Source organism: Equus przewalskii, chromosome 10 (genome assembly GCF_037783145.1).
Source record: "Equus przewalskii isolate Varuska chromosome 10, EquPr2, whole genome shotgun sequence".
NCBI lineage: Eukaryota > Metazoa > Chordata > Mammalia > Perissodactyla > Equidae > Equus > Equus przewalskii.
Genome location: NC_091840.1, coordinates 9054701 through 9198879, shown reverse-complemented (window position 1 = coordinate 9198879; position 144179 = coordinate 9054701). Strand labels below are relative to the sequence as shown.

Sequence of the window (144179 nt, the reverse complement as noted above, 5' to 3'; positions counted from 1 at the left end):
ACCAGCCCGGGCCGAGTCAAACAAGGACAGGGCATCGGAAAGTTTTATTGACAAACTGGGTGTGTTAATGGACCTGAGAGTGGGACGGATGGAAGCTCCAGGCCCACAGAGGGAGTGTGGGAGAGAAAAGAACTTCCAAAATCTCTCCCTCAGCCTCGGCTCCCCTGGAAGAACCCCAGGTGTTTCACCTCCCTCCCTCCCCGCCTCCCCGCCCTTGCTCAGAGTCCGGCCTTCCTGCAGGCTGGCTGTTTAACGAGGCAGGTTGAGAATTTTCAGCCTCTAACTCATGTGTTCTAATCCTATTAAATATGCACCAGCTTCCAAACTCAGCTTTTTCAAAACTTGCTTTCCCCCTCCCCCACCTCCTCGCCTTACTGAGTCCAACTTGCTCCATTCCAGCTTGAAAAGCCATTGCTCAGTTGTTGGCAGGGGTCCCACCAGCGTTTTTGCAAGGATTTGGGCTGTGATTCAGCTACCTGCAGCTGTTCCCCAGTTACCACCCACGTAAAGGAATTTCTGATATTAAAACGGGTGACAAACTTCCTCCCCCTTCCCCCAACACATTAGTTTGATTGACATCCACAGTCCAAGCGGCCAAGTTCAGCCTCCCTTGGTTCTCCATGTCCACTTGATGATACATTTAATTCTGCACACACACCCCCCCCCCATGCCTTATATACCTCCTGGTCACCCTCAAGGACACCCTCTGATAAAGACCGTTGAAATGCCATTGGGGGATATTTTAAAACAATTTACTAAATCTCTCCAGAACTAAATTTTGTTCTCTCTTTATTTATCATCGAATGAAATCCTCTTCCCACCATTGCAATACATCTTCTTAATTTCTCCCCCAATGTGGAATGTCATCAAGTGGGAATGGGGAGAGGGAAGGCTAAGAGAGACAGTTGAAGTTGAAGGTTCAAGTTCAGATGGTTCCACGGAGCCTTTCAGAGCTAATGCTGGAGGCACCTGCTTCTCTCCAACTGTACAGAGATGCCAGGGCGTTCCTTTTGACCAGATGGCACGGTCTCCAGCAGAGCACACTGAGTAAGTATCCACAAGGCTCGGCACAGGCCTGAGCTTCCTGGCTCTAGCCGCTTTCCTTTGTGTGGGTGTTGGGGTCGGAGGGGACCGGGACGTGCAAACAGTGCAGATGGCCCTGCAGTCAACTGCTCATCCTCCTTCTGGCAGAAATCCCATCTCACCAGCTCATCAGCTATATGCTTTCTTTCAAAGGAGGACGAGATGGAGGCCAGCTTAGCACCCAAAAATACATCAACATTCAGCATTCTAGGTACCTACCTTGAGGCTAGACACTCAAAAGGAGGCTTTTGAGCACTGAGCACACTGGAGCCCCTGGATGCTGAGTCCCTGGGCTTTCTCTGAGTTTCTCCATTCTGCTTGGCAGACACTCTGTGGGGGAATAACAGAATGGCCCCACCAGTCACATCACCCCCACGGCCGTGTCCCCTTGCTTCTGGGCAGTAGCCAGTAATGTGATCCTTCAAGGCAGGGCCAAACTCCCCTGTTGGGAATTCAGCCAATCTTGGGGCTCTTCAGGGAAGAAAAATTCCTTTCCCTGACCTCTGCAGGTGATCGGATTGAGGTCCCTGCAGCTTGAAATTTGATTTGATCTTTGATCTCTGCTTGCACAGCTGCAGTGGTTATTATGCACCATAAAGGGTCCCAGCGCCCTTTCTCACTCACCTGCCCTCCGTAGCGAGTGCTCAGGGCCAGGTATTCCTGAGCTGGGGCAGAAGATTACTTCTCTGTTTTTCTCATACGGCACTCCCCCTAATTCAGTCCTGCTTTCTCATTCCCCTCATTCCCAGGACTTAACCCCAAATTCCAAGACTGGGGACATTTTCAAGTCCTTCTAAATGAGAGCATGTGGTTTCAGGGAAAAAAAAAAAAATACTGTGTGTAGAGCCAAATATTTAAGCAAGGTCATTGTCCCAGCAGAACGCTGTGTGTGTCTAAACAAGTTCCTCCAGGACGGTGCTCCTCAAAATGAGTTTTCCTGGATTTAGTCTCCTTCTCTGGCATGGTGAGACCATTCCGTGCAGGAAGATATGCTGGAGGTTGCAAGTTTAGTACAGTTCATCGGATCTATTTCCCTTTTTTATAGTAGTAAGTGACATAATAACATGATATTTATTGAAAGCTCATGTATTTTGGACATTATGCTAATGGCTTTACCTGCATGGACAACTGTGAGCCTCACAAACTCGACGAAGAATGTACTATTATTCTCTCATTTTAGAGATGAGGAGATTGAAACTGAGAGGGGTTAAGTAGCTGGTTTAAGGTTGCCCAGCAGGGAGCAAATGGAGCCAGGATTCCCTCCCGCGCCTGTCTGACCCTGAGCTCAAGTTCTGAACCAAATTCAGACTGTCCCTCATTGGAGCTCTTCAATGCTGCCCAGCTACATGATCGAGAGGACCTTGATGTCTTGTCTACAGTGTCCATGGCCCAAGAAAACTGATTCCAGATTTATTTTGTGGCTACCTTGATCTTAATCTGAAAACAAGATCAGAGCAACATATTTTCACCCCTTATCTTTTAAAATTAAAATCGAAATTTTATTCAACAGCTTAAACGAACGACATAAAGATTAAGTATTCCTTTTTAAAGAAACATCCAAGTGGATATAATTGGGAAACTTTCATACTAATATTTAATTCCTGGGTCCCCGTGCCGATCTTACCTTTGGGCCTAGACTTAATTAGACTACTTCTCTACAATTCTGTGTCTAGCAAAGCCAAGCTCTTCTCTTGGGACTCTGGGACTCTGGGATTCAAGTCAGCTATGTTAAATGTTTTAGCTAGCATTTTTTGTTGCTGTTGTGTTTTTGGTTTTTTTGTTTTTTCAGTTCCCACTAAGTGCCAGGCATTGAAGTATTGCAGTTCCTTTAAAGCCATGCCTCTCTTAGTTACTTAAAAGAAGGGAATCATTCTTGCGCTGGCTCACCCATCTCCACCTCGTTCCCTCCATGATGGTTTTATTTCCCCATATTCAGCTCCTTTATCTTTCAGATCTCCTCCCTTATCTTCCACGTGGAAGAAGCGCGAAGAGAAATTTGTTGTGTTGTGTCTTTGCCTACTGCATGAGCCCTGGAAGATCATCTTCCCATTTAGAAGCTATCTCCCAGCATCGGGCTCTGATCCATCATCCCTCCTTTTATTTTCTTCACTGGGTGGAGGTTGGTCTTCAGTCCCCTCCACTTCTGATGGGTAACTTCAATAGGTCTTTGCTTACCAAAATATGACTGTACACATTCTCTTGCCATCTAGCAACCTTTCCAACTGAATTGTGACAAAGAAGTGCGTTACAACATCTCAAGTTATACAAGAAACTATATCCTTAAAAAGGAAAGTGACAGTGGCTTTTCCGCTCAAAAGCGTTTTCTCAACTTTTTGGTATAAACTTAAGGAAAGTTGAAAGACTAGTACAGGGAACATCATACAGTTAGTCCCTAGACTCAGTAATTGTTAATGTTTTTGCCATAGCTGCTTTGTCTCTCTACGTGATTTTTTATTTTTGTTTTTTGCTAAATAATTGAGGATAAATTGCAGACTTCAGGACATTTTACCTCTCAAAAGCCTAGAATGGTGGCATTCTCCTACATAACTACATACCACTGATGGATCTACGAAAAACTCACAATGGTTGCCCATCATTACCTGCTACCCAGCCTATATTAAAGTTCCCCAATAGTCTTACAAATGTCTTTTACGGCTGTTTGTCTTAGTTTTTGTTTCTGTTTTTTATTCTGAATTAGAAGCAAGATGACAACTGTCCTGGTTTGCCCGGATGTGTCCCAGTTTGAGCACTGAAGGTCTGGGGAACATCGCCCCTAACTCCATCCTAGGCACACAGGGATGCTCAGTCACCCTAACTGAGAGCCAAGTTTCATGCCTTGTACTTGATTATTACAGCTATTATGTATTCAGTCTCTTTTGATAGCATGTGTCACCAGATTGTACTCAGAAAATTCAAGTTTTTAAATTAAATATCTGAAGAAGTCTCCTGACACACAGGGCGAGTCTTGTTTTGGGTGATGGTGGCATTGTCTACAGAGAACCCACACAGACATCCATAGCTTGCTTACAGATAGATCTGGTCTTACAAATGAAAACCTTCACCAATGAAAACAGTTCATTGTCACCACAAAACACCGTTTCTCTTTTCTTTTGCTTTGTTTTCTATGGTCTGATTTGTTATTATGCTTCAGATGAGTGAGGTGAATTGATGAACAGAGTCATCAGCACAGGCAACACCAAGAGGTCAATGATCCATGCAGATGCTGGATCTCATCGTCAGCCACTAAAGTGGAGCCATCTGAGCCTCCAGCGCCTCTTCCTCACGAGACTGTGTTGAGGTCCAATCTAAAGGTGGCTATCAGGGAGACTGCCCCTTTCCTGTAACACACACTTTGACAGCACGTTCACGATGCTGCTGTCTGCGAAGCCCTACACGAAAGGATGTCTTGGGAACCAAAGTGAGACCCAGGTTGGAGGCCCAGCTCTGCACAGAATTGTACAGTGTCACCTTAGTCAAAGCATATCTCTTCTCCAGCCCTCTGTTCCCTCATCTGCAAGTCCATGAGCTGCTCTAGCCTAAAAGGCAAGGCCACTTTCTTCTTGGCTGGCCTCATTTCAGGCCTTCCCAGGACGAACACCTGGGGCTTCAAGCACTCCCCCAGATTATAATTAGAATTTCCTCACTTGGTCTCCAGGAAGTCGCCTCTTGGACACAAACCTGAGATATGGATAGAAGGTCAGGATACCAGCAGTGAGCAGGCTTCAAGTGTTGGCTATGTTCTCTTCCTGCCCCAGAAAAGTATAAATGATACACCTGGCCCTTAGCCCTAAGAACAGCCCACCTCATCCACTCTTTTAGCCCCTTCTGTCCCTCGCATGGACTGTGGAGACCTTTGCTTCATCCAGTATCTTTATGAAAAGATGGGAAATGTGTTGGAGTAAGAGTTAAGATACTGGCTCTAAACTGTGTGCTCTGAGCCCTAGACGTATATATTAGCTGCCTTCTCAGGATCTCCAATTGGATGTCTGAGAGGCACCTCAACCTTCGTTATGTCTTATACACAACTCTTAATGCCCTTCAGTCCATCCCTCTCTGAGCCTTCCCCAAAGCAAAGACCATACCACCGTTCACCCAGTTGCTCAAGACAAAAACCTAAGAGTCATTCTCGATTACTCTATTTCAGCCACACCCAGAATCCAATCCATTCACTAGCCAGGTGACCCTGACCTTCAAAATATGGCTGAGCTTGCTCCCTTTGCACCAGCTTCACTGTTGCTCTTCCCATGAAAACCGCCACTACTTCTTGCCTCCTTGCACTCCTGCACCCTTCTCTGTATTTCCAGCTTCCACTTTGCCCTCCTACCGTCTAGTACCCTCTCAGCAACCACTGGATAATCTCAGACCAGCTCACTCCCCTACTCCAGATCTCCCAAGAGTTTCCCACTGCATCCATGATCACTTCTCAACACCTCACCTCGGGCCTCCTCTTCCTCTGCTCACCTCGACCATCTCACATCATCCCACTTCCTGCTTTACTGACCGAGTGCCAGCCACAAGAGGCATTTTGCTGTCCTTCAAACGTATCAGGTCCAACAGATCGTTTACTCCTGCTCTTCTTGTCACCGGGGCTGCACGCCATTTAAATGCCCCCTTTGCCACCTACCTGCCACTGCACACCCAATATCACTGCCTCACATTACTTCTTTCTGCCCTCCTGCCCCACATCATACTGCAAGTCTTGTGCACTTGCTTAGAGTCTGCACTACGCGCCCCGTGAGGGCCGCTGCGTGGCTTCTTCCGTTCACCAGTGAACCCCCAGTGCCCTGAACACGACCTGATCCACGGAGGCACTCAATAAATCTTTACTGAGTTCATTAATTCATAGAACATCAACATTCCAATTAGGGCAAACAAGGATGCAGGTGATAAGCAAAACACCTTTTGAACTTTGCCACTTCTGGAACTGCTTTCAATTCTCTTAAAAATAAGACTGAACTGTTATAAAGTCTTACCAAACTGGTCTGTAGCATACTTCTGTCATAATAAAGCATCACCCTGCTCATTGCCTTCCTAGCCTTTATTACAATCTGTAATTATCTTGTTCTTCTTTTGGTTTCTACCCCTTTACGTGTGTCTCATTCATTTTAGGACACAAGTGCCCTTTTAGGACATAAATGCCTCACGAGGGCAGGAACCTTCTCGTATTTGCTCAGGGCTGTGTGGCCAGTGCTTAGCTGACGGCCCGGCACAGAGTCAGCGTGCAATACACGTGTGCTGAATGAATAATCAAATGAGAAACTAACCAGGATCAGAAATCTCATCAAAAGAGCCGGTGAGCTGTTCAAGGGCAAGCACTAGATTTTTCCTCTTTGCAACCCACTAAAAGCCTGACACAGTGCTTTGCACTTAGTAGGACTTCAGTAAACATATTTATTGAGTCGAATTTCACTGAACGAGCAAGTTTCAGAGCCTCTATGTCCTAATTAGAAAAACCCTTCTGGAGAGGATAAAGACTTGGAGGAGGAGTTTGTCAGGAGACCCAGGTTCCCAGCTTGGCAGGATAGAGACAAAGGGTTCAATGGGCTCATTTGCATTCTGTTTTGCATAAATATGCAAGCTGAGTGGCTGTGCTGGTGTCTCTAAGGATGTCAAATGTCAACCGACTGTGTTTTCAAATAGGATATTCAGGATCTTACAAACAGAAGATTCCCACCCAAAAGAAGGTTCTCCATCTGTCCTGGTTCTGCTGAGACACCCTGACCCTGGCTGAGCCAATGTCCCTTGACAGGGCCCTCCCTGTGCCCTGGCCACTGCCAGCCACTTCCCCACGCTCACCCCCCCCCCCACAGAGACCTTGGCAAGCCTGTCTAAGGTGTGGTAACTTCCAACAAGGCCCCGTTGACAGAGCTTAAAACAAACCACCCTGTTCACACACGGGCCCAGGAGATGGAAAGAGCCAAGTTGGGAGACCGACTCCACACTGGCTGAGGCTACCAGTGCAGAAGAGAAGTTTCCAACAGAAAACAGCACTTTAAAAAAAAAAAAATCATCTTTGCTGAAGCCAACACAGAGTGCTGGGAAGGCTCAGAAAAACCATGGGATTTTTTCCTCCAGTTAATCCAGTTGCCCTGATTTGCATGAGATTTGCATAAACAGTACGTTGTATTCAAGCAATCCTCATTTCAAGGGCCAAGATTAAGGTTGAGGATTTGTCCCACCCACAGTAGTTTTGTTCAGCTTTCACTGTTTAGAAGCTCGGGACACCTAAAATAGCTCTTTATATACTGGCCAAGGTGAAAAGGATACAAATGATGATGGAGAATCTGAGGGCGGCGGGGATGCAGTACTCTGTCCTGGCTCCCAGGCAAGGAGGTTGGACGATAAGAATTTTAAAGTCCCTTCCAGTTCTGGAATGCTATAAATCTCTGCAGGGTGCCAGGCTGCCTTGCCAACCCCTGGGCCGATACCGGAGCAAGATGTACTGCAGCCAGATCCAGGTTGAGCTAATATTTGTTGAAGGCTTTTCTGTGACAGCCAATGTCATGCGGGGAAAGGGCGGAGATGTGACTAGATTGGACGAGGGGAGGGATGGGCAAGAAGGAATGTAGAATTCTTCCATCGGCCCCACCACCATGGACCTGCTGCCATGATGCAGTGATAGGCCCTTTAATAAGGCTTACACCTACAAACCTCTCTCAAATGCCAGCCATCAGGTCATTCCTTGTCCTCAAATAAGAAATGAGAGCACATCCAAGCTTGTTGGCACTGGACAAGAGTCACTCTCCCAACTCCCAATGTCAGGCTCCACCCAGGGCATTTCCAAATGGGCCTTTCCACCCACAGCTGGCTCTCCCAATGCTGGTCTTTGATATTTCCTGTTTTTTGGCTGGGAGGAAGCTGCCTTGTTCCAAGCTCTCTTGAGTCCACACCCAGATATCCCAACCTTAGCTTTTGCACTGTGCCAAGAAAGATCATGGAGTAAGATCATGGAGCTGACTGGACTACCCCAAATAAAATGAACAACAGGTGATAACCTTCCAAGAGCAGATCAGGCAAACCTGGAGGACACTCATGAAGAGGCTTGGGGGAGCAGAGGGTGAGGTCTCTGTTTCTTTCTCCCCAACTTCCTCAACATGTTCATTCAGAGAGTACTACACGTATAACTGAGCACCTGACATGCCCAGCTTCCAGGACAGCCCTGTCCTGAACGGAGGCGGGGGGAAGGCAGAGAAAGGGAAAGGATAAGGGCTCTAAGACCTTCCTGGCTTGACCTCATCTAAGCACCACCCACTTTACCTTTATAAAAGCATGCAGGTCATCTCCCTACTCCTGAGCATCATGGTGAAAGGAAAGCAAACTGAGCTGGAGTGAAACAAACAAGCAACAAGAAAACTCTGGTGTCTGGGCCCAACCCTGATGCTTGAAAGCTATGAACCTGCTCAAGCCATTTTAACTCTCTAGAGTTTTGTTTTCTTAATCTTCTTTATAAAATTGGGATTTTAAAGTGTGCCCTGTTTATCCTCGCAAGGTAGGTGAGAACCACAAAGGAGATCACACAGATGCTGATTAGGATAGACAGAAATCAAGTATTGTTATTTGCCCAGAAAAGCAAACTTTCCTAAAATTGTTTCCAACTTGTCCACAAATACAGTTATTCTGATCCTCCTAAATCTCATTTCCCCTAAACTTTTTATGATCAATTTCATTTTCTTCTTTTATTTCCTGTTTTTTTGTCTTTCCTGGAGGATGCGGGAGGAAAGGAACAGGGGATTCCTTGAGTCTTTCTATCCACATGCAGTTCCTTCACAGCTGGGAGGATACACACGCCTGGCCCATGTGTGAGCAGACGTATCAGTAATTGCCTCTATCTCATTCTTACCTTAAAGCTCAAGAAAACTCTTTGTGATTCGATGGCTCTAAAATAAAGAGCGTTTCTCAAAGGGGGTAGGATTTGGGCTTTCTATGGTCTTAAGGTGCCCAGGAGCCAAACTTACATTTTAAAGATGTGGAACAGAAAGTCTCGTTCTGATTTTTGAAGCCAACCTCCTACAAACTTAGGTGCCTGTGGATTACTTAGCCTAGCTTAAAACAGTTTTTAATAAGTTTAATTATCCTGTTTCACTTCTCTATTTTTTTTTTCAAAATTAGCCTGGAGGCTCAAAAGATTAAGCTTGAGGAACATTTCCCAATGCCCGTAGGCTGGTTTCCAGTTTAATACCCAGTTTTCCTCTGAAATCCTTGGCTCTCCACTGCAGGATGAGCAACATACCTTAGACCCCCTTCCACTTATACCTGAGACCCAATGTGGCCCTGTTGTTTGCGTACAGATGGTTGGAATGCTCTTCTCTCCGCCATGAAATGTTGCCAAGGTCCAGGATCTAGGGATATGGGGAGGAAAAAAAAACCCAGATTGTTGCAATTCCCTCCTCCTTGATCATTAATTGTATCCTGCTGGGAGCCCTCCCGTGCACTCTGGGTGAGCATGTGTCAAACACATTTCCCTCTTCCCAGCACTTGCCAAGGGTGTGTTAGCCTCTTAGTTTTGAAACCCCCTCTCTGAGACACAGAGAAAGTCAGACCAGAGGAAGGAGGGGGAGGAGAAGCTTACAGCGGTGCTGTGGGCTGGGGTCAGGCTCTGCACTTGAGCCTACAAGTCTGAATTTCCTCCCCGGACAAAGGGAGGGGCAGTGGAGGGGGTCAGCTCTTCTGCAGGGACCAGCTGATGGCTGGGCAGGCAGAAGGGACCCACTGCGGTGACCGGAAGTTAAGAGGCTACAGACTCAGTTGGGGTTCTCCTTAAATGATGGAGCAGCTGATCTCTTCTCTAACTCTTCACTCATTCTGAGGCCCCCAGACAACCCCAGCAGCCAAACGTGGCTGCTTCCCCTTCCAGCTGTTTTGAATTCTTCTGAGAGAGCAGAGTTAGTAGAAAAGTCCTTCCTGGGTATTTATTTCCCCCAGAGGTCAACAAGGTACATGACCAAGGGTCCAGGAACAATCTATTGTTCTCTATCAGAGGAAGGAGCATCATAGTCTGGGGGCTCTGGAAACTCCACTGGGGTTTCCTCAGTTGCTTCAGCCCACGTGGAAGGTTCTCGCCTCTCAGAGTTGTTCACGACACTGAAGCGTGACACGCAAGTCAGCCTCAGCAATTCTCCTCAAGGAACTGGAGGCATGAATTGTTCTCCTCTGTCACCTGGCTTAACCCTCTCTTCCCTTCAGCCCCAGCAGTGTAGACAGAAATCAAATAATTCTTGGGGATCAAGATGGCTCTCAGAGATGCTGCCTCTCCAAGATGCTAAAGAATCCTCTACCTTTTCCCAGGATCGGGAGAGGAAGCTATCAAGCTTTCATTTGGTTTCACCACAACCTCTCCCTTTTGTAGTATCCTACACAGTATCTTCAACGCTCCATTGGTCTCATTCCTGCACGCTCCTTGGAGAAGTTGTAAAACTTGCCGGGAAGTGGTTATCACTACCTGGTACAGCATAACAGGGCTACAAGGAAGCCGTGCTTAGAGGCAGACAGAAAATTTGGTTCAAATTTTCTCCCTTCCTCTTATTAGCAGCATGACCCCTCTTACCTGAACATCTGAAGCTTTAGGGTAGTCGTCTCTGAGTCTATTTTTAAAAGAGTGACTGAGATTATGTATGTAAAGCGCTTAACACTTTGAGGGCACATGGTGCTCAAGAAATCTTACTTATTTTATCGTTGCAAACAAAGTTAAAAATGGTCAGAGTGAAATCTGGAGGCTCATGTTGGATCTGCCACCTTTACCACTGCTACCTCTTGGCCCTATTGCTCTCATCCGTCAGTTCAAGGTCATCTCCTCTTTGGGTTGAGAACACACACATGCCCATTCGCCACAAACCCTTCACCATCCCACTGGTTGAAAACTCAACCCAAATGGAAACAGGCACACACACACACACAAAAGCCAAGGTCCGGCTCTCCTCGGACCCTTGCTTAACTTCCATTCGGCACACCGCCCACTTCTGCACTAATGCGCACAGCTGTTCTGCCCGCCATGCTCAGCCCCAGCATCTTGTACATCCCTACGGGCCAGCATCTTGAACCCAAGTCACAGCTGGCTCGCCCGAGGCCTGACACCACCTGTAAAGAAAAGTTTGCTCTCTGTTGAGAACGCACAGGGCCCCATTGCCCCCATCCCTGCCACTCCCCTGACATTGTCCTACTACTGTTTCCGTGTAGCGCATCTGGCCAAAGCAAACAGCTCTCTGGAGCCAGCTCTCCAGCAAGCAGCTGCAGTACGAAGTTGGCAGGCTGCTTCAGGAAGCCTGGCCTTCCCCCGCCTGCTCATTGGAAGATCTCTCCTGGAAGACACGAGAAATGAGGCCTAACCTTTCAATTAGCCCTCGCTCAGAGCCTGACCTCACTCTCTGGAGGAACTGGACCTCCCCCTCCACTCCCCTGCCGCTGCCTTCATCCATCTGCCACGTGTTGGGTGCCTGAGGACTGGGATTAACTTCTATCCTCTTTGAGAAAAGGGAAAGCATATTGCGAACATAGGATGTTAGGAGCTAAAGGAATAGTTATGAGACAAAAATGAAGGAGAGTTTATTATTATCCCCTATTAATGGTTCCCTTCTGAGTTTGAGGTTTGGGGATAGTGTGGGTCTCAAATCTAGGAGTACTGAGAAGAGAAAAAATTGGAAGAACAAAGAGAGGAGGAGAAAGAGGATGGAAGGGGAAAAGGAAGGATTTTTAGCATCTTTATAGGTTAGATAAAGTGATAAATGTTTTACATGTGTTTTCCCCTTTAACTTCTATATGGCCATAGATAGTGGTTATCTCCATTTTATATATAAGACATTGAGGCTCCAAAGAGAAGTGACTTGCTCAATGTCACTCAGTTGGTAAAGGGCAGAGCCAAGACAAGAACCTGAATCTCCTGGCTCCAAGGCCAGGAACTCTCCATCAAATTGCTGCTGTCGCCAGTAGCTTTGGGATCACCTCTATAATTTACTTTTTTGGTCCCATCATCTGGAATCATGCATCTAAAGGCTCAATGGCCCTCATCTGGTTCAACAATCTGCATGCATCCTTTTGACTAAGGTCCCTAACTTTGGTGTTCCTAGAAGCTACTTGGTAGTGGCAATGGCGGTAGTGGGGGCAGGGACGTTGAAATGGCAGAGGCAGCAGCGGCGATGGGAGTTGTGGTGGAGATGGTGATGGTGGCTAGTAGAAATGCTAATGGTGGTGGGGGTAGATGGTTGTGATGATGGTGATGTGGTGATGTTGATGGTGGTAGTGGTGGTGATTATGATGGTAGTGATGATGGTGGTGGTGGTAATGGTGGTGATGGTGATGGTGGCAGTGATGATGATGATGATGGCGGTGGTGGTGATGATGGTGATGGTGGTAGTGGCAGTGCTCTTGGTGGTGGTAACAATCATGACGGTGGGAGTGCTGACATGTTATTACTGGTGGCAGTGGTGGGGCTAATACAAGACATAGATAAACCAGCTAATTGGCTTTCTCTGTCTCTAAAATCCTTGCATCCCACTCCCCACCTTCTGATCCTTTGCTTTTGTAAAAAGTATCCAGTGTTCTGAACCTCGGTTTGTTGGTAGCAGCATCTGTAAGATGATATGCTAGCCTTATATTTATTTATTTTTGAAAGAATGTAAGGGAAACAGCTTCCCTTATTTAAACAAAGCACAGAGTCCCCGAGGCTTTCAAACTGGAAGCCATCAGTCCAGGTGGGGAGGAGGGCTGACCAAGCAGTGCGGATATCTGTCCTGAGTTTCTCTCCCTCTGACTCTCACATCCACAACCGTGTCAGCCCAGCAGTGAATTATTGCTCATCCTTCAGAGCGCCGGCCCAAGTGTGGCCAGCCATCTGCTCCCTTGCTTTCCCTCAGCCTAACTCAGAGACTGGAATTTAAATGAGAGAGAGAGGGAGACTGAGAAAAGAAAACCAAAAGGAAAACCAACAAAACCCAGGAAGTTTAGAGAGCATCCAGATTACAAAGCTCACTTTTCTGAACCTGCACAGCTAACTCATTCCCAGGCCTGCTGACCGTGTCTCAGTCCACATCTCGTCTGATAAGCTCAAAGTGCTGGCACAGTTTAGGAGACACCTTCCAGGGCCCCTCCTCCGCGGGGTTCCTGACTTGTCTCCATGTTGAGAGGTTCATAACGCTTCCTATTACATGTTCCGCTAGTCGTTTCGAGCTCTCAGAACCCAAGCAAAGATCACCCATCGCAGCTGCCCCCCCACCCCACCCACCCGGGTGCTCCTACGTGGCCCCATTTGCCCAGATGTCCGGCAACCACTGAAACAAATGAGCACCCCTTTTAGGTGACTGGCCTGGCTCTGACAACTGGCTTGACTGTATAAGAACCTCATAAGCACATAACCACTTTCTAACGAAATTAATTTCACCGTACAGTAACAGAGCAGCCACCACCCTGGACGGCTCATGGCACTAGCAAGGTCGAAAAGCTTGATGCACAAGACCAGCTTCCACCATCTCCCTTGATCCCTGGTGCGGGCAACATTGAAAAAATTAAAAAGAACAGAAAACTTAAAGCTCAAGGGGGAATAATTCAAAGTACCCTGGGGCTGCAAACTGAGTTACTTTAATGACAGCTGAATTTCCTTTTGAAGCATAAAACATAAGATAAACAGAAGTGCTGTGCAGTGCCCTTTTCTGCTTCTTTTGGTTAGAGTGTGTTCCTGAGCCATTTGGGGGAAATCTTGGCACTGAATGCAAACATCCTGTCCTTGCACTGAGGTCCTCAGCCAACGCCCCCCCCCCCCGCCCCCCGCCCCCCGCCGCCGGTGAGGGCCCTTCCAGGGTGGGACACCAGCCTGAGGGGAGGGCAGGACCCCCAGCCTCCTCAGCCCAGCTCCCCTCAGTCCACACATTATTTTCCAGGACTGCCCCTCGTGCAGCCTCTGACAATTGCACCCTTTGGGACTCTTCTAGAAACACTTTGATAAGGGGTACCAGGATGAGAAGAGGCAAAACAAGAAGGGGAAAACCGGCGCATTTTTTTCCTTTGCCGCTCAAGTAACAATTTACACCTCGTCAGTACAGACAGCAGATTCCATTTATTTTGCGAGCCTCCTACCCCTGTTCCCATCCCAGGGGTGGGATGGGCTGATATCTTCTCTCGAGGCTGTACTAACAATGCCAGCCTCCCTCGTGATTCTAACCCCCAGGATCACCACCGCGGCAGCCAGTAGCCCTTTGTCACCCACAAGACTTCTCCCGAGGCCAGCCTCTCCCCCATGCTGTTCGGGGTGGCCTTGAAGCATTTAGAGACACATGAGGTTCTCCTTCTGGCCTGTCTCTCAAATGTATCGCATGAGGATTGCAACTGTTTCTTTTTAGCAGAACATTGCTGACAAAACTCCTGATTCTCCCACAGGGCTATCGCTCCCTGCCACATAATGAGTCCTAATCTTTCTGCGGAGGTACAACTGTTGCCATGCCCCATCCCTCAGCTGGCGGGCTCCCTGACTCTCTCCTGGCAGTGAGGGTGGAGTTTGGAGGGAAAGAGGATGAAGCCTGGGAAAGCGACGGTCTGGTGCTCAGAGGGTTAAGTTAGCCGGGCTCTGGAAGAACAACAGAATACTAAATGACTCCCTTCATCAAGTCAGCTTGTTTGGTTATCTTGGAGTGTGTACTGGGGCTAACTCATCCTGGCCGGGCCTTCCGGATGTAGCCTTGCTCAAAATCGGGCCTTATACAGGAGTCTTATTCCCCAAGGCTGCCTCCTCCCAGGCTGATAAAGAGTTTCATCATGGATGATTCAAGAGGTTGAGATGCAAGCTCTGCTGATAGCTAATGAGGCCGCCAGCCCCCAGCTGACCTCACTTTCTAGCTGCTGACAGGTTCAGTCAGGCTGGCCAAACAGCATCCCAACCAAGCCAAGACAAATGATCTCCAGCTCTTGCACCCCCGTGCCCCCAAGTCTTTCTTCTGGATCGCAATCCACCTCCAAGACTCCCCGTGGATCGTCTCCAGGCTGCCCCTCTTCCATGGACAAACGAGCAGACGGAGACAGACAAGACTGATCTGTTCTCCACCCCCGCATCGTGGGCTATCCTCAGCTCGGCATGGACCCTCTCAGACCCTCCTTATTTCTTCCCAGACTCTCTCCTTCCCACTCTAACTATTCAGGACCTGAGTAGGTGGTTATGAGTCTTGAGGCACTTTAAAAAGCATGCGGTAGTCCCAATCCTCTTGTGTACAGAGGAGACTTTAAGAAAGGGACACACACAAACACACATACAGAGCAGCTCAGCTCGCTCTCCAGCCAGGGCTATGATGGGAAATGGAGGCCTCTTTGTCGTCTACACAGCCAACAGCACGGAATGCCCCCAGGTCCTGGGGACCGGTCAACTCCTCAGATCCGGAGCAGGGGACTGGAAGAGGTCAGGGAGACAGCAAGGTGGCTCTGAAGTCCCCATGTGGGTACCAGACAGATTGGCCCCGGACACAGTGTTTTCTCCAAGACTCCTAGAGTTAAGTCTTGCTTTGGAAACGCTGGAAGGGAAGGGAAGTGCTGGGGGTGTGGGGAGGCCTCACACCCCCCTTCACCCGCATGGCCGATTGCCCGGCCCAGGGCGCAAGCTGGTGTGCAGCTGGGTTGTGTCCACACTGGGCTCGAGGCTGAGGCTGAAAAGGCTCCAATCCTCATGCGGCAATCTAGTCCACGTAGTCAGACCGCATGGTTTTGGTAATAAGAAATCACACTCCCTGACCGCTGTGGGATGCTGTGCGATTCTCTAAATGCTTTTCCTATACATTGTCTGATCCTCATGCCACGTCTGTGAATTAGATATTATGACCTTTTTCTCCTTCACAGAGGAAGAAACTTGGCTTAGTAGAGTGCAGAATGAGGACGTAAACCTTAGACCTCTGACCTCAGATCCTTTGTTCCTCCCTTGCAGGGGGAGTTCAATTGTTTTGGAAATGGATAATACTTTACTGCAACATGAGGAGATGAAAACTTATAGGCACAATGATAAGATTAACAAAGGCAAGGCAACGAAAGGGTGGAGGACATTTTTCTTTTAAGAATTTTTTAAGAAATTGCTTTACCTCAGCACATTGTAACTTTAACTATTATTACTTTATGGAGTTAATCCATGGTCGTTGTAGAAAATTTTTTAAATACTGATAAGAAAAATGAAAGAAATAAACCATTAACTATAATTCCAGTCACTGTGTGTATGCACATACATAGTATGTACATGTACATCCTTTGAGAGTTGTCCTATTCCTTCTTGCATATATATTATATATAAAGACCACATATTAATATATATCAATTATATTAATTATATAATTAACTTCACTCCATAACTTTTTTACTTAGATACATAGAGAAATGCTGGAATATCTTTCCATGTCAGTAAATTAGTCTATATTATTTTTTTAATGATTGCCTACTATGCCATTGTACTGATATTATTGGACGCTGATACTGTTTTCATTTTTTTATAATTGCAAATTATGCGGTAATGACACTTCTTATGCACGTGTCTTTGTGCAGCTGTCTGATTATTTCCTTAGGATAAATTCCTGGAAGTAGAATAACTTGATCAAGCCACACCTTCGAGGTTTTCAATGTATTTTGCCAAACAGCGTGCCTTTTTACAGTCCCAACAGCAGTGTTCAGGAGTCAGAAGGCTTAGTCAAGGAACATACTAGGAGGAGAATATGCCTGGAAAGCCGGCATGCAAGCCATGTCCAAGGGGAGCTCATGTGAAATTAAGTAACGATCGGTCTTTGATTTCTAGGGGTTAGAGAGGTACTAAGGTTTTGAGCAGAGACTGACTGGGCCAGAACTGGCAAAAGCAGCAGGAAGGACAAATTGTAAGGGAAAGAAAGTAGAACAGCATAAGTGAAATGGGATACTGAAATGGGCTGCGTCAATGGGAGAGGGAGAGACAGCCAGAGGTGGGAGGTGGGGGGGGGGGGTGGGGTGGGGAGGTGGGGGGCACGCAGAGAAGAAGGAGGAGGAGAAAGTGGCAGAGGAGGAAAATAAGACTGATGAGAGTTGTGGCATATGTAGGCATAATCAAAGATGATACAAAGCTTTTAAGTCTGAGCAACTGGGAGAACGCAGATGCTAACAATACCAGAGAAAATGGAGGGCAAGTTGAAGAGAAAGTCAAATTCGTTTTGAATAGTTTGTACATTTCCATGCAGAGTTGCTCAGAAGCGCGACCTGGTTTAGAGGCAGGTTTGAGAGTCAGCCTCAGAGTTCATGGTTAAGGCTATAGGTGTGGATGACATTGCAAGGAGTGAGGAGGAGTATGAAAAGCAGGCCAAGAACAGAGCCTTGGACAATACCAACTTTGAAATTGTGGAAGGAAACAAAAGACCCAAGAAGGATGATCAAGAAGCACCAAGAGAGAGGAAGAAAGAACACAGAGCATTCTGTGTGACGGGAGCCCAAGAAGAGAAGTTGCAGAGGAGGAGTGATAACATGTTGTAAATGATGCAGAGAGGCCAAATAGTAAACAGATGGAGAAGGGGCCATTGAATTTGATCACACTGGTGAGTTCCTCATGGAATGAGAGAGAGGACATCATCCAAGTCATCACGAGTCTGGGAGGAACTGGGTCTGAGCCTCTGCTAAGGGCAAAGATCGGAGTGGAACAAAACAAAGAGTTCCTCGGGCCCAGATCAGTGGGAAGAAGGGCATTCATAGGCTGGGTCCAACCAGCAATGCTTCCACCCAACTGGCAGGGCTTGAGCTCTTTAATCCTGATCGGGGGAGGCACAGGGGACAGGCTTTTGTGAATCATCTAAATGAATGCACAGCACACAGAGAAGGCACAAAATGAAACAAGATGCACAACTCGTGGTCTGTTTAAGGCAGTGACACGGTGGGAGTCCAATCACTTTTTTTTTAAGTAAAAATTCCAACCCAGAATAAGAAAGACGACATCTTATTCTATATTATGGGGAGGTTGCAAAATTTCCTTCCTCTTACTTTAACAAAATAATAAAGGTCTTTGGATGGACACGAATGCCATCCTCCCTCCTAAAACATAAAATCTGAGTCACAGAAAAATTATTCTCCCAGAGAAGGTTGGCATTTGGTTATAATCTCTATACCCGGGCTCTCTCCCTCTCTGAAGACAGTCCCCTCGGCTACATCCCCCCACCCCCGGTTTCAGAGGGCGGGAGCAGTCCTTCAGCCGAATCTCTCTGTTCTGCTTTGCCTCCTCCAGGACTCAATTGAGAGCACACACCAAGCAGAACAAAACAGTGGCAATTGATGACAAATGGACTGAGCTGCCCCCACGTCCCCCTCCCCACTCCCTGTTACCATGGAGACACAAGCCAGCCGAAGCCAAGAGATCAGGAAATATCCATAAAGGACAGTCTGGTGGACACAGGTGTTCAGGGAATCAATCGGAGCCAACAAGATCCTTCAATCTGTCAAGGGTTGGAGGGGGAACGTGGTGAGACGGGGAATTGAGGATTAAGTAAAACAGGTGGGTTTTGTCCTTGGGACTAGAAGTTTCTTTTCTCTCCGTGGGGAGTTATGTCATTTTGATACATGTTGACACCACACACCAAAGCTCTATTTTCTTTTCAATTTTCTTTTCATCTTCTCTCTTCTACTTCACCTACAAATGTGGATCACCTCTAAGACGGGCAGCCGGATATATGCTCAAGAAGCCATGAAATGAGGCAGAATCTTTGGAAGACTTGGTCACTGGAACTTCCTTCAACCACTTTGGAAAGTAGACAAGAGAGTTCAAATATCATCAAAGGATTCTCCCCACTTTCTCCAGTTGGGATGAACAGAGAACACATCCTCTAAACAGAAAGGCATCTCTTTAAAGGGGTGGAGACACCAAAAGGGAGGGAGAAAAGGAGAAGAGACTTAACTTACATTGTGGTTTATTCTTCACTATTAGTTTTCTGTGTAACAGGAAGCCAATAGTCAAATATTAACTGGAGTTGTACCACAGCTCACTGGGTCTAGTGGACATGATTTCCTCCAAACAACTGTCATCAAACATAGACATGGGAGGGGGGAGGAAAGAAACTTCTCAGTTACTCCTACCTTTTTTAATGCAAATAAGAGGTTCCTGCTTAGGTGCTTTGAAACTTCTTCATTTGAATTGTTCAAATTCTAGGTACCTACTATAATTCTTCTAACGAGCTCCCTCCACATTCACCTCTGAAGGACAGAATCAGCCCGTTGCTCTAAGCTTTCAATCATTGCTTTGTCATCACAGTAGTCGTAAAGGTCAAGACCAGGAATTTTATAGTCGATTGCCAAAATCTAGTAGGGTTCATTGCTTGTAGAAGGCACTCAAAACATGCTGATTGATTGAATACTGAAAATGTTTAAAGTCTTACTGTAGTAGAAATTACAGCTGAATCCCCAATAATTCTTCTTTCCTCCACTGTGCAGTAGCCATGGGATTTAAATGGAGATTGACCCCACCAGCTGCAAGGTTGGACCAATCAGAGATTAGATTCCAGTCCTCCTGCCACAATGATTGGTTCAGGTAAATGAAGTCTATGCCAATCAACAAATGGCCTTTTCCCATCTGAGTCTTGAGGGAAAGTTTGCTAGGATTTCTGAGAGAGTAAGTTCTCAACTTTGTCCGAAAGAGCCACCAAAGCCAACCTCACTCCTGGACAGTGTGGCTTGAAGATAACTACCCTAGAGCCTCGGACACTTTGCCATCCTAAAGGAAACTGGCCTGAATGGAAATAGGGAAAAAAGTTAAAATAAAACCAGGACCTTGATGACTTAATGGATCTGTTGGTTCAAACCAACCTTGAATTCTGTTCTTCCTTGTTCTTTCAATAGAGTAAGCCAATAAATCCCCTCTGTTGTTGAAGCCAGTTTGAGTTGGGCTGTCTATTTATTGACTTATTTGTTTAGTTTTCAAAATAGTTTTAATAAGTTATTTAAAATTTTTCTTAAAGAATAAATAGTCCTAAGCAATATACTTACCAAAACTGTCACCTGTTTGACAATTTTGCTCTTAGTGACCAACAAAAGTAAGTTTTGGACATCTGGAGACTGAGATAGCAAATGACATCTTCTCTTTGGAGAGGTGCAAGCTGGGAAATCCACCAAGCCGTCTCACCAGGCTGATACTGTCCAAAGTATGAAAGCTCAATCAACTCGAGAATTCTTATTAAAGGGCAGGGACAGGTCAGAGAAGATGGTGAACACGTCGCAGTGCACTGGAGGTACTCTGAAAGCAGATCCGTCTTTATTTGTAGGCAAAGCTAATATTAAAGGTAATTTGCATTCTCTGAGCATAAAATGTGGACACTGTGAAGAACAGATGTTGAGAGGGCTCGAGCATTCCAGAAACTGATAAGAAATTTAAATTTGCAATGAATAATATAAAATGTAGATAATCCCAATGTCAGTTCTGAGAAGGACTTTTAGGCATTCTATTGGAATTAAACTGTTTGTCATTTAGCTGAAAAGAACGTGTTAACCAATCATTGGTCTGCAAGAAGACCCCTCAGCACCTCTGACCAGTTACACAAGGGAAGGGACTGAGGAGTTAATGCCAAATATTCTATGTGGAGATTTAGTGATTTACTGGCTGTATTCTGCTAATCCAGGGATGAAGCTGATCTTTGTTCTTTGACTCTTTAGAAGTGCAGAGTTAAAAAATAGGAGATGCTCAAGAAGTAACGGATAGTGGGATGGATGGATGGCTGAATGGATGGACAGATGACAGGTGGAGCTTCTACTGGAAAGAACACTAATCCACACCATCCCCTCTAGCCTGAAACATCCTTTCCAAAGGCAAGAACTGGTCTCTAATTCTGTGACTGCTAGTCCAAAACATATTCTCCAATAGCATTTATCACTTCCCAGGGCCCTGTAATCTTTATGATTTCAGAAACCTGAGCAAAGCCATGAAGGAAGACTATCTCTTGTATCTTAGCCTTACATGTCCCAGCATCTAACGAACACAATACCTCTTCCTCCTTTTTTCTCCTCAAATGAGGACTTGTATGTGCCTTAGATTCACTGAATTCCAAGCAAACTGTCATCTTGCTGATTCCTCTAACTCTGTTAATAGAACCATCATTTTTCTTTGCCAGCACTCCAAATCAGGAAATTGTGATTGTTCCTCACTTTTCGTTTGGCTCCCACATCCACCTAGCAAGCCCTTAAGAGTCCATCTCCTCATTGTTTTTCATCCTGCTTCCTCTTTTCCATTGCTACTGCCACCGCCGACTTCATGTCGCTAACTTCTCACTTGACCAGTGTCAATTGCTTGTAAGTTGGTCTCCTGATTTCCATTTCTCCCCATGCTTTGACATCTCTCCCCTCCTGAGAAAATATAATACTCTTTCAACAAAACTCACCCCACCTTTTTTTTTTTCAAATTGAAGTCTTACATAAGATGGAAAAAAGTAAGGCTTCTCTTGATAAAGCTGGAATAGAGGTAGAGGAGCAGGCAATGCATGGTCCCCACGACAGTGCTGTGGCTGCTCTGCAGCACCCCACAGCTGAAACCGCCCTCTTGCCGCTGCCGCTGGCGCCCACCAGGAGAAGGCTGCTGAGTGTACGCAGAGAGCTCAGGACTCTGAGTTGCCAAAGACTATGGTGTCCCTTTATCCTCACCGAGCTATAATCACTTCTAGAGTCTTGTAGCAATGAGAAGCATTCCCCTTTCCTCAACTCTGGATCTCATAGTGTCACCTAGATATACTCCATTTCTGACTTTGAGCTTTGCTCACAGCTGCTTTTTCTTTAGGGAATCAGGCTTGTGTGGAACCAGGCTAGGGAACGGTCACCATTCTATTGGCTACCTATCCTTATCTCCTCTTCTCTCTCCCAGGGACCCAAACAATCCTATCACACCTTGAGAGATAGATAGATAGATAGATAGATATAGAGACATAAAGAAATAAAGAAGATATATAATTTAGACACAGATATGAATATGCCTGGGAGTTTCACTGACCCACCAATTTATCAGACACAACTGGTCCAGGACAACTGCTATAATCCATGTCTATAAACTTGTTTTCCAAATGGAAACTTAGGGGTCATCTTCGACATTTCACCTCTTTCTTCTAATATCTAGTTAACTGATTCTGTTGATTCCACCACCTAAATATCTCTCACTTCTATCACCTTCTGGCCAACCCATCATTCATCACGCTACTTTAGGCCCTCATCATCTAATGCTTAGACTGTTGCAATAGCCTTCTGATAGCTCTCTCTACCTCCAAGATCACCTCCCTCCTATCCATTTGCTCTTAAGGTTATAGTTGAAAAATATAAATATGGCCATTTCGTTCCTCAGCTTAAAATTTTTCAATGCTTTCTCTTAGCCTAGAGACAAAATCCCAACTCCCTTAATTATCTGATCCCTGCTTCTGTAGTGGTTTCCTGCACTCTTGTCTCCCCAGTTGCTCTTTGGGTGATTGGCCAAATTCCCCGTCCTCACTGGTGGAGGTTCAGACGAGACGCCATGTTAGAACATGAGCCTACCCCATGGCCAGAATTGCTCAGTCCTGAATGGGCATTTGGCCATGGTGGGGTCAATGAGTTTTCTCACGAGTACTTCTGTGCAATGTCAAACTCAGGAATGGTTCCAACTGATCTTGCCCACTATGATTTGCACAAACCTGCTGTGAGACAAAATGATGGTGCCAGCAAACATAGAGAAGTGGGAAGTCAAGCTAAGAAGAGGGGCTTCGTCATACTTGAATCTCCGTCCTAGTTGGTCCTGAGGCAGAGCTACACCCCTCCCCTTTCAGGTGCACCCCTGTCAGAGTCTTCCTGGGATTCCATGAGCTTCCCCAGTATTCTTCCTTTCAAATTCTCTTTTCATGTATGCTAGAGTTGGGTTTCTATATTTGCAACCAAGAGTCTGTATTTGCAACCTAACTATGCATCCCCTCCTTACAGCTTAGCTCCTTGAGGCCAGGTCTGTGTCTTAGTCACCTCTCTTATCCTCAGTGCCTCATCACTGCTGGCACTCAAAGCTTATTGAATGGACAATTGGTTTGGTACTAAGTGTAAGTTTCTAGCAATCTCCCTTGGCTGACTTTCTAGCTCATAACCAAAGAGAAAATTAGTAGTAATTTAATTTAAGAGACACTCACAGCATTCACCTCTTCTATGCTTCCTGGAGCAGCAGCATCTTCTGTTGGGAGAAAGTTTCTGGTATCACAGCAATAGCGGCAGACATTTAGTAACCCCTCCCACAGACATTCACATGCACTGTCCCATTTTATCCTCTCCAAGCCCCAGTGGGGTCGTGATATTGTTATAACCATCTCCATCTTTACAGATGAACGTACTTAGCCCAGAGAGATGACACAACTTGCCTGAAGTCAACAGTGACATGCAACTGTAGCACAACCTGCCTGGCTCCAGACCAGCTGCTCTTAGGATTTTGCTTGGTGGCCTTCTCGGCAGATTTCCTGAACTGCTTGGCTCTGTTTTTAGAGCAGAAGCAGCCCCAGAATGGGAGTACGTATTGAAGATCCCTGTTCCTCCGCCTCCAGTCACTTCTGCCAAGGTGGAAAAAAATCAGCCCAGGCACCTGTGGAGAGGTGAATGGCCATATTCTGTGCCAGCCTCAAACCAGACAGCCTTTACTGCCAGCAAAGTGTGACTGCATGGGGCGAGGACGCTCTTGATTTTCCAAGAGTCTCCCAGGTGTAGGACCCAACGCACCCCTCCCCCACTCACCCCATCTGCGGGAAGGAGATTTTAAGAGCTGTCATTTTGAGGAAGGAGCAGGCAAGTGAAGGGACCTCAGGGGCGGGCAACAAAGAGTTAAGGCCACAGCTGCCAGCGCATGCAGTGTAGAGTTATGCCCAAACTGTTACCACTGGAGACCAAGTCAGCTGTCATCGGAGAACAAAGAACCCCCCAGAGCCGCTCAAGTTGTGTCACACCCGGGAAGCCCTGAGAGCTCCCTGATTAGGATTTCTAAATCAGCCCCATCGAGGCCTGAAGAATAAAGCTGAGGAACAATGAGCGGCCACATTCACACAGCCCGCAGTCCAGCCTGGCGGCCGCCTCCCCACCACCACCCCCTCCCGCGGGGCCTCAGAGGCCACTTCACCTCCAACGGGAAAATCAAACCACATCGAAAGCCCCCGACCTGCTCGGCCGGTGTCCAGAGAGTGTGGGAGTCATGGGGGAAATTTGCTGCACGGGGGCTCCACTTGCTCTCAGATTAAGAGGCCAGGGGCCGTCACTCAGGTGTGTGTTTGGGGGGAATACAGAGGGGTCCAGCGCAAGGATGGGGGGCCCTGCAGGCACAATCTCTATTCAATCTGGGATTTGGGAGCTCAGATTTTGCTATTTCTGTTTCATTCCATCCAAGTCTAGGTGATAAGAGTTTTGTGCTGGAATTCTGGAACATAATACCGAATCACTCAGCCCCAGGCCTTAGAGCTCCTCTCAGATAATAGTTGAGGCTCCTAAAAGGCCAGGTGTCCTGTGGCATCAGCAAGACCATGGAGCCAGGAAGATTCCTTATTTTCAGCAGAGCCGAAGGCAAGATGGGCACTATGTATCCAAAGCGGCTTAGATTCAGAGTTTTGACTCAACCCCCATGTGAGGATATACGTACAATCATTGCAAACGTGAGTGTTGTTGAAATGGTTCCTTTGTCCAATGTAAACATTTAAAAAACACCAAATTGTGACAACCTTCAATTTGCATATATTTTAAAATTCTGGGACACTCAAGAAAAGGATGGGATAAACCCCTCAAATTCTGAGGGTTTTTAGTTTTCATTCAAATGTGAACATTTTTTGTTTTTTTCTACCAAGAGCCAAAGTCATCGCCTGGGACTGTCTTTCAGCTCCAGGTGTCGTGGGGTCCCTAACGGGGCAGCTTTGGGGAGGTGAGCTCTCAGGGGCCCCTCCAGCTGTAGCAGGGGAGTTCTGACTCTTGCCATCTCTGCCCTTGTCTGGGTCAGCCCTGGAATCTGTGGGTTAGTTCAATGAGAGGCATCAGCGTTGGTGAAGCCCACCTGCAGCCAGGCCTCTGTGGCACAGTGTGGGGAACCTTTGCCTGCCCTATGCTCTCCCATCATGCTTTTCATCAAGTGGAGTCACAAGAAGACACATTTGCATCTTTCAGGTCCCTGCTACACTTTTCTGAAAGGGGTAGTGGAGGAAGGCATGGCCTGGACTCCCAGACCATCTCTTACAGCTCCAGCTCTGAGATCTGAAAGCCAGAGGGGAAAGGGTCATGGTCCATTGCAGCAGAATAATTCAAATGCTCACTGGTTTTCAACTGCAGGGGCTCTTTAAGGAAGCAGCGCGTACTCAGCAGGTGAGCATACCAATGCATGGAGCGCCCAGATTTTTCCAAAAGTATCTGCCTAAGATAGGACAATCCATCCCACAGTCCAAACTCTTCAAAGACCCTCCTATTAATAACACCTGCCAATATGGGACTCCTCTTGTGTGTTAAGCCTTGCTTGCAATTTATGCCATAACATTTAATGCTCACGACCCTCTTTTAGAGAGGAGAAATATGGTGCTCAAAACCCTCCTAAGGTCGCAGAAGTAGCACACAGAGCAAACTATTGGCAGAGCCAAGATTTGAGCCCAGGTCTGTTTCCTGCACCGCACCACCCCCCCCAACCCGAGAGCTCTTGATCACCAAGTTTCCTGGACCCCGCCCCCTCAAGTGAATTCCCAATCCAAATTAAAAAGTCTTCAGTGTGCCACACTTACCCTTTCTGTTTCTGTTCTCTCGGTGCTCAGGAAGGATGGAACAAGATGGAACTATCAGCACCAGAAGATAACTCTCACTGAGGTGGAACGAAGGGCATGGGCGCAGGAGCCAGCCCCATCGGGTCCAAAGCGACCTCTGCTGACTGCAAGCTGAACACCTCGGGCCAATCACCTACCCCTTTTCAGCCTCAGTTTCTTCACATGTGAAAGGCTAGAGATAGCACCAATCTCACTGACGTGGAGATTCGAGGGGAAACCTGAATAGAAGTGCCTGACCCATTGAATGTATTCGGTAAAGGCTGGTTTCTTACCTCTTCCCTCCACAGGCATAAAGGTAGCTAGGCACTCCTTCCTCGGTCACTCTGCTGCAGGTGAAATAACCTCTCAGGAATGGCTCCCTTTTTCAAATTTTCATTTTCCTTGTTCTTTTTTGGACCATCCTTTATTCTCCCTTAACCTTCTTGAATTCTGGCAAGACTAACTGACAAGAAATGTTTCCTAAAGATGAGCCTTCACAAAAAAAAAAAAGGAAGAAAGAAAGAAAAGAAAAGAATTATGATGTGGTCACATAATGGATTCACTTTGACTTGAAAATAAATAAGTGAAGTGAAAAATAAAGGGAATGAGCCTTCTATATCCTGGGCGTTAGGGTTAAATTGTCATATTGCTCTCCCAATCTGGACTGTAAGTCTCATCTTGATTTTAGAAGCAATGCCTCCAAGCTCGTCGCCGCTGTTGACAGATCTGAGAAAGGACAGAGGTACTAAATGAGAGGGGGGAGCACGTTCAACGGAGAAGCTTAATCTAGCACTAATGGCCAATGTGATTACAGGACACAGTTGAGAGCCATGGCCTTCACGCCTTTCTCCAAAGTCCTTTTAAGTTGTTTCTGGGTAAGCCATCATAAACAGGGTTGTCAGGCTAGAAAGTGGGGGCCTCAGACCCTGAAGAAAAGCCACTAGGTTCTGAAGATATTGGTCTCTTCAACTCCTGTTCAGGTATCCTGGTTCAGTGGATGCTTATTAAGCCTAATGAGTAGAATGAATGAGTGAACAGTGAGTGAAAGAATGACACGGACACCCCAAATCAAGACTTTCTCTACCCCCAACTAACTCTTGCCCATGACATCAACATATTATCAAATCCTTGTTCCTACATTTAACTTTAAAATGTCAGCTCAGCTCTTGAAACTAATGAAACTTTCAAACTGATGTCGGTAGATGCCAAGAAAAGATATACAAAATTATTGACAAAAAAAGTTACTCATGCACCTTAATGACAGGCAGGAGAGCAGAGGTGTGACATGATTGTCCAGAGGCTGGAAATGCAACAGGACCGGGAAGTGAGGATGTGCCAAGGCTGGAAAGAAGAATAAATAATAGACCTGAGTAAGACTGGCTTGCTGCAGACCCCCCAGCGATCATTCTGGGCGCTCATGGAGGGCGTAGACTTTAAGAACTCATGGGGCAGGACAATGTGTGGTGTAGTTGAAAGAGCAGCGACTTTCAAGTCAGACAACCGAGTTTCAATTCCAACGTGGCCACATACGGCCTAGGAAACCTCAATTTCCTGACCTATAAAATGTGCAAGCAAGTACTGCTCTTTCATAATGCTGCTGTGTGAATGAGATGAACTAACACTTGTCGCCTGGCACGAGGAGATGCTCAATAAATGATAACGCCACAAAGTAGACAGAAGTGAGGGCTGAGGAGTAGGCTGAAGGGAGCAATGGGTCAGTGGATCAATGCCAGGATGTAGGGAAAATAAGATGTGTGGCAACAACCACAGCAGTGATCGCTTAATAGGTAAGAGCACCAGGCTGAAACATCTATCTTAAGTGACTAATTATGACAGTAAAGCCAACAAGGGCAAGAGAGGAACTATCTATTAGCTCAGAGGAAACGGGAGATGGGCAAGACCCCAGGAAAGGGAGAGTGTGGTCTGGCTCACCTCCAGGCTGGTGGCTTAGCCTGGGGAGAAGCCTCTCTGATGGCCACCATGGCCCCAGGAGACAGGACAGTCCAGGGACCAATTGTGCAATATGCTACCTTTGTCCTTGGTGTTCCTGTCTTCCCGGTCTGTACTTGTTCTTGTTCTCACTCTCAGTTTTACCCTCGTTGCCAGAACCAGTGATTTCACACCGTCTCCCTCTCCCTGACACAGAACCCACTCTCCAAACACTCGTTCCTTCATTTATGCCAAAGCAGAGGTGACAGATGACAATTGAAAATCTAAACTCACCCTGCAGTTATTTGCATTTCAAAGCTAATTAAACAAGAAAGTTGATTTAGCAAACCTTTTCAGAACTCTGGTTCATTCCGAGCAGCGAGACAGGCACGGAGGATGCGGAATGGAGAGAAATGCCTTGTCCTGCCTTGAAACAGGGCATGCTCGCTGTGGGGACCAGGCCCACTAGCTGGTCGGCCCTCCAGAGCCCTGACATTCAATCACTTCACAGTCGTCTGCTCCTCCCAAGAGTAAGAAAAGCCCTGTCCACGGCCCATTCTGTGGACTCCTCCTGCACACACCATCTTGAGGGAGCACGCAGCTGTTCTTTTGGCCTGACCATTAATTCAGCCCCCTTGTTGCACTGCAGGGAGAAGCCATGGTGGAGAAGAGGCCCAAACAGTAGAGAGTCAACGCCTGGGAAGCCAGAGACCCCAGGTCTAGTCCTGGTTTCTCTTACTTGCTTGTTCTGTGATCTTGGGCAAATCATCTTTTCTCTCTATGCCTCAATTTCTCCTTATAAAAACAAAGAGCTCTCTTCCAGTTCCAACTTTCTAGGAACTAAATGGAACAGCAAATCATATTGGCTCAGAGGACCACTTCGCTTTTAAAAAACATTTTATATTAATTTAATAAATTATACATTAATATAATAAATTATATATTAATATAATTCTTTACTATATAATAAAATTATATATACGTATATATACAAGACACATATTTATACACATAAATGTATATATGTATGTATATGTGTACAGCAGTCCCCCCTTATCTGTGGGGGATACAGTCCAAGACCCCCAGTGGATGCCTGAAACCATGGATAGTACCAAACCCTGTATATACGATGTTTTCTCCTATACATACATATTTGAGGTGCAACAGTAAAACTAGCATGAATTTCTGTTTCCTTCTTCCCAATTTCATGGAGAGAAGATTCGTTCTTATCTTAGGTCTTAGCAACTTCAGCATATAATTTTTTTTCTTTCCTTATTAGGTGGAGAACTTTCACCTTTCACTTAAAATAGGCAGTTCACGGCTTCTCTTTGGTGTATCTGAATTGACAGCATCACTACTCTTGCGCTTTGGGGCCATTATTAAGGAAAATAAGGGTGACTTGAACACAAGCACTGCAGTACTGCGACAGTCAATCTGATAACCGAGACGCCTACTAAGTGACTAACGGGCAGGCAGCAGATATAGCGCGAATCCACTGGACAAAGGGGTGATTCACATCCTGGGCGGGACAGAACTGGTCAGTGCAAGATTTCATTGCACTACTCAGAACGGCATGCAATCTAAAACTCAAGAATTGTTTATTTCTGGAATTTTCCATGTAATATTTTCGGACCGTGGTTGACCTTGGGTAACTGAAACCTCAGAAAGTAAAACCTCCAATAAGAGGGGACTACTATATATGTATGCATGCGCGTGTGTGTATTTGCCACCCTACTTAATTATATACATACATATATATGTTTGTACACATGCATATATGTTCATACGCAGGCATGTGTATAACTTTTTAAAAGGCAAAGTGGTCATCAGAGCCAATATGAGCAGAAGGGGACACAGATTTGGGAAAGCAATGCTTTAAAATACAGACATGTCCTGTTAAGAACCAGTGTTCTAAATCCCAGAATATCTTCTCCATCAAAAAAGGACCCACACAGTTCAGTTAGAGTCAGAAACGTGCTTGCTGTTCTGTGGACAGTATCGTTATTTCAGAGCTGGCTCTCCAAGGAGGATGGGCTCCTGAAATCATTCCCCTGGCCCCAGTCTACACAGGGCTCAGTGAAGCCTCTTCCACGCTTACTACTCCCGTGTGCACCTATAACCCCTGTGCTTTGATAGGGTTTTTGTTTCTGGGTGGCTTGAAGGCAAATGTGCCTTTAGATAAAAATGTAAAATGAGTAAGTGAATTGTTGAAATTTAATATCAAAATCAACGACAATGATAATGATGAATGATAATGAAGCTGTCTCCAGACAGAGAGTCAAGTGTCCCAAAAGAACTTTCTGCTCCCCATGCCAGAGACAGAAGTGGATGGGGCCAGCGTCACTCTTGGTCTCACAGAATGTCCAGGCTGGATGGGACTTTATAGCTTACCCAACCGGGCCGACAGGCGGCCATGCAGCTTTTGCTTGCATGCTGTTAAAGTTGTTCCGACATTGCAAACCCAAAGGAGTTAAGGTGTGGAGACAAGTTCCAAGGTGTCAGATTTTGTGTGTGTGTGTATAGTCGTGGTTTACGTACCGCTGCCTGCTGCTTGACATTCCTGAGCACCCTGCAAAGGGAATCTTTTCTTCAGGGAAAAATCCAACAGAAATACCACAAAGCAGACTACAGCTTACTTCCCAAGTGTTTCTGAGAAATTCAAAAACATGGTGCCAGCCACATGAGATATCCAGATTGTCGGCTGACCTACTCTCCCTTCTGGAGGAATCTTCATCCACAGCCCTGTGCAGGCAGGTCACCTGGACCCACCACCCAAATCATAGTTGGTTGCATCCCCTGACCCACAGGCAACCAATACAGTTCACCAACTGAACACCAGATGAGCTGGGCCAGGCAGATTCTGCCCTTGGGCATTTGGGGACTCGAAAACGGAGAAAAAGACTTGGTTCCAATTTGCTGGTGGAGTTGAGTAGAGGTGAGAACATGGGGTGTAGGCTGGTTCGGCCTGGAGACAACCACAGCCAAGTGCACAGATGTTATGGAGAAACAGAAACTACAAGTACAGACAGCAAAGCAATTTTGAATAGCTATTGCGAAGCAGATGTCTCAGCAAAGCAGAAATGAGAGTCTGGCTGGCTCCTGAAAGATAGGAGAGAGAGGGAGAGCCCGGCCTGTCGACTGGCCAGGCTCGGTCCTCAGTTCTCATGGGGCTCAGCAGCATTGGGTCCCCTGTGTAAACCGGATCGAGGGCAAATACAATGCTCTTGAGGCACTGGTAGTACAAGTTACAGTACTCATTCTAAATAAAAATTTAGAAACGCAAATTGGGAGCATTTCAATAAGTTACCCCCGTGTCATCATCCTGTGCTCACTTACTACTTCTCTAGCATCTATGTATTTTCTCATGCTAACACTCTTGCCTGTTCTAGATTATAATCTCTCGAGGTAAGGGACAACTTCTGTTTTCTATCAGTACAACATCTGGCAAAATGATGTATTTACAATTTAAGAGTTTTTTGTTTTGTTTTAAGCATCAGACTTTAAAAATTATATAGGATTTTATCGCTTAAAAAAAAAATGTACTCATCTTGCGAGCTTTGTCAATCTGCTTGACTCTTTACACTCTATGCATGTTCTAGTCATAACAGCCCAAATTGGAAACTATCCAAATGTCCATCCACAGCAGAATGGAAAAATAAATTGTGGTATTTTCACACAATGGAATATTTTACCGCAAAGAGAATAAACAATCTACGACTTTCTGCAACAATGAGACTGGATGTCGAGTAAAGAAGCCTGACACAAAACCGCACGCACTGTGTGATTTCATTTATATAAGGTTCAAAAATAAGCAAAACAAATCGATGGTGCTAAAAGTCAAGATAGGGGCTTTCCTTAATGGGGAGGGAGGAGGAAGCCTGGAAGGAAGCACAAAGGGCTTCTAACGTTCGGTTTCTTGACCCAGGAGCTGACCGCAAAGGTGTGTTGAGTTCGTGAAATTCATCAAGCTGCTCCCCATGACTGTGCACTTTTTGATACGCATATTATTATACTTCAATAAAAAGCAAAGAACTACATGCATAACTATGGTAAACATAAGACCAAAATAATATAGAGGAAAACATACAGATTTTACAAAGCAGCTTTGAGGTTTATGGCATTTGGACTCCGCACTGTTGTTCTGAAATATTGAGACAAAGAATGTCATAGGAAGCTACTTTGTTAGAACACCAGCTTTAGAACACGGTGGGGTTTTTTACTTCAGGTTGTAAACTCTGTCCCAGGAGGTTGTTCTTGACCCATCGATCTCGGTGAGAAGTGATTCATTATGATATCACTAACTCAGCCCTAATTCACTGGACCTTTAGAAAAGGGGTACAGATTTCCTTAAAACTAGGAATGGGGCTAAAGATATTTCTTCCTGTTTCAAAAACACGTAATTTTAAGTATAAAATGACTAACTGATTAACTTTAGAAAACAATACCAATCTCAATGCTCCCTTTTGGTAAACCAAAACCTGTTACAGATTCTTTTTCCTAACACATTCCCTGGACTATCTTCTCTAACCTTTTCTTTCGAAAAATTCTGAGCCTGATTCAACTCTCAGTTATAAATGGAGTCACAAACATCCGGGATAATACCTGATTCAAGCAAAATTCCATCTCAGACAAAGTTATGTCTTAAAAGTCTGAGCTCTTAGAAGGCTGAGAATGAATAAACGTATGATTTATGCAGATGCAGATAAACGCATAGAAGCGTGTGTAAGCATATTTAGGGGGACGCACTCAACTTTTTAATGGCAAATGACTTTATTTTTCATAAGAAAAGCCTCTCAGAATTTCCATTATCCTCTCATTTTTGCAAATCTACCATTTGACCTCCTATGCCTTGGAAGATGAATCTTCATATTTGAACATTAACTTTTTTCTATTAAAACCAATCCTCTTAAAAGAAAAATAAGTAGGCTCTTAGACTTAATTAATTGACTTGAAAGTGTCTTGTTGATTTTTCCATTGTAAGCGTTTCTCTCTCCTGGGGCTGCTTACCTCAGAAAGCACAGCGGCTTCCTCTCAGCTCAGCGCCTTCTCAGGAGCGAGGTGCATCCCACAGTGGGCTCAGAGGGAGCCACAGAGGGCTGGATTTAGCTCTTCTATGCAACCTCATTGTTTTCAGCGTGCATAAGGATCACCTGGGTACTTGTTAATTGCAGATTCCCAGGGCCCTCCCCCAGAGAATCTGAAGAGGCTGGTCTGGGCTGGGAACCCAGACTTGCCTTTTAACGCCCCCAGGTGACTGCTGGAGGTCCCCCTTGGTGGACACACAGGGAAGTATGCTATATATAACCCTTCACATTCTGCATTAATCCAACGAGGAGGATCAGATGTCCTCGGAGACCCAGCCACTTTCTCCATACCCTGATTCACTTCAGTTCCCATGTCCAGTCTATGCCCTGATCGCAATTTGGGAATGGATTCTATTCCAAATAGTATTTTGTGAAACTTAATTGGAACTAAGAACTCACGTGGCTTTTTTGTTCTTTCCTTTTGAAGGATGCTTTTGGTTCTTAGGCCCCCTTATTTAACTATAAGGGAGCAATGTTGCAACAATAGCTATTGTATGCAGGATCCTGGGAGCAGACGGGTAGAAAAGTGAAAAGTCATTGTCACATTTTCCAGACAGGAATGCTCTTAGGCAAAATTTGGGGGGAGTTTGCTTGACAAACACAACCCTTTCTTTCTGCATTTTTCTCCCTCCTGGGGTCCTTTCTTTGAGGGTGTTAGGGCTTCCTTAGCCTTTATTCAACCCTTCCCAAGTCTACTGCTAGTAATCAAGTTCCCGCTACCTAGGACAGCTAATATCAATTAAAGAGCATGGCTCTTTAATTGAATCAGTTCACGCTAATGTGTGAATGACTGATACAACTGAGCAATAATTAAGTGGCACTTACAGGTGAAAGTGCCTCTGGGCCAGTCACACTCCAATTCTCAGGTTTCTCCTGGAAGGAGCCTTCCAGTGCCTCAAGTGCACACCTGAAAGATGTCCTACTTATCATCTTAAAGTTGGCCAACCCACTCAGAAGCCACACCCCCCCTTGCCACAATCTCACCAACATACTCCACACTCACAACCAGAACCAGCCACAGTCTAACTTCAATCCTTGCTGGCACTGCTAAAATGGTATGAGCCAACACACCTTGGTCTACTGTTCCTTCTTCACTTAAAACCTGTAAAGATTTGATCTGGCTGGTCTATCAAAACGCCACAATTTCTCTCTTGTTTCTCTATTTTTCCTCTTTGCCCCTATTCCTAAGTACACTGGAGGCTGTCCCACTTGAAAACTTAATATCAATTATATTAGAAAATAACAAAAAGACATTCTCAGCTGCCCATGCAAAAGTAATTATTGGCCTGACTGCCATGCAGCTGGTCCCACAGACAGGCTGACCTGTGAGTGTCTCAGTGGAGCATCCTGTCTCCCCCAAATCTGGGATAGGTCTCTCCATCCCCTTTGTTTTGGGGCCTTGCTCAGCATCTAATCTTTTGAATTTCATGGCCTTGCTGCAACCACACACAGGGCAGATGAGTGGAAAGCTGTGTGGGAGCAAACTTAGTGTCATTTTACAAATGGGGAAGAAGAGAGTTGCATACTTCCTGGACTACTCCCAGCCTCCAGGGCAGGTCTGAAAGAAAGATCGGAGACCTGTAGGTCCAGGCGCCTTGTTCGTTTCATTCCATCAACAGCTATTGAGCGCTGCCTCTCAGGAACACACCTTATGAATCAGCACTAGTTGGGGGCAGGTGGGATGACAAGGGTGAAGCAGAGAGGAACCCTGTCCTCTGAGGCCTTATAGGTTTGGAAGGGAGGGAAAACGTACCCTGGAATCATGATTACCTAAGATAGAAAGAGATCCACGCAATGAAAGAGGTACAAACTAACGTGAGAGGTCAGAGAAAGAAAAGAGTTCCTCCAATGAGGAGCGTCAGACAGACAAAACCTCAGCTGGTTCGTTAAGGCCTGGGATTTATTTGTCCAAGAAGCACCACGGGGGACGGTGATTCCGGTTGAAGCGACAGAGGGGCAGAGGGCAGAGAGCGAAGGTGCTCTTCTTCCAGGGCTGGGGAGCGGAGGGTGCTTGGAGAAGCGCGCGCATCTCAGGTGAGACGTGTGGGCCAGGTAAAGGGCTGGAAGCCGGGCGGTGGGAGGGCTGAGACTCCAGATGGGCGGCCAAAAAGCCAAAGAACGAGGTGAGCAAGCGAAAAGGCGAGTCCGAAGGAATGTGCCCCATTTTCCCGGCTCCTTGGGGACTCCAGGCATTCTAACAAGAGACATGTCGCCTGCCAGCCAGCAGATGTGGCCCATGAATAAACATCCCCGCGGGGCCGGGGGTGGGGGGAATAATAAATATGAAGAAAGTGGTGGCCAGCCCCTCCGTGTCCCCCTCCCCTGCTCCCAGGGCAGCAGACACGCTCGCCCGAAGGGGCGGACTCAGACGTCCTCGCCCCGCGGCCGGGTCGGCCGCACATTAATCCGGGTGGATTTGGCCATCTTGTGACATAGCCAATCAGGTCGAGGGAGGGGACGGCAGGAACGCCTCTCCTTTCACGCCACAAAAGGATTTTCGTCCCTTGAGAGCACAATGAAAAAAAAAAAAAGCCAATCAAGGCGGGATCAGCTGTGGGCTGGTCGCTGCAGATCTGTCTCTCCCAGAGGGGGGTGGGGGGGACATATTGGTCCGTGTGGGAAACCCACAGCCTCAGCTTCTCACACATTGTTCTCCTCCTCTTCAACTGCACCCCCTCCCCACCAGCCCGTACCCTCCCTTCTCCCCTCCCCAAAGCCGTTAATGCCACAAAAGATACTTTCCCCCATTGTGTCCCGGACAGCTGAGAGGTCCGAGTTAGCCCTACACAGCTCTGCGGTCCTCTCCAGGGAGAAGGGGCTGGACCATCCAAATGGAGAGCAGGATGCTTATCATACAAAGGAATTAAACCCACTTGGGCTAATCTAGGCCTGTGGGGGGTTAAATACGGTTACATTTTCATTAGGTGCTAATAGCAAAGGGCAGCTCAGGGCTGTGGGGACCAGACATTGTTATGCAGAAAGTTCGACCCAAAGGAAGGTCAGGGCAGGTGGGGTGGGGGATAGAGGGACAGTCAGCCAGCATTAAAGCTTGGTCCGGGGAAGGGGGGGCTGCAACGGGTGTATTGTTGGCCGGGGAGTTCCCTCAATGGGAAAAGTCATGTTTTCTCCAAAGGAAACAAGTTGAAATTGTTGGGGAGGGGAAGGGCTGGTGGGTGGCTGGGGACAGAGCTAGGCCACTTGTGACTAAGGTCACCTTCTAGGGGGCCCTCCCCACCACCAGTTCTACTCAGAGGCTCTGCTGGGGTAAATGGCAGATTCTGGTGCGTGTCTGGGAGGCGGTGTGGAGGAGGGGAAAGTTTTGGAATCAGGGAGAACTGATGTGAGCCTTAATTCTCCTGCTCTCACTGGTCGGGTGGCCTGGAGCATCTGTGTGTCTCTCCGAGCCTCAGTTTCTTTTTAATGAAAAATGGAAATAAAATCTTTCTCCACGGATTCTGAGGAGTCTTCGTAAAGTGCCTGGTACAAATGAGGTGCTCAAAAAGGGCCTTTCTCCTCTCACTCACTACCCTGACTCCCAACTACCAGGATAACGAAATTTTAAAAGGTAAAATGAGAGAATGCAGGCTTTGATACTGTGGGCCAACGTCACTTCCTTCCCGTACAGGGTTCCAGCTTCCTAACCTGGAAGCCACCTGCCCTTCTCTTCTCTTTAGTTTCCTTGAGAGCTCAGTCTGGAACTTGGCTCTGCCCCAGCTTCTTGCTTTGACTCCAGTTGATCAGACGTTACAATCTGCCAACCTTGACCACTTGTGCATGAGTCAATCAACAGGTAAGCTCACGGTTTATTTACCGGTTTGCTTTGCTCTCTTTGCATTTATTAGCACAGTGTTGTGAGGATGTTACTGTGGGCAGACGCTGTGCAGGAGGGACTTCGTGGGGATGCAGAGAGGTGGGCACGAGAAGACAAGAAAATGAACCCACCGCGGGCTTGCCTTTAGCCTTTGCAGTTATAGCCATATGGCTCTTTCATTCCTCAAGTCACGAGTTCTCCATCATTTCTCATTGCACTTGGGATTCCCAGAAACTCAGAACTCAGGTAAAAGCTAAATAAACGAAGTGGTGGATAAAGAACTGTCAAATAAGATATTAATCAGCCTTTCTACAGCGTATATGACAAGTAAATGTAAGTATCAGCAGCACAAATTCAGCAGAGGCCGATGTATTTACATGGACTTTTTGCACCAGTGAGTTCAAGTGGGAACGGCGGCGCCCTTCCACGCATAGTGATGTCATGATGTCACTGCCGGCAGCTCCCACTGTCTCCCCAGTACGGACCTCTGCATACACTGGTCCTGGATCCGCATGGAGACACCGAATGCCTCTGATGAGCTTTCAGGCTGCACCAGACTGCTTTTCAACCAGAAAGAAGTGCCAGGTCAGGCTAATGGTCTCCAAGAGTTCCACAAGAAAATACTTCTAGAAAGCGAAATGGCTTGACCAATGGTGGTGTCTGCAAAAGGTCTGCAAGAATGACCTGTTTTCTGGAGCCCACGCCCGGTTTCAGAGTCTCTCCATTCACTACTGACTCATGAAAACATTTCATCTGGGATGTAGGTGTGGATGGGGAGGGAGGCAATTACTCCTTAAACTGGCTGAGAATGTCTTGCTACCTTTTGTCTTACCATGACAGAGGTTCTCTAGTCCTTTCTGCTTCATAGAAAGTAGTCTTCGAATTGGAGGGCACCATGGAAATAGTGTACTCATCTAGAACAACTCCGGAATGAGAGAATGGGTTACACTCCAATCCAGGTAGCATTCAGAAAACTTTTTCACTGCAAGTTCATAACCGGAGTCTGATATCTGTGATCTTTAATAAGCTCCCTCTTATCTTTGTCAAATATCATATGTGATTTTTGATCTCATTCAGAATGTTAAGCTCCAAACCAAAGAATACGGAGGAAACTAAGCTTTGGGGCAAAATGACAAGGTTTCTAACTTGAACCTCGACTTTTTTTTCCTTTGAGAGAAGAGAAAATGCCTCACCCAAGTGGTTAATAAAATTAGAATTCGGAATCTTTCCAGGTGCAATGATAGATCCCTTTAGAGGAAACTGCTTCCCTGAAGCCATCGGTGCTCAGAAATTACAACCGGTCTCAGCAATTAAGAGAAGTAAAACATTAAAAAGCATGAGGCAAAGTGCATTTGCATGCTAATAGCCCCTCTGTAGTGCTGGGAAGCTGTGTTTTACAACAAAGCAGATAACTTTCCCACTATAGCAATATTAACCCTTGGGTTCTCATTCCAACTCCTTGCCCCCAGTTCTAATCTGTGGAATTCTTTCTGCCCCGGTTGTGGAAGATATGGGTTAACTCTGCATATCCATCTATCTACTGTGGCCTAATTCTCTCTAGCTTGGGTAGGAGAATAAAAAGAAAGAGACTGAAAACTTTTGAATGTCTTTAGGGGTAGTGAGAGGAGGGTGGAAAGTTGCACAAGGCCCGGGGGCGGGGGGCGGGGAGGGTGGGCAGTGGGGGCGGTGAAAAAGAAGGTTTTTCTAGAAAACACACTGGAATGGGCTGGCACAGGCATTTTGGTATCGACTGAGACTTGAATTTGAGTCTGGCTGTACCGCTTCCTGGTAATGTGACATTGGACAAGTTAGTAAATTCTTGCAGCCCCAGTTTGCTTATTGAATAGGGTGGAATGAGCATTAAATGAAGCAAGGAAGGGAACACTTCTATGCACCTGGTAACTGTCATGGTCACCGTAACGCGTTGTAGCAGGTGGCATTTACAGTGTTTCCGGAAGGACTCTATGAAGAACTTTGGGGCACAATGCCATGAAAAAGCCGTACGGCTTTGCTGGAGATGCCAAGCGATCCTTTTTGCCTCGTGCAGAAAGTTAATCTTCAAATAAGGGCAGCTAATCTATAAAGACTCCTTTTCTTTCTCCCCAAGGTAGAGGCCACCAATGTTTTGGATTCCATCAAAGATGACAACCCTCAAGAATATACCATAGGCATGAGGTAGCCCACAGAAATCGGGAGAAAATTCTCAGCTCCTATTGAAAGAAGACGGTATAGCACAGAGCTTGGGTTTTGGAGCTAGAGAGACCTGGTTCTGAGATCCACTTGCTCTGAAACTACCTGGCTGTGTTGCTTTGAACAAATTTCTTAACCTCCCTGTGCCTCAGTTTCCCACTGTAAAATGGGGACGATAAAATGTCATACATTTGGGGCAAGGGTCCCATGAGTAAGCACTCAACACATGTCAATTACTAGGGGATATTTCTTTGTCTCTCTTTTAAAAATAGGTTTCCCTTGTCCTTCCCCATGACACAATGAGGAAGCAATGCCCAGAGTAAGTCAGTCATGTCTTAGATTTCACGCCAACTCACTGAAATCGAGTAAAGATGAGGAAAGAGAAGTTTCTGTTTGTACACCAATGTCCTCATCACTCACCACAGTTGTGCTGATGGGAAAGAGAGGCTGCCGGAAGGAAACAAAAGTTCATCAAGGGCTGGCAAATATTAATCTGGGAGCTCACGGATGGGCAGTGATGCGCGCTCTCTGGCGGTAGGTGTTCCCTTCATGTTCTTGCTACTTCTGGGCTGAGAGGAGTCCACACCTCACCCCTGCACTGAGGGCAGTCGCCGTGACGCTCCATCGTCTTCTGTTCTCCATCTACTTCCAGGCGCTTTCCAAGAGAAGGCTAGGGAGGTGGGAGAGAGACAGACAGTGGACTGAAGATCTTGGTGAAGAAGAGAAGACAGAGCTCTCACTCCACAATCGCCCTTTTCTCTAACAATATGCATTTTCTTTTCCTAGATTCATGTTTTTTAACCATGACCGTGCGTAAGAATCACAAGAGGAAGCTTCAGAAAAATTATGCTGGGGCTTTATCTCCATTTATTAGGATTCAAATTTCCGGGTGAGCCTTGAACATGGGGATTTTAAAATAGCTCTTAAGTGATTTCTGTAGGTAGCCAGGCTCGAGAATCATTGTCCTACTTGCAAAATCCACCGAGAGTGTCCACATCCCGCTCCCCTTACTTTACAGGATGTGTTGATCCCCAGCAACGCTGCTCCTCCTTCACTGCATGTTAGGATGCCCTGGAGGACTTTTTTAAAAATGAGGCTGTCCAGGGCCTGCCCCCAGAATTTCGGATTAGTTGGCTTGAAGTGGGGTGCAGGCGTGAAAGATATACCTCCACAAGCTAATAATTCCATATATATATGATTATTCATCACAGCATAATTGATAATAGAAAAGATTGGAACCCAAATGTTTATCTATCAGAGATATTAAATAAACTCTGGTCCAACCTCAACCTGGCATACTATGCATCTGTTAAAACAGAATGAGAAGATCCCTCTGCGCTGATATGAAAAGATCTCTAGGGTATACAGAAAGGAAAAAAAATCCATAGACAGAACAGCATCTCTAGGGTACTACTGTTTGTATAAGAAGAAGGGGAGAAAAATCGAGAATATACTTTCATGGTGCTTGTATTTGCATAAAGAAACACTGGAAGAAAATAATCAAAGTGGTGACTGTGGGAGCAGGAGGTGACAGAATGTTTGGGGACATGGGTGGGATAGAGACCTTTTTCTAGAGTGTGGATTTCTGCAACTTGCAGATTATCTATGTTCAAAGACAAAGTGCTTAGCAAGTTCCTCAGGTGATTTTCGTGAGCAGTTGTCTTTGAAAACATTTATCTCGGGCAAACTGCAACCTGTGGCCCCAATCCAGCCTGCTCGCTATATTTTTTTGAATAAACTTTTCATTTTAGAACAATTTCAGATTTTGAGAATTATCGAGAATATACTTCAAGAAGTTCCTGCATGCTGCAGTTTCCCTGTTATTAACATCTTGCATGCATGTGGTACATTTGTCACATTAATGAACAAATACTGATAAATCGTTATTAACTGAGGGACATACTTTAAATTTCCTCGGGTTTCCCCTAATGTCCTCTCTCTGTTCCAAGATCCAAGCAGGGATCACGTCTCCTTAGCCTTCTCTTGGCTGTGATAATTTCTCAGACTCACCTTCTCTGTTTTTGAGGACCCTGACAGTTTTGAGGGACACTGGTCAGGCATTTTGTTGAATGTCCCTCGGCTGGGATTTGCCTGATATTTTTTTCATGATTAGACTAGGATAACATGTTTTGGGAAGGAAGAACACAGATGTAAAGTGCCATTCTCATCACATCATATCAAGGGTACGTACCATCAACAAGATTTATCACTATGGATGCTAATCTGGGTCGTCTGACTGAGGGAGGGTTTGCCAGGCTTCTCCACTGTAAAGTCACTCTTTTCTTGCTCCCTTTCCATACTGTCCTCTTTGGGAAAAAGTCACCATGCACAGCCCATGCTTAAGAGTGGAGAAGCTACATAAATTATTTGGAATTCTGCACAGGAGATTTGCCTGTTCTGCTCCATTTATTTATTCAATCACTTATTTATATCATTGTGAACTCATAGGTATGTATTTTATACTATGAGTTGTATATAATATTACTTTATTTATTTTCTTGCTCAGCCAGCTTTGACCATTGGGGGCTCTTTCAGTTGGTTCCTGTATCCCTTTAACGTATCCCCATCCTTGTACGGGGTTTTGTTTTGCCTTTTTTTTTTTTTTTTTTTGTAGTTCTGTTATCTGAGATTTACTTACTTACTGACACTACAAGCTACTCCAGGCTCATTTTATATAGTTCCTGCCCCAGTAGAATCAACCATTTCTTCAAGGAACCTGCTTCTTTTTACTGGAGAATATCTTGGTATTAGGAACCAAGGTCTGGGCACTAGGTGTGCTCATGGCTTCTGGGATATCTTGGCTTCTAGATTCTCTGTTGACAGAGCAAGGAGATGTGTAAATAGTAACTGTGTATATACATGTATCTATAAAGATTTCTGTATGTAATCATCTGTATCTATGTTAAGCTAAACCTGATTCATACTGATGCTCCAACTCTAAGCCATTCCCACATGGATTATTCCATCCCCCTGTCCTTGCTTGTCTGTAATCTCTCACTCCGACAGTGAAAGACCTGGCTCCCACCATCCTCCATCCATTTACTTAACTGTCCAGCTCCAGCATACACATCTAATGGTTTCAGAATTGTTTATTCATATGCCTGTATTCTTGCAAACTCCACTCGTTTCCAGAGTTACTTAGGTCAGTATTTTGTTCCCCAACTCCATTCATTGATGTTTTTACATTTGTAATTGAGATTCTTTTGACACATTCTGCGTTCCGACCTGGGATCCCCCAAACCCTTAAATGATTTTTAAAAAAATTTGTATACATTAAAGTTTGCTCGTTGTCCTGTAAATTTCTACGGGTTCTGATAAATGCTTAATGTTCTGTATTCATCATTATGGTATAATACAGAATAATTTCACCACCCTAAAAAATTCTCTGTGTTTCAACTATTCAACTCTCCTTCCCCTCCAAATTCCTGGCAAGCACTAAGCTGTTTACCATCTCTATAGTTTTGCCTTTTCCAGTATGTCATAGAATTAGAAGCTTACACTGTACAGCTCTTTCAGACCGGCTTCTTTCACTTAACAATGTGCAATTAAGATCTATCCATGTCTTTTGATGGCTTATTGGCTCATTTCTTTTTATTGCTGAATGATATTCCATTATGTGGATGTACCATAGTTTATTTATCCATTTACCTATTGGAGAATGTCTTGGTTGTTTCCAGTTTGGGGCAATTATAAATACAACTGCTATTTGCAAGCAGAGTTTCGTGTGGACATAAGTTTTCAAACCAGTTGGGCCAACATCTATGAGTGTGATTGCTGAATCATAGGATGAGACTATGTTTAGTTTTACAAGAAACTGACAAATTGTCTTCCAAAGTAGCTGTATTTTGCATTTCCACCAGCAATGAATGAGAGACCCTATTACTTTGCATCCTTGCCAAAAGCTGGTATTGTCAGTTTTTGGATTTTAGTCATTTCTAATAGACATATAGTGGAATTTCGTTGTTTTAATTTGCAATTCCCTAAAGATAAATAATACTGAGTATCTTTCATGTGGTTAATTGCCATCTATATACCTTCTTTGGTGACGTTCTGTTCATATCTTTTACGCATTTTTTAATTGGGTTTTTGTTTTCGTATTGTTGAGTTTTGAGAGTTCTTTGTATATTTTTTGATACGTTATTTATTAGTATGTGTTTTGTAGATATTTTCTTCCAATCAATAGCTTGTCTTTTCATTCTCTCAACAGTGTCTTTGTACAACAGGAGTTTTCAATTTTAATAAAGTCTGACATCAATTTTCTTCTTTCATGGGTTGTGATATTGGTGTTATACCTAAGAATTTATCACCAAACTCAAGGTCATGAAGATTTTCTCCTATGTTTTCTTCAAGAGTCAATTTTTGTGTCAGCTGTAAGATCTGTTTCTAGGTTCTTCTTCTTCTTCTGTTTTGCATATGGACATCCAGTCGTTCCAGCACCATTTGTTGAAAAGGGTATCCTTTCTCCATTGAATTGCCTTTGCTCCGTTGTCAGAGATCAGTTAACTATATTTGGCTCCCCTTTTTCTGGAGTCTTTTTCTGGGCTCCCCTTTCCATTCCATTGATCTATTCTCCCACCAATACCACACTGTCTTGGTGATGGTAGCCTTGTAGTAAGCCTTGAAATCTGGTAATACGAGTCCTCCAACTGTGTCTTTCTTCCACAGTATTGCGTTGCCTAATTGAAGTCCTTTGCCTTTTCATATAAACTTTTGAATCAGTTTATCAATATCTACAAAACAGCTTCCTGAGATTTTTACTGAAATGTGGTGAATCTACAGGTCAAGGTAGGAAGAATTGAGATCTTAGCAATACTGAGTCTTCCAATCCATGAACATGAAATATCTCTCCATTTATATACGTTTGATTTTTATCAGCATTTTGTAGTTTTCCTGCCTGTTTTTATAAATAAAATTTTATTGGCTCATAGCCATGCTTATTCATTTATGTATTGTCTGTGGTTGCTTTCATGCTATAATGTCAGAGTTGAGTAGTTGCCGTAAAAACCATGTGATTCACAAAACCTAAAATATTTGCTATCTAGCCCTTTGCAGAAGAAGTTTGCTGACCCCTGATTTAGAGTTTAAGTTGCAGAGCATCTGCTCTTCAATCCTGTTTTCTATGATCTCTTTCTCTTTGCTGGCTTTGGGAGAGCAGACATCATCTAAAAAGGAATGAAAGCACCTTAGCCTCAGCAAAGAGTTAGAAAATCTTCTTTTCACACAGTGGAGAGGGGATCAGTATCAACTGTCTTTATCGTCAAGATCTGATGGGTTGAGTTTGAAGTAGGTTCTTATTAAGTTTGTTTATGTTCTGAGCTCAGTGCTATTGGCTTAGAGGTGTCTCAATGCCCATCATAGCACCGGGAACACAGGAGGTAGTCAATAAATGTTTGATGGCTGAAATGAGGAATGAATGGTGTAAGACAGAAGAATCCTCAAGTGGTTACTCTGGGTTTCCAGTGAAGTGCAGAAGTAACATCCTCTGGAGCCGTGAAACTGGGGACAAATGGAACAGATGCATGAGCCACGTAGCCAGCAGCAGATCTATGGGAAGTGTGGCCCTTTGTTGGCCCAGAAAGCAAATGGAACATGAGCACTGGTTTCTGCACTTAACAAATGTAGTCTTGACTCGAGTCTGCATCAGTACCAAAACAATATGAAGAATGTTTAGTAAGCGTCTTTACGTTTCGGGCACTGTGCTGAAACTCAGCAGGGTCTTTATAAATGTTATTTCCAATCCACGCAAGAGCTGCATGGTAGCCCTTCATATTCCAGTTTTATAGATCAGCGAACTAAGAATCAGAGAGCAAAGTGAATCCTTCACGATCTCTCCGTTTTGAACTAGCAGAGTGGAAACTAACTGTGGTAGGGTAACGGAACCTTGAGCCGCATCGTACCTTTCAGCCACACTCAGTGTAAGCACCAGCAAGTAACACACTATGCTGTGTAGCTCCCTGCTTTCCTTCGGTCGGCATTTATAGATGCCAGCTCCAAGGATCCCACAGGCGTATCATAGATGTTAAGAAACCAGCAAACATATTTCCATGTCTGTGAAAGCCCATCCCTACTCCTAGTCTGTTCATCCATTGGTTAGTCAGCTGGGGGGAGTGACTGCCAGCTGAGAAGACAGCCCTCCACGGCAGTCAGCGAAGGGACATCGCAAAGGGAGAGATCCATTTCCTGCCCACAGGAACCTCATGCTCTCCTGGGGAGTCTAGCAAGCATGTACCCCTGTCCCCATAAGGAGAGTCAGTGACTCAATTGAAAAGCACAGTTAGATAAGTGACAATTACTACATTAATTTATATATACAAGCATTGGCTGAGTGTGATTTCAAAGCTATGGAGTCTTCAGGTCTTCAGTTGTTTGTGTACTCAGTGATACAATAAATCCTTATCAGAGTCGGATTTCTGCTGAGTAGCTTATATATATATATATATATATATATAAACTAACATTTTTATAGCACTTTGCAGCTTATATAGACTTCACAAATACGTTACCTACCTTGCAAGACACCTAGAGCAGGAACTATTCCTGTACCCATTTCAAATATTTATGTACTGATGCTCAGATAGATAAGGTGATTTGTCCACAGTCACACAGCTGGTAGGCCAAGGCCTGTCCACTAGCCTACGGTCCCCTTCACTACTCCCATGTCCCCACAGCTTTCATGCGCTAGTCTTTTCTCTCTATTCCTGTGAAATCTGCATTTCCCCAGGGCCCTGAGAGTGTAACGATAAGAGTCTCCTTTTCTTCTCTTGGAGCTTCCAAACTAGATGGGCTTTCCGAGAGGTGCTTGGTAATTTCCTTCTCCTGTGTCCAGAAAAGTGAGGTGGCTCTTCTTCCAAGGAGCAGAGCCGATACAGTCCACCTCTCTGATGTGGAGCATCTGCAAAGTCTGTTGCTGCCCCAGCCTGGCGGGCTTGTTTCGTTCGGCAGGGAAAGCATGCAGGCTCTGCAGACGCCTTCCCAGTGCAGAGGCCAGGACATCTCCACGCTTCCATGAATCTCTGAGCACAAAGCAAGTGAATCTGCTCAAACTCCAGAGCTCTGTGCTCCAACCCACTACCCACCTCCACCCCCAAGGCACACACAAACCAGCGACCCAGTTCTCACCCTCTACCACTGTCTTCCCCCACCCCTGTGACCCTCTAGAGTCTCCCAACCAAAGAGAGACCAACCACTCCCGGGAGGTATGCAAGGGAGAGGAAGATGGAAATGGGGCTCGACTCCCTAAAAGGATAAATGGGAAATCCTGCTCTACTTTTCTTCAACATTAAGCAGCAGCTAAGTACCCACCCACCAAGGTCTCGGATCCTTTCTGAAGGGCAGTCTGAAGTGCAGAAAGGTTAAATGGATTAACCATTCTGTGCATGGGCAGGGATTATGACCCAAGCTCCCAGGATACGAAGGCTGACATCCAACCACCCAGCCAATGTGCACATCTTGTAATTCAAAGGACTGACATGCTTGGCAAGTAGTGGACCAGGAACCGGAACTGGGCCAGCATACATTCTGAAATGTTTGCCTACATCCGCTAGGCTCTTGCGGGGAGGGGGTTGTTGTATCTTGTTCACTGTGGCATCCCTGACACCAAGCACAGTGCCTGGCACATAGCAGGTGACCAATACACCTTTATGGAATGACTGAAGCTATCTACACCATCTCTATCTTTGAGCTAAGTCCAAGACACTGAGACCAAGCAAGATTGGTCCATTTCAATGGGCACTGAACCTATGACCCTGGCTGCTTTCTCATGCTGCACTAACCACTTGGGCCGACACGGTCATGACACAGACTCGGAATGCAGGAGGGGCATGGTGAGGACTGAAGGAGGGAAGGTGGGCTGTCCCTGAGCTCAGAGCTTCTCACCATCTAGACTGGAGAGGACCAGCCTGCTATGCATTAAAGATGGTCAAATTCAGAAGATTCACTGCAAGAAGGAAGGGGCTTGAACCATTTCAAAACAGGCGATTCATTCTGTGATTCAAGATTCAAGACTGGTAGCTCTAAACATCAACTTGCAAAAAACTCAGAAGTAACAGAGTAGATTCCTGCTGCAGGAGCTCTAGGGGGAAGAAGGATCATCATTATTATTATTTCTGTTGCTGCCCTTGTTGTTGTTGTTGTTGATACTACTACTGCTCTTACTATTTCCTTCTCTGACTCACTTTTCCCTTTGGCTTAAACTTCTTACTGGAACTATTCAGATCATAGAGAAAAGAGCCACCCGCACTCTCTCTCCCACCTCCCAAATTTGTCTCAAGAAATATGTACGAATCTACAGAGACAGACCCTGGTCCCAAGATTGGGCAGAGCTACTGCAGCTGCAAAGTTATAAGCCCATAAATAAAGTTTATGGTTAAACTGGCCTGACCTGGCTTTGCCCCTAGGTACAGAAGCAGTATCTTGTCATTAGTATGCAGAACACATCAGCCGAATGTCTGCTCATTTGTTCTCAAGCCACTCTGCTCGATAAATCTTTTGGCAAGGGCAGAGTGGGGAGGGGGGAGCCCAAGGGACGGGGAGAGAGAAAAAGGGTCAGGAGACAGAGGGGATAACGCTACTCCGAAAGTTACACCGCTGAAACCCAACAGGCAGCCACTGGCTCATGTCGCCGGGTGGAGGGGAAAGTCACAAGTCACAGAAAATAAAGTATTTTGTTTCTCCAGTGATAGGTGAAGAAGTAGGAGGCTGTGGGAAACGTAATCAAACTCATAACATGAGAACTTTTTCAAATTCTTCTAGTTCAAAATCAAGTTCAATGTTATCTGTCGTAGGATTTTACTTCAGAAGCCGTCTCCTGCTTTTTTTGTTGCTTATTTTTATCTTTGTATTTGTTTGTTTTTGTTGTTGTTTGCGGAGATTTTTTGCATTTTAAACAGAGGACCGGATCTTGTTCCCCCACACCCCACGGGGGCTCTAAGAGAAACTGCTGGGGCATTTTCTCTATCTCCATCCTTGGCAGCCTAGCAGGCTGCTGAGTAGAAGGGCTCAGCTTTGTCATCTCTGCTAAGGAGTGGAAAAGAAAAAAACAGGGATGGACAGGCCGGCAGGAGAGCCGACCTTGAAAACCCCTGTGAACTAGAAGTTATTGACGGTTGATTTAGTTTGCTGAAGGGGAGAGGCTCTCCTTTGCTAGAGTAACTTTTCAGTTCATTTCTCCTGTTGCAAGCATCTGGGAATAAATCCTGACTCTCCTGGTCTCCTGCCTGGGGACTCTGGTGTGAGGGGAGGGAGGGAGAGGTGGATTCCAGGGGTAGGCCAGGCCCTGAGACCTGCTGCCTCTTGAGGGCTTTCAAATTTCCCATCAGGCAGCGAGCAAGGGGACCTGTCTCCTTCAGCCTCCGATCTGGGCAGAGAGGCATGTTGGAAAGGTGTGCAGGAGTCATTGTAGAGCCTGGAACAGCTCGTGTCAGGGAGGGATGGAAGCCCGGAAGGGCAGAAAGCTAGAGAAGAGAGCCTGGCCCCACATTGTGTAGACCGCCCATCCCCCAACATTGTTCTATGCATGAAAGATGGTTAAAATTAACCTTCGGGGCAGCCTTGAAGGGGAAATCAGAGGCAGGGTCTTGCAGGCGTGGGGCTCTGAGTGAAGGAGGGGCGGGACTGCAGGCCCCAGGCTGCCTGTCCAGTCCTTGATGACACTTCCTGGAGGGCTAAGGGGACTTATAGGCTGAGGGTTTGTGTTTGAGCCTCGAGCCCTTTATTTTAAAACTAGTTTCTTCCCCTAAGCTAGGGGTTCTCAACTGCAGTACTGTTGACATTTGCGGCTGGGTAATTCTTGCGTGTGTATGTGTCTATGTCTGTGTGTGTGCTTTGCAGGGTGTTCAGCAGCATCCCTGGCTTTTACCCACTGGATGCCAACAACACCCCTCACCCAGTTGTGACAGCAAGAAATTATCTCCAGACACTGTCAAATGTCCTCTGGGGGCAACATCATCCCCAGCTGAGAACCACTGCTCCACACGTCTTCTCCCTTTTGCCTCCTCAAGTCCTTGCCATCCTCCTTGACCTTGTGGCCTTCCAAGGACCTTCGTAGTCAGGCAGGACGCGCAGGCACTGAGGGATGTGGTGAGGGAGGAAATACAAAGAAGGATGCCCAGCATCTGACCTCAGGGGATGTATTCTCCCAGAGTGCTGTCTAACTCATCCTTAGAATAAGGACCAAAGAGATACCAGCAAAACGGCTCTTCATGTGGGGCTGTCTGACTTAGCAACAAGGAAAATAAGAAATACATTTTTAGGATAAGTATGTCCCATGTAGTATATGGGACATACTTATACTAAGAAATTCCTGGTGGTTTATCTGGAATTCAAAGTTAACTGGGTTTGCTGTATCTTGTCAGGCGATACTGTCTTCAGGTAGAGGGAATCTCATAGAGGAAAAAACCCAGAGAGGGAACAGATGCTCTCATGGTGCAGACATATCCCATTTTCTTAGCGCTATATTTGACCTGTAATCAAAAACAAAAAAGGCAGCCCTCTCCTTAAGCCCACTGAAGTGTTCTCAGAGCTCAGGCTGCACTGGAAGACCAGAGAATGTCTGAGTGATTGTCTAGATTACCCTTCATCTGAAAAAGTAGCCTCTGCTCCCCACTGGTGGTCCTGCTTGCACACCCACGTCGGAGAGTCTTTCTCTGGGCTTCGCTGCAGAGAGGAAGCATGGCCGTGGGCGGGCGAGTCTCTGCCGGGCTTTATCTGGAAGGGGGAGATGTGACCACTTCATAAATCCACAAGGAACAGGCAGGTTTTCTGCTGGAGCCGGAGGAGCAGGGAGAAATCTTCCCTGGGCTTTTTCTCTGTCATCAATCTTGTTTCCTCTTTGAAGGAGAGGGGCCATTACTCATGGCCTGACAAAGTGAAAAGAGGGGCGGAGGGGCCCGGGGAGAAGAAGAGAGACCTAACATGGCAGGTGAAGCATCTGGGAATCCAGGGGGGCCGAGTGGAGAGGGGTGGCCGGGAAAGGAAGAGGAGATCAACAAGGCCAGAGGGAGCAGGGAGCTGACCAAGAGCCAAAGGAGAAAATCAGGTTTATCCAAGTTTAAGGGGAACCTGCACACGGGGAAAGGGGTGAGAGGCAGGAAGAGATTCAGCCTCAGCACAGAGGCACACGGGTGCTTATACAGATCCTTCAGGGCCCTGGGAGCCTTTCTGTCAGCCCTCGCCTTCAGAAAGACAGTGCTAAAGGCCGTGGCTGGGAGTCAGGGCCGTGTTCCAGTCTTGGCCCTGCCTGACACTGGGCACTCACTTCCCCATCCGCGCCTCTGCTTTTTCATTCGTCCAATGAAGGGCCTGCCTCCAATGATTCTTACAGTCCCTCTGGGTGTCGGATTCTGCCTTGACCTGGTTTTCTTTCCATTTTCCTCTTATGGTACATTGGCAATGCCCAGGCTTGGGGCATTCTGCCACTTCCTTCCTTTCGTGAAAATCTGAAGCTCTGAGAAACCCTAGGGAACCCCTGAGCTCTAAGATTTTCTTTGCAAGTGATGCAAAGAGATACTATGTCCAACAGGAGAACCCAGTCTCTCCGAGGACTGGCAATCAGGAATCCAAGGGGGTGAGGACGGCACTGCTCATTTACAGGGTGACCCGAGGGTACAGGTAACTTCCGAGACTCCTTATACCCACCTGTAAAATGGGAGAAATAACCCCCACACAGTTTACCTACTGGGACAACCAAGGAGATGGTTGTTAGGGAAGCGTTTTTAAAAATAGAAAAGTGCTACACAAATATGTGTAATATTACACACATGTGTGGCACACGCACATACACACAGGACAATGTGACTCCAGCAGTCTCTAGACTTTAAGAGTGGAAACAGACCAAGAGCGTGTCTGGGAAGGGAGGGGGCCAGGTCTTTGGGAAGAAGCTGCCAGTCTGTCTTTCCCTCAGGACAACAGCTAAATTCCAGAGCCTCATCAGACGGACGCTCCGTGTCTCAGTAAAACTAAACTGACAAGCATGACCTCCCCTCGGCGGTTCACCTTATTGAAGCTGTCTAGTAGGTGAGACATTTATTAACATGGATGGGCTGCCTACCGAGAGATCCCCACTGTGGAAGGCTCCGCAGAACGAATTCCTTCCCCAGCTGCAGTAAGTCTCTGCTTCAGTATGGAATTTGATAATGTCCTCCTTGCTGAAGGGCCTTGACCAAAGGAAAACCGTGCTTTGACCTGGGGATAGTCAGTCCATGAGGCTGAGGAGCTCTAAATGCAAACCCTAGTACTGAGAGGCACGTGGTTCCATGATTCTGGTCAGGCCACTGTAAACTTAGTTTCCTCATTTGGGAGCTGGGTTAGAACTGTCCACAGTGGGGATGGGGACAGGGAGGGAGAGCAGTGAAAATATCACTGAGTCGTCCCATTCAAACATTGAATGGGTCACAAACCATTCTCTATACTGGAGACCCAGTACTCATACCTATATTTAAGATGAAACATTCGGGAAAAATCACAGGACCAGCTTAAGCAGCACTGCAAATGTATTAGCTATCAATTGCTGTGTAACAAATGACCCTGAAACTTAGCAGCTTAAAACAACAAACATTTATCATCTCACAGTTTCTGTGGGTCGGAACCTGGGCTCAGCTGAGCTGGGTTCCTGTGCCTCAGCATCTCTCCTTGCGGGCATTCATCTCCAGGCTCCACGGGGACGGGCTGGGAGCCGGGGGGACCTGCTTCCAAGCTCACTCACATGGCAACTGGACTGAGGGCCTCAGTCCTTACCGGCCATTAGCCTGAAGCCTTCTGCAGTTGCTTGTCATGTGGACCTTTCCATAGCACAACTCACGACCTAACAATTGCTTTCCCTTAGAACCAGGGAGGGTGAATGCAGTGGTTAATTTTATGTGTCAACCTGGCTATACCACACTGCCCAAATATTTGGTCAATCGTTAATCTAGATGTTTCTGTGAAGGTGTTTTTTTGGATGAGATTATCATTTAAGTGGGTATTTTGAGTAAATCAGATTACGCTCTATAATATGAGTAGGCTTCATCTGATCATTTGAAGGCCTTAGAGCAAAAACTGTCCTCCCCTGAGAAAGAAGAAATTCTGCCAGCAGGCGCCTTTAGATTTGAGCTGTGACTTCCCCTGCTGGCCTCCCATCAGAGTTTGGACTTGCTAAGTCGCCGCAATCTCAAGAACAAATTCCTTAAAATCTATCTATCTATCTATCTATCTATCTATCTATCTATCTATCTATCTATCTATCTCTCTATCTATCTCTCTATTTTCTAGCTAGCTAGCTATACGTTCTGTTGGTTCTGTTTCTCTGGAGAACCCTGATTAATACAGAGAGAGTGAGAGAGAGAAAGCCAGATGGAAGTCACAGTCCTTCTGTAGCCTAATCCTGAAAGTGACACCCTGTCACTTTTTTTCCCAATTTTTTTTATTGTGGTAAAATACACATAGTATAAAATTTTCCACTTTAAGCATTTTTCAATCTACAGCTCAGTAGAATTAAATGCGTTTATAATGTTGTGTAACCATCACCACCATCCATCTCCAGAACTTTCACACCGTTCCAACTGAAACTCCCGACCCATTAGACAATAATCCCCACTCCTCCAGGCTCCTGGCAACCACTCCTCTACTTTCTGTTTCTGTGAATTTGACTACTTTAGCTACTTTGTACGAGTGGAGTCACACAGTTTTTGTCCTTTTGTGACTGGTTGATTTCACTTTGTGTGTCCTTAAGTTTTATCCATGTTGTAGCATGTGTCAGAATTTCCTTCCTGGTTAAGGCTGAATAATACTCTAGTGCCTGGATAGACCCATTTTGCTTACCAATGCATCCTTGATGCCCCGTGACTTGTGCTTCATTCTACTGGTTAGAGGTGAGCCACTGGGTCCAGCCTACCATGAAGGGGAGGTGATTACAAAAGGTGTGTATGCCAGGTGACAGGGACCACTGGAACCCCTTTTCAAAGCTGCTTAGCACAGCAGCTGTCAATGGAAAAACTAACATTCTCGTGAAATTTATCAGCTGCATGATCTTGAGGCAAGTAATTTAACCTCCTTACACCTCCTTTTCTCATCTCTCAAATGAGAATCTTACAGTCATGCACCACATGAAGACATTTTAATCAACAACACACCACATATACTATGGTGGTCCCATAAGATTAATACCATAGAGCCTAGGTGTGTAGTGGGCTATCCCATCTAGGTTTGTGTGAGTGCACTCTATGATGTTCGCACAACGACGACATCACCTAACGACGCATTTCTCAGAATGTATCCTCGTCATTAAGCGCCGCGTGACTGTAGTACCTTCTTCAGAGGTGTGTTGTGAGGCAAGGAAACTGCGTGGAAGGCATACAGAAAGTACTCAATAACGCTGATGACGACAGTAGTGATTTAAACATTGAGGGTCTTTCACAGTTTTTGAGAGCTGGCCGTGTCCTTAAAGATGAGTTAGTTCAGCCCGCTCATGTCAGTGAGGAAACTCAAGGAGGCACAGAGACTTGCCTAAGGCTGATTTTCCCATTTATCTCTAAACTGCCATCTCTGCAAATTTCCCCAGTCCTCAGAGTTCGGGAACAACTGTAATCTCCTTCTAGCCCAAGACCTTGACAACAATGCTTGGGGAGGCAAAGTCCACTTTTTAAAAATTATTTCCATTTAACAAATTATTTTTTGAGCACCCGTTGTTTGCTGGGTCCTCTGCTGGGCACTGGTGTCGTCTATTTAAAAGGTAAGTCTGAACTGAAACCTGAAGGGTGAGAAGCACAGGCTGACTGGGCAGCTAGGAGAAGAACGTTCCATGAAGAGGAAATCCTGGTCTGTGGGGAGCGTGCTTCTTCCATGATTCCACAGAAATGGCCTTGAAAAAGCTGCAAGTGACTTCAACCCAAGGGCACCTTTCGTCCTTCTCCTTTGCCTTCTCTGTTGTATCTGTTTCTTTCAAAGCTTCTTCAGACTTGAGTTCCCTGCTTCTTCGGCCTACATGATGCTACTCTCTCCTGGCTCCCTCCTACCACTCTGAACTCTCCTCTTGGCCTCACTCGCAGGCTCCTCTGCCTCCCTGATGTCCTCTGAATGCTCCGCAGGGTCTCTCCTGCTCACTTGGCAAACCCTCCTGACGAGCATCTCATGGTGAAGTCCACATCTCTGGGCCTAAGCCCCATCTGGCCTCAGACCTGTATTTCCACCTAACTGGATCCATCATGTCTTCCTCGGTACTGCCTAAGCCCCTCAAACTCAGCACAAACAAAATGGACCCCATTTTTCTCAGTCCCAATGCCCACAGTTGGACCTTTCTCTTAAGTATCCAGAACCAGTCAATGACATTCGAGCCTCCAAGTCAGAAACCTGAAAGTCAGATACTTCTCCTCCCTCTTCCTTATTAATAAGCCCTATTGATTTCACTCCCTGAATGTGCCTTGAATTGTCCTTTTCTCTCCATGCCTGGTGCCATATTTCAGGCCTTCATCACTTCATGCCGAAACTTTGCAATAGACAGGTAACGGTCCATGCTTCTCCCTGTCCCCCATTCCTCTTTCAAAGTCACCCTCTATGCTGCAGCCAGAATACTATATTTAAAGGCATCTTTCATCACTTCAATCCTCAGTGCAAAACCCACCCAATAAACCCTAAGATTGTTAACAGGATACGCAGGGACCCTTCGCAACCCAACCCTGCCTATTTTTCGTATGCTTTATATCTTGCTACTTGCTGCTTCTCCTTTGACATTCCAAGATGAATTGCTTGCTGTTCCCCCAACACACTGCACTGTTTCTTGTTTTATCCAAGTTGTTTCCTTGCTGAAATATTATTGCCCTCTACCCTCATCCAGTTCCCCACTCTTCCTTCTTTTTATTTTTTAATTTCAGATTACTTCTATTCACCCTGTAAGAGCCAACACAGACATCACCACCTCCACTAAGCCCTCCAGGATTGTCTTTATTATTGTATTCACCATATTTTATTAAAATCTTCTCCCCACTAGACTATAAGCTCCTCAGTCACCAGGTGTATGTCTCAGAGCCTACCACATGGCTGGGACATCATAATGTTCCATAAATCCTTGTTCAACTGAATTCTTCTCAAATTTTTCCTTAAATGTCACTTTAGTTCTACATCAAAACAACAAAAATTCAGATTTTTGAGTGGTGTTTTGGCCTTGAAAACAATTTAACGTGTGCGGCACCCAGCAAGAGCTCAAGTCTGTACCAGAAGGGGCACCAGGTGCTGGCCTGACTGGGACTTGAGGCAACCCCCTCTTGAGGTCATGAGCTTTCCCAGAAAGTCATCCCAGCTGATTTCTTGTGGAACAGAGAGGAGCCGTCCCTGCCAAGCTCTGCATAATTTGCAGATTCCTGAACAAAATAAATACTTGTTGCTGTTTTAAGCTGCTGAGTGTTGGGACAGTTTGTAACACAGCGACAGATGACTGCAACAGGGGCCTTTGTGGTAGAAGACTGCAGGGGCAAAGACCTTAACCCAGGAGAGCGTTTGAAACGTTCCAGGTCCAGCAAGGAGGCCAGCGGGATGGAGCAGAGGAAACAAGCAACACGGCAGCAGAAGACAAGGGCAAAGAGGTAGCAAGGGGCAAGATCTTGAAGGACTCCGCAGACATGACAAGGATGTGGATTTTGTCGTGAGTGATATGGAGAACACCGGAGGGTGCTGTATGAAGGACTAACACGGTCTGACTCATATTTTAAAGTTCTAAGGACATGGCGGGTGAAAGGTTACTTATTAAATGAGTATCTAAAGTAGTGATGCTCAATCCTAGCTGCACACTGGAACCAGAGGGGGTTAAAAAAAGAAAAGAAAAGCTTCTACTCCATCTCAGAAGAATTGAATCCAAGTCTTTCTTCGGGAGTAGGATTCAGGCATTAATTAAACAAAAAACAGCTCTCCCAGTGATTCTAACGTGCCGTGAGGGTCAAGATGTCTTACCCAGAGCATGGGCCAAATGGACCACCACCTGATTTTTTTTTTAAATAAAGTTTTATTGAAACATAGCTACGTTCATTCACTGATAGTCATGGCAGCTTTCTTGCTACAATGGCATTGTTGAGTAGTTGCAACAGAGACCACATGGTCTACAAAGCTTAAAATATGTATTATCTGGCTCGTCACAGAAAAAGCATGCCAGCCCCTGGCCTACAGCAATGGGTCTTCAATTTTGCTTGGTGTCAGAATCCCTGGGGATCTTGGTAAAAATGCAGAGGCCCAGGCCTTCTCTCACTTCCGTGAGCCTGGGCCCCTGAGCTCTCCAGGAGAGCCTGCTACACACCACAGTTGGAGAACCACCGGCCCAACCAATGAGGAGAATCGGAAGACACGCCATGCAAGGCTGAATATCAGTGGAAACTGGGCTGAGCTTCTGACTTGGTGACCTCTTGTCTCTCTCTACATCAGTCTTTTCCTGCCATGGCTACAGATTCAAACAGGCTTCTTTCCCCAAATTGAGACATCACAAGAGCCATTTCAGTTGCTCATGAAACCGTGGCATGATGCCCTCCCACACAGGTCCCTGAATCACAGCCTTTGCATGCGCAGAGGCAGCATCACTGGCTGCAATCAGGTACTGGGGGGAAATGTGGTCCATGTGCAGGAGCTGGTTACGTTCTTGGGCAGGATCTGTGAGGCCGACACCTTTCTCCCTACCACTGCCTTCTCTGTAGTGTTTTGTTCATGGGAACAACCTCAACATGTGCCTAATGCAAAGGGTGTTAGTCTCGTTCACTGGCTATCAGCCATGAGCATGCATCATTTGAACCCCTGTGGAGCTTAAAAGAATGAAACCATAATCTCATGCTTGGGCTCCACTCTTGGGGAATTCCCATTTAGTCGGTTTAGGGTGGCAGCCAGGCAGATGATTGTCATGCAGTCACCCATGCCTCGGAATTGTTGTTCTAGACTCTAGAGTCTAGAGCACTGATTTGCAAATGTTACCATGCATCAGAATCCCCTGGAGGGCTTGTTAAAACACAGATTGCTGGGCCCCACCCTAGAGTTTCTGGGAGTTTTGGGGTGGGACCCACGAATTTGCCTTTCTAGCAAGTTCCCAGGTGTTGTTGAGGTTGCTGGTCTGGGGACAAGGACTGTGAGAGCCACTATTTTAGCGCATCGTGAAGTCCTACCATGAAAAGTCCTTGAAGAGCCCGAGGAGCATGGGCTTGATTCAGAATATTCGGGTTCTGTTGTTAAAACATTGGCAAGTTAGACAGTCTCTCCAGATCTCCGTTTTGTCTTGTGTAGATACCGCTCACTGCGGGAGCCCATCTAGGTAACATCAGCTGGCGTTCAGATAACTCCCCCTAGAAAACACCAGAAAAAGATCAAGGGTGATGAGTAAAGGCTGAATAAAACAAAGCCCAGGAAAACAAAGCATTTGGAAATTGAAATTACTCAAAGCTCCTTTAAAACCCACCACCAGTGAGAACCTGAAAGTGTAATTATATAACCCATGAATATAATTAGGTGCTTCCCTTAGGACCCCACCCATTTCTCCCAGACTTTGGGTATGGGAGGGAGGGAGGGGGTCCTGAGAGTTTCCAGACTCATGACATGACATCCTACATTCCCCTGCTCTTATAAACTTCCCCAAAAAATAGTACTTGGATCCGGCTGGAGCCAAACCCCGGAGCTTCTTGTCCATCAATTAATATTTATTGGGGCTTCACAATGAGCTAAGCAGGCATATAAAAGACAACAGTTCCTGCAGACTGTTATTAAGCCAGAGAAGAACCAGCACCTCGCCTTCGTTTTCACAAGGTGTTGGCAGCTGGGTGGTTGTGTCTGGGTCAAAATGAACGTTCAACCACTCACCCCACAAAAATTTATTGAGCACTCACTATGTCGCAGGCACTCTCCTAGGCACTGGAGGTGTGACAGTGAGCAAAACAGAAACCCTTGCCCCAAATAGAGAGTAGAGATTAGAGGCTCTAAGAAGCTTAGGGTCACAAGCTGGTGGCAGATATCCACACACGCAGAACCCCAATCCTATGACTGGACAACCAGCCTGCTGGAAGGCTGTTTGCTCATTTCATACGCCCCTTTCCCAAAACTGCTGTTGGGACTTAGACATCTGCAGTTTCAAAGGCCAGTGGGTGAAGGCGTGTGAAATGCATTTTCTCTGTGGATGAATCAGATGCTTATTGGATTTCCAGATCTCTTGCCTAAATAAAATATTCACTCTAAAGCCACTTGGAGCCAAAGCATCGAAAACCCTCTGGGCCAGCCTCTCCTCAGCACCCCTGTGCCTCAGAATCTACAGGCCAGTCTAGAGGCTGCCTTGACATTTATTGGGAGCTGTGGATGCTCCAGGTCAATGGTGGCTTCTTAAGCCCCCCAAAAGGGACATGTAGTTTTCCAGTATAGTGCCCTTCTTGGAAGGTAGCCGGGTGCCCAGACCCCGAAATCTGAACCTGACTGGTGGCCACGACTGCAGCGCTCCAGGTCAGGATCCTGTGAGTACAAGGTTCATGGAGGCAGGTACCACTTGCCTTGTCCTGTGTGGCAACCCCAGCACCTAGCACTTGGCCTGGAGCCCAGTGGGTGAGTGACAGTGTGATTGAGTGAATAACTGAATCAGAAACACTTCATGGAACTTTGGAGTCCCATCAGACTCATGCCAGGGACTCTCCCCACCCTTATGCTCATCATGTTGACCTCACCGAGGACACCCGCAGTGCGCATGGAACATGCAGGTGAGACATAAGGCTGAGGCTGTAATTGGAGACCCACAGAATAGGAGAAACAGCCACTGGAAGACCCAGACAATCACCCTGTGGGAGAGGAATGGAGAGAAATGGCTTGTGGGCTGGAGAAAAAGCAATGCGCCTCACTTCTCTCCTGCAACCCTACTCCCAGACATCAGTTCAAAAGGGGGAACAGGGGTAAATTTTGAAAGAGAAGGATTTGAATTCGTTACTTTCAGAGGCAATGGCCCTGGGATGAATGAGATTGTAGGGGCTGCGTGAAGATTAAGCCCCATATTTGGAAGTGAGGAGGAGGAAACAGAACATTAAGAAAGGTCAGTATTGCTGCAGTGTGATACAAGAATGCTTTAAGGATGCATAGCATGTTAGTATAAACATGCTCACATATGCAGAATATGTGTACACAGCGAATCTCGTGGCATTTCTCCAGGGAAGCAAGAATCAGGAATCCAGATAAGTTCATGGGAAAAGTCCCATCTGGGACAAGCAATTACCATTTACTTGTTGTCACCGTATGGAACAGGCTTTTCTCCCCTTGCCTTTGAGATCTTTGTACTCAATTCTGTTTCCCTGGAATGCCGAAATTTTTCTTCCAGGAAAACTCCTATTCAACCTTCAAAACTTAATTTTCATTTTATCTCTCACCCCCCAAAATGATTGCTTTCCCCCATGGTTTACCATCACACCCTCAACCTCCACCATCACTGCATGCACCATTTAACACTGTGGTTGAACTTGTGACCCATCTGTCTTCCCTGCTTGATCATGAGTTCTTGAAGGCCAGGATCTTGTCCTAGTCATCTTTGTTTCTCCAGGATCTGGCATGAAGAAGTCCTCAATCCATGTGTTTTGGATCAAAAAAAAATGAAAAAAGACTGTTACATGCCACGTCAAATTTGAACATTCAATGGGGGCATGTCTATATGGGGAAAAAAGAGTTGTTGTAGAGAGCTGGAAAATGCTCCCTAAGTCAGACCTTCCAGGTTGTGGGCAATGGGGGGGACCATATGTCAACAGCGGGTCAGAGCCACCCCATCACTCCAGAGGCCCTTTCAGGAAGCTGGGAGGCTCAGAGGCGATTGGAGACTTGTTTATATCAAATAAGTACTTGCTGGAGTGTTCAAAAATCAACAGGTCCCAACTTGAACTTTCCAGAGAAGTCATGGCTACATACCCTACATTTGGTGCAAGAGTGTGGGCAACAAAACTAGGATTCAGTCTGTCCCTTAATGAGAGACCCATCAGCAGTGCTGGAGCTCCGGTCTCAGCAAGCCCTCCGAAAATTTGTGAGGATGAACTACCCCCTCCATCCCGCTGCCAGTGTCTCAGTGTTGCTCTCTGAGAGAGTGGTAAGCAAAATGAAATAACTGTGGTATTTACCGCTGTTAATTAACAGCAAGGTGTTCATGAGTAATGTTGTGGTATTAAGGGTGTGGTACAGCTTTTCATTACTGACTCCCTCCTTTGCAGGGTTATAAACTCCAGGAGAGATGTTCCCTCCTGGCTGAAACTTGGCAGCTGGCCTGAGGTTCTTCCCTGTGGCTGGTGCCGGACCTGCCCGCTCATCAGCCTGTTGGGATCTGCCTCCATTTCCACAGCAGTCACTACTGGGGCCGTGAGCTTCTGGAAAACTTGCTGTAGGAAACCACTCACGTTGTGGTGCCGGCATTTAAAGCTCTTAAAGCAAAGAATGAAAGAGTGAGACTGACATGCTTTAGAAACAGCCAAGTCCCTGTAAAGTCACCAAAAACCAAGGCTATCTCTGTATGGCAGGTAGGGGTAGAAGTGTTAAACCAAGAACAAATCTGTTATTCTCGTGACTCAATACTCGAAATTTCCAGCAAAAGTGCTCAGAGGGTTGTCTCAGATGGGAGGGTGTATTCGGGAGTGAGTCGGAGGTGGTGCATCTTTTCTTTAGATTAAGTTTATAAGTTATAACATGTTTTCCCTTCTTATTCCTTGAGCAATTATCACATCCCACTATGCTTTGCACTTTGTGCTTTCTATTGTCCTTCCACAAACAATATTTCATTTTAATTTTCCTCCCTCCAACAACCCTCTGAAGTAGGCAATAGGAGGTATTATTACTCCGATTTTACAGATAAAGAAATCGAGTTTCAGAAAATTCAGATGACTTCCCCAGATTTATATGACAGTGTCCAGATTCAAACTCCAATCTTCTGATGCCAAGCCCTGTGCTCGGACTTTCCACCCTAGCATATTCGAAAAAAATAAGAGTCAGCATTTTTCTCCCACCTGGTCCCACTTCCTGCGAAGCTGACTGGCAAGTGGGTTGATGGTCATGAATTATGAATTTCCCTTAGGGAAGGGAACTGTGGCCCAATGAGCTGAAATTCTCTCTTCTGCTTGGTTCAGCTTGGCCTGTATTTCCAATGGTTAGGGGCCCAGGATGAAAGGACCTTCTGACCTCTCTTATCCAGAGTTGTAGATCAGAGAAAGAGAACCAAGGGGAGATGACTTTGGAGACCATTGACAGACCCCTATGCCCCAATCAGATGGGAGCCAGAATAACGTAACCTCCTCATCCCCCAGGTCCTCAGAAGGCAGTAACATGATAAAAGGAACCAACAAATTAGTAACCCATTACCTCCTGAGTTTAATTAGTGATGAGAACGAGATCCAACCTGAACTCCTCCCTCGAAATTCTTCCTGTTCCAACCACCTGGCAGGGACATCACGCCTATCTGGGAATGCTGTCAAGAAGCTGGCAACAACCAGCTCGACCCATCCCGTCCTCTCAGATGAAGGAAAGAAGCCTGTGGATAAGCCACTGAAGCCCAGCTCATGACTTGGGCAGAGCTCAGAGACCCACGGAAAAGGCAAGGGCGTTGGTCCCAGTCGCTTCCGATTTCTTAGCAAATCTTGGCTGAACCATGTAGAAACAAAAGACCGAGAAACACACCTCCTTTTCATACTGGGGGAATTAAAAGCTACTCTTGACTATCCACCTGAACAGAATTTCACTAACACAATCTATAAAGAGGTACTTATATTTAATTTTGAGATGAACTAAATGTACTTTATTTTGCAACTGCTTCCCTCCCTATTTAGAGTTGCTTCGGTTCACATTTATGTTCTTGTGAAGCCCTCGATCACATATTAGCCATGCAAATGGAAAAAAGAGGTGATGAGAGGGGAACGTGGACTGAATAAGAAGGATACAGCATGGAAACTGCAACCGTGAATAGCCCGCGTGGTATATGGTCCTTGGTTCCCTCTCACAGGGGTTTTCCTTGATGACCAGTGAGGGGTCATCATTCTCCTTATCCTCCCGTGATCCACTCCAGTATGCACCCCATTCTTTTTCCTCAAGAAATCCACCCTTCCCCTCATTCCCCACTTATGTCCTGCAAGTTTGGCATTCTACTAGATGCTAATGGAGAATCTCATCTACGTGTGTTTGGAAACTCCGTAAGAAATGAGTCCCAAGAGTTGGAAGAAGGTGGGAGCTCAAGTTTGCATTACACCTTCTTCAGTAGAAAGCTGCAGCTGATATACTGACAAGTGACCTAAGAAAGCCCTCCGCATCAAAGCCAGCATCATTGTTAGTTTCTTAGCGATATCCCACTTGGTCTTATATGAGGAAAATACATTCCGCCTAATAGCATTGCTTAGATTTTGTTTCTTTTGAAAACAATAGTCCTAGAATTATCGTACTAGAATGTATTTGATTCCAGAGACTTTCTTATATAATAAGAATATATTATGAGTGGATGAAACTTACCCGTGAGGGTTGGATGGTGACAGTTACAACTAGAGATTGCTGGTGACACGATCTTTCCTCAGTTTCTCTCCCTGCAAACTGATAATTGAGAGGTGGTTTTACAGGGTCTTCTCTCTATGAACAAAGCCTGCCTTGAACTCCTCCTCATGATGACATGAAATACAAGCAAAGTTAATAGCTAAAAGAGCCCTGGAAGCTTTGCCTTTTGTGTTATATGTATTATGTTGCTGGAAAATGACAGCAAGCAAGAGGTGATGCTCACTTAGCCAGCCAGATCATTCAAATAAACCCTGTAATCAGTGAGTGACAGATCATTCTCACATCTATACACAGATCTGAATAGATTACACAAAATAGACAAAAATAAATCAAAATTGGTTGGCCTTTTTCAATCAACCACAAAGAATATAGCCAACGGGGAAAGCCCATGGGAATTTGATACTTCCCTTTGAAGAATTCCACCAACAAAAGCGACGCTTGCAAGACAAGTGACTATCCCACACATTCGTATGATGTGTGTATCATTTCAAAGCCCTTTCACGTCTCTAACATTTTTGACTTCGCAGTCTATGAGACCCATTGAGGATGTTGTTGTCTATAGGTTTCAAGTGATAAAGTGGACAGCAAGGGTAAGGGTCTTGTTCATGGTCACATATCTCATATTGAGGGTATGTCCAAGATGGCAATCCATGTCACTGAAGCTTGAGTTCTTCCTCTCCTTCCAGAACATAAGGTTCTGCTTAACTTGTGCCATCTTGACCATTCCTTTTCCAAGGAGAATAAGTGATCATCCCAAGATATACTAAAGGGAACAATAATAATCTGGAACTGCCTTGGCATCTTGACCTTAAAGGTACCCTTGTAGGTGTTGGCAAGCACTTGTCAGAATGAATGAGAAAGAGAGGGTGCCCATCTCCCCCTCTTCCCTTTTCACATCCTGTGGTTATTGCCCTGTGGTGCAGGTATTTCAGCCCTGCTATACCAGGGGACAGGATTAGACAGGTTAGTTGGGCATCAGATTTCAGACTCTTAACTTATTCACTTTTCTTCTCAGCACGTAGGCTTGGGAACTGACACCAAGACAGGAAGAGGGAAAACGGTAGATGCAAATGGAAGGTTAAAAGTTGATAGACAACTCAGAGAGCTAGAGGGGAGAGTCAGAAAGTATGAAGGGAGAGATCCCAAGGGAGCTGATGCAGCTAAGCAAATAGTATGACGTGGCAGCCATGTCAGTGTTTGACCTGCGGACGTCTGCAGCCTTGAAAAGGAGGGAGGGGATGAAGAATTCAGATAGAAACCACACACGAGAAAAGTAAGAGAAAAGTAAGTCTTATCAAAGGTGGGGGAATCAATACCGGCTGTTGAAGTTTACGCCCCCCAGTCCTTGATGAAAAGTAGATAGCATCCACTGAGCTAATGACCTGTGTAATTAAGCTCTGATTGAGGAAAAAGAAATAAAAATTTTAAAAAATCGTTTTGAGCTGTAGCAGGGGAGAGTAGAGGAAATGTTCCGGGAAGAATACCTCATCGATTGTGAGGCTGATTAAAAACGAGACCAAATGATCCAGGAGTGCATTAGAAGAGGAACTCCCCCTCCACTTATTATCTAGATAAAAGGCTGAGATGGCCTCCTATGGCCCTCCTGAATTCTAGACTCCACAATTGCCATGTGTAGGAGACAGGATCCAAACAGGTCCTGAATCCTCCAGTAAGATGATGTCAGAAGCTGAGAGGACCTGCTGATCGTCAAGTTCAATTTCCTCAGTACGATGATGAAGAAGATGCAAAATTTGGAGTCAGAGACTTGTGTTTAGTTCCTGAATCTGTCTTTCACTCACTGAGCGACCTTGGGCAAGTCACTCTAACTCTCTGAGCCCCATTTCTCTATTGTGCATGACATAAATGATAACGCTTAACACACAGTTTTGTTGTAAGCATCATACTTATAGAATATGAGTAAAAGTTCCCAGTGCCAGAAGATGTTTTGTAAATATTATGTCAATATTATTATATTAAATATTACTAAAAATAATATGTTGATATTACTTAGCTCAGAACATCAAGACCCAAGAGGTGAAATAATGCTCAAATGGCTAGTTAATAAAATAGCCAAGCTGGCTACGTGGCCTAGTGGTTAAGTTCGAGGCACTGCACTTCAGCAGCCCAGGTTTGTGGGTTCTGATCCCAGGTGCAGACCTACCCACTTGTCAGCCATGCTGTGACAGCATCCCACATACAAAATAGAGGAAGATTGGCACAGATGTTAGCTCAGGGCAAATCTTCTTCAAGCAAAAAGAGGAAGATTGGCAGTGGATGTTAGCTCAGGGCCAATCTTCCTCAGCAAAACAACACAAAAAAGAAAATAGCCAACATCATAACTTGGGTGTCCTAGTTAACGCTTCTTGCTGGTTGAGAACCAATGATTTGGGGGTGTTATAAATGTTATAATGTGGTGATTTATTGAGACACTCCCTTTTGCTGTCTGGAGCTGTGTACAAACCCCAATTCAACTGCCAAGGCATTCGTTCCCTTCCCATTCATCCTGAGAGTACAGTAAAGGAACACTTCCCCCGGAGATCAAGATGGCAGCTTCCCAGTGGCTGTGGGAGCTCTCCATTCATCTCGACTGTGAGGAGGCAGCAATAGGCAGCACGGGGAAGGCATGCCAGCATGCTCACAGAAACCCTATCAAAGTCAGAACGGACATCTTCAGGGGTGCAGACAACCACCGCGGGGCTGAGAGGTTGGTACCATCTCAGGAAAGACAACAGGTCCAGCCATAAGCACAGGCGCTCTCCTCCGGCAGCTCCTCACGAGACTGCCTTGTGTCGCCCAGGATGCCAGCTAACCCATAAATCCACCCATTGGGTGAGCCCCAGCAACCTGTCCAACCCTGCTGGGAAGCAACACATCCGGGCCTGGCCGGCACTCTGATGACTGCTTGGCTGAGAAGTGGTATTTTAAATAAAGAGCGAAAAAAACGCCCTATTATTTGACGCTGGTAATTGACAACAAGTTTCTCATGAGTAATTTTACGGCACCAGGGCGTGCCGGGGTTTGATTTGACTTCTCTTTACAGGAGCCTCAGACCTGCAGTGCAAACGCTGTTTTGAATGGAATGAAACATGCTTCAAAAATCTGTATGGATATTCTCAAGGCTTTCCTTGAAATATCCTGATCTTACGGAACATGAAATGCCTATTTCATAGTTTCTTCTCTCAAATTCCACTTTTGGGAAAAAAATATCTGAAATTTGGGATGCTGAAAGAACTTAATTAATGTAGCAACTCTAGTTGTTATATCTCAACTCTAGTGTACAAATATCTTTTTTCTTGCAATTCTGTATCAGAGCGACTGGTGAGTGATGCCCAAAGCAGAATATGCAGAACAGTAGGTCCTCAAAATAGTCTTTAAAAAAGGGTGGAGAGTGGTTTCTGTATCCAAATATAGCCGGGAAACGCTGTCTATTCAATATTGGTTCTAGCAATTCACAATATACATTAGTGCAAGAAAGGCTCTGAGAAGTCCTGCAGGGAAGAGAGCCTCTCTCATCACTGTTTTGAACATAGAATTTCCCAAAGTAAGTAGAACACAAGATTCCCTGTGGGAAATAACACACACACACAAACAGATTCTACTGCTTTTTAATTTAATAGTGATATTTGATCCCATAGAGCGAGAACATTGAGGAACAGGTTTTGAGAAACCGTGAGCTACCAGAGAAGGAAGGAGGTACAGTCAGGGTTCAGGAGTAAACCAGATTCTACTTTACTCTGGCCTTTGTACCCCAATACCTCAATTATTCATTCAACAAACATTTATTGAGTATGCAATATGGATAATGGGCATGGAGATGCAAAGATAAATCAGATGTGAAGAAACAAATAATAGCAGCGCTGTCAAAGAGATTGTGATGGACAGACTTGAAAGATCCAGTCCAACGCCCTTTATACCAAATGAGGAAATGGAGAGAAATTAAATGATTAGTGTCTGGAAATAGAACACCTGTGCACCTCTTCTGCTTTGAAGCCCCTTCGACTAGAACGTAAACCTGGACTGGAATAGACATTTAGTGGTTCTGCGTACAAGGGCCATGAGTTAAAGGCATCTGCAAATACATTCAGAGTGAGGGTCTCAAACCCCAGGATTTTGAGGGAAAGGGCAGAAATTAGGATAGCATATTTCGAGGAAAGACATCAAAGAGGAAATTTGATGAGTATGCCAGATGTCCTGCATTGAGGAGGATGTTGGACATTCAAACCTGGCTCTACATCAAGAGAAAACAGGCCTAATGTAGCCACATTCAAGGCCATCTGTATGGCCATGGGAGGCCATAGAGTTTATGAGAGACGCTGACCTTGTTTTCTCACATTGGGTACCAGGTGGACACACTGTGTGCGGTCACAATAAGAGCTCTTCACGGGGTTTTTTGTTTTTGTTTTCATTTTTTTGTTTTTCCTCTGTTGCTTCTAATGACAAATTGCTTACATTTTAAGTATAAAGTATTAGCTCAGTAATGTGATTTTTCTTCTCTCCAGCCCTAGGAGAGCTCTCTCATTCTTGGAGCTTTAATTATGACCTATGGAGAGATGGTTTCCATGTTCATAAGTCAAGTTCTAACCTTCTATCTGAGCTTCATCCCTCACACCCCAAATTCCTATTGGGTATTTTCATTAGACTCTAAACTTTCCTCTGAATCTTAATATATCCAGATTATCTTCTCTCAACCCCTTTTCCCTTCCCAATACCCCTATTTCAGTCAACAAATCATTTTCCACGATTCCCCACCCCTCGTTTCCATTCTCTCCTATGCTCAGTTTTGAAAGCACGGAACTTTTCCCCTCTCCTTTCCACTTCCACGGACAGTAAGTCACTAAGATGTGCCTTTTCTTCTTTGAAATGTCTCTTTTGTGTATTCTTTCCTTTCCCTTTCTATTTGCTACCAACAGAGAAGAGATCTCACCCCTTGTGTAGGATCTCCAGTCTCTTACCTCCCGGCCACTGGTCGCTTCCCCCTCTAATCGACCCACGTCTTTCTCACACCGAGCAGTACCACTAGAGTTGACTGAAAACCAAACCAAACTAAACTAAACTAAAACAAACAGAAGCTCAGGATGCTTATACTTAAGAAGTCCGCCAGGTAATGCTGCTGTTCTGCCGTGGTTAGAAACCATTAGCCCATTTGCTCTCAGTGGCCATTCACAGCGAGGTGTCTCTGGGATGACATTGTCCCCTGGGACACATTCTCCATCTTCTCATCCGTCACAAGGAATCCCCTCTGTTGCCTGCTTACCAAGTGCCAGATATTCGCTCAGCGTTTGATGCCAACGCTATTAAGTAGTTACCACTACACACTTTTCATGAAAGAGAAACCTGTCATCAAATTCTAAAATCCTTATCAAAAAGGGACTCCCATCTTTCCCATTAGCAGGAAGGACAAATGACATTTGAGAGCTTTAAAATCTAAATATGCTTATGCATTGTCGCCTTTACCTATTTGAATATCAGTGGAAATAATCATATAACTGGGCAAGAAATTGAGAAGTGAAAGAAATGCCCGTCACTTTTAGATGGAATTGGAGGCAGCAAGAGGAGAAAAAAATGAAAGGTGCCAAAACAAAAGGGAAACTGCCCGTTTAGGACACGGGCACTCCCGTTAGCGCACTGGGGCCTGTTGTTAAGGTCAAACTCAGAGTGGTCCAAGTGGTTTGGCCTCATTTTGATTTCTGAGGAAAAGCATTCGAGACCCTCTCCCTAACCCACGCGGCTTCAGCAGAGACTTGCTCAAACTCCACCCTCCAGAGAGGAGAGTTCTTGGACCCCTCCCCAGTTGACTCCCATAATGGCTGTTCGCCTTCCTGTTGACCCCATGGAGCCCTTGCTAAGCACAGCAGGGTCCTCTCCCTGCTCCTGCCTCCTCCCCACCCCGGCCCCAAGAACAAACAGCAAAACCAGCCACGGGGCGGTGGGATTACCTCAAATGAAGTCAAGATAATCCTAAGCAAGGACCTTTTATCCAGGGAAAGTCTCCATCTAGTCGTCATGACCGCCCTCCACAAGCTCCTCTTAATAGTGTGCATGCCAGAAAGCGGCCAAGATTAAACCAGTTGAGGAGTGTGATGCTTTGTAGCCCTGACATGGAGTGCTTGGAGCCGGGGAAGGAGGGGCAGGTGGAGGGCGGTGGGTGGTGAGGAGGAAAAGAGGAGAGGAAGGCAAGACAAAAGAGAACAGACTCTGCAATCTTTCTGCTAAAAGCCTTTGTTCAGCCGGTACGTTATTTGATGATCTAGACAAGGCATAATAATGCACTTTATCTGTTCGGTTTATTATGTGTGTGTGTCATAGGTGTACATGCATATTACTGACTATAAAATATATATCACATGTGCCAGAAAGACGGAGAAGAGAGAATGCAAATGCTTCTGACTCAGTGAGAGTTTGCTTTCTCTCGGGCAAGCTGGTCTTCTGGCACCCAAGTGTGATGACTAGCTCAAGCCAAGCAGTGATTTTTTGAGAAGAGGCCATTTCATAAAGTAGAAATAATTTTTTTAAATAAAAAATGACTACGTTAATTCTCACTTTCAAGAGATTGGACAAAGAGCAAGCAAAAAAACTCTCCTTGACATCTAGGGTCAAGTTTATTTTCCAGAAGTGCAGCGAGGGAGGGAGAGACGGCATGAAAAAATGACCAGAAGATTATTGAAGAGGAATACGATTGCATCTTCACATCCTGCTCGCAGACCCACGAGAGCAGACTCGCTATTTTTATGTTTTCTGAAAATGTTCTTTATTAATGAAATATTCATGGAGGGGCTTCCATAGTAGAATAAAAAAGGACTTTGAGGTTAAACAAACATGTTTTACCCTAGGTTAACTCATTTGTAAAATGGAATGATGATACCTATCTCGGAGATTTTGTGAAATGTGGAGGTCCTTAATGCACCCAATACACTGCACAGAGCTTTCTCACTTAATATTTACAAGTATGCAACTGGAGTGGGATTTGCTCCAGCCCCTAAGATAGTCCTTCCTACCTACCGTGAAATGGATGGGACCACAACCACACCAAGGAGATCAGTTGCCAAGATTGGCCCTCTCTGACTGCCTTTGGGCAGCCATCCTAACCCCCTGCAGTGTCCATGAAAGAAAGACCATCAATTATAATCAATCAAGCTTCCGCAGGGCCTTGGAGTATATATTATATCTTGGAGTATATGTTATAATTGTATACAATTATATTGTAATACAGTTCTCTTAGAAGAGGGAATTGGCATCGAAATTAGTTGATTTATACTTCCCTAAGGAAAATGGGGAGACACATACAAAGCATCTTCGGGACCATTTGTTGCCTCTGGGTGAGCTTGCTATTTGCAGGACATCATTTAGAGCCCTGGATTCATGTAGAGCCAAGTCTGTTCTCTCTCACTAAGCGTCTGAGTCACTCCCCACTCACCATAAGCTGGATCTCTATAGCCATTCATTTATCCATTCGTTCACTTAGCAACTGTTTTCTTGTTTTGGGAATGCTACTGGGAGTTATGATACGTACAAAGAAGTAAGACACGGGCGCATCTGCCTGGGGACCACACCTTAACGCAATAGTGGACAATTTTGAGAAATCTTAAAAATCTTATGCTGCACATTCCTTGTTGCCTTCAGCTGTTTGGATGTCCATGGAAGTCATCAAAGACAGGAGAAGACAGGAAGAAGTGAAATGCACGTTTTTATTAAGCAGCATCAGAGATACTAAGAGGATACAAAAAGCTAAGGTTCGAAAACAAAGGAAGCTTCTTGTTTAATACATGGTCATTGCCTTCAAGAGAGAGTTCAGCTAGTTGAGAAAACTGGGCATGCGTTCATGAAGAGATCATTAGTTAAGGTAACAATTCAAGAAAAGTCGAAACACTATTCTTTCAACTTTTCTGAGGCTTCAAAATAAAAATTAAAATAAAGATGTTGCAAGCAGCCTGTATTCATTTTCACATGAGTGTCTCAAACAATATTTGTATCATTTGGAGAGTTTAAAGCAGGGAATGGTTGTCCTCATTTGGAATGGATAGGAAATTCTCTGCCAAAGGTAAAGGACTTGCGTTGGTTTTCAAGATAATATAGTAAATCTCATGATTATTGACGAGATAAGCAACTTTCATTTTTCAAGTACATAGGCTATGCCAGATACTGTGCTATGTGCTTAATCAAAACAGCTTGATGTGAGCCTCATAATAATAACCAACTGGAGTTCTGTTACCCCATTTGACAGAGGAGAAAACTGAGGCTCAGACACATTAAGTGAGTTCAAGTTCTCATAGTGAAGGTGGTAAAACTAGGATTCGAACCTGGTTCTGTGCAACTCCAAGGTCACTGCTCATCTCCCTCTGACAGAATGTTTCTCTGACAAGCAGGCTTTAGATAACTAGAGTATGTCAGGCAAGGGAGGCCATTATGCACCATAGCGTCATTGCAAAAATATCCATGGCTTGTGAGGAGAAGAAAGGGTTGGCTGTAGCAAGGATGAGTGGTTGTTCCCAAGAACTTTTCCCACCTCCTTGTTTCAGTAATAAAACCCTGAATCTTAGCCTGGCATGAACTCGGTCTCCTACAGTAAAACATACATTTCCCAGCCTCCTTTGCACCTAGATATGGTCATGTGACTAAATTTTGACCAATGAGATTTAAGTGGAAGCCGTCTATACAACCTCCAGAAAATGTCCTTTAAGGAAAGAACTGTGTCCCTCCCTACTTCTTCCTCCTTCTTTCTGGCTGGACTGTGGATTTGATAGTTGGATCTGAAATGGCATATCATGGGTGACCTTGAGAATGAAGGTCACAAAAAGTAGAGCAACAAGAGAGAAGGAGCCTGGGTCTCTGAGCTCCTGATGGAGCAGAGTTGGGCTGCCCGTACTTGGTCTTCGAAAATGAGAGAGAAATAAGCTCGTGTGTAGTTTAAGTCACTGTTCTTTGGGGCTATACTGTTACTGGCAATTGAACTTAACCCTAATTAGATCATAGTTTAATTTGAGCTGAGCCACGAGTTTCTGTAGGCGATCAGCGGGAGAGCAGGTTGGAAAGAGACATCATGGAGAACTTCTCAAGTCAAGTTAAGGCATGTGTCACTTATTTTGTAGGCTTTCTGGGCAGACAAATATAATAAAAGTGGCATTTCCAGAAGAATAAATACTCTGGCTGTGTTGCGTAGAGTGTCCCCGTCTGCAGAATCGATGAAAGAGGTAAACGAGTTTGGAAAGTCACTCCAATGAGCTAAGCTTGAGGTGTTCAGGGCCTCACAGAGGGGATGGGACCAAGTGGCGAGGAGCTGCAGCCGTAGAATTTGGATTCTAAGTTGATTTTGAGGGTCAGAACACAAAGCAGTTAAAAGTGACAAATTTCTCCTTGAAGACCGTGATAAATGGGCAAAAACAGAGAAATCAGAAAGGGAAAGAAAAATCAAAGAGGGTCAGAGATGTTTATTGTAGACTTGTGGAGCTGGAGATGGTGGAGACGTCTAGGGAGACACAGCTGGGGCACCCAGGCCTGTAGTTTGTTAGATGAAAAGTCTGAAAATACAAGTTTAGACAAGGGTAAGCATAAAGGATAGAACTGAAATTGTGACATTAGATGAGTTTTTCAAGGAGCGTGATATAGGAATCAGACCAAAATCATAAGTACAAGGAGAGACAAAGAGGCAGCAAAGAGAGACAAGTGTTGATAAAGAGAGAGGAGGTAAATCGGTATGAGATATCATCTTAGAGTTGAGGAAAGAGCTTCCATCAACAGTGAAATGTGACAGAAAAGAAAGAGAAAACCACATGAGAAAAGATCATCGACTTTGACGATGAAGAGGTAGGTTATTGTTGACCTTCCAGTGACAGTGTCCCCTAGTTTTAGGGGATTGAAGAATGAACATCTTATGGGGAAAGGAGAAACCTGTGAGTTGAAAAACGGAAAAAAGAGCCAAAAAAATCAGCCTAAGAAGACAAAGGTGTCCAAGTCTTCACTGGGATAGGGGAGCCCTGTATGGATGATATAACCCGGAAGATCCACCCGTCTAAGCATTAACACCTACCACGTGGGATCATGATGGAGATAAATTAACATCTGTGAAAATACACAGCACAGAGCATGGCAGGTAGTGGTTGCCCATCAAAACTCTAGTTATCCCTCAATGCCTTCAGATTATTTCTTCCATTTCATCATGCATTTTTAGAACTAATTGCTCCTCAAATGAATGCTCTCTGCCTGTGGAGATCAGAGGAGAGCTCATTGTAAACCAATCGTTTTAAAGAAACAGTCTAATTACACCTGCGTCTTGGCTCCCATGAGGTCTCAGACTTCACGGCAGCTTTTGGGGACCTGTCAGGGAGGGAAAGAACCCTCAGAGGCAGCGATACAAAGAGTTCCTATTGATCTATAGCACCCAAGGAGCATACAGTGGGCTTCCCATACCATAGGAACACCAACAATAATAGCCAGACCGTGTGCTAAGCCAAAACATACTTTATTTCACTCAAATCATCCTTTGAGTTTGGCACAATAATCTTCCTCATTTCACACATGAGAAACTTGAGGCTCAGAAGAACTGAACGAGTTGTCCCTGGTGCAGAGCTCATGGCAGGGAGAGGAGGACTCTGAGCTTGGTTGGTGTCTAGAACCCATGAGCTCTACCATCGCTCTTTGAGCCTCTTTCTGCTCAGGGGTTTTGAGACCCAGCAGTTTACCGAACACTCTTCCTGCTTCCACGAGCACCTGCTCAGGAGAAGAGAAGTCTGAAGTCAGCCCTGATCCCAACCTGGGATAGGATGGTCACAGCATGAAAGCGATACCTACACAGTTGTGGTCAAGGGCAGCCAGAAAGAAGGAGGCTATTCTCAAACAGGGAGGGGCAAGGGAGTGCCCGGTGGCCCAGGTGCCGGAGACTGAGCACAGCCCTGTCACCCCATTTATCCAGAGGCAGACTTGGACCAGATCCATGGGCCATAACTTGAACCTCCACACCATCTGGCAAATCCTGACAAATGCCATGCCTTCCCCAATGCCCCTTCAGCCACCAAAAGCCACTACTTCACGGAGACAGAGACAGCTCTGGTCTTGACACACCACAGTCATTGTGGTGGTGGCCGGCACCCCCAAGTGACTCCACCCAATTCAGACACCTCGAAACAGCTATTCTCTGAAGCATGCCCGAGACTGTTACCTCTCTAAATGAAGTAAGCTAAAAGATGAAAGACCAAGGCGATCATTTTAGTCCGGCTTATGCATAATTACGCATTCATCAGCCAGAGCTTTAATTACCCAGAGATAAAGGTACCATTAGCGTTTTGGGGAAAACCGGCTCCAGGAAAATGCATTTCTTTTGTCTCCCAGCCAGTGACAACTAACTGTTATCCTCAGAAGGGCTTAGCAGGGAGACTCCAACCTAAACCATAAAAGGCCCTCAGCCCCAAAAGCGATGCCACTGAGTTAGGCACAGTATTCGGGGGAGATGTTGCATGGCTGGGAAGCCCAGAAGAGCTTCTGAAAGAAGGGCACACTTCCCTGAATGACAGAGAACGGAGAAACATCAGAGACAGAGAAATGGAGGCGTGGAAGTAAAGAGAAAGGAAACGTTGGAGCCTCACTTAAAGTAGGACCTTGTTACCCCGGCATGAGATGCACAATCTGGGGTTCCACCCCAGACCTACTGAATCAGGATCTGCATTTTCACTTGACCCCAGGTGGTTTATATGCACAGTAAAGCGTGAGACACATTGCTTTAGAGGCCCTCAAAGCCCGGGTCAACATCCCTGCTGCTCATTATTAAAAACAAGGAGCTGGGTTTTGCTCATCTCTCTTACTTATCTGTGTATGTTAAAGAGGAAAGCTGGAGACAGAAATGTGTGTGTGTGTGTGTGTGTGTGTGTGTTGAGTGTGTGTGTCTAAGGAGTGTTTTTCTTTTCAACTTTTTTTTAACATCTGGCAGGAGAAATAGATTTTCCCTTCCAGTGTTGCTTTAAAAGGTAAACATAATTGAATGGAGGCAAAGTGGGGGCGGAAGTAAAGATCATAAAACACACACAACGTCAAATTGAAATGATTAATAAAGCTGAGAAGCAAAGCCGTCCCTGGTGTGGGGTGAGATGCGACAGACAGGTCAGGGCAAACACTGGCGAATCAATTTCATTGCCTCTCGCCTAAGGCCTGGGACAGGCAGCAACAGAGAGAAGACCGTTTCACAATGAGAAGAGGAAACTGGCAAGAAAGAAGCCTCAGAAAAGGGGGGACAGGGTGAGAAGGAATCATATGGGGAGAGACAAGCCTTGGGTGGCAAGGTTACACATATGACGGGACATTAGGGCAGCATCTGGACCATACCTCCAAGATCGGATTAGCAGACCATAAATGCCAGACATCCAACCCAGAGTTGTCAATAATTTAGCTGAACTTCTGAGGTCTGAGGACAGATCTGGCTTTTAATCCCAACGCCATCACTTATTAGAAACGTAAATCTGGATGTTTCTCATTGAGCCTCAACTTTCTCATGTGTAAAATGGGGATGATTCCATCAGCCTCACAGGGTGGTAAAGATTAAGTGAGATAACGCCTGTTAAACCTCAGCACAATGCCTGGTATGTATCACATTCTCAAAATTGACAGCTATCATGATTTGTGATTTTCCCAGCAAGTATTCCCGGCATTATTCGTTTCCCAGCAAATTTCTCCTCTTGGCCCTGACCTGAATCTGTGTTGTGAGAGACGGATGGCAAGTGATTCAAACACTTTTGTAAGCACTGTCTTCTGCTCTCCTAGCGCTCTCCAAGTAGGACCACCTAACCCATTCATTCTTTCCTTCAACAACATTGGGAGCTTACTGAATGTCAGGCATATTAACCACTAAACAACGCCCATTGGTGTCAGAGCATCAATGGGAAAGAGAGCACAATGAAAATGCAAGAAACCAGGGAAGTGCCTCACATCCTCTCAATCATATGCACCTGTGTTTGCTGGGACCCAGCTCCGAAGAAGTGCAGTCCTGAGCCTCCGGGAAGTAAACCGATGCTCTCAGGAATGACTCCAGAACAAGGTGAGCAGCCCTGCACTTCCTGCTTCCCACGGAGCACTCCTTCCATGTCATGTCCTTCAGTTGAGGGGGACACACTGTCAATAAAGCCAGGCTCGGTCATTTCTCCAGTGGCTTCTTAGCACTGCAATGCAGTCTGCATCCAAGACCAGATCATCCGCCATACAGACTCCTGCCTCTGTCCCAGCGAGGACGGAATGAGAAGGCAGGTGGTTCTGCACAGCTCCCCTCTTAGGAGGCCGAGCGTGGTGGGGTGGGCCTCAAGAACAGTGTTCAGTGGCTGACGAGTGATTGGTGACTTTGTCAGAGATGCCAACACATAAGGGACCTTACAGAGTGCTGAGGTGCAGTCATCAGTCATTGGCTCAGATCAGACAAACCTGGATCGAATCCCTATCTGCCTCTTACCAGGGGTGGCCCTTGGCTCCAGTTGCTTCACCTCTCTAGGCTTCAGTTCCCTTGCCTGTAAAAGGGGGTCATATTAGTAACTACTTCTGTATCAGGCAGGGTTCTGGAAGGAGAAGATGGCACGCTCAAATCGAGTAATTTAAGGAGAGCTTACTAAAAGAACTACTTATAAAGGAGTGCAGAGCATAGGGAAATAGTGGGGGATCATGCAGTGCCCCGGGGCTGGAATCAGCAGGGGCCATCACCCAGGACAAGAAGTCAGCAAAGAGTGATGCATCTGAAGAGCAGCTGGGAACTCTGGTGGAGAGATGAAGCCAGCAGGGGTAACCCAGTAAGGCAGGGCGTGGCTCCCTTTCCTCTCCTCCCCTTCTTGGCTGATCCAGCTGGAAGACAAGGGCAAGGCAGCCTGTTGATAGTGTCCCTGCCGCTCAGCCTCTTGGGGCACGGAGCAGAGTAGAAAAGAGTAGAGAGCGAATGTGAAAAGGCAAACCAAGAATGCTCAGCACAATCTCATAGGGTGGGCATGGGAATTAAATGAGATCAGACACGTAAAGAGCTTGGGACATGCGAACACGTGACAAATGTTAATTCAGACAACACCCTTTTCTTTTACCAATGGGAAAAGTGAGATTTAAGAAGTTTCAAAACTTTTCTTAAGTTATGTGGAACTGAGACTATTACTGGTTATCAGTCCAAAACTCCTAGAATGCCACCTCCCAGGTAGGGGTACTACGGCAGTGACAAGGGGTCTTCTCAGTGGGTGGATGGAACATCTCAAAGAAAAATCTCAGGCTATCAATAAAATTGGTCCCATATCCCTCGTTGTAGCATCTCATATTAGCTTCTGTGGGAGGGATTAACAGGAAACATCACCATCTAAAGTAGTTACAGAATAAAGAGGAGATTTGGGCTAGACATAAGCGTCTACAAGGACATAAAAACAAATATTTGCAAATTGCTGGACTGTCTTGAAGTAATCTAGGCAGATTTATACCTAACTATAGCCCACCAGAATCAATACCTCTGTGTATCCATGATCCAACGCTGGCAGACCTAGGTGGCACTGTCAGGATTGTCCACAGAGCAGTCTGGAACTTGACCGGTCAGTGACTATTGGCATAAACTGTGCCACCTGTCCCATTCAGGTGCATCGTTCTGAGCACGGCTACAGAGCCTTGCCTACTCAGGGACAAAGACCTTGTTTGGCTAACCCACTAGAATCCCAGAGCATCTGGAGTCTGCGTTGCTTAACCTCCTGATTTCAACCAAATAACACTTGCATGTTGCACTTGCAGGGTTGTTTCAGAAATGCTCTCAAAGAAATGACCCAATGACTACCAGATCATAGGTTACCCACCACCCCTTCTGAAAACAAGAAATCACCCCACTACAACCCAACTAGCTCCTCTAGAAAGATCCCACTGAGCAACTTGCTAACTCAGGAACTAGCAATGTGTTTAATTAATCTCCTGTGATGATAAACCTCTTCTGCACCTAGAGTGATTTATATGGAAACTTGACTTCATACATTTTACTTCAACTTTTTCAGGGACATCCATGAGCTGTCCATGAAGTACCCCAGAAGATAGTAATTTTGCCATCAGTTCCTTCTGCTCTTGGCTTCCACTACTACTGGCAGTGTATAAACTACTCTGCACCTGGCTATAAACCATAATCCACTGCATCCCCAGAAGAGAAAACATCAATGTATTGCAAAAATCTTGGCATCATCTGCAAACCCCTATAGACTTACTCATATCCAGGTTGTTTCATCTGGAGCTCATCTAATGGGCAAATAGAGGAGCTGAAACAATTCCTCACTAAGGTCAACCTCAAGTAGCCAGAACCAGTAATCCCCAGGGAGGGCTGCCAACATGTGCTCCATTTGGACTCACGGGGTGAGATTACTCAACCTTCAGACAGCTACCAGCTTGTCCAACGGGTGGCCAAGAAGCTCTACTCTCGGGTGCATGTAGGCTGAGTTAACCCCGTGACAACTCGGTTTTTCAAAGCACTGCTGAAAAGTGCAATTTGAAAATAAGAGAGCTACAGTTTGGTCTCCGGAGCAAATTCAAGCATAAGCACGCATTCTTAATGGATGCTTCAAGCTTCAAGATGCCCTGCATGTCGGACATCTAATTATACACACTGCTACAAATCTGAGCTTTATATTCAGTTCCCCAGTTCTTTTCCTAGAGGAACAATGGAGACACCACCTAGTATTTCTCCATTGGCCTTTGACTTTTCAGGACACCAGGCTCTGACCACCAGATGCAGTGTTCAAAACCACAGGAAGCGGTAGGCAGAGTGGTTCATCCCGGGTAGTTGGTGGGAGGGCAAATCTATTAACTGCCAGGCCTTGAAATTTCCCATAGCTTTCTCAGCCTCTGTTTCCACATTTGTAAAATGGGGCCAATAATATGGCCTGTCTCATAAGGAGGCTGTGGGGAGTAAACATAATTCGTAAAACGTTGTATTCAACTGACAGTAGCTCTCAATACATATTAAAAACAAACAGGAAAAAAATGCCCATCATCCTGACCCATCTTTTCTCTTTCCACCCTTAAAGTAAAAGTACCATATTAAACACTGGGATGGTTTGTTTCCAGCAATAATAAATCCTCAATTCAAGACGCATTGTAAATGAAATAGGCCATTGCACTTCACTGACGTAGATGCAGAAAGGGGTGTGGGGGGGACATGCACAGGCCAATTTGACCTGGGGGCTGGGATGAGAGGGAGGGGAGAGAACCGTGTTAGTAGCTAATACGATGATCAGATGAGATTTGGCTCAACATCTCTTAACTCGTGAGATGCTGACTCAGTTGATGAAAAATGGAAAAAGTTAATAGGAAAAAATGAGTCCCATTAGGCTGCTCCTCTTGCGTGTTGGCTATGAGGCTAAATGCATCACAGGCTTCCAATAAATAAGAACTAATAATCAAATTTAAAAGTGAGGAAATCATTGTCCTCCCCAGGCTGGCTGCCTGCCCAGTTGAGCCGCTTTTTATCTGACAGTGGATCTCCCCTTTGCCCGGAGAAACCGTGGGGAAGCCAGTCCAGCTGGAAGACTTTTCTCAGCAGTGTTGCTTGGACCACGTCCTTTCCTTTTCCAGTACAATCCTCGCACCACACCCCAGGGAACCTCACCCTGGCATTTTTTTTTTTTAATAAGCAACTTGATTTGTTCCAATTTCCTTAAGGATCAAAGTATGAAAAGTCCACTTTTGGCTTCCAAATCCACACTGCCAAGAGTGGAGTTATACTAAAATCGGTCAGAGCCTGAGATGGACCAGAGGAGAGATGCCACTAGTTATTTAAAGTAGGAGGGTCCTGCGAGTTCCACATTGACTCCGACCTGCAGCCAGAAGGCACTCTCCAGTCTAAAGTGGATTGACTCCATCTCTGTCTAGTATCCCTGCGGTCTTCTTCTGGTTAGCTGCTGTTACTTCTTGCTGTGGAGTTTGCTGACTAAATATTCGGAATATCAAAACGGGGTTTATTATCAGAGATGGCAAAAAAAAGTCGAATTCCTTAAAGGAGTAGGGGTCAAAATGTGTTCAAGGTGATTGTAGAAACTCTTGGTTCCTTAGGAGTCTCTGTGCCATTGAAGTTTCTAAAATACAAAAACAAAAATAGAAGAATTTCTAACAAAGGGCATTTCATTTATAAAGAAGAAAAATGAGCCAAGCAACTTTAAAGACCAAGAGAAAAGATGTCCAAACATCCCAAATATGCTAAGTGGATCTCAAAAGGAGAGAGAGGAGGATGCCAAAGACCTTTTTGCTTACTCCAAATTTTTCCCTGGCCACGTCCATTTTTCATTTCTCTTAAACTGTGGGACACTCTATTCCAAGCTAACCTAAGGCAGAAAAATCCGCATAACAGAAAAATTAGAAGAAACGGTGCCCTTTACAAAGGAATCACCAAGAATTTCCTCTGATGATCTCAAATACATCTAAAATTTGCACACTTCAAATTTTCCATATTTACACGGATTTCAAGACACTTGTTTAGACATTGTCTATCAAACGTAAGGCATACATCTGTGGAAGTTGTAACTTTTCAGATGTTTTGTCTTTGCGAGGAATATTCTATCTTTATCTCATTCAACAAGAGAATTAAAATTACATTTCACACATTAATCGTTAGCACAGCGGAGGCTTGGAGGAAGTGCAGAGCAGAGAATTGGATCCGCCAAATTCTACCAATTGCTGCCGTGGATCCCCTCCCCGATGCCCACGTTTGTAGGGCTCACAGAACCCTGGCTAAGGAGACTTCCGGTCTTGCTGAAACGCTGCCCACCTGTCTTTAGAAGATGAGCTCTAGAAACCCCTATATCAGTATTTACTGGGCCAATCTTGATGCTTCAAGCATGTGGCCTGAAAGTCCAGGTCAGAAAAGCAACAACGTAAGATAGCCAGGGGAGGCCAAGAGACTCCTTCTTTATATGTGAGTTTTTGGAAGTCTCTAGCATCAACTCCTAGAAGGGATAAGGAGTATAAACTTGTCTCTTGCATCTGCTCAGGGTCTCTCTGGAGGAAGTCCCTTTTGGTGTTCCAGGATCCTGCTGCTCTGTGATCATGGGGCACTAGATAGACAAAGGCTCAAATTCTGGCTAAGCAGACAAAAGACACTTGGTGTCACTAGATATGACGCTTTACAGAGGGAATCTGAGACAGACAGATGGCATCTGAATGGAGAATGTGAAAATCCAAATGCAAGTTACCACCAGCATCCCCCACTCCAATGCACACATGCACACACACACACACACACACACACACACACACAAGCACATGTACACATCCGACGCGTGGCCCTTTCCCCTGTAGCATCATAATCAGTCATGTTCAACATAAATCTTCAATCACACTCTGCAGTTATCAATAAACCTCAAGGACCCCAGAATGCCTTGGGCTGACACCTTGGCTGAATTTTCACTGACAATTTCAGAGCCAAATATATCCAAAGGTGAGAAATCTCTAAAAAGAAGTCAATTAATCCAGCTCAGCTGTTCTTTACCCTAGGCTAGTGTTAAGAGAGGAAAGAAGAAAGAAGAAAGGAAGCTATCCCATAATATCCATCCACGGGCCTCTGAGCCCGTTTACCTAAACGTTGCCACGGTGATGTGTATGTAAGTTGGTCTTCACACTGAACCACAATCTCTGACTTGACAGAGAACACCCATTTGGGCTCCAGTCAGGTAATAGCCAGGGAGTACCCGGCAGGTTTTTGTTCAGGTTGAAACCTGATAGTTCTCGCTTGCTACAGGAAGTCATGAGTGTTTTGCCTTTTGTTTTTCTCTTGGTAGCCCTCTGCCTCTGTTTATCTGTCCCTCGAATTCAGGAGGAGAAGAGGATCACTTCTTGGCCTTTTGGCTAAGATCAAGTGTAGGAGGAGAAGGGATAAGGAGGAGGAAAAGTCTTGAGGATGACCCTGAAGGGAGAGGGAGAGGCAGCCCCATCAGGTCTGGCCTTCAGTCTTTGCCGGGAGCTGAAGGCAGAGAGAGGCTTGCCCTGGCACATGAGTCTGGGTCCTCCCTGCTTTGCAGAGCAGTGACACAGAGCCTCAGAGCTGCAAGGAAACGCAGGGGAGAAATGTGAATCCCTGTGATGGGAAGCGACTTGCTCAAGGTCACCCAGGGAAGACAGATTTAGTCTCCTGATTCCCATCCAGGGCTTTTCTACAGAAACACCCAGGAATGCTTAGGAAAGCAATACATTTTTCACATAGGAAGCACTGTGCCTGTCCCACACAGGGAGGAGTGTGACAGGGGTTTGATGAACGAATGAGTGAATCAATGAATCAATGAATGACAGCAAGATCAGAAAATAGACAACTCTTTCCTTTCAGGGTTTCTGGATCCCAAAATATACTCATATCTACAAAATAATCAACATGAAAGACTCTACATCTCTAAGTGCCCAGGACGCAAGCAGAGCCAATGCTTTCCCTGGACTTCAGAGCTCGCCACCTCTGGTGAGATTAAGAACTACCAGAGTTCTCCTCAGTGAGGCACTCCGCTGCCCATTACAGGAATACCAAGTCATTGACAAAGCAAACTGTAGGTGAAGTGTGTGTGTTTGGGGGCAGGGAACGGGGGCCGTGAGGAAGGAAGCTGTCACATACGCCGTGAGTAGATTGAGAATGTAACACTTACACATCCTTCCTACTGGTTCCATTTTGGACCAAGAATATTCGTTTATAAAAGCTTCATCTCAGATCGACAGTGCTTTCTGTGGCTCCAGAACAGAGCCAGGCTAATTAGAACCTAAAGGGGACTGAACCAAAGGTAAAATCCTTATCTTAAATGAAGCCAATTAAATGAGCCAGTTGCGTGCCACAGGGCATCGCCCCCTCCCCACTACAGCATCCCCAACAAGACTGCTCATCTATAAATACAAAAGCACTTGAAAGAAATGTGCAGGTTCTGCACAGAGAGAAGCTGCATGTGGAAACAAACACACAAAATCACCTTCTAGGATAAGCTTGCTGCTTCTTGGGCTTTTATAGCCAAGCCCTGCTGGCTGGCAGCTTGGTTTGTCTCCTCAGTGGGAACCATGATGCATTTGGCTGGCTCTTGGCTTCCAGACCTACTTGTAATTTGAAGCCAGGGTAGATGGCTGGGGTCAGACAGCAAGGAGCCTGCAGGCTTAGAGGGGAGCCTCCTTGCTTGATGAGACACCGCAGGGCACCGAGGTAGGAAGTCCTAAAACGGCAGTGCTCGCATCCTAAACTGGATCCTTCTAAAAGCCTAGCACAGGGCAGAATTCAAGACCGGTTTGAGTAGCTCCCTACGGCAGAGCACATAACAGCCATGGCTTGACATTCCGAGGGCTCCGTGAGATGTCTTATTTAAGTACCAAGGATAAGACAGATGCTGCTGCCACTTGTTGAGAAGCCCAACAGAAAAGCAAGCACGGTGCCTGACATATAGTAGGAGATCCATAACCATTCCCTGACAGCCCTGTCTGGCTTACAGCATTGCCATCCCAAAGAGGAAATAAACTGTGGTCATGGAGGAATTGAAAAATAATTTCAGATTGACTTGGAAATCTATAATACAGTGATTTCTTCAATTGTTTCATCAGATTTACCTGGTTAATTTTTTCAATCAGGTCATTAAAGGAAACCTTCTGTGCCTGAAGCCACAGATGGGTAATAACGAGGGGTGCAGAGAAACGGACAGGTAGGTCCCTCTGCTGAGAAGGTAAGTGGATGAAGCAAACCATGGAAAGCGGGCTTATTCCTGTTCTGTGGAGGAGACTTGGGGCCAGTCGGAAGGAAGGAGACATACTGGGTGGGGCGATGTGCGTTCCAAGATGACTCAGTGAGGAACAGAACTCAGAGTGGATTCCAAGTGTCCAGAGTCCCACAGGGCCAGCCTTGAAGACGGCCAAGCCCAAGCCAAGGTGAGACCCAATTAATTCTCGCTGCCCTTCGGAGGAGTTTGATCCCTCAGGCCTGCCTCTTCCCGTTGCTCTTCAGTTAGAGAAGACTTCCAAAGGCAAATTCATCCTCTCACCAGCCCCGAGAAAAACACAGAAGCATGAGTGTGAGTTTACCTGCAGAGTTAAGGATGTGTGTTTCCAGGCTTGTAATTTACATGGTCTTTCTGGATTCTCTGCTGGTCAAAATGACCAGAAACAGTATTGCCAAGGTGACTGGCCCGGGATGAGGAGGCCTCAGCTCTGCCCGTAACCATAGACCTGTCGCTCAACCTCAGCCGGAAGCTTCCTATTTGAGGCATTCATTACTTGTGATCCAGGAACCGTGCTAGTGCTGGGACCACCAGGACAAAGACCCTGTCCCAGGAGAGTCTTCGGGAAAGATAAACACCTCAGCCAAGAATTTTAAGACCACGTGGTCAGTGCTGAGATGTACTAAGCTGTGAGTGTGTGTGTGTGTGTGTGCACGCACGCCTGTGCACATGTGCACACCGGGACTGGAGAGTAAAATATTAAATTGCTACCATTACAGAAGGCATCCGACGTGCTTTACACCCACAACCTGATCTAATCCTTTTAACAGCCACTTTAGATAGCTAATATTATCCCCATTTTACAGATGAGGAAATTTTATGGCTCAGAGAACAAAATAACATCCTAGTATAACATAGCCAGTACACAGTGAAGCCAGAATGCACATTCAGTCCTGTCTGAGCTCATAATCCCTGCATCGCCTCTGACCTTGGGGACTTAGCGTCTGGTGAGGGAGAATTGGCAAAACGATATAAGAGAATGTACATCAACGGGAAACACATACATGCGTAGATCTGCATTTTCATTCCAGCCTTATTCTCCAAGCTCCAGATTCAAATTTCCATTGGCTTACTGAAAATTGCCACATGGGTGGGAATTCTTTAGCCAGCTCATCATTAGCAAATCCAGCATCACCATCCCTCCCACCTCCACCCTCCACCTGTGCACGTACGCCTGGTTACCTCCCGTATTCCTACCTCAGTCAGTGTTGGAACTGTTCAAACAAGTACCCTCTCGACCCCTCCTCTCTCCCTGAACACCCCGATCCTGCTGAGTCTCCTTTCTAACCTCTCCCAAAATTGTTTCTGCCTCTCACTTCCCACTGGCCTTGCCTTCGTTGAGGCCACCTGACAGGTCTCCCTACTCCAATCTCTTCTTCATGCCACAGTCAGTGTAACTTTCCAACAAATCCACCTAATCATGTCACTCTCCCAAACTAAATGGCTCTCTGATATTCACCATGCCTTTGGAACAAATTAAACTTCCTTTGTGTCAGTCCTTGCACGCCTGCAATCCGTTCCAATTTACATTCTTGCCCCAACTTCCATCCTACATCCTCTTCACTAATGAACTTTTCCCTATTCCTTAAACACATTAATTTTGTTTTCAGTGCAACAAACATTCCCAAGTACCCTTTATCTGCCAAGCCCCGTGTTGGGCGTGGGGATGCAGGGCACAGTCTCTCAAGAGTAGCACTGTTGCCATTTTGGACCGATCATTCCTGTCGGGGTGCCTGTTTTATGCATTACAGGATGTTTAGCTATGTCCCTGGCTTCTACCCACTAGATACTAGTAGCAAATCCGCCCAAAGTTGTGACAGCCAAAAATGTCTCCAGACATTGTCAAATGTCCCCCAGAGGGTAAAATCATTCCCAGTAGGGAACCACTGCTCTAGAATAAGACATGCATCCTGCCCCCCAGGAGCCCATGGTTCAGAGAAGTGATGGGTGTGTCCATCGTGCAAGGCAGCAAAGAGGATGCTGAGAACACGGCTTTTAGACTGGTTCACTCTGAGTTAGTATCCTGGCTCTTCTGCTTCCTTCTGTGGGGCTTTGGACAATTTCATTAACCTCTCTGATCTTCAGTTACTCATGTATAAAATCTGGATTCTAATTTCGACTTCAAGGTTTACATTAATAGTGAACACATTTAAGTACTTAACGTATTGAGACCCTCAAGATGTGATATTTTTTCAACCTTCACCCTACCCCTTCCACGTCCCCAGGACACAGCCCAGAAGCGGCCTTAGGGCCTTTGCACACGCTGCTTCTTCTGCTTTGAATCCTGGCCCCTCTCCCCTTCCCACCCTTTGATGAATCCTATAAACCCAGCTCTGATGTCCCCTCTGACAAACCAGCAGAGCCCCACAGAGGCAGAATTAGGTTCTCTGTGCTCCCCATGCTGGGCGCTTACATCTCATAGCATATTGTTCACATTGTTGACTACTTCTTCCTCTAGCTCAGAGATGAGCAAACTTTTTCTCTTAAGGGCCAAAAATAGATATTTGGGGTTTGAAGCCCACATAGTCTCTGCCACAACTACTCAACTCAGCCTCTGCAGGTGGGAACAGCCACAAACAATAGTAAATAAAAGGGTGTGGCTGTGTTCCAATTGTTTTATTTACAAAACAAAATGGCGAGCTGGATTTGGCAGGCCTAGGACCCCCGCTCTGAGCAGGGAGCGCTTTGAGGTCAAGTCTGTGCCTTATTGACCTTTGTATCTCCAGCCTTGTTCATAGCATCTGGTGTGTTACAGACACTACTCAATGATTAAGAGATCAATGGATCCATAGTAGTCATCAGACCAGTATTAATAAAACATGTAACTGTAAAATCTTTTGAGATTGTGTGAATTAAGGAGCTGACCAAAACAATAAAAACAAGCTCCAATGCTAACTCAGTAATTAGAGAACCAGTATACGTTGAAAGAAGAGTGTGGAAACCCTCTTCTCTGGAGCCGTGAGCCAAAGTTTAGGTGAAGGTGTGGGATTGCCAGAGAAAACACAGGACGCCCCGCTAGGTCTGAAATTCAGAGAAATAAATTCAAATTTAACTGGGTGCCCTTTACTTTTATTTGCTCAGTCTGGCTGCCTTATTCAGGCATAGACTATCGAGGAGTTTCCTCTGTTCTTTTCTCTCAACCTTCTTCTAGCAGAAAAGATGAGAACCCGTCTGACCTGCTGAGCCACCTTCCCACCCCCCAGGAAGAGGGCCCCCTGTAAACCGCATGGCTGCAGCGAGAAGTTCTGTTGGAACTGGAAATTTAATTAACAAAACGCTAACGTGTAATTTCGAGGAGGAGGGGGAAAAAACGCGTTATCATGAAGTTAATAAGAGAACTATTTTAATTACGGTATTTAACAAGTTATGACCATGCCACTGTGTTCTCTGGGGAAGGATTCACATCGTTCAAGAATCTTGGAGCCGAGAAGGGATGTGATGGGAGTGGAGGTGGAAACATCGCTATCCCGTGCTTCTCTGTGGTACATCCTTGAGTCTGCTGGCTCCTGCAGTTAGAAGCTCCTAAGGAGCCATGTTTTTCTTCTCCCACAACTCAGAGGAGAAAGCTAGCTGTCCCCATCTTCCATGTCAAGTTCCAGCTAATCAGGACCTGGGGAGGCACATGAAACCCAAACCTGACATGCAAAGCTGTCATTTGTCCCCACATGCATTGGGGGTGAAATAGCTAGATTTTCTTTGGCATCCCAGTGCCCTCTCTCTGCAACCCTCCTGCCTGCTCATCACCTGGCAGTGGCATCTTCTCTATCCTCTCCCCCAAAGGCACCAAACAGCAGTGTAAGCAACACGCCTTGATACAGGGAGTATCGGGGACAAGAGACGGTGGCAGCGTCTGAGAGTGATGGGGATGCTGTGGCGTGCAGTGTCACAAAGCTGAAATAGCTCTGGTAGCAGAGTCAGATGGCCCTTTGCTTTCACAGGCTAACTGATCCCAGATCATCCAGTGGCGAGAGAGGGCCTGTCCTCAGTGTGCAGAGCAGTGGGCCCTAGACTTTTGCCCAACCTCAGGAGGACGAGGTTGGACCCAAGGAGTACAGGAATGTGGCCCAGTGGCATGAGATCAGCCAGGCTGGGGACAGGGAAGGGCTTGACTTACCCCATCATTGATCCTGCGCCTTGTGACTCCCAGGCATTTACTCACAGGAGCAGGAGGGTCCTCTGAGGGGGAAAGGGCGGGCGAAGAGCTGGGAGCTCAGCCTGTGAAAGAGTCTGCAGGGGAGGGGAAGGTGCAGGGAGGCTGTGCCCAGGAGGCGGGGCGGAAGGCCCTGACACTGGGGATTTGTCTTCCCTTCCTATCACCGAGGGAGACTCTGTAGACCCAGACCTGAGTGGGCATGGAGGGGAGCTAAGAAGCAGGGCCTGGAGTTTAGATAGTGGCTCCTCAGGCATTCACAATGTCATTAGGGGAAGGAAAAGAACAGAAGAGAGAGAAAATACAGACGACATTAGTGTGATACAACATACACCAACAAATATAAGCCTTGTTAAGATAGATTTGATAGACCAAAGCGCCCCGGAGTTCCATCCACTGTGGGCACGAAGATCGCCACTGCAAAGACCAGGTGTGGCTTTCTCTATGCCTTCCTTTTCTTCTTCCTCTCCTGAACATAACAAGTCAAAAGTCATTAGTGGAGCTTTCCACGCTAGAAGGACAGGGATGAGCCATGGCAACCCAGTGTCAAGTGTCAGGTCCAAAAATGACAAAAGTGTCTACTCATGGTGAGAAGTCCAGTGTGGGGTGTCGGAGCCTCTGCAGGGTGGAGAGGCTTCATGTGGAGGAGGGGATGCCGACGGTGAGGAGGTTTTGGTTATATACACAGGGATTGACCAAACAAGTAAATACACTAAGGATAAAGGAAGCCGGATTTCTCACTGTTGGGAAAGGGAGTTACAAATACCGAAAGAGAGAACACTAGAACGAAGCCTGTGGTGTTGGACTGAAAATGGAGATGACGTCAACTCATGGTTTTCAATAGACATAGATACAGAAATGAATATGGATATGTGCTGTGTACACTTCCACATGTGTATATACGCACACATTCCACTGGGAGGGCCTGGGAGCAGTAATACTCCAGTGTAATGAGCACACTCAGTTCCCAGATCTGCCTTCTTCATACTGTTCTCCACTCAAGGGAACCTGGGGAAATAGCTGGTGCCGAGGCTGGGCAGGGAGAGTATAAGGTGAGCCTGGACCATTATATTATTCCATAAATTAAGGAAGTGCTCAAAAAACTACGAAGACATGTCAGAAGTGCCTACAGTCAGCTTGAAGGAACTCTCACTTGCCAAATCTGGGATAAATTGAACAATGAAATTAATGAAGTAATGGCTTATGACTAATAAGCATCTTTGAGTCCATCTTGATATAAATAAATGAATTGAAATCTTGATGGGAAACAGAATATTTGCATAATCTCAAGTGCTTCCTCACACAAGAAAGTACTTGTTAATGGGCCGGCCCAGTGGCGCGGCGGTTAAGTTCGCCCATTCCGCTTCTCAGTGGCCCGGGGTTTGCTGGTTCGGATCCCAGGTGTGGACATGGCACTGCTTGGCACGCCATGTTGTGGTAGGCGTCCCACATATAAAGTAGAGGAAGATGGGCACGGATGTTAGCTCAGGGCCAGTCTTCCTCAGCAAAAAGAGGAGGATTGGCAGCAGTTAGCTCAGGGCTAATCTTCCTCGAAAAATAAAGAAAGAAAGAAAATAAAGAAAAACACTTGTTAATTCACAGGGAAAAGGGGCAACTTTATGATGAGGAGGTCCGGCAGACCCATCTTAATCAAGTGCTCAGATTGTGTGTCACGTGTCAGGAAGTAATGAGAAGAAGACAGCATCATATCTGTGATATCCTTGCCAAATATGCCCACCTAAAAGGAATCAACAGGAATCATCACACAAATTAAAACTGAGAAATATAGGAATAACTGGCCTATATTCTTTAAAATTGTCAATGTCTGAAAGTCAAGGAAAGACTGAGAAACTGGTATGTTTCAAAGGGACCTAAAGAGACGTGACAACTGGACCCATTATTGGAACAACTGGTGAAACCTGAATGGGGCCTCGGCTTGAGTGGTAGCGATGTGTCAGTGTCAGAATTGAGACTGGGATGGCTGTGTCATAGCTATGTAGGATGTAGTTATGTTTATGTAGCTTTATAGGAAGCTGTACTGTTTGTAGGAATTACACACTAATGTTTTCACAGTGATGGGGCTTCACGCTGGCTTACTCTCAAGTGGTTCAAGGAAAGAAATGTTCTTTGTACCATATTTGCAATTTTTCTGTAAGCATGAGGTTGTTTCAAAATAAAAAGCTGAAAAATAAAAAAGACCAGGTAGGGCAACAGGATACAGATATTAAAATGTCATAGCAGCCAGAGAGGAACCCGATTTGGGATTCCATCAGGACAAAAGGGTTGATGCAATTGACTGGGCCCAAACTTGAGTCAGGAACTACAGACTCAACCGTACCACTTTCTGTCGATGCAGCACAGGGAAGATGCAGAAGGTTCTAAGGTGAGCGTCCAGCCGCTCCTCCCCAAAGCGCATGTGACACTTGATAATCAACGAGGCTGAAACAGTCATCTTGGTGCTGGCTCAGCGTGGACACCCTGCCTACACGCTTAACATCATCTGCTGGTTCCTGGCGAAGGCTCTGCTTCTTCGCTGCCCTGCAGTGTGTTTCACCCAAGCCTGGCCGTGCCGTGGCTGCTGCAGCTCTGTCTCTCTGACCTGAACGCTCGGCCCGCTCCCCTCTGTAGGGCCTGGTGGCCTTCAATCCACTGGGGCAAGGACACAGACTTAGCAGGAAGAGTTCCTTTCTTCCAAGAGAATGAGCCGAAAATGCAGTCTCATTTGTCCAATGTTAGTAACCCTTCCAGCAGCGGTTGCTCAGACTCCCCTCAGGCCTTGTCTAATCTTTTTATCCTTACCATTTTGCGTCACCACAGGGGAGGTGAAGGGGAGATTCTGTGGCTACTGGAATAGAATGGCTCTTTGCAGGCAACCAGCTTCATGCTGAGGAGTAGAAGTTGGACTGAAGTTGGCCGGCTTCATCTACATGAGATACAAATGCACACACACCAAAATCACTAATTCTCCAAATATCTGAATCTCTGGCCTAAATGCTTATTCAAATCACAGTCTTCTCTGACGATGGGTTAATAAAGCCTTGGAACAAACTGATGCCTCCCCGCCCCGGTTTAGGTTTGAGAGACAGCAGATCCAACAGAGAAAGGAAGGGAGAAATGCCCTCTTCTCCCCTTCTCCATAGAATTCTGCAGGAGAGGGAAGAATGCAAACTATGCTTCGCTCTGCAATGCTGGCCTGCCGTGGGGCAACAGGCAGGTCAGCGAGATGGCTCAGATCACATAACATGGCCCTGGCACCCGGTTCCACGTGGCGCCCTGACAAACCAAACACCAACCTGCCAGGCTAGTACTCTGCCACCCTCACCGCCGGGAATTCAACTCTCATGTGAAATGAGAGTCTGTTTAAAAGTGGAGGAATTCAGCCCAAGGGTCCCAGCAAATGTTATAGTTTAGCCCGAAGAAATAGGCGGCTGCCATCATTCTCGTAAGGTGCTGCTCCATTAAAGGGCGTGATTGTGACCTCCAACTGAGGCACAGAAATGTTAGCTCACTGGCCCAAGCTCACATTTAGAGACTGGGTCAGTTAGAATTTTTCTGGCCATGAGTTAAAAAAAAAAAAAAGCCAGAGAAGAATGACTTTTAAAAAGAAGGACATCTATTTATGCCATAAAACAAGAGGTCTGAAGGTAGGTGGTCCCACGGTGGGTTAATTTGGCAACTCAAATGTGTTAGGGCTCTGGGTCACCATCCCTGAAATTTTGTATGCTTTTTCTCATGGGCACAAAATGGCCACCGCAGCTCCAAACATCAAATCCTGTATTGAGTACCTATCGTCTGTTAAGCACTGCATAAGGATGAGCCAAACAGACGGGATCCCTGCTTTCTTCAGGCTTACAGTCCATTTCTAATCCAGAGACTGTCCTGGAACACGTCCATCCACAGTGAGGCTGGTTCCATTCAATTCTGTTTGCATAAAGTGGCTTTGAACAAATCAATCTACACTCATATATTTTTTAAACTTAGAGGTAGTTTCAAAGCTGGCATATCCAGAACTCCTTTTCTCCAGAATTCCAGCTGTCCTAACTCCTTGAAAGGGTGTTATTAAACGATTTTAGAATGTTACAAATAGAAAGCAACTAGCACAACGCCTGGACTATGGTGAGTACTTAAAAGACGGAAGTTCCCATCCTTGTTCTTTTCTTGATATTCAAGGCTCCTGGCTGCCACCACCACTTCCGCCCTTTTCAGGAAAGAGGCTTTTCTTGTCATGTTCTCAACCAAACTGCTTCCTAGTGACAGGATGAACTATGATTTATAAACAGCCTTCTCTCCACAGCCTCAATTCACCCACATGGGCATCTGAGCTAATTAGCGTTCTCAGAGAATGGCTTGTGTTAGTCCTGGTCATGATATCAGTTCCAGATTAATTTTGTACAGAGTAAAAAGCTGTTCCACAGCTTCAGGAACCACTTCTTAATTGGTTCCACATCCAGACATACATGCCCTGAGACCAAAAGATGGATGGATGGATGTCCACATGGAGAGGAGTCAAGAAAGAATTTTATCTTAATTGATCACTTGCTATATTTTAGTTACTTGGCTGCATGTAATCCAATTTGATCTTCTTAACAGTCAAACAACGGAGGTATCATTTCTTTTGATTTTCACATGAAGAAATTGGGATTCAGAGAGTTTCAAAGATTTACCCAAGGCTACACAGCTGGTGATAAAGCCAAGATTAAACCCAGAGGTCTCGGGGTCTAATCCTTTTTCGTTTTACTATGTGTGTTGCCTTCATCACAGGGAGCAATGGTTGAGGTAAGAGGGCTCAGCGTAAGGTACCTCTGTCACAGTTATTCAAGCTCTAAGAACCCACTTTAGAGTGCTGGGCAAAAGAGTTTCATCCATACCTTCAAGAAACACACTTTATTCGTTCAACAAACACACTAGCCATGTGCTAAGGACTGGAAGAGTTCAGAAGATTCTAAAATAGATAAGACACGGTACAGTCCTGAACTTCAAGGACCTCCCACCTATGTAGGTGGGAGGTAAATGTATATTTAGATTATTTATTTCTTAAAAAGTAGAAGTGGAAAGAGAACTGATCATGTCTACTTCTAGAATGAAAAATATAGGGATTTTTTTTTGACTTTTGGTAAGAGGAGGCCTTTTCCAAGCAAAAGGTATTGTTATGGAACCGTCACATCCACATAAATAGCAACAGAGCTGGGAGGGAGAAAGAAGTAATGATTTGATACCTCTTGTTGCTGTGCAGGGAAAACATTCCCTCTTCGTCTGCATCCCACTCTGCCAAGTGGGAAAATTCCCCTCCGCATCCCTGTGTCAGATCTAAACGCCAAACGTCTGGAGGGCGTGCATCGGGGAAGCCGGTGTTGACCCAGCTCGGCTGCAATAGGTTAAATGCGAGAGAAGCAGCCAAGTCAGGGGAGAAGAGGGGGATGAAGTGACAGACTGAGGTCCACCCTTCAGTGGTGTCATTTGGGGCAAGTCATTGACATTCTTGTACAAGTTTCCACTTCTCCGTATGCTAGAAATAACTAGCTTTGCCCCTTTGCTATTAAAATCAGCAGAGGTCCACAGGCTCAGGGCCTGGCAGAACCAGGAAATGAAACAAAATGGAACGGACCCTCCATGCTCCTCCTCTCTTTTGCTCAGAAGACCATGTGTATCAAGAATTCTGCCTTTAGAGTTGGGGAGGTCTTCATCGCTAAAATGAGCTCATCTCTTTGAGCTCTTAGGGGTCTTCGGTCTCATGCTTGCCGCCTTACGGCCTCTTCCCATGACAACCCCTGCAACCATCTACATGTCCACTGGACACTATAGCTTCCTGGTTCCTTGACCTCAACTGGAATGCTTTCACTGTCTTTGCTCTTCACCAACCCACTCTTACGCCACGTCTTGGACTTGCCGTCATCCAAAACAGTCTCACCTCTGACATTTTAAAACCTGAGATCTCTGACACAGTGTCCCATCTTTCCATCTCTTTCTCTTTGCCCATTCTCTCACTTCATCATGATCTTCAGACTCTGGACTCCTCCGTTTTCTCCCAGTTTGTCACCTCCCTCCTAGTGTCATTTTCTTCCCAATTACGCCCATTTGGCCGTGACCACTCTCATGCCAATAACTAAAACAATGGTGCTTGTCTTTCCACTTCCAACTCCACTCCTCACCAGGCCAACCACATCCCGATGGCTGTGCACTCCTGGAGAATTGCTCACAGACCCCGACATGGGCAGGAACACAAAGTGCCAAGAGCCAGTCTCAGATGAATCCCTCACAGCGTTCAGCAATCCTCCTATAATTTTCTGATCAGTGCCAACCCCCATTTTCCTCAACAGCAAGGCCAAAATTTAAGCCCCTTCTGCCGTCTTTCCTGATGGAGGTGATGTTGCTTCTTATTTCACTGACAAAAAAAAGAGGCAATCAGATGTAAACTTCCTCACTCAGTTCCCAACCCTACCTGCATCCTTACCTCCTTCCTCATCTCTTTAATACAAATTGTTCCCTCCCTTCCATCCAAGATGAATCCCTGTACTTACACCTATTTCTTCCATAACCTCCCTCGAACAATTGGACCCAATATTTCCTGCATTTGCTATTTCTCTCTCTCCATTGAATTTTTCCTCTCAGTCTGTTGACATACTCAAGTGTTTCTATCTTAAGAAAGAGTCTATGAACTTTTCATCCCCTCTAAATAATATTCTATCTCATTATGAATCACTGATCCATCTCTCTTCAGTCACACTACCAAGAGTCACTTTAGCGTAGCCCTCATGTAGGGTATCTACTTTTTCACCTCTCAATGCCCCTTAGCTCGTTAGATTTATTCCTCCCCTTCTCTATACTATAACAGCTCTCTCCAAGACCGTACATGACCTTCTAATTCTCAAACTAATTCTCAAGAGTGCTTTTCTGTGGTCTTATTTACCTTTTCTACTACATTTGCTATATTATCCACCACATCCTTCTTTAAATGTTCTCCCTTTTCCATTTCAGGCACTCTCCACTATCTCCTAATCCCCTCCCTTCTCCTCTGACTACGTCTCCTAGCTTTTACATGACTTCTCTTTCTCTCAAACTTCCCATCTCTCGAATGTTGGTGTTTCCTAAAACTCAGTTCTGCTATCTGACTACATCCTTTTCCATGGGTAACTTAACCAGGCTGAGACTTTGACCACCACCCACATGCTAATGACGTCTATAAGTCCCAGCGCAGACTCCTCTCCTGGGCTCCACACTCATAGAGCCAGCTACCCGCTGGGCATCTACACCTAGACCCCCCACGAGCATCTCAGACTCAGCATGTCAAACACTCCTCTAACGGTCCCACCCCTCCCCACTGCCCTCTTTCCCGATCTTTCTCTCTGAGAATAGAACCACCAACCACTTTTGTCCAAGTAAGAAAACCAAGAGCCATGCCGAATGCTCCCCTTTCTCTCACACCCACAGGTAATTAAAAATTAAGTCCAGTTGTCCCAGCTCCCCGAGATCTCGCAAGGCAATTGTCCCCTGTCCGTCACCATTTGCATACCACTGCTCTCAGCTCCCCTTGCCTGGAATTTTGAAAATGTCCTTATCCCGTCTTCCTGCCTCCAGCCTAACTCCCCTAGGGTGTATCCCCTGCAGGCTACCAAAGTCATCCTTGCAACACACAAAAATGGCCACCGCGTTCCCATGTGCTTAAAATTCTCCACTGGCTCCTTCCTGCTGATAGGATAAAATGTCCCCTTCTCCAGAGCATCGAAGACTTTTTGTGATGTTGGCCCTTTCCTTCCTGTCTAGCCTCAGGTCTCATCACGGTTTCCCTTGCACATGGTTCTTCAGGCATCCATAATTACTTACCATCCCAGAATAGCCTGTGCCCTGGCTGCCTTAGCACCTCAGCCCGCGGCTTTTCATGTGTCTGAAATGGCTTATCTCCGACCCCTGTCTCCCTGTGCCTTCCTGTCCTGGGAGTCTCAGTCCATCTCCGTGGAGTCTCCCATGAGCATACTGGAAGATTTTGCTGCTCCTCGTCTCTCTTTCTTCACCTATCACTAGACATCAAACAAAACTCCGCGATAGCATGCACCACATTGTATTAGGGTTGCTCACCTGCCCCTTTCTCTTCTCCAAGGGAGGAACCACTTTCTTTCATCTTTCTGCTCCCAGAGCCTAGACTCATGTCTAGTGAGTGCTCATAAAACCGTGCTGAGTGAATACAGGAATAAATGAAGTTTAAAAAAGAACACTACTCCCAGCCTTTAATCTTAAATATACACAAGCTGAAAATAAATGTGCCAGTAGAAGGAAAGAAAAGGGGGCGACACCAATAAATGCAGCTAGGTCCACATATGAGGGGTTTTATCTAGAATAATTAGTTTGCAAACTGGATCATATACCTGACACGGGATACCTGTAAGCAGGAGACCCTTTGCTATGTACGAGTGCATGTCATTTGGAGTACAAGATTGCCAAGATCCAGCCATCCTCCAAACCCAGGGAGCCTCCACTGTGCGCTTAGCCCCTTGAGCCTCTGACCACATTTTCCTGCCACCCCAGGGATGAAGGCCTCACCTTTGAGCATCTGGCCACTGACTGTGGCTCCTGCAGCAGATGAATCTGCACCCCAGAGAGCAGACGGGTCCCCTATGTGTTATCCACCATGACTTCAATTTCCTGAAACTGATTCTTCCTGTTGTTCATGAAAGGAATGAGCAGCTGCCTCAGTCCAGTGGAGACGGGAGGCGGGGCCAGGGTGGCCGGATCAGCCCCTCCTGCCTGCAGCTTCTTGAGGATATGATTTAGCAACAAACCAGGCCTGGGCTTGGGGCAAGAGCGAGCAGGGGGAGCCGGCCAGGAAGGGGTACTCCCCAATTCCAGACTGGTTTCCCAGCTTCTGGATATTTTGCATTCTTCGGGCCTCCAGAAAAGCAAAGCTCCTGGGTTCAAAGAGGGCAATAAGAGAGAAATGGCCTCAAGAAAAATAAGTGAAAGAAAGAATTTTATCATGTCACCACTTATGATAGAGCAAGGAAACCCAAATGTTTTACACCATTTGATGGAATGTGGAGTGGGTTCACAGTCAAGGAATGCTGCTTTGGATGACTTCATAGATAGGATCCTCTCACCTCTTCACTCCCCTCCTCCTCCCACTCCACTCCCACCCCTATGCACCAAAGAACCCCAGAGTTCAAAAATATATAAATCAAGCTGTTTCCATTCCCTTCCTAAGTCGACATCAGACCACTGCGTAAGAACCACCTTTCAAAGACAAGTGCCCCTTTCTTTGTGAATTCTCTTTCAAATGACCAAACCTGAAACTAAATTGTTCATAGTTCCTCAAACTCAATAGTACATTTTTTTCTGCCATGCAAACTAGCACAGACTCACTGCTCCAAGACTCCAAAAATATCAGGCCAGGACTAAGAAAATGCATCTGGCTATTTCCTGCTCCCTCACACAAACATCACCATGCTTTGCTGGTAAGTGGGTCAAACAGTAGCAAACTTTATTATGACCTCTGAAGCCTTTGTTTAACATAATACAATCCTAAAAGCTCATTTATTGAATACTCATAATAAATCAGGCACTTGACACGGACTGTGTCATTGAACACTCGCAACAGACTTTCTGCCTCCCTTTATAAGGAACTAAGGGAGAAAAGGAAACTTGCTCAGCTTGCCTCTGACCCTTCCAAGCATCCCCAGACACGCAGCACTGAAGAGGAGCATGGACCTCCTGGGGCTCTTCCCTGTAGCCGCCTTGGGTGTGCTTCGTTTCGTCCTAAACCAAACAAGCTTTCAATCATTACAGGCTCCAAACTCTTCCAAAATATCCTGCCTCTGGCTCTCTGGACATGACCCCCCAGAATTTGACCTCTGACTCTTAATGAGCTTCTGATTTGCTTCTGCCTTCAGCTCTTTCTACCCAGCTCAAAACCAACCCCTCACTCAGGCCAAAGGATTGATTTGGCCCCTACAACAAAGGGCTCCTGGGAAGAATTTCAACATCTCAGGAATGTCACTATCACCTGCCTACAGTCAGCACCACAAACACATGAATGGTGCCAAGTGGGAAAGGAAGGACAGAAAGGAAACTTCAAGATGGAAAGAGACACGTCCCAAGGTCCAGGCAAAGCCACCGTGTGGCCTGTTTATGTTGCCTCACAGCTAAGTTCGGTCCTTCTTCAAAACCATTCCTTCAAAGAGTGGGATAATGCCCTGGTAAGAAGGATGATCCCCTCCTACCGAGTTCCTGGGAGCATTAGCTCATCAGAACCTCCGTGCTCGCTGCCATGAGATGAACCTGCACACAATGAGCTAAAGGGGAGGAGTGGCTGAATCAGAAGCTCAGGGCCATCTCGCCGGGAGGAGCAGATCTCCCTCCTGCTGCTCAGATGGTAGATCTTAGGGAAAACAGTCTCCACCAATTGGCTGCAGCTTCCTTCTGAGCTCCCCCTCAGATCCTGCTCCAGTCCCCATCCCCCCGTCCCCTCCCCCGTCCTGTTCACCAGCCCTCCTCCTGTCAAGCAGACAAAGGGTTAAACATTCCCAAGGCTGCAGAGGCCAGGCCACAGAGATGCAGGTGCTAACAAGGAAAGTGTGGGCTGGAATCTAGAATGATCTGTCACTGTTCCAAGAGATTCTTTGGGTGAGGAGTGGTCATGGATTTCACTAAAAGTCTCCAGGTGAAAATTCCATAAATGTAAAAACTGTGAGACTCCATGGAAATTTAATTAAATGAGTGAAGAGGTGTAGAGTGCTGGGGACAATGTCTGGCACATGGTGAGCTATATAAACACTCTGAAATGAGTAAGAGTTTTGGGAAATATACATTTCAAGATCAAGCAGTCTATATATTCCAGAATCCTTGAAAATGGTTGTTTGACCTTGTATCTGTGCATTCAAGGTCATGGGTGTCTCTGCCTCCAGTCCTAAGGTCCTCTCTCTCAGGTCCTCTTTCTCCTCCATTTCACTCCTTCTTTCTCCTCTCTCTCCCTAAGAATCTATGGGTTTGTATACATGGCTAAAGATCCTTATCTTTTGTTCTCGCCATCATGCCTTACTCTCAAATCCAGTAAAAGCCCTTGATTTCCCTAAATCTTGTGTTGGTGTGGCTTACATGGTGTCTCTCCTATCGCCTTGGCAGCGGTCGAGTTGGCTTCATAATAATAACCATTTAGTGCTTTAGAATCAAGCTGTAATTATAGGAATGCACTGGAAAGCCCACGTAAAGGAAGCTTTCTTCTCCCAACCACATGGGCAGGGGTTCTGGTTGGGTTTTCAGCAGAGATCCTCTCTGGAAATCTCATGGAAAAAGGGTCAGAGTTGTGGAGGGAGGTGAGACCCCGTAGCCTTAACTTCATTGGCCCTCAACGTGCCCACCGCAGCTGTATGCTGCCAGTGAAAAATGCAGAATTCTTCGGCTCAAAGCAAACAATCTTTAATGTCCTTCAGAATCACTGCTCAGAGGAGAGAGGGAAAAGAAACAGGAATGCTTCCGTCTTTTTAAGGCTTCAAGGGGGAAGGGAGGAACATGACTAAGAAAGCAGGAAATTTCCTTCACCCCAGTGTGCACAAGACCCGAGCTGGAAGCAGACCTCCCAGCTTCACTAATTGCCCAAGGATTACGCCAGGTCCTGGCTGCGCTGAGCCACAGCTAGGAGTCTGCCCAAGGCCCTCCCGTTCACCAGCAGAAGGGAGTGACAGACGCTGATCTCCTGAGACGTGATGAAAGATATGAGTCAGAAGAAGTGGGAGGGAAATTGGCTCCAGGTTCAGGGGCCCCATGTGCCAGCAGTGAATGGGGCTGAAAGAAAACGAGGGGGATCCGTAAGGAAAAAAAAAATCGCTGTCTCCAGCTGCCTTCTTTCTAACCCACTCAGATATTTCAGAAATATTTCAGATACAGAATGGTCAAGTCTGAGAACCAAGGAGCCATCTGCAGATATTTACTGAGTGCTTACTCTGTCTTGTGCTGTCTCAATGCCCAGCTGACAAATGGGCCAGGGCAGGTTGGATGGGGTAAGGAAGCAAGGATGATAACCTGGTTTTGATGTGGCCACGCCATATAATGTCCGGGTTGGAAAAGATCTTAGGAGCCATTGATTTGCAAATAAGCAAACCAAGGCTCAGAGAGGGCAAGAGGTTTGTCTAAGACACACAGCTCCCCGGTTGGCTGGCAAGATTGTTTGGTTTGGTCCCCAGGACAATGTATGAGAAGTGCACAGAAGAGCTGGTGCATGAGCCCTGCAGAGAACAACTCCCAAGTGGGGATGCTCACCCAATAGCAGGTCTCCACCACTTTGTCACCTGCAAGCCACATGATGGACACATCGGTGACCATGATGACCATCTCATCTACCTACCTCGTTGTTTGTTTTGTTCCAGGTTAGAGTCCTGGATCTGCCATAAACAAGTCCTCAATCCTAAGAAGATCAAAGAAATCCAAGTGAGATGGAAAGTTTTTCAGTCAAATACCATGAGGCTTGTGAATCTTTGGCTATTTTTCACTGAACGGGAAAGGGACCCGGAGCTGATGTCATCACAGTGCCATCTACCTCACTGCCTTTAAAAAACAAGCAATAGGATAAATCTTCTGTAGTCCATCCAGACAAAGGAATATTATTCAGCGCTAAAAAGAAATGGGCTATCAAGCCATGAAAAGACATGGGGGAAACAAATTTATGTTGCTAAGTGAAAGAAGCCAATCTGAAAAGGCTACATACTGTATGATTCCAACTATGTGACATTCTGGAAAAGGCAAAACTATAGAGACAGTAAAAGGGTCAGGGGTCGTCACGGGCTAAGGGGAAGGGAGGGATGAAGAGGTCGGGCACGGAGGGCTTTTAGGGCCGTGAAACGACTCTGTGTGATACTGTAATGATGGACACGTCATTACACATCTGTCCAAACCCAAAGGACGTACAACACCAAGGTGATCACTAGGGTAAGCTATGGACTTTGGGTAATAATGACGTGTCAATGTAGGTTCATCAATCGCAACAAATGTCTCACTCTGGTGGGGGTATTAGTTGTGGGGGAGGCTGTGCATATCTAGGGGCAGCAGGTATATGGGAAATCTCTGTACTTTCTTCTCAGTTTTAATGTGAACCTAAAACTGCTCTAAAAAAATAAAGGCTTCAAAAAATCCCTATGGTAGCAGGAATCCATTTTGATTCTACCAACATTTAATTGAGTTGCTAATTTCACCAAAAGGATTATTTTTCTCCCTGACATTTACCAGTTTCACTTTTCAAGATTTTCTGTTTTGTTTTCTTTTGTGGGAACACAAAGAAAAATAGCAAGTGGCCCCTGATCCTAGGATTGTATTCTCAAACAGTGGTGCACACATTTGCACAATCTCAATCACCGGGGCTTCTTTTTAAGAATGCACGTTCTTGGGCCCCACGCCTGGTCCACTAATTCAGAACCTCTAAGGGGCAGGGCCAGGGAATCTGCATTTTCACGGCTTCCCCCCCGCAATGATTACACGCGCTAAAGTTTGATTGAACCTGCCTCCTCGGTACCTTCGGTGGGAAAAGCTTCCAGGAAAAAGTACACCAGTAGGGTTGCTGTGCCCTCAAAGGTTACAATCTAGGATTGACGGGAACAGACACATAAAGGGCCAGACAACAGGTTAAGAGCAGAGGACACAGTAATTGCCACTTCCCCCTTCACAGCAACCATCAGACCCGAAAATACGTGTTCTCTGTAGCTTTCCCCTCCATGACAAGAGTGTCAGACTCATACGTGATTGTCTCCCCAGCACTTGGCCCAGAGTAAATGCTCAACAAATTAGTGCCGAACAGATGAATTAGGCTTGTCTTGGAGAAGACACAAGTAAAGACACAAGCAAAGACTTCGCAAACCTTGCCCCAATTATTGACTCATGCCCTCCATCCAAACATGTGGCTTTCCCAGTCGGCCGTCCCCTGACCACTCCAGGCCGTGGAACTGCAGGGTAAAACGAAAGGGAAACTTGGACTCCACTCTTGGCTGCTAAGGAGAAAGTGACCCCAGGGAACTTTTTTACCTTCTGGAAACCAAGAACATTCTGTTTCCAGAAGTCACAGGTCTGGGGAGCCCGGCTTGCCCGGGATGGTGGCGCTAGCAATGCTCAGTTTCCAGGACACCAAAACTAAGCAGCTAAACAGACACCAAGGTCTCAGAGTGGGAAGATGGCGGAGGAGAATGCGTCTGGTGGGGGCTGAGCCCGGGGGGCTGCGAGACTGGCCTCCCCCCCCCCCGCCCATGGATGGCGTAAGGGAAAGGATGCTCAGGGCCTGCAGAGGTCTGCTGCCCGCCAGCAAGTTTCAGGGTACCCTGAATGCCATCCTTTAGGATGCATTGCTTTCATTTTTCACTACTCTTTCAAATTTAAAATGTTCCTGGAGTTGTAAGCCTGCTTCATGCTCGGATATACTGCATTAGTTCCTTGGGGCTGCCGTAGCTACTGACCATAGACTGGGCCGCCTAAACAACACAAATGTCCCATCTCGGGATCTGTTCCTGGCCGTTCTCCTTGGCTTACAGATGGCCGTCTTGTCTCTGTGTCTCTTCACGTCATCCTCCCTCCATGTGGCTCTGTTTTATAAGGACACCAGCTGTATTGGATTAGAGGCCACCCTAACGACCTCATTTTGACTCAGTCACCTCTATAACGTCCCCACCTCCAAACAAGGTCACGTTCTGAGGGACTCAGGAAGGACGTCAACATGTGCATTTGGGGGGACACAATTCAACCCACACCAACCAATCTCCTTTCTTTGGGACAGAAGCAAAACAGAGAGAGGCTTGAGGAGAAAGGGATCCTGAAAGTCAGAGAAGGCCCTAAACGGGGAGATCAGCAGCCCTGGGGGAGGTGGGAGAGGGGCACGTCCTTGCACTTCCGCCCAGGTTGATCTCAGCGCCTGGGGGTCCCTAACGGTCTTCATTTTCTATTGCATTTGGAGACGCCACCATTTCTCCCTGCATATGACCCTCAGGTGACATGGGCAAGCTGGCCCTCTGCACCTACAGAAAGGGACTATGCCGAATTTGGAGGCCTGGTCACTAACTGCGTTTCTCAAAGTGCTGCGTCGCCTTAAGAACCTGCCACGAGACTGAACTCCGGGCAAAGCCCACCACGCGACACTGCATCAGCTCTCGGGCTGCTTGGCAAACATTTCCCAGTTGTGATGAGGGAGCATGTCCCGCCGCCTTTAATACATTTGTAAGTTCTTTCGTCATCAGGCCAACCTGGGATCAAATGCCTGTTCCGCCATTCACCACCTGTATGGCCTTGAGCAAGTTACCTAACCACTCTGTGCCTCAGTTTCCTCATCTTTCAGTGGAGATAATGGTAACTCTCAGTGTTATTGTAATGATTAAGCAAGAGAGCATATGTAGAGCACATGCATGTGGAATCAAGGCTGGGTATTATCTACCGCTGTGCGATGCATAGCTCCTACTGCTTTCCATGTGCACATCGGGTAACGAAGACTCCCCAGCTCAAAAATGCTCACCCACTGAGCTGCGTGTTAGTGGGGGCTGACCTGGAATCAGCCCCATACTGCCTGCCCGTCTCCATGGGAGCCAGGCACCATCTCCATCTCTGTACCTCATACTCTTCCTCTAAACCCCAAGCATTATCCTGGATATACCAGCTCCTTAGGTCACTTTAAAGGAAATCCTCTAATAACGGTTGGGGTGACAGAGTTGGTGGGGGGGAAATCACTCCTCAGAACTCGAGGACCCCCAGTCATCACACCAAGAGTTCTGGGCGATCCTGATGCCACTGCCCCAGATAATTCCCAGCTCCATACATTCAGCAAGCAAAGCCGGATCCTCTGCTCTGGGTCTGTGGTTGCTTTTGAAATCCAGCGCCCAGGCTAAAGAGTTAACATAACCTCATTGCAGAGGGATTTCTCCATAATCTGTACACATGTCCCAGGGATCAGGACTGTGGGAGGTGGTGCTATTCTGTGGCAGTTGCTCAGGCCTTTGGCCCCCAGCCCACTACGCTCCCAAAGCCCTCTTGTTCACATCGATTTCAAATTTAATTAAGAACAAGCGAGCAGAAGCTGAGGCCTCTGCAGGGTGACCCTCCCTACCCCAGCTCGGAGAGGCCCACGGAGATAAGCATCTCACCATGAACAGAAAGTTGGAAGAGTCACCCATCACCTTCACCTATGAAAACAAGCCAGCAATAACTGCCAGCACACGGAGGCACCAAGAGTTTGGGCTCAGCACAGGCCAGAGCTGAGCTCGTGAATGGTGGGGCGAGGGGAGTGACGAAAAGCACCTCCAGAAGTCTCGACAACAGCCACGTTTCCCCATCCCCAGAGGCAACAGAAGGCCCCACCTGCCCCTCCATCACCCCCTCACCCTCTCTGGGCAAAAGGCCTGGCACCAACTCTCCCCCAAACTGGTGTGAGTTAATAACCAATGTCTGAGATGGACTTAAAGAGACAAAACAACAAAGAGAACAGACAGAGAGGAGAGGAAGAAGGCAGAACACCAGGGGGTCCAACGTGTCTCTGCAGTCGGAGCCCCCAGCAGGGCAGAAGCGTGGAGAAGGAATGGAGCCTAGTCTGATCAGCCAGATGATTGACAGGTATTCCCACAAGCGTGGCTCGCTGGCTCCCAACATCAGAATAGCTACAAATTCTGGGCTGCCTCTTCTCGATACAGAGGCCTAGGCTTCCACCCAGACTTAGGAAAAGACTGCTTAAGGGGCCAGGAAATTAGCATTTTAAGACACTCTTACAGGTGATTTTGGCCATATCTTTTAGAAGGTAAGGATAATCTAGGACAGGGATTGGCAAACTACAGCCCACGGGCCAATTCTGGCCCTCTTCCTGTTTTTGTAAATAAAGTTTTATTGGAACACAGCCACACCCACTTGTTTATATATTGTCCACAGCTGTTCTTGCAATACAGCGATGGAGTTGAGTAATTGTGACAGAGATCCTGTGACCCTCAAAACCTGGCCCTTTGTAGAAAAAGTGTGTCCACTCCTGGTCTAGAACAGTGACTTCCAACCTTAGCAGTATGTTAGACTCACCTAGGGAATTTTAAATATTACTGATGTGGGTCCACCCCAAACCAGTTGAGTCAGATTGGGGTTTGGGGTAGGCTTAGGTATAGATAGATGTCTGTGCCCCTAAGGTCTAGATGAAGTTTGGGGAAACCCTGTGCATTACAGAGCTGGCACTGATTCAGAATTTTCTGCTGCCCCCTCTTCTGATGGAAAACAACTTCATCAAACATTTACGGAGGCCCTTCTCGCATGAAGAAGATGCTAGTGCTGCAAGGGGCTTCAGCCATGCCCATCTTCTGGGGTGCACTGTCGATCTTGCAATAAGTGAAACTCGGCAGGTTTCCCCCTCGGATGCCAGCGCCCTCTCCATCCTTCGGGAGACCTCCTTCAGCTTGCTCCAGTGGCTTCCCAGCGCTGGCTGGCCCACGGACTGGTTGCATCAGAATCACTTAGGGAAGCCTATTAGAAACCCAGCCTCCGGATCCCATCCCAGAACCATGAATCAAGCTCTCCCGGGCTGGGGCCTGGGACTCAGTTTTGTTAATGAGCTTCCAGGTGGTCGTTAAGGCATTCCGATTTGGGAACCACTGTTAGAGGTCTTTCTGAGGCTTAGCTGGAGAAAACTCTGTTTCAACCATGTCAAAAGTTTTCTGCTAAAGCCAGCCAGGCCCAAAGGAGTCATTTTTCCTGCTTATGATATGAATTGGAAAGTAGCCGATCCTTAGTCCATTTCTTGGCTCCCAGTAAGGAGAAATCAGAGCAGAATGCCATGATCACTCTTAAAGTTGGTGTGCGTGTGTTGCTGTGTGTGTGAATGCATGTACATGTGCGTTCACGAGTGTGAGAGTGTGTTGGTGAGTGTAGGTGTGTGTGCCCATGATTGGGTGTGTGAATATATGTGAGCTTGCAGGTGTGTGAGTGCATGTGTGTGAGTGTGCATGTAATAGTGTGCGAGTGTGCGTGGGCAATCACTACACAAGAGATGGCACTGTTTGGTGACGAAGCGCTCAGGCAGGCCTGGACCAGGCTGAGGCGAGTGAGACGGCAAAGGTGCTTGTTGTCGGGGTCACCCGCCTGCCGAGTCACATCCCTGCTGCTAGCCTTTGAATCTCCTCTCTTCCTTACCTGCCCTGTGGCCTCAGGGGAGTGCTGTCACTTTTCTAAACCTCAGTTTCCTCACCCAAAAACTTGGGATGAAAACCACACCTACACGATAGAGTTAGGAGAGGGGAAAAATGAAGCGAGACGATGCCTCTAAGCGCACAGCTCAGCGTCCAGCTACTAGCGACACTCATTCGTTTGTCCTTTCACGAAATATTTAGTGAGAACCGGCCCTGGACAGGTTCTGTTGTAGGTACTGGAATAAAGCGTTGAAAAAATTTTAAAAATCCCATCCTCATGGATTCATGTTCTAACGAGGGGAGGGGAACAAAAATAAACAGCCAAGGAAACGTAAAGTTCCTACAGATGGTGACGAAAGCTACAACGAACAGGAAGCAGGGCCAGACATGGCACTACCACGGGGGTACGAAGGGTGGGTATCATTCCAGAAAGGATGCGTGGACGGCAGTGCCTCCCCACGTGGACGGTTTATCTCCATCACTCCAACATTCCCTAACTTCCTGGGACTCATATAAAGTGATTTATGTAACACTTGAGCCTTCTATCAAGGAAGTTATGCAAAGCAAAACAAAAACAAGAAATAAAATAAAAATATCAAAAACCAACAAACAAAAAACCTCACACTCTTGCCGGAGGTCTGTTTTTGCTGGTTTCTCTGCTAAGAGCGAGTATCTATCCACAGGCACGACAAGCAGGTGGGGCCTCCAGAATGTCGCAGGGGTGGCGCCCTGTTTCCAGAGGCCACCAGCTGTCAGCCATAGGGACAGCAGGGACCCCAAGCCGGCCCTCCAGAACCCAAACCCTCATTTTTAGGATGAAACTCTAGATGCCTGAAAGACAGAGAAAGCAAGGTTGTGACAGTTACAGCCAACCCCGCTCCCAGGGGGAGTTTTGTAACGGAGAAAGAAGATTTTGAAATAACCCTCCTTTCCAGCCAGTGAGGCATAAATCTCAGTTTCTGGTCAGAGGCTGAGACTAACTGGCTCTCAGAGTCACTCAGGAGAGAAATCCACCATCTCTTCCCGGCCGCGTCCCATCTCCACCCTGGACCACCGGGGAAACGGCCATGTCCGCGCTCCATCCATCCAGCCTTCAAAGGGCCTTCGAGGGACCAAGAAGGAAATCGCTTTACGCTGAGACTGTGCTTTCTCAGTCGTCATTCAGGTTGTTTCACACAAACTACAACCTTCATGCAAGTTTATTCCTACACTCCAATTCCGCTCGTCCCCTTACCAACACACACACTCACACTCACACTCACACTCACGCTAGTGTTAGCAGTAAGGATCCAATTAGACAATGTCGGTGAGAGTCTTTTAAGAACTGCCAGATACATGCAAAGTGGGACTATTGTCATTATTCCCCATCAAATCAATGGGACTCTCTCCCCCAAGCCCCAAAGACACACACGCCCCAAGGCACTGAGCTTGATGAGAACATTCCGAGGGCCATTTGCATTTACTGCCGGAGTTGCCAGGGAAAGACAGGGAAAGACGGCCAGCGGTGATATGAGATTCTGCCCTACAAGAGGCACCCTAATCTTGTGTCTTGTATTCAAGACATTCCAGATTCTTCTGTCGATGGCCACCACACCCCCCTCAGAGCTCATAGGGCAAGAGGAGACAGACTAGGGAGAGAAGTTACTCCCACTTGGATGTTAACCCTGAAGCAGAAGAGACCACTCAACATATATTTATTGAGCACTCACTCTGTCCCCCAATGATACTAGCGACCAAAAATGCAAAAAAAGAAGCTATTTTCCCTTCTTCCTAGGAATGCAGAGTCTACAAAGATAACAGATGAACAGAAGCATTTAAAAATGACAATAACATCCAACCTCCTTTCTCTGACCCTTAAGATCTTACGTGATCTGATCTCTACCTACTTTTCTGAGCACATACCATACTACTTTGCCTCATTTACTCTACTCCAACCATACCGGCCTTCTTACTCTTCTTGAACATGCTAAGAATGCTCCTGCTTTAGGAACTTCGCATTTCTGTTCCCTCTGTCTAGAATGTTCTTCCTGCAGACGTGCCAATGGCTCGCTCCCACACTTCATTCAGTCTGCTCTCCTGTGACTCTCCAGGGAGGCTCCCCTGGCGATTCTCCCCGAGGCAGCCCTGAGGTTTCTCTGTCTTCTGACGCTGGTTTGCTTTTCCTCCATAGCACATATCACTGTCTGCCATGAATGGTACAAATTTATGTATTGTCTGTCTCCCTCACTAGAAGTAAACCTCAGGAGGGCACCAACTTTCTTTCTTTTGTTCCCTGCTAAATGCTTAATGCCCATGATGTAATAAGTACACAACAGATATTTATTGAATGAGTGAATAAATAAATGCTATAATAAAATCATCAGAGTGCAACATAATCTATGCAGACCATTCCCACGCTGTTACAGGAAGACCCCACTGGAAGCATCCTCCTTTCTGGAAAGTTCCCTCTAGGCACAGTTCTAAGGATTAAATCTTATTTCCCTGAGGGCATTTATTGTAAGAGTTGGAGGTGCGTTTCTCTGGAAAAAGAAGTTTACACTAATATACGATGAAACCTAGAAAACTGTTCCAAATCATACTAAGACACAAAACGGTAATTTTCTAAAATATTGGCTGCAGAGTTTCAGAAAACTCATACGTGTATGCCCATGCAATAAGGCAAAACAAAGTCAAGATGGCATGGACAAAGTGGGAACAAGAACCAGAATCTCTGTTGCTAGTCCCTCTCACTCCCCAAAAGTAGTCACTAAGACAGATTATAGGACTTCCAGCCACCTAGAGACAGTTCCAAATGCACATACCAAAACTTATCAAGAAAAGCTGGAAAGCATAAATGAAAATCAAGGAGAGCACGTTTCTCTGTTGGCACCAAAGTTTCAAAGCTTAGAGAAAGTATCATCACCAGCCTTTGATACAGAGCACTCCTGACTGGGCCCTCCCCAGCAGTCTACTGCAGCGGCACAAGTATCTTTTTTGGATTGCTCAGAGCTGGGTTCCAGACATTTGAGAGCAGTGTCTGGCTCTTAAAAACTTTGCTGTGAAAATGATTTAAGGAGCTCAATCTGATCAGAGGAGAGAAGAAAATAAGAAAGAGGGATGGTTCCGAATGCAGCAGGAAATGAGGAAAGAAGAAAGGTTTATGATAGAAAAGTCTGGAAAAAATGGAATAAGTAAGAGCATATTTACTGCATCTGGTGGGGAAAAAGGACACCATAAAGCCAGGGTGGGGCTCATGCAGGTGAGACTCACGAGTCCCTGTGTGTCTGCTTGCTCTGAGCTCACTGCAGTCCACACGCTGCCACGGGGAACCCTCCGCAGGCTGGTGGAACGGTCGTCAGGCCCAGCATCAGAGGATCTAACTCTCACCCGGCTTTGCCCCAACAGCCGCAGGACACCGGTCAAGAGAGGGCGAGCAGCAATAATAATAACAGCTCACCCTTTGGAGGACTCGCTACAGGTCAGCAAGAGCTGAGCATCTCATAGTCAAAATCCCAGTTAATCGGCCAATGGTTTATGAGACCATTATCCCTGCCTTTCAGGAATGTTGCAGAATTTCTCTAAGGTTGCACAGCTCTGGGATTCAAACCCAGGGTTGTTTGACCCTCAAGACCAAGAGCCTCTCTACCCACTTTCTCCTCGTCTACACAAGGGCCCTAACTGTTCCTGTCCTACACACCTCACAGGGCCACTGGGAGGGACAAATGACACATTCTGTGTGAAAGCGCCTCACAAAGGGAAAGCATGTTCTCATCACCCCTTTATTCAAATCCGCATGGCGGGCCTCCCTGGGCCGGCCTCCGCTCCCTGCTATGGAATCACAGTAGTGAGCAGACGGACAAAGGCGGTGACCTCTGGGCATGTGGCTAGCAGGAGACACAGACAACACAGAGAGAGAAAAAAATACGTTCGGCGGTGCCAAGAGGTATGAGGAGAAGCAGACCAGGGTAAGGCAAGGGATGGCTAGCTGGTGAGATACAATCTCACGCAGAATCGATGGGGAAGACCTCTCTTGGGAGAGAACATTCGAAAGGACCCCTAAATGAAGAGAGAGGCCAACCAGGGGGCTTTCTGGGCGCGGGGAACCGTACTGCAAACGGCTGAGGCAGATAAACAGGCAGGGAAGAGCAGGCAGGCTGAAGGTGAAGGAGTAAGGAGAAATGGAATGAGGTCAGGAAGCCACGAGGGACAAGACCCCCGACCAGGGAAAACCTTGGGACTGTCCTCCTGCTAGACAGGAAGTAGCGGGGGAACAGATGGGCGGAGTGACACGGCAAAGGAAGAGCTCGGGCTGATGGCGAGAGCAGCATCACTGCTCCATCGCTCCGGGCAGCTCCCGGCATCCGTGAGTCCAGCACAAACAGTTCACACCGACCGCACCACGGCCCTCCTCAGGCCTTCAACTTCTCTGTTTATTCGCTTTTCATCTGCAGAGTAACTGCTGAGCACAGAGGCCAGGGAACAGGGAAGTTTGTTGACGTGCCACCACCTCGCACCAGGTTATTCCCCCTGCCCTGCTGATTTGCATGAGATAACAGCAGGAAGTAATTCCACACAACAGAACAGCAGAAACCAAGAGATGTCAGAGCCAGGGCATCCCAAAGCAGGAAGTGATAAGGGTTAGAGGTAAGACAGTAAAGCAAAAAGAGAGCCGGGATTAATCAGGGCACAGGTGTGACTTAACCAAATGTGGTCCTCCACGTTCCTGCCGAGGAACACTCAATGCAAAACTATTTGCATGCTGCCGCTGCATCTGGTCTCTGCGAACACTGCAAGGGGGCTCGTCATCCAAAGGCAAAAAGTATGTGCTGGATCAGCTTCTTGCCGCAAGCACGAGCTCCCTGGTGTGAGGTCCGAGGGTGGCAGTAAATGGGCCGGCACAGTGCCGGCTGCTCGGCTCGAGGTTACTCGCCTGGGAGGGCTCTCACCTTCCAGGAGAGGAGTAGGCACTGTTGCTTCACTCGGGCCGTGTGCTTGGCCGTGGAGGGGCCAGATTCTAGGCTATGAAGTGCTCTCCTCACCACTGGACCTTCAGAGTGTGTCCCAGAAAGGTTGGCAGAGGAATCGACTTGGCTAAGAAGGATAGTGATGTCTGACAGCCGGTTCCCATTCACCCTCAGAAGGAACCAACCCTGCTGACACCTTGATTTCCCATTTCCAGCCTGCAGAGCTGTGAGACGGTAAATTTCTGTTCTTTAAGCCACCCAGGGTGTGGTTGGTTACGGCAGCCCCGGGAAATGAACACGATCACCAATAACAGGGTGCGCTCCACGCCGGGTCTTCGCCAATGGTTGAGCTTCCCCGGGCGCTCCTGATGCCCTGTGGAGGATGCTCATGGAAGTGGAGGTGTGAACAACTGCCACGTGGCTTTGAAAGGCGCTGGGCTCTCTCAGCTCACGGCTCTGCCTTGAGGGCTGTGAACACGCCCTCCGCTGGGATTCTCACTGCTCACCCAAAGACTTCACATGAATTATCTCATTTCATCCTCGTGAAAATAATGGGTGCTGTGGTTTCCTGCATTTTATAGGTGAGGAGACAGAGACATTAATTCGTATATGGTATTCCTGATGGATGGCTGTGGAATCTGGTGGATCTTGGCCAAAGAGGAGTCCTCTTGAGAAGGATCTGCTAATCGAGAGGGGAGGGCTGTGGATCTGGGAGTTCTCCTGATCCAAGGAAACACGTCCCAGAGGAGAAAGAGGGAAGGCCAGCCGGGTTCCAAGCTCGGGTCTGTCCCCCACAGCCTTCTGGTCTTGGGCTCCTGGATTTCAGGGCCTTCTCCATGAGAGGGGTGTTGGCAGGAGTGTCCATGCCATAGGGTGTTCAGCATGCCCCTGAACTCCCCCACTCACTGCAAGCAGTGTCTCACCCGTGCTGTCCCCTGGGCACGTGACCTCCAAAATCACTCGACACATTCCCAAAACCCCTTAGGGAGTGGTGCCATACCCAGTTGAGAACCACTGGTCAGCCCCAGGGTCTCTCACTGATTCCAGTGACAGAGTGTCTTTATTGCCATTGTCCTCCTCTTGCCAATTTCAAGGTCCCTTCGCAGATGCCCTGGCCTCACCTTTGACCTCTCCCTCTCCATCAGTTCTCTGATGCTACCTGCTACTGGTCCAGTCCTTAATTCCTCCACCTGCCCTTTCCTCTCCTTCTCACTGCCGCTGCCCAAGGTGACGTGCCCTTCATCTTTCACCGGGAGATCTCAGCAGCTTTTAGAGAAAGCTCGAGACCATAGTCTTCCCATCTTCCTCCTTCCATCCGTCCACCTCCTCCTGTCAAGACAACATTCCCGGACACCACGCTCGCGCCCCACACACCATGATCGAGAACTGACTTAAGTTCCCTTGATCACCTTTCCCTTTCCCACATCAGCAGCCCTGCTTCCAACTTCTCCGCTGCAGATGGCTCCTCTCCCACCGCATTCTGTCTCATTGGATGTTACCACGTCCTCATGCACACCTCCTCCCCACTCCTCCAGTCCTGGAGCAAACTCAGCTTTCCTGGAAGACTTGTTTAACTTCTCCAGCCTGCACTGGCTTTTCCCTTCACGAATTCTACTGCAGTTATGCTCATTTCCATACCGCAGAACACTTATTAATTGTTTAAATCCAGTATTGCCTTCTCCCCCACCCCCGGCATCAGTAGATGAACAAAGATTTTATTTCCATGGTACTAAGCCCACACGCCCCTCCCAAAGATACCTGGCTTATTCCCTCCCCCCTTCAGATTTTTGCTAAAGTGTCACCTTCCTGGTGCACCCTCTCTGACCACTATATTTAAAATTGCGCCCCCCCAACCGCTCCCCGGAACCCCCACCTCCTTCACCTGCTGGGAATATGGCAGCTAAACAGACTGCTGGCTTACTGCTTTCATGGAGCTTACATGAGCTGACGTATTTACTTGGACGTGAAAATGTATTATATTCATTTCATTACTTATTTCACGCACAGACAGTTCAACATCGAGTCTGTTCTCTGTATTTTATTACAACTTCGTATAACTCTCCTTGATCTTGACTTAATCTCAAGGACAAAATCTCCTCTGGTCTTTTTGAATGAACTTTTCATTTTAAAATAGTTTTCAATTTACAGGAAAGTTGCGAAGTTGGTACAGCAAGTTCCCACATACTGCACGCCCCATTAGGTAAATATCCAGGACGCGGTGGCTGGATGGTTTGGTAAGATGGTGTCTAGCTTGGTAAGACTTTTCCTGTTTATTTGTTATTGTTTTGTTTTGTTTTTAGCAATGGTCAGTGCTGAGACATCTGTGGGTAAATATTTGATAAATAGCTTTTAATGCACTGAGGATCTAAGAGTCAGCTGCCCATAGACACAGTCCCTGCGAGAGCAGCCTTTCATTGAGGATGAAGGAAGGGAAGTCCCTGGCATATCTCCCTTCGTCGCCGGAAAGAGCAGTCAGGAGGCCTCAATGCTGAACTTGACCATGGGGTTATATGCCATGCCTTCTTCTGCACCTACATTCCTTTCAACTCAGCCATGCCTTGTGGTTTCTGAGATAATACACGTTAGAGGAACAAAAATTACTATTAACTGCCAAGCCATCACTTAATGTTTAATTGTGTAGCCCAGCTGAAAACCACATTTTCTCCATTTCATTATTTACTTGCCTTCTCGCTCTTAGGCAGCCATTTTCACAAATTCAAGCAATCTTGCTGCCACACCCAGAGTGGGGAGAAACGCATTTTTCTCGACAAAAAAAAAAAAAAAAATACTGTTAAAGAGCCTGAATTCATTTAGAAGATATCAAACTTCTCCAGCAGGATCTGGCTCCCCTCCATCCACGGGAGGACAAAGCATCCTGTCCCTCTTCTTTGCCAGTGTGTGATGGGACCAAAGCGGACTTAGGATGTGTCTGTATTCTCCTGCTGACCTCTTTAGCCCAGATTTAGCCTGGAGCAGTGGCCTTGGGACTAGAGCAGGCATTCAAATCACCTAGAGGGTTTGTTAAAACTCAGGCCGATAATACCCATTGCCCTGGTGTCTTATTCAATAGGTCTGGGGCGGCACCCAAGAATTTGCATTTCTAACAAGTTCCCAGGTGATAAGATGCTGTTGGTCCTGGTCACTCTTGGAGAACCAACTCCTTAGAGGACTATCTTTCATTCATCCAAACCTGCGCCATCTCTCGGACTCGCCTTCACTGCTCAGATGGGAGACAAAGCCGAACCGAAGAGCTTGGGAAGGTTGAGCTGAGGGCTGAGGAAGGAGAGCCAAGGTGCCTCGACACTTTGACACTGGGCACACATCACCTGCCACTCCGGCAATGGCTCACCACTATGGAAATACAGGCTTTTGGAGATGAAACAGAGCATAGTGGTCAAAACTCCTTCATTGTAAAAGGAAGGAGGTGAGCCCAGTGGGTGGAAGCAACTCTCACACAGCAGACCAGGGCAGAGTCATGGTGACCTGTACCCGCTGGCTCTTCCCACAGTAGCAGAGCTATCCGTCCTTGTTCAGGGCAGCCAGGTGCCTCCTGCGCTCAGAGGCGAGGGGAGCAGAATCGAGCCCATTACTGGAATGACAATATTTGAATTGTCATCTCAAAGAGAAAGAAAGAATAGCTTCTCCCTCCATCCACCCTCTGTAGACACACACACACACCCGGGATTCACGAGGACCAGTGCTCCAGAGACAGAGAGTGCGAAATGAGCAAGTGAGGAGGGTGAAAGACCCTTGTTTTCACAGCAACACTTGTCAGAGCAATAATTCGTGTTTGACAACCCAGGATAAAGAACATCAAGCACCTAAAAGACGAGACTGCTGACGTTCCCAGGGGGCCGGAAAGCCAGAGTTGATGCCTTCAGTTCTCCCCCCAAATGAAAGAACTCCAGCCATCTAGTCCTTCTTATTTCCCTGGAAACTGCTCATCGGAGTAATTCACTGTCTTTGTTTAAGATGAGCAAGTTCCCAAAAGGGTGTTTTAGAACCCGGATCTCTGAGCACCCTGCAAGGAGAGGTGTGAGACAGCAAAGGAAGGAGTCAGGGGAGACGAGGTTTTGTCTGCTTTTCTTTAGGTTTTAAACATTATTAGATGATTTCCTTGAATTTCTAATAAGCAGGTGGAAGTTTAAATTACAAGATCTCTAACAGAGTCAGAATCCAAATGGCGCAGGAGCCGGCAGACAACAATTGCCTTGGCCGGATGGGTTTCAGGTTTGTTCTTTGCAAAGACAAAGCTCCCATTGAGTGGTGGAGAGGAGGGAGCGCCCGTGGAGGGTTTTAATTACCCTGATCATCATCCCCACGGCAGGGAAGGACGTGGAAGAAAGAAAGCATAGCCCGACCTGGCCAGCATGCGGCTGAGGATGACAGTCTGGAATGAAAACACACACCTGATATTTGTGGCTCCTCTGGAGCAGGATGGGGACATAAGACAAAGATGAGGAAAGCAGGAAGCAAGCCCAGCTATGCAAGCTCATGTATTCTGCAAAAATAAAAATGCACAAACATCAGAGCCTAGAATGGGTTCACGGTAGCAAACAACTACGCCGTGATTTGTGCTGGAGAGAAGTCTTGCTGAGGGATAATGGGAGATTCGGTTCACACTCCCTTCATCTTGTTTATTAAGAATTTGCAAAAGCTTTAAGCCAGAAAAGTTCAGTATAGCAGAGTGGTTATCAAACCAGAATTCCACAGTGAGGATTTCGATCCTACTTGAGATAATGAATAATAAATGATTTGCATCTAAGCTTCATGTTTCTCATAGGGCTTTTGTGAGCATTTAAATGCAAACATATGTAAACATTAGCAGTGTTCCTAGCATTTATAAGCACCCAACAATTTGTAGCTATTTTTCTCCAGCTTCCTTGCACCTTGAGAACAGAGGCTCTGAGCAGCGCCACAATCTTCACTAGACCTTGACCGCTCTTAGGAACGTCCTCCATTGAAGGACCTTCAGCCGATTGCTTTCTTGCTGAAGCCTCAACATTTCCAGTTTCTTCTCGAGAACAGCTGGTCCCAATCTACTAAATAACCCCTTTGCACACTTGAAGACCATTATTAAGATTCCCTTTGGCCATAAACATATGAAGAAGTGTTTAACATATGAAAAAAATGTTTAACCTCACCGGTAATCAAAGAAATCCAAATCAAAACAAGAAAATGCAATTTTTGCCTATCAATTTGGTAACTTTTTTTAATGATAGTACTCCATGCTGGTGAGGGTAGGGTAAGGTGGCAATTTCGTACATTGCTGGTGGGAGCATAAATTGGTACAATCTTTCTGGAAAGCAATTTGGCAATATGTTATCAAGACCCTGAAAATTGTCCTTACCCTTTAACCCAGTAATTCCACTTCTGGGAATCTATCTCAAGGAAATAATCAGACTCAGACCAAGATTTCTGCACCATGGGATTTGTTATAGTGCGCAATATTTTGATTTATGAATACCTAAAAGCTAACTAGAGGTTCAGTGATGTTATGACATATTAAAAAGTTATTAAAAGTCATGTTAACAAGGAATATTCAAGGACATGAAAAGCGGTCACTATAAAACGTAAAATGCATGTACACACAATAGGATACACAACTAAACACAGTAGGATTTTAATTACATAATAACATATACTTACATTTTTATATGTGTGTAGAAAAAGACCACATGCAAACAGCAAAATATTAACAGTTCTTGTTAAAGGATGACGGACTTATGGGTGCATTTTGATTTTGCTCTATATAATTTTAATCAAAAAAATGTTAAAAAGTTGACATGGTCTTATATATGTTTCTAAGTAGCTCAGTGTGGTCCCTGGCCTGCCATAGCATGTTGTCCAGAATCTAAACAATGGACTGTCAGGGATCGCAGAATTTTTCTGGAAAGGGCCAGACAGTAAATACATTAGGCTTTGCAGGCCCCATACCGTCTCTGTTGCACCTACTCAACTCTGCTGTTGTATGGCAAAAGCAGCCATAGACAGTACGTCAACAAGTGGGCATCGCTTTGTTCTAATAAAACTTTATTTATAAAATTAGGTCAAGTCTGTTTTAGCCCATGGTGTTAGTTTGCTGACCCCTGGCCCAGATGATTTGAATTTCTTCCAGCCCCCAAAAGTCTACAGTTTCAAACAAATATACTTGAGGAGACTTCTAGAAGGGTAGGCTGAGGTAAAGTCCTTCCCCATCCTTCTCGTGAGTCAATCAGCCTGAGGCTTCTCTTCCCAAGCGGTCAGCTAGGGGCTTTTTGATGGGCCTTGTCTGTGCACCGCAGCACAGGTGTTCCCTCTTGCCCATCGTTGGCACCCCCTTCCACATAGGTTGTCCTGCACCACCCAATTTAGCCCTTAATGCAGATGGTGGGGTGGGGAGTAAGGAAAGCCAGAAATCTTAGTGATGACAGGAGAGGGGCTGCGGGCTTGGCACAGTTGATGGCTAGTTTGAGATTTCTACTCTCTACCTTCCATGTGACCGTAGAGGCTTCCAGATTCCTAGGTCTGTTCTATTTTCCTTCTGGCCACTGTGTTCCAGAGAGAGGAAGGAGAGAGATGGAAAATTGACCGTACGTTTGCTGCATCCCAGAAAATGTTCAAAGGGGTGCAAAAAGAGGAAGAAAGGGTTTTTGGTGGGTCAGTTTTATAGAGAGATAAACTGAACCCTCAGCGAGGGCACGTAATATACTTATAGGTACACTTAGGTAGGATATGAAGCTTAGAAATTTCCCTTCTTGGAATTGGAATCCTTTACCACTCTCCTTGGTATATACATAAGTCCTCACTACGTACTGGTAGTCTTTCTCTCCACTCCCACCTCTCTTTCCCTGTCCCCACTCCTGTTGTATGTTTCCAATGGGGACACCCCATCTAAACCATTTTAGACATTAGAGCCTCATCCAGGAGGCAGAAACAGCATCTCAGAGCAGCCTGCATATCAGACCTACTGATGTGACAGGAGATTAGAAGATGAAAGTGACATTCCAGGAGCCTTTACTTCCTTGTCACTTTTCCCTACAACCAAATCAAAGGAAAGGTTGAGAACCACCAAGTGAAAATGTCTCACGTGGAAAGAAAAACCAGTGATCCAGGGCTTCTCCCGAAGTCCTCTTCTGGCTCTTGGGTTTGATCCCCCTGATGTAGTTTGATCTTCTGTGGGACTTTCTCTTGACTCTGAATCCACATAGTGAGTCCAAAAGACAGGAACAGAGGTGGACCAACTTCCCACAGAGACTGCACCATCCTGGTAGTTAAACAGTGATGAGGGAAGGAAGAGAGGAGAACAAAGAGATTTTGCATTAAAAAATTTAAAGCTCAGATGGTTTATTTTGCTCATGAATCTCTCACACCACCACCAAGACAGAAAATATTTATACCTAACCCTCACCTCCACCTCCACTCTCCATTAACTGCCTGTCTGTAACTTGTTTTCCTGTTCAAGACTGCCCTTAATGCGTATCTTACTCTGATTTCCCCTGGATAGAAGCGTTCGTTATTGTTTTGTTGGAGCAAGGGCGTGTTGAGGGCCCATTGTGAATTGCACTGTTGCACACCATCTCTTTTTTTATTAAAACGTATTCAATAAACAAACATTGGGAGTAGCATGATGTATAGAAAGATCATAGGATTAGAGGTCATTCATGTCTACTTTTAAGGCATTTTCTCTATAGAAGAGGCCTCAGTTTGAAATGCACCTCTATCTATTACTTCCCAGCTGTGTGAATTACTTAATCTCTCTAGGTTTATCTTTCTTCTGTTTAAAGAAAAAAAAAGAACAGGGTCGGGGTGGGAGGCAGAATGATATCCATCATGCAGAGTCGTAAGGTTGGAACAAGAGAACATATGTGAACGCCTGGGACAGGGTAGGTGCTCAGAACATCTCATTCCCTCTTCACTTCTTTGAGCAAGCAATGTGCTAATAGCTCTGAGAAATGCAGAGAAGAATGCTACCTGTCTCTGCTCCCCAGGTGCCGAGTCTTCAGGGAGCAATACTTACGTACACCGATAACTCAAAGGTTGTGCATGCTGTGAACGCTCATGCAATGTGCTGTTGGAACAGAGGAGAGGGGGAAACTCATTCTAACTCCTTATTAGTGAAGGCTTCAGGGGGGTGCAGCATTTGAACCGAGCCTTGAAGGACAGGGATGGAGACGCAGGATAGGCTTCTGGGCAGGGGAACTGTCAGAGCACAAGCTGGAGACAGGAAAGGACAAGGCACTTCAGGAAACGATGAAGCGTTCAGGATGGCTGGATGGTCAGGTGCATGGAGAGCCCGGAGTGAACTAACTGAAGGAGGTCAGATCACAGGGGAGCTGTGAACACTGTGCTGGAAGATAACATGTTATTATGGCGGCCATGAGTTTCTGACACCAGGAAATCATACCATCAGAAAATCATTTTAATAGGGTGAACACACACTTCTGTCTGCCCAGGATACTTCCATCGTGTAATTATTAATAGAATTCCCTTTCACTCTCAAAAGTGTTTCCATTTGGAGAATAATTTATGTGGCCACCCTAACTTTAGATTACTCTGCTGTCAATGGGAAACAGAAACTGGGGGAAAAGATGCTAGACCCAGAGAGACCAGTTCAAAAGCCACTTCAACTCTCTGAGTAGGAAATAAGAATCTCCAAAGGTAGAGAATTAGCAAGAATGGAAAGAAAGTGATAGGTCTAAGACCCACTTGGAAAGTAGAGTCAACAAGACCTAGGGATTGATAGATGAAAGGAGTAAGAGGTAAGAAGGCATATAAGATGGCTGTTATTTTAGTATTAGATATGTTGACTAATGGGGATGAACATGACACTCGTGTGGAGGAGTGGAGGAACAGCAAGGAGCTGGAAATGAGAATCTAGAGCACAGAAGAGGTCAGAGCTGGAGATGTGGATTTGGCAGACTCTTGGCTAAAATCATGGCGGAAGTGGGAGTGTATGAGACCACCCAGGGAGAGGGTAAACAACATGACACTTGGGGCACACTGACAGATGATAATGAGTCATGTGCAAAAGAAATGAAGAACCAGGGAGCAACAGAATCATAGGCGCCCGGGGAGAAGAGAGTTTGGGGATGACTGTTTGGATCAACAGAGCCAGATGCTCCCCAAGGACTGAGTAGGATGGAAGAGGGCAATTAGCAAGACCTTTGAAAGTTCCATTTCCCCAGAGCAGTGGGGGCAGAAGGCAAATTGCAGTGGGCTGAGGAGTGAGTGGGAGGTCAGGAAGTGGTGTCAATAAGTGTAGATGATTCTTTCGGTAGATCTGTTAGCGAAAGGAAGGAAAGAGATGAGACTGTGGTTTGAGGGCATAATCAAGAGAAGGAAAGCATTTCGGGGAGTTAAGTGGAACCTGAACACGTTGGAACACCAAGAGGAAGACGCTGGCAAGGAGAGGGAGTTTGAAGATGCCAGAGATAAGCATTTGGAATAAGATTCCTATTCCTATTCCTAAGAGGGGTTCTGCCTCAGTGGAGAAGCCAACCATAGACAAGAGGCAGGCCCCCACCCTCTCTGAGAAGGCTGGAAGGAAGGGAAGCTGTGACACGAGAAAACCTTGATGTGGATGGATGATAAGGTGAGAGAGTGAATGGTGGTGATCGTGGTGGCAGTAAGAGTGGCGGTATTATTCCCAACAGTTAATAGTAATTAGTACTTTTTGTTTACATGCAAGTTCCTTGCATCGTTTTAAGTAAACCCCCACAACAACCCCGTTTTACATGTGAGGAAACTGAGCCCAAGAGAGGGTAAGTAAATTGCGGACAATCCACTATAAACGTGGCAGAGCACGGATTTAAACCCAGATCTTCCCAATGGCACAGCCAGACTCCCAGGCCACTTGGAGTCAGTATAGACCAGTGGCTTAGTCCTCTCTGTAGAGCCGGAGGTGAAGTCATCCGCTGTGAATGATGGGGGTGGATTTGGAGGCCTGAGGAGGGAGAAGAGTTGAAACAGCTGCTGTGAAGAATGCGATAGGGATGGGCCAGGGAAGAGAGAGGGCACGGACAGCGTCCCAGGGGCGCCGACAGCTTCCAGCAGATTCCATCTTGTTCTTATCGCCACTAAACCTGCACCCCACACTCTTCTCATTTCTTTTGTGTCCTCTCTCCGCTTATTCCTCCCTCCAGGGAGATAAAAGTCACATGGCCCAAGAAGAATGGGTCCAAGATTCTTCCAACCACCAGAAGGCTTGGCGATGGCCGGGGACTGGAGCCGGGGAGGTGATCCTCAGAGTCTTTGCCCTACCAAAGAAACCCACAGCCTGAAAGGCTTAAAGAAGCAGTGCATTCAGTGGGCAATAATGGTTGCAGATGGAAGGTATGGGAGCCGCAGGCCGGTTGCTGGGACCCAACCGCAGAGGAAGAGAGCTGGAGTCAAAGAACCCAGGAGAGCTGGCCATGCCCCCCTCTCAGGCCACCAGCTTCTACTCCATTAACAGGTCTGTCCAGGTCTCTTTCTATTGGAGACCTATTAATTTTAGTTAGCACCAGTGAAGAGGACTCCTTCCCTGCAGCCCAGATCTTAAACCTTTTCCTCTGATTCACTGGTTTGACTGCTTTGAAAATAGTAGCAGACTGAAACAGGCTGGCCCTCCCTCTTTGGGAGAACTCCATTGAATTATTAACTGAAGGTGTTGGCCTTAGGGACAGGCTGGAAGACACAGGATTACTGCTTGTTGGATGTGGCCCACCAGCTCAAACAGAACTATTAAGCCATTGGTCAAATTAATAAAATCCATACGAGACCAGAGTCTAGAAGAAGCTGGGCTCAATTCAAATTTCCATTAAAAACAGCTAACAGGACCAGGGAATTGGCATTGAATTCTAGAAGTGTGCTGGCTTCTTGCCTCCCAAACGTCATTTTCAACACATTGGGACTCAGGATAGAAAATCTGTGGGCTGGTAGACTCCAGAAGCTTTTATTAGAATCTTCTCAGGGATGTCTTTTCCAAAGGGCTAGAGACTTACTTGTAAGAGAGTAAGTTGATTCTTAAAAATGGAGAAAAAGCACAGGGAAATTGACCATGTCTTCTGTTCAGGCTAAAATGGAATCATTTGTGGGCGGGGGTGGGGGGGGGGATACAAGCAAATGGTGCACTAATTTACGTTTGAGGGTGGCTGGTTGGGAGATAGGGGGCAAGGGAAAGGGGAGATGGAGCTCTTCACCGGGAATTCTGCTCAATTCTTGTGTACTCAGAATCCATGGGGCAATGTTTGAGAAGCAGTGATGCAGTGTTTGTGCGCATGCACACGCACAAACAGACACTCCGGGCTTCCGAAGAGGTGTGCCATTATCCAGCCCAAGTTAAAATAAAGCCCCTGGCTCCCTGTCACCCCTGGTTTAAACTGGATTCCCCTCCCACAGGCAGGAGTCTCCTGAAAACGCTGGGCACGTCCAACTCTCCAGCAGATTACCATCTTTCCCTTAAGTCGCCCTGAAAAGGAGCCCAGGGGCAACAAACCCCTGCCTCTCGCACCCGTTCCAACATTTCTCTAATTAATGCAGGAGAAAATTAATTACAGAGGGATTTTCAAGACCTCGGCACCTAATGACCAGCCCGACTCCCCCCGCCTTCCCCCGGCTGCCGGCCGCTCCCCATTGGTCCTGCCCAGCCCCGCCCTCCTGCCCCTGCCTCGCCCCCTCCCCTCCCTTCCCAGAGCCGCGAACAATACCACAGGCTAATTAGGCAGGGAAAGAGTTTCTTGGCACAGGGGGCTGAGTGCTAGGTCAGTACCTTGAACAACCCAGAAGAAAAACAAAACAGCATTAAAAGGAAAAAAAAAAAAGAAAGAAAGAAAGAAAGAAAAAGAAAAAAGACCTGCTAATCCCAAGCGCATTTCCGCCAAATATTCTCCTTTTCAAGTGTTTTCTTCCTGGTAAACAAAGTTCTGTCGCTGGCTCTGGAGATTTTAGGACACGGTTGCTTGGTAATATTGGGGAAAACACGAAGTCCTCACCTCAGCCCATTTTGTTTCTCTTCTCTCTTGCTCACTTCACTGAGAGGCCCCGACACATTCCCACATCGCCTGTTTGTAAAGAAGAGCTGCGTTTTCTTTTCTTTTTTTTTCTTTCTTTTTTTTGTCTAATTGCTTCCCAAAGCCAAGCTAGGAACACAGATTTCATGTCCTCCAGACCAGTGTTGTCCAGCAGAACCTTCCGCAGTGATGGGAATGTCCTACATCTGTGCTCTCTCATATGGTGACCACCAGCCACATGTGGCCGTTGGGCACTTGAACTTGGGTTCGTGAGACGGAGCAACTGAAAGTTGAATGTTATTGAATTTTAATTAATTGAAACTGAAACAGCCACATATGGCGCATGGCTTGCAGTGCCACGGCTCCTGACAAAACCCCCGTGGGCTGAGCCGCAGGGCCACTGCAGGGACAGGCATAGAGTCTGGGCGGCTCCGTGACGTGAGTGAGGGCCGGAGGATGGTTTGGCGTAAGGAACACACAGGCCGCCGTCTAAAAGTGGCCCATCTTCTCTCTGTGTGACCCTGGGCATCTCTTAACTCTTCTGTAACATTTGGGACAATGACATAAGTACACCTCAGGGTCACGTTTGAGGTCATGGGCACCAAGTTCCCAGGGCATATGTAAGTCTCCTAGCGACCCCTTCCACCAGGAGTATCGGGAACAGCTGGTGAGGCCCACTCTGCAACCCTGCTCTTCCTGGCTTGCCTGTTTGCTCCCAGAATTCCATGCTCCCACCTCCATACCCTTGCTCCCCGCTTTCCCCTCGCCTGGAATGCCCTGCCCTCCCGGCTCCTTTGCCTTGGCCTCAGTGATTACTGCTCAACTTAAAAGATCCTAAAGACTCAGCTTGAAAATCCCTCAAACCAAGAAGCCTCTTCTTCTCTTCCCTTGTCCTTTCTCCTCTCTCCCTCTCTCCCCCTCTCTCTGCAATATGGCAGCCACTAGCACGTGGCACTTGAGAGGTGGCTAGTGCGACTGAGCAATTGAATTTTAAATTGTATTTAATTTTAATTATCAATTAGTTTAAGTATTTAGTTTTCTTTGACTTTCATTAATTGACATTAATATGGCTCTCCCTCTCTCCCTCTCTCTCTCACACACACAGACACCTACCCCGTAGCTGGGCCAGATGCCCTTCCTCAACTTCGTCTCTGTGCACATCTGCTCCTCTGCACTTACCTGTGATCTTGTCTTTTAATGATCTTTTTATAAATCTGGCATCCCCATTAGAAAGCGAACTCTCAAGGACACAGCCTGTGTTTGACTTTGTTTTGCTTTACACTGGTATCCCCAACATCCAGTATGGCATCTAGCACACAGTAACTCCTCAATAAATACTTGTCATCCGTGAAACAGCAACCATTTATCCTAGTTTACACCCTATGTCAGGGGACAGCAAACCATAGCCCGTAGGCCAAAGCTAGCCCCCGCCCGCTTTCATATGGCCATCAAGCTAAGAAGGGCTTTTTTTTTAATGTTTAAATGGTTAGATTTTAAATGGTTATATAAATACCTACATAATATTCTTGATTTTGCCTCTTGGCCTGCAAAGCCTAAAATAGACACTTTCTGGCCTTTTAGGAAAAAGTCTGCCAACCTCTGGTCTAGATCCCATGAACAGTGGCTGATGGGCCTTGGTGCAGCCTTACAGTCAGAGAAAGGGAGAAGGGACGCTCAGGGAGGGGGGCTGAGAGAGGGACCCCAGGCTCACATCTTGGACATTTCCAATAGACGGAACCCCGGATGCTAGGTGAAGCAGAAGGAGCTAGTGCCCAGGGATGCAGCCGGCTTGGCAGGAGGGCAGGCCTTCCCTGTGAATCCTCTAACCGCCTGCCTCGCCCCTGCAAACACCGCAGGGAGTGGGTGTTGGGGACCGATGTGGACTTCTGAGAAACTTCTGCCTTGCCCGCACTGGGGCCACGGCAAATGGAAGAGGGGCTGATTTGGATTCCGTGCTGTGGTTTGGCTGCGTTCAGTAGCAGTTTCCACTTAAAGTCAAGCCCCCAAACATGTTTTTAATAGCAATGGAAAGGTCTTCCAGAGCAACACGCACAGGGGCTTGGAAGCAATCATTGGGCAGGCAGGAAGCAATCTGTTCTTCTCTTTCCTGCTAAGACGTGAACTGGGGTTTCTAAGAACTGAAGCAAAGATTGCTCCAGGCCCTGATGACACTGTATCAAGGTGAGCAACAGGAGTCTGAAAAGTTACCCTGTTTCTCTCGCACATCCCTTCACACCCTGCATACCCGCTCCACGTCTTCCGATCTCCAGCTCAGAAGCAATGTGCCGAACGTCGAGGGCATCTGGGAGTGCCCGGAGGCCCACTCGTTTTCCTGCTCCAGTCATTCTTCCAAACAGGGAGGGGTCGGGTGCACCCAACGTGCTAAATATTTCCCTGCTGGAGAGTCTATTTTCCTTCTGCTGCTGCTTGGCAGCAAAGAGACAGGAAGCTATTTAGATATATTATCTTCCTTTTCAGGAAGTTTGGAGGAACTTTTCTATTGCAGTTCACACAAACATTCCGCCTAATGGTCATTTAGTCATGCCGGCTCATTAGGTCACCAGTGAAGAATGCTCAGCCCGATTAAACGTCATTCGAGCTTCTCCTCACTTGTCTCAGATCCAAGGGAGAAAAGGAGCTTTCCTGGCCTGGTGGTGACCGAGACTGGGAGCGCAGCCTAAAGGCCACAAGGCTCCAACATAAAGTGATTCTTACTTCCCAGGGACACTTAGGTTTTATAGAGTAATTTATATGTGACTGAGCAAGATGGTGGCCTCTACAAATAGTTTTCGGCCAGATAATGCTGTCTTTTAAGGGAGATCAAAGAAAACACTTGGCAGGAGGTAGCGAGAAGGCTGTTACAAAAAATGTGATATGGATCCCTGGACTAAAGGTCAGATCACAGAGATGAGTCAAGAGTTGGAAACTAAGACTGGTGCAGACCATAATGGCTACGATTGATCTGTTATTATGCTATAGAAACTATTCTAAGTGTTTTATGTGTATTAGCTCATTTAAGGCTCAGACAAACACAGTACCTCATTTAAGATTGGTACTATGAGGAAATTGGCCCCGAAGTCAAATACTTTGCTTAAGCTCACACAGGTGGGGAGTGGCAGGACTGCAATAGGTATCTGGCTTAAGCTGACCAATGGAATTTTCTGCAAGGACAGACATGTCCTATATGTGTGCTTTCCAATATGGTAACCACTAGCTGTATGTATGCGGCTATTGATTACTTAAAAAGTGGCTGATGCGACCGAGGAACTGAATCTTTAATTTTATTTAACTATAATGTATTTAAATTTAAATAGCCATATGTGACTAGTGGCTACCATATTGGACTCCCAGATTTAGGCAGTCCGGCTCCAGAATCCACACTCTTAGATGTTAGACTATCCTGCCTTTCAAATCAGTCAAGAGAATTTGGAACTGTTTATTAGGAGAATAATTAAAATCTAGAGGTAGAGTTTAATCAATATCTTCAAGGACAAGAATACATGCGAAATTAGACTAAGAGGGAATGTAAGAGAGAAACATTTGGCTTAAATTAAACAGTAGGTGTTCCGGTCAGGTGTTTGGGAAAATCTCTATAAAGGGAAGAAATATCAGCATGGTTTGTCAAGCTCTCTGAATTGTATTGAGCTCCTACGATGTGACTTCATTAACTCTCTTCTCACTAGAGCCATGTGGTCTAGCTGGGAAACCAAGAACTCCCGCACACCAATCAAGCCTGCATGATCCAGGGCGGGGTAGGACTTCTGAAGCCTGATTATCCTGTTGGAAGTCAGGTTAGATGTTTATCAGCAAAGACAGGAGTGATCAGGACATCTTCATGAAAGAGATAGCATTTTAGCTGGAACTCGGAGGAAATGGCTTGGATTAGGATGGTGGGAAGTTGGGAGGGATAAATACAATGACAGACTTGGAAATGAACTGTTTTCGATGACTCTCTTGGAGACTGACATACAGGGATTAATAAAAAATGACTCCAAATTTTCTAGCTTGGATAAAAATAGCGGTTCTGGGGGCAGACACAGGAACTTTAGGGGGTGGTAGGAGACGGTTGGGGAAATTATGACTTTGGTTTTGGGCATGTGGATTCTGAGACGACAGCTTGTGTAAATCTTGGATTAACATGCACTTTTCAAGAGCTGTTAATGTCCGATTCAGATGAGAGGAGAGTGGATCAGAAGGCTGCCCAAGGTCACCTTCATCCTAGTACTCAGATTTTGCTTTCCCTCCAAGCTTGAGAAATTAGGCCATGGCGGAATGGAAGAGAAGCCACAGGACTCCAGAGATGTTCACGTCACCACTCGACCGGAGACAAGTGCATACCTTGTTTGCTATGCTGCACTGAGTTGACAGACATCCGGTTACTTCATCTTGGAAGTTATATTCATCTGCCCTTTGAAACATCCTGCCCAATGACCGATTTTTTTAAAATAGCTTTTTTTCCTGATTATATTTGTAATACCCACTCACTGCAAAACATTTGGAAGCTTCAAAAACAGAAATAAGGAAGTGCAATCACACACACACACACGGACCCACACAAAGACCCACAAATGTATGTGTTTATAGTTTTAACCCATTTCTAGCCGGTATTTTAAAATGCATTTTTAGCTAACAAAATCTGATAACTATTGCCAATTTTCATTAAGTTGTTAGTATGTTCTAGACTTACAGGGAAAAACATTCATGAATCTCTGCATACAAACACATCTGGAAGGATCTGGTCCTTCCCTTTATTACCCAGAAAATACATCTTTAACACCTCTTTTCATCATTTGCTCATTTTCTTTTAACCAGAGGGTTTTAGATTCAGAATTACGTGTAATAGACTGAGAGGCAGCCTATGAGAAGCCGAGAAGAGCCAGCGGTTGGGAGCTGGGAGTGAGAAGTAGGGACCAAGAGAAGCAGGTGTCTCGTCAATATTCTATACTTCAAATCTGGAATTCCTGACTCTAAGGAATGCCCCAGACAAGAAAACACACGCTGAGAAAACATAGGAGAATCCACAAATAGACACATATCAACGGCACATGGAGAGAGATGGAGCATCCTTGGGAAGAAATGAGAGTGGAGAAGGCACAGGATGAGATGGGCTAGGACCGAGGGGAATTTGTATGTTGTCTTAACTGTGCTAGGGCCATCAGGGCCTGAAATATTTCCTAGGGAATCTGACAGTTGAGGAGAGGGAATCTACAGGTCATTGAAATGCATCCAGACACACACAGGCACACAATCTCAACGGCACTTCTTCTTCCCTCCTGCCTTGGTGCCCTGGGATTCAAACTAAGGCATTGGTACTCCATTCTTGGAGACACCACACCAAGGGTTGGGGTGGAATCTGGTTCATTTTTTCAAGAAACTGCTTGCTCCCTGAGCAAAGCTCGTGGGAGAGGAGTGTTGTCTCAGTGTACACACCTCAGGAGAGGGGAACAAGGGGGTGGCCTTTCCTCCCAAGATAACACACAGACCATCTGTGATTCTCTCTCCAAAATCTTCCTAATGAGCTGTCTGGGGGGGGGGGGGTGATTATTTTCAACCATATTTTGGCCACTGCTTGTTTTTTAGAATTCCATCTCCATTTCTCGATTTCATAAACGCCGCTTGCCATGACCTTTCCCTCTCTACCATCTTTGACAGCTTCTCATGCGTGAAACATATTTTTGTTCATTATTTTGTTGTCCACAACCTCCCCTCACAACCAACCGTCCAGCCCCGGTCTCCCTCCCTGCACCCTTCACCCCCATGTCAGACATATAATGAATTACCATTCCTTCAGACAACGAGGTTGAAAACTTGTGGTCTCCAAGGCAACGGGGTATCCTGGGGTGGGGTGCCACGGAGGGGGGCTTGCCCAACCAGGAAAGGACTGGAAGTAAAGGGGGGTGGGGAGGCAGAAGCAGAGATGATATCATTCCTGAAGCCTGACAGCAACCAATCAGCTCTTGAGGATATGATGTCACCTCCCCCACCCCCACCCCCTTTTAGCCTAGGTAGCCCCACTGAGAATTCTAGACAAGTATTGAGCTGAAGTTGTATTGCTGTGAGAGAAAGGCGTGGGGGATGGCAATGGAGAGAGAGAGAGAGATCTACCCGACCCTCTGGATGGCCCTAGCAGACATTACAGTTCTCACTAGAGGCAGCCCCATAAAAATGTCATCAGCTTGGGCTCTCTCTGCGTTACAACACAATGATTTCTTTGGGGAGAAGAAAAAACCCTAAGATTTATTTTGCAACCACACCCCCGCCTCCCTTGGAAGAGAAAAACCAACCAACAACAAGTTGTGAATGAAGTGTCTGCAGATCAGCCCCCACCAACCCAGCCTGAGAACTTTCGGAATGGAAAGACGCACACTTTCACGCAGAACCAGCTGAGTTGATTGCTGCTGCTGCCTGCAGCCATGGGGATGGGGGACACGCTCTAGGTGCTCCAGGATGGGAGCCTGATTTGGGGCAAAGCTGCCCAACTTGGTGGTGCGGGCCACTTAAGGGGAGGAGGGGTGTCTGTCCCCAAGACAATGACAGCATCTAGGGCTCAGTGCCAGGCTCCTAGGAGAATCAAACAAGCCATGGCTTTAGGGAGGGGTGCAGGCTCGTTAGAGAGCCTACTGAAGTGTTACAACCATGCGGAGAGGGGAGGCTGAGCGTGCACGGCTCTCTGCCGCCAGCTTTTTCTCTTGGGATTGGGAAGCAGTGCTGTTTTGCAAAAACGTTGCCAAGAGTCCGGGCCACAGGATGGTGAGTCCAAGGGCTCAGACCAGGCCAGGACTGCTCTCTCCCTGCCTTTGACCAGTGCAAAAGGTACAGGTTCCCCCACAGTGTCTTTCTGGAGTTGTCCCACATGGACCCACCCGTGTTGCTTTTGAGGAAACAGGAGTAAACATCCCATGTCCACTCCCCGTTTTGCAGACGTGGACGTCAAGGCCCAGAGAAGGGAAAGAACCAGCCCAGTTACCAACAGAATCACCAGTAGATCGGAGGCTAGGACCTAGATCCTGGATTCTGTCTACAATCCACTATTCATTCTTCGAGACAAGCCCATGATATAGTAGTAGTATTTGAAGATGGAAGGTCTTCAGTTTCAACATCACCCATTTGCCATGCTCTTCATAATTAATTACATTGTTGGAATGAGCTGGGGGTGATGTCATCCCCATTCCTACGAACGGTGAGCAGGAATCGCTCTGCAGACGTCTAGTGCACATCCAGGATGCACCCAGCCCTCCCTTGACCAGGGGCCCCGACACACAGAGAACCATAAGGCACAGCCACTCTCCCAAGGGGCCCACATCCAGGAAGGGAGACAAAATGGGCGTCATGAAAATAGATGCAGAGTGTACACATGAGCATTGTGAAGCAGGGCTGGAGACGCTCGAGGGAAGGGGTGAACATCCATATTTTAGCAAATACTTACTGGCTTCCTACTCTGTGGCAAGTGTTGAAAATAGAAATATGGCTAAGTCTGAGTTCTGCCCTCATAGCACTTATATCAAGAAAAGGACACTGAGGCTGTGAACATACAACATCCACCTATGAAAACTCAAGGAAGGCAAGGACTTGGTTGTACCGATGGTGTGTAACCCAGCATGGTACCTGGCATATGGTAGACACTCAATATATTATTGTCAAGTGACCAAACAGAAGTAGTGCCTAGAAGGATGCTTCGATCTCTGGAGGCCATTAGCAAGGAGGAGATACCGGAACAGGGCTTTTGAAGATGAATAATCATTTGCCAGGTGGAAGGAGGAGGAATATTCTAAGAAGAGGGAACAACATTTGTAAAGGCATAGTGTATCAGGATGGGACAGGAGAGATTATGCTAAGGTAACAAACAACCCCCGAGTCTCCGTGGCTAAAAGTAACAAAGGTCTATTTCTCATTCTTGCTGCGTGTCTATTACAAGCCAGCTGGTAGCTCTGCTCCATGCCATGGCCCGTCCCGCGACCAGGTTGATGGAGTAGCCACTCCCGGAATATTGCTGGTCACCGTGAAAGATGAGAAAGAGGGCTTCACTCCGAAGTGACATGTCCCTCTGCTCAAAACTTATTGGCCGGAAGTGTTCACATGACCCAAGCCAAACCCAGGGCCTAGGAAGGAAGTACAGTCTTACCGTGTGCACAGTTGGCAATGAGCTGGAAATATTTGATGAGCAACATTAATGATTATGACGCACGGACATGTCAAGCTGCCTCGGTATATTGGGGGAATATATATTATGAGCCAGAGCAGTCCAAGAAGGCTTCATGGAGGAGGTGGGCTCAAACTGGGCTCTGAAGACTAGGCAAGAGCAGGTAGACAGAAAGAAAAGGCACTACAGACAGCAGAAAATGCCCAAGCCAAAGCCAGACCCTGGGAGTGAAGCTGGAACCAGGCAGTGGGGTGGGGGTGGGGAAGGGTGGACTAAAGCTGCAGGACGTGGTTATTTCACCAATTGAATGCCAGTCCTTTCAAGGGTCAACAAAATTGATCCAGCACACCAAAATGACAGGTGGGGCTTCAGCAACCCATGCCTCTGCTGTTGTGCCATTTTTTTTTTTCACCTCATATTGAGAAATTTTCAAACTTACAAAGAGTTGCAAAAATAAAAATAGTAAATACCCTTTTCCCACAGTTGCCTGTTGTTAACATTTTAACTCATCTGTGCTCGCTCGCTCTTTCTCTCTCTCAGTCTCTCTCTCTCTGTGTACACTTTATTTTTCTGAATCATTTAAGGTTAAGTTACATACATCATGGCCTTTTCCCCTAACTATGGCAGTGTGTGTTTCCTAAAAATAGCAATCTTTTCTTGCATAACCACAGTAAAGTTATCAACTTCATAAATTTCCATTTGTCAGATACTTCCCTCTCTGTCCATGTTCCAGTTTTGTCAGTTGATCTAATAATTTCCTTTATGCCACTGTGTCCTTCCAGCCCAGGGTCCAGTCTAGAATCAGTCAGGTTGGGTATTGCTTTGAGTTGCCATGTCTCCTTGGCCATATTTAATCTGGAACATTCCACAGCCTTCTTAGTTTCTTATGACATTGCCATTTTTAAGGAATACAGTCCCACCTGACACCTCTCTTCCCTTTAACAACATCTTCCGCGTTGGGGGTTTGTCTGATGTTTCCTCGTGAATAGGCAGACCTTATCCATTCCTGACTGGGCTCCTGCACAGGTGTCCTTCTGAACTTGTCCCTTCTGGAGGTACAAGATGTCATCTATCCCTCATGGGTGATGGTAATTCTGATCACCCGGTCAAGATGTTGCCCAATTTCCCCACTAATAATGGCTGTGTCTGTGGGTTTCTTCTTCCTTGCAAATAATAAGCAGTCTGAGAGGGTACATTTCAAGATGATGCAAATACCCTGTTCCTCGTCAAAATTTCTTCCCACATTTACCATCCAGTGACGATTCTTATGTGATCCAATTTTCAAGATGATGGTTTCAGAATGGTGATTTTCTGATTCTAGTGCTCCCACCACAATTACTAGCTGGCCCTCAGAATTCTACTAGCAAGGGCCTCCCTTCTCCCGATTTGTATATTATCTATCTATCTATCTACCTCTGTCATCTATCTATCAATATCATTAGCATGGGCTCATGAATTCCTTTTTGTTCTTTTCAAGATTTTATTTTTCCTTTTTCTCCCCAAAGCTCCTCAGTACACAGTTGTATATTTTTTAGTTGTGGGTCCGTCTAGTTGTGGCATGTGGGACGCCGCCTCAGCATGGCTTGATGAGCGGTGCTAGGTCAGCGCCCAGGATCCGAACCGGCGAAACCCTGTGTCCCCAAAGCAGAGCATGCAAACTTAATCACTCGGCCACGGGGCCGGCCCCATGAATTCCTATTTTTAATGGTATATAATTTTTACGGACTGAATGCTTGTATCCCCCCACAAAATTCATATGTTGAATCCTAACCCTCAATATGATGGTGTTAGGAGGTAGGGCCTTTGGGAGGTGATTAGGTCATGATGGTGGAAGCTTCGTGAATGGGATTAGTACCCTAATAAAAGAGACCCCAGAAAGCTCTCTCGCTCTTTCGCCACGCGAGGACACAGCAGGGAGATGGCTATCTATTAGCCAGGAAGTGGGCCCCTACCAGACCCTGAATCTGCTGGCATCTTGATCCTGGACTTCTCAGACTCCAGAACTGTGAGAAATAAACGCTTGTTGGTTAAGCCCCCAGTCTGTGGTATTTTCGTTATAGCAGCCAGAGATGGCTAAGATGATTAATGCATTCCCATACTGAATTATTTTGCTGTTCCAATTTGTGCCAGACTTGGCCAGGAGGACATCCTTCAAGCAGATCTCTATGTCCTTCTGACAAGCTCTCATCCTATTTTGAAATTTATTTCATTTTTGTAATTGGTACAAAAATGAACTTATCCACCTGGATGTTCCAAGGGGACCCCAAGGTGACTGAAGATTCAAAGGCTGGAGACTTCCAAGCAAGCAGGAGGGAGCTCCCACTTGTCCTTTCTAACATCCTGGGGAAACGAATCTGCTTTGTCAAGGAACTGACAAGCCCCTCTTAACACAAACCATCACAAGAGCATTAGAAACTCCAAGAAATGACTCCACGCTAATTTGCCTGTCCCTCCCAGAGTGGTTTCTTGGAGCCAAGAGTAAAAGATTTAGCAGCACGGGGCAGAGACAGAAGATCTTATTTCTTTGGACCACTGTAGCCCTAAATGCTGCATTCTTAGAATTTTTGTGGATTTCTGTGCAGTTTTTAGCAGCCTGGATATGAGAGTCCCTATTACCATCCTCGTTTTGGGCGCCAGAACTAATTCTTTATACTATTACTCTTTCCCCTCACCCTGATCTCCTAATAAAAAATATTTGGTAAGGTTTCTCCACTCCCATTTTACAGATGATGACACTGAGGTTCCCAAACCTTGCCCAAGGTCACACAACCGTGCATTTGGACCCCAGCACTGATGTAGTCCTGGCCACTCTGACTCCATCAGTTCGTCTAGACAGAAAACCAACAGGGACAAGCATATACTTCTGGGCTCATCTTTCCGCCACGCACTTTCCATGCCCAGCAGCGTAGCCTGCTGAGGGTCTCACACACAACGGGCCCCCGAGGCTGCTCTGCCTGTGCTGTTCATACTGATGGGGCTTTCCTTGGGAAACCCCCCACCCCTGCCCCCCACAGACAGCCTGAGCAAAGAGTGACATGCCCCAGGGCCATGTGGAAGCAACTTTAAGACGCCAAAGAGGTCAGGGCAGCTGTCCAGGAAGCACGTCCAAAGCAGAGTGTCTGAGGGCTCCAGATGTCCCATCGTAGGGGGCCCCATGCATGCATCCCTCTCTCCAGGGTCAGAACGAGAACAAGGCCTACAGATTAGGAAACTGTCAGCGCCCACAACATGGGTCTGCCAGTGCTGGCTGGAGGACGGCCCAGAGCGGAGACCAGAGTCACCCGGGCCCTCATAACAGGACCACGGGGAGCAGTGTGGTCAATCCTGAGCTTCAGATCCCCCTAGGTAAAACACAGAGGCCAAAGGCCCACAGAGGGTTTGCAGGCGTGTTCCTAATGCCAGCCCCACGTAACTCTTCTTCTCTTATTCTTTCCCTCCAGTATCCTTTTATTTTTCTTTCGCTTAATAGACGGCGCTTTGGAATCAGGCAACTGGAACTAAAGATTTACTTCAACCTGAAGTTCCATGAATCTGTTTCCTCTGTAAATGGGGACAAGGATGCCGACACCTCAGAACTGTGTTCTGCTTAAATTAGACGGTGTTTTTCCCATTGGTGCTCAGCCCAGAGAAAGCCCCTGGCAATGGAAGCCAGAGCAGTATTTGGAGATCGCCTTCAAAGAGGGAATTAAGGTAAAATGAGGTCATGTAGGTGGGCCCTAATCCGTTATGACCAGCATCCTTATAAAAAGAGGAGATGAGGACGCAGATGTGGGTGCGCACACAGTGGACACACCGAGGAGACAGCCGTCTTCAAGCCAAGGAGAGAGGCCTCTGAAGGAACCAACCCTGATCTTGGACTTCCGGCCTCCAGAACTGTGAGAGAACTTTCTGTTGTTTCAGTCCTGGGTTAGGGCCAGCCCCACCCAACATGGGTCAAGCCTTTGCCCTCCCTCTTTGCTCCTGCCCTTTCTTTTCCTTCTGCCTTTTTCCTTCTTTGCCTGTGGTCCTCCCACCCCACTCATGGCCCCCACAGGTCTTCCTGGAGATTCCTGGGGCTAAAGTGTTGCTGGTACCATTCTTCATGGGACAAGATGTGGAGGGCTCATCTGGTCCAGTCTTCCAAAGTTGCCGGGCCTTTGGTTCAAAAGAGGATGAAGAAAGCCATAAAAGATGTGACTTTGTATTGGGCTCAGATCTGTTTTTCACTCAATCAACCCAGATCTACTGCCTACCATGCTTGTCACTCAAAACCCACTTCATAACACCTAGCCCCAGAGCCGGGGGTCAGAGCAGCCCTGAGATAAAATCACTATTTGCCGGTCTCTGGCTTCTCACAAAACTGGTTCTCTACCTCCCACCACCCACCGCCCACCGGGCCCACAGGCAAGGCTGCCTGGAGAAGACACAGGCTCGGTGAGTCAGCAGCAGCTCAATCAAGGACACTGGCTGCTTAGGGAAGGCAAGGCCTCAGCCTAGCTCCCGCCGGGCTGCTGGCCACCATTGGGTCCGGCTCCACAGAACCCCAGGCCCGACATTTCAGACAGGGCCACAAAGCACCTCCTTTGTCGGGCGTTCTTACAAGGCCACCATCCTGAACTCGTGCCACGTGGGCCAGGTAGCAGCCATCCTACTAGTCAGAAAGCTCTAGAAGGTGGAAGGGTGTCTGGGAGGAGGGATGGGGAGGAGGAGGGCCAGAGGGGCAGCAGGACAGGCAGGAGACCCTCACTAGCTGTTCACTTTGGCTCCATTCCACGGGGCAGGCGGCCTGCACTGGCCCTGTTTGTGGCCTGTTCCCACGCAACCATGGCCTTCTTCCCATGGGCAAATCAGGACATTTCCGGAAACGATTACAATCAACCACAACACCCTGAGAGCTGCCCCAGAGCCCTGCCAGGGCAAAAAACACACTGTTCCTCCATTTTATGAATGAGCAAACCTATATGCTTTCTATAAACGTCTGCATAAATCACCAACAGACATTCCCATCTTGGCACAAAGAAAACCCACCCCAGGCTGCACAAGCGGCTTCTTCCCCAAGAGGGAGGGAGGCCCAGGGGCCGCTCGCTCCATTTCTTCTGGGCCCTGGGGAGCTGCCTCCTGAGCTGTTCTCTGGCTCTGTAGAGAAAGCTCTTGCTCAGACAATGACTCAGCCCCAAAGGGGCGGCAGCTCAGCTTTCCAGAGGCCTCCTGAGCTGAGCCTCAGGTGGGGCCCAGCCAGACCTGCTGGGATTCAGGGCATCCTTGTTAGCTGTCCTCCCGGGAGCTCCAGTCTCCCAGACCCACGGCTGCACCCTGCCCGCTGCAGCTTGCACGGGGAGCACCTGTCCGAGACAGCCATTGGAAAGGTCTCTGTGCCGCTGGCATTTAATGTAAAACCTCCGTGTGCACTTAACTAACAAGTAATCATTAATATTACCCCTGGCCCATGTATCCAACTGTTAAACTGACACTAATGAAATGAGTCCCAGGCACCATGACCAATATTAAAACCAAGTCTGAACTGTTAACTTAAATGACCCGGACTGATTTATGCATCGTGCCTTGCATTTAACCAGAATGGAGGGTATTTTATATCAAAATGCACAGACGTTTCTCCCACCCTGACTTTATTCTTTCTTACTACCTCCCAGCCCAGACTGGATGAGGCCAGACCAGACCAGACGGTCCCAGCCCTAATCGCTGGGATCATGGTTTCGCCTTCTCCGTGAAAGGGATTCCTGACAAAAGGGGACAGTGCGTGCGAACTCGAGCGTGGACGATCAGGTGTTCATTAGCACCCGCGGCGTTGGGATCAGCTGCCACGAGCATGCTATGGAACTGGCTAACTCGAATGGCTTGAGTCTACACTATGATTAAAAAAAAGAGGACTGTTGCTTGCAGGGGCTGCCTGCCAGTCCCACCTCCTGGAGGCTGGCCTCCGGGAGGCAAGAGAAAGTCCGAACCCAGGAGAACTGAACTGGGGAGGCACTGCTGATGGCCACCCCAGTTCTGCCCTTCCCAAGCATGCTGGGGTCGGAGGTCTCCCTTCATTTAGAGCTAAGTGACACATTTGTCCCACAGGACCCTACACTCGAGTTGGTCAGCCTGCCTTTCTCCTGGTCCCACCCCTGGCATCAGGGACACAGCCATTGCACACACCCAAGGCGGGTCCTCACCCCTGTCATCTACTCATGAATCACAGACCCGTGCAGGCGGGCAGCACGAAGGAAAACGCAGCCACAGGCAGCCGTAGTTCTCAGGCAGCCCTGGGTGGGGCACACGTGGGCCAGACCAGGAGAGCAGGTGGGCATGGCGCCCCCAGGCTCCTGCAGGGCAGGAGAGCATGGGTGTTAGGGGTTAGGCAGCTGTTGGGGCATTTCACTGGAAGGACCTTTGTCCGAAGCTGGTGCTTGCACAGCCAGCTTTGAGGGTTTGGGGGTGTTCTCGGTCTGCAGATAGCACCTCCTCCCTGTAACCACCTGAGGAAGACCAGAGGGACAAGTAAGGAGTCACCCAGCCAAGGAAGGAGTCGAGGCAGCTGGGATAAAGGATGGCGCTCACCCTCCAATTCTGGCGGATGCACGTGCCCCACAGGCTGCACAGCACGGTAGACTGGCTTCGAGCCTGCTAATTTAGAACAAAGGCTCCAGCATCAACCTGCATGATTTTTTTAAAATTCACTACTTGGTTTTGATTCCTAGATCTATCCCGTATTAGCTGTGTGGCCCTGGGCAAGTTACCTACCCTCTCTGAACTTCACTTTCCATATCAATGCAATGGGTTTGATAACAGCCATACCACTCCTATCAAAGGAAGAAGTGAGATGCTGTGCATGAAGCCATCTGCACAGTGCCTGGCACATGGTAAATGCTCCATGGACTATGGCTGTTTTTATCCTTCTTATTCATCCGCGGAGCCGGCTAACCTCTTCTCCCCTGGAAGGGAAGGTGCAGTCTCCTAGCCTCCTACTCTTTCCTTACTCATCAGCTCCATGTCCTGTTTATTCTTCTCACACAGGCTCTCCCTGGGAACACGGGACACGGGTGGCAGGTCTGGGAGCTGTCAGCTGCCAGGTGGCATGGGACAGGCCAAACGATCTCCCCGCAGAGCCAGCTTTCAGCACCAAGCCCATTTCCACGTGAGCCCGAGGCTGCGCCGGCAGGGCGTCACGTTCGGGGTTCGGCTCCCCCTTCCCCTCCTCCGTGCCTGCCCCGCCGGAGCCTTCAGACAGCCCTGCTGCCTCCGTCAGGCCCTAACTCGTCAGGCTGGCTTGCCTTGGGACCGAGGCTTATCCAAACATCTTCATCGCTTTTCATAAATTCAATCCCTCCTTATCGGCCGCACCATCAGGAGGAAGGGCAGGAGGGGCTTGTGACTGAAGTGTGGGGAAGAGAAGCTTTAATTAGCCTCCTTGCTCCGCGGGGTCACCCACAGTTCAATCACCCTGCCTTCACATGTTCCCAATCACGTAGTGGGAGCGCCAGCAGCACACACAGCATCCGCGTCTGTCCTCTGCTCCTTGCTTCCAGGGGGCCTGCCCTCGGTCCAGGGCTGGGCAGGGGGCCTGTGAGCGGTGAACGGAAACCAGCAGGCAGGCGTGATGCACTTAGAATGCCAGTCCTAGGACAGCTGCCCTGCCACTGCTCCCAACTCACGGGAGCATCTCCCATCCAGCCGGTCACTGTACAAACGGCTATAACAAAGCCCCCGCCTTGGTCCCGGGAGCAAACTGACCCGGCAGAGAGCATCAAAACACCTGTCAGAATGCAAAGTCCTTTGGCCAGCCCTCCTGGGCTGCCTCCTTGATAACGAGGTGGAAAGAGCACTGGGTTCGGAGGAGGGCTCATTAAGACTCTGGATCCCGCCACCCTTTAGCCCTGAGAACTTGGACACGTTTCCTTGTCTTAAAAAAAAAAGTGGGGGATGGAAATACCTACCCTCCCCACCTCCCATTGCTGTGAGCCCTGAGCGAGAATATATGCAAATACGCTTCCTTATGTGCCAGATGCTAAACAAATGACACACGCCTAGCCACCCAGCCCTGGACGTGTGGTGACATACTGCCACAAACGGGCCCGGAGACTGCTTCTGTTCACACTCGAATTTTTGCTCAACTCTGCCATTATCCTAAAGCCCAGTGTCTTCCATGAAGATCTGGACTGGAATCCAGCACGTTGCTGCTGGGGTTTAAAAGCTGGGCTAAATTTTCAAGCAGTGGTATGGCACAGATGCCACCCCCACGCACCGCTGGTCACCCGCCAGCTCTTCCTGCACGGTCAGTCACTCGAGTTAACACAGGAGTTCCCAGATCCCCACCTTGTACTTCTCACAGGCTTCAAATCCCAGAAATAATCAAATTGCCAAATTGCTTCAACAACCAGCATTTCCGAGGGTCCTTCTGGGTGCCAAGCCCTGTCTTACCTCCTAGAAAAGGTCCTTGACTGTCTCGTGGCTGCCCGGAAGGGTTATAGACAGCGAGACCATTGAACTTACCATCCAAACTGGGATGCTCTTGAGAATGGGAACAGGCTGTTGATAACTACGCGGGGAAACCTGTGTAAACTGGGAACGTCTTGGGCAAAGGAGGAGGTATGGCTATGCATTTTCTGGATCTTGCGGGGACAGGGAGAGAAGGCAGCAGCAGCTTCTCAAACAGAATTTGCAAAGTGGATGCCCAAAGAGGCCGAAGGAATGATTTCTTCCGTCACCATGCTCTCTGGGAGAAATGGGAACTCTCAGTCTCTAACCGGTTCATCAAGGGTCCCACAGGGGAGGGATTCCCCCCAGGGCTCAGCTTAGTGCCTGGCGCATTAAATGCAGAAAGTGTGGGCTGGCCTGAGCTCGGGGGAGGAAGAGACACCATCCTAGATTCCCCGAGAGGTCCCAGACCCAGCATTTATGATTATGATTATAACTGGCATGTGTGCGGTAACCAGGCCTTCCCAGCACATTCTCATGCATTTTCTCTTTTGATCTGAAGCAGATAACGCGGACGGGAGCATGTGTCTGAAAGGCCACCCTGTTGAACAGCACACTGGCTGAGCAAGAACAAAGACCATAAACGAAGAAGGATGTTTGCACTCTGCTTCCCGCTTGCCTGAAAACAGGAAGCTTCGGCGGCCTACCCTGGTGAGGTCTCCACCTCTTCCTTACCCCGAAGCGACATGGCCTAAGAGGCTTTCTTTTTACCACTTATTTTTTTTAATAGAGCACATCTCTTCTAAGACACTTTCTTTTCTTCTCTTTTTTTTTTAATCTCCTTTTGCTGCAATGAGAGGGGGCCATGTCTGTTCTGCTGGTTCCGCGGGGAAATGAGGATGGCGAGCAGCTGCCCCCTTTTTCTCTCACCTGATGTGCTCCTCTGAGCTCACCTTGCACAAGCACCTGTGAGGAGAAGATGTCACCAGCGGGGAATGCCAGCAGTTGGCCCAATCGAGACAGCTGGGCAGACCCCCGGGGCTGGTGACTTAGAAGAAGTCAGGTGGCAGGCTGTTGAGGTAAGTTTCCCCGCAGATGTCAAGGATTGCAAAATGACGAAACTGATTCATCATCGAGATGGTACTCATTGACACCAGAAAGGATTGGAGAAGAGCTCTCTTGCTGACAGAGGAGGACCAGGGACCAGCCAGCTAGGAAACGCGGGGGCTGAATACGGCTGAGCGTAGGAAGGGGAGCAGGGCGGTGTCTCTGGAAGCAATGGGCAGGACATGGGCCAGACTGGCCTCGTGAGCTTCTGTTCTGCAGCCTCAGCAGCCTCTGGGTCTTCCAGTTTCCTGTTCTTACAGTTTAAATGTGGGCAAGAGTAAATCTCTGAATCAGTCAGGGTTCTCCAGAGAAACAGAACCAATAGGATACACATACATCAAGAGTTTTGTTTTAAAAGAAGTTGGCTCATGCAATTAGAGGGACTAAGTCTAAAATCCATAGGGCAGGCAACAGGCTGGAAGCTCAGGCAGGCGTTGATGCTCCAGTCTGGAGGCGGAATCTCTTCTGCTCTGGGAAACCTCAGTTTGTGCTCTGAAGGCCTTCAACTGATTGGAGGAGGCCCACCCACACTGTCAAGCGTGATCTCCCTTACTTAAGGTCAATTGATCGTCGGCGTTAACCACATCTACAAAATACCTTCACAGCAACATCTAAATTAGTGTTTGATTAAATACCAGATACTAGAGCCTGGCCGAGTTGACACAGAATGGTAGCCATCACAATCTCACTGAGGAGAGGCTCCAAAGCCATTTTGTAGGCTCAGCCATCCTCCCACGCAAGAGCGCAAAATTCTACCTTCAAGGGACAGCTTGTTGAGGGAGGGACTGAATTCACATCTAAATCACCACCCCCCTTCATGAGCTGCTAGTGTGAGCAGGCGCCCGGGAATGCCTCTTGAACAGGACAGAATGAAGTTGAGAAAATGAACTCAGCGTCCAGGAAAGGGCATGGGCCTGAGAAGCAGAAGACCTGGGTTTAAGGTCCAGCTCCACCATGAGCTGGTGGTGGTCCTTCAGGCGGGTCGTTTTTCCTCTCAGGGCCTCAGTAGCATATATAGCAGTTGGGTGGCATGTTGTCCAACCCTCATCAATGATTGTCACCCCACAGGTCCTTGAGGACATGGGCCTTAATGCCTTCAGGGACGATTGTGCCCCAAGAACGTGGAAGAGAACATCAGGGCCAACTCAAAAAGTAAACAGATAGATAGATTGATATAATCTGTAATTAAATATATCAAATAGAATATAAAATTATATAAGTAGATACGAGGGGATATGCGATCCACATGTTTGAAGATTTGGCTTTTCCTCCCTCATTTCTTAATCTTGGTTCTCTTTGGAGACTTGCTGAAAATCTCTGGCAAAATCATATGCTTTGAATTTGGCTATAACTGCACAGAACATCCCAAGGATTACGTATACTTGTCTCCACATCTGAAGATAATACGGTCAAAGCCAGCCACCCCGGAGAAAGGCAGTAACTGCAGAAAAGGGAACAGAAAATTTGCAGAAGAAATCCAAGTGGCAAAAAGCAGTAAAAGAGGCTCAGGCTCATATTAATCGCAGAAGTCAACATTTTAAAAAGCATTTCTTTAGTTTTCCATCTGATTGGCAATATTTAAGTAGGTCGATACAGAGTGAGGGAGAGTGTGAGGAAAAGGGATGCTGAGCCACTGTTGACGCAGCCTTCTTGGAGGTCAACTGGGCAGATCTACCAAATATAAATTATATTCTTTAACCTAATTCTATGTTTAGATATCTATCTTAAAGAAATACCCACTCTGGGGTGCATATGTGTGTGTGAATGTATGTATTAGAATGCTTATTGCAAGCTTTTGTGTAACAGTGAAAAACTATCTATCCACAAAATGGTTAAATAGCTTATTATATATCCAGGCTATAGGATATCATGCAGCAGTTAAAAAAGAATGGAGTGTCCATATATGATAGGGAGAATGGCAGAACAATGCAAATACGATGAGCCAAATTTATGTTTTATAAGCTCTATATTTGCATGTATATGTATGCGTGTGTATACAGAAATATCTAGAAAGAAAGAGTAGAAGAAAGCGCACTGGCTGAAGGAGGAAGAGCGAGGTGAGTGGTGGCACAGGAGAGATTGAATTATTCAACCTGTGAACACTTGTGGTGGTGTATTTGTTTACAACCTGAATGTAGTCACATGTCACCTGTACAACTTTAATAACAATAACAACAATAGGAATAAAAGGAAACACAAAAGAAAGTGGAGAGCTTTTGCTAGTTCCGGTGATTCTCTCAGTGTGGTGCATCCTCTTACCTCCCCAAATTCCCCTGGGCGAGGCCCCCAAAAGCTTAGCTTACTCTTAAGGAATGTGAAAGCGAAAGGGTTCAGTGAATGCCATTGCAATTTTTAAATTCTTGCATCTACCTTTCAGCTATTGTGTCAGTCAGGGTCTCGGCAGTTATTGGCAGGAAGTGGATGACACACTCCAATTAGGTAATTGAGGCGAGTTAATAAAGGATTGTTTTACAAGGTGTGGGCAGGTGTAGGGAAATCATGAGAGATGGTACCGTCTACAGGGGCTCAGTGCCAGTGAACACACAGGGGATACAATGAGGAAGGAGCCGTGAATACCCCAGCTTCTCCTCCCTCTCTCCCATCTTCGACCAAAACTCACCGTTGTCCAGCGCCAGCTGGAAGCCAGAGGGGCAGGGAGCCTTTTGATGCAGTTCACACAGGATAGTCTCCTAGGGCAGAGAGCAGATGGGGCCGGGTGGAGGGTGGAGAGGGGCAAACGGGGGAAATGCACACGCACGGTTGTCCATTCTAATGAGGGAAGACGTGCATGATCACAATTAGATGTTTAGCTCAAGCATCATACATCCATCTGGATATGCACATATCTATTAGTCTGTGCTCCACTTTCCTCTCTACCACTAACTGGTTCTGTGCCCTTGGGCAGCCTCCCACGCCAGTCTCGGTCCCCTGATTTATTGATCTGTAAGATGAGGGTGTCAAGCGGATCTAATTATTTCTGAGGTGCCTTCTAGCTCTAACTCCATGACTGTGAGTCTACACCTCTCTTTCTGAGCTTTGAGCCCTTTCCATGGTTGGTAAGCCATTGGCGGCAGCCATCAGCTCATGGGCAGCAGGAAACAGCCGACTTTGAAGGACTGTGGCAGATGGTGAGTCTGTAGGGATTTCCGTGCAGCCATTGCCTCTTCTGCTTGGCACAAAGGCAGTAAGACAGCTTTCCAAAAATGGGCCAATCCTTAACACTTCTGCCTGTGGTCCCCACTGGGGTGGCCAAAGGACAGTAAGTGAAGTCCCCACTGTTGGACCCACAGGCAGTATCACTGACTCATCACTTCTAGACAAGGGCAGTTATCTGGGTAAAGGTAAAAACAGGTGACAGGGCTTTTCACCTCGTCCAGTGCCCCATTTCTCCTCTATGCCCTGCTCAGCCCCAACCATCTGAGTCAGAATAAAGATAGCTCAATTCCCAAGGAATGTTGCCAAGAACCTTTGTTCCTCAACCAAAGACTCACGTCTGAGGAATGTAATGTGCAGCATGCATTTTATTGGGGCCCCCTTCGGCCCTAAACAGGAAGATGGTCTTGCACACAGGTGACCCCACTGTGGTTTGGCCCTGCCGCACCGGGTCCTTAGGCTCTGAGCTCGTCCCTCTCACAAAGCCAGCCATTCCCTTGAAATCCCAGGGCTTCTCCTTTGCCTCCAGACCATAAGGGCTCTTGGCGATGACCTTGAACCAAGAGTGCACAAAAGCTGAGAAATCACCTGACTTCAGAAGAATGCAGAATGCAGCTTTATGCCTAGAAGAAGCTGTAGTTGTGACCACAAATGCTTCCTCCGTGGCTTAAAAAAATCACTCCCCACCATCCTTCCTGCCGACTTTTGGTTCCAGTGACATGGTGAGTTCGCTTAAAGGCAAGAATTTTATTGTGCATTTCCTTCTCAAGTGCTGGAGCTGACCTTTTACGAGGTGGGCACCCATAACAAGGAGAAATGGAATGGAGCCAATCAGCTGGAGAAATTGATACTGAATAAGGAAACATGTCTTCCCAGTGAGCGACTCTCAGCTATGAAATCAGTGCCCCAGCAATGCAGGGCATTGCAAGAGACTGAGTCACGTTATGTGAGGGTCTGTGCCAAGATGAAATATTCACTTACCCATCTTCCCAGGTATTAGGGCTAAGAAAGAAAGGGTAGAAAGGTCTGAGTAATTCTTCCTCTCCACTTGCTTGATTTTAGTTTTCAGGGGTTATTTGAGTGCCCTGTGAATTCTCAGCATTAAATATTTGTGACCATAGAGATGAGAGCTGCTTTTTCATCTGTGGACTTCTAGGAGAAAAAGTAGAGAACAAATAGTAACTGATCATGAATAGACAGGCCAAACACTGTTCTAAGGGCCTTATAAACATCATTGCATTTTATCTTCACAATTATTATGCCCATTT

At 46.6% G+C, this 144179-nt stretch overlaps 2 long non-coding RNA genes across 2 annotated transcripts; both read right to left on the bottom strand.

The window, feature by feature from the left end:
* Positions 1-55735: 55735 nt before the first annotated feature.
* LOC139073849 (uncharacterized) lies at positions 55736-117388 on the bottom strand. Its single transcript, XR_011522931.1, has 2 exons — positions 117212-117388; positions 55736-57070 (listed from the first exon to the last, which is right to left on the bottom strand). It is a non-coding gene; the product is annotated as an uncharacterized lncRNA (long non-coding RNA).
* LOC139073846 (uncharacterized) lies at positions 88882-95754 on the bottom strand. Its single transcript, XR_011522928.1, has 2 exons — positions 95631-95754; positions 88882-90018 (listed from the first exon to the last, which is right to left on the bottom strand). It is a non-coding gene; the product is annotated as an uncharacterized lncRNA (long non-coding RNA).
* Positions 117389-144179: the final 26791 nt, after the last annotated feature.